The sequence below is a fragment of the Oncorhynchus kisutch genome, linkage group LG6, assembly GCF_002021735.2.
Source record: "Oncorhynchus kisutch isolate 150728-3 linkage group LG6, Okis_V2, whole genome shotgun sequence".
Lineage (NCBI taxonomy): Eukaryota > Metazoa > Chordata > Actinopteri > Salmoniformes > Salmonidae > Oncorhynchus > Oncorhynchus kisutch.
The window spans coordinates 79,550,365-79,694,543 of NC_034179.2; the positions used below are offsets into that span (position 1 = coordinate 79,550,365).

The following is a 144,179-nucleotide window of genomic DNA, read 5'->3' on the forward strand; positions in this document are numbered from 1 at the left end:
GTCATGCTGGAGGGTCATGTCAGGATGAGCCTGCAGGAAGGGTACCACATGAGGGAGGAGGTTGTCTTCCAAGTAACGCACAGCGTTGAGATTGCCTGCAATGACAACAAGCTCAGTCCGATGCTGCTGTGAAACACCGCCCCAGACCATGATGGACTGTCCACCTCCAAATTCTCCAAGGCCTCGGTGTGACGCTCATTCCTTCAATGATAAACGCGAATCCGACCATCACCCCTGGTGAGACAAAACCATAACTCGTCAGTGAAGAGCACTTTTTGCCAGTCCTGTCTGGTCCAGTGACGGTGGGTTTGTGCCCATAGGCAATGTTGTTGCCGGTGATGTCTGGTGAGGACCTGTCTTACAACAGGCCTACAAGCCCTCAGTCTAGCCTCTCAGCCTATTGCAGACAGTCTGAGCACTGATGGAGGGATTGTGCGTTTCTTGGTGTAACTCAGGCAGTTGTTGTTGCCATCCTGTACCTGTCCCACAGGTGTGCTGTTCGGATGTACTGATCCTGTTCAGGTGTTGTTACACGTGGTGTGCCACTGCGAGGACGATCAGCTGTCTATCCTGTCGCGCTTAGGAGTCTCATAGTACAGACATTGCAATTTATTGCCCTGGCCACATCTGCAGTCCTCATGCCTCCTTGCAGCATGCCTAAGGCACATTCACGCAGATGAGCAGGGACCCTGGGCATCTTTCTTTTGGTGTTTTTCAGAGTCAGTAGAAAGGCCTCTTTAGTGTCCTAAATTTTCATAACTGTGAACCGAACTTGTTTTTAACCTTTATTTAACTAGGCAAGTCAGTTAAGAACAATGATGGCCTAGAAACAGTGGGTTAACTGCCTTGTTCAGGGGTAGAATGACAGATTTGTACCTTGTCAGCTTGGGGATTCGATCTTGCAACCCTTCGGTTACAAGTCCAACACTATAACCGCTAGGCTACCTGCCACTCCCAATTGCCTACCGTCTGTAAGCTGTTAGTGTCTTAATGACCGTTCCACAGGTTCATTAATTCTTTATGGTTCATTGAACAAGCATGGGAAAAAGTGTTTAAACCCTTTACAATGAAGATCTGTGAAGTTGTTTGGATTTTTACGAATTATCTTTGAATGACAGGGTCCTGAAAAAGGGACGTTTCTTTTTTTGCTGAGTTTATATGGGTGGGGACTCAGTCGGGGTCTCAACTCAATGTTGAGGGCAAAAATGTTATATACACTGAGTGTGCAAAACATTAACAACACCTGCTCTTTCGATGGTGTAGACTGACCAGGTGAATCCAGGTGAAAGCTATGATCCCTTATTGATGTCACTTGTTAAATCCACTTTAAAATGTGTAAATGAATGGGCAAGACAAAGGATTGAAGTGCCTTTGAACAAGGTATTATAGTAGGTGCCAGGCGCACCGGTTTGGGTGTGTCAAGAACTGCAACGCTTCTTGGTTTTTCACACTCAACAGTTTCCCGTGTGTATCAAGAATAGTCCACCACCCAAAGGACATCCAGCCAACTTGACACAACTGTAGGAAGCATGAGTCAACATGGGCCAGCATCCCTGTGGAACTCTTTCAACATCTTGTAGAGTCCATAACCTGACAAATTCAGGCTGTTCTGAGGGAAACTCAATATTAGGAAGGTGTTCTTAATGTTTTGTACACTCAGTATATTTTTGGGAAGTTGATCCGGGGGCCAGTTGCCCATCCTTGCCTTAGTCTGTTTTCAGGTAAGGCCCAGTGTGGACACTGATGGATGTGGTGTGCCAAAGCTCCCCCTAGTCATTGGTAAAGTGAGTAAAGTGAGGTGTTGATGAACACCACCCTTTGAAGCCAGTGTGAAAGTGTGTGTGTGTGAATGTGTGTGTGTGTGTGTGCGCGTCTTGGCAGAATCACTGATAGGCTAATGTTATTGGAATCCCTTGATGAGCCCTGAGGGAAGATTTACTGTCACAGGTATCACTGCTCAGACAATGGCCATCCTGGTCATATAGACAAATCAAAGCCTCTGTTTGGATTTGTTACCTAACTGAACATGTTTCTATTCCACTTCATCTTTTTTAAATGAATTTACGATGTTCAGCAGAATACTCATACAGTGATTTGATAAATTGATGACATATCACAGTTTCTGAACAGATTATGTGGGGTGTTAGTAAAATACAAATGTGTTCTTGTCTTTTAAGGAGCTGTAGTTGACTTGTCTGCCCTATTGTTGGCATGTGAACTGAACATAGCGCTGTCTAGTGGATCTGATATCCAATGACCTTTCTGGATGAGTCAACAGAGGTGGCCCACTTAATGAACTGAAGCAGACAAACATCTAGAGTCCTGGGACCTGACCTGCTATTCCATTCTGCTGGCATTACAGATCATATGTGGAGTTTGACTCAGAAAAGGAAAATATAGACAATTCCAAAAGGGCCTTGAAGTGGCCTTGTCATTTATTAAAGTGTAGAGTAACAATGGAAATACAGATGATAATTATAAATGTTCCCTTTTAAAATCCAAGTCAAATTACATCAGTGACCACCGGAGCCAAAAAGCCTTAAACAGACAGCTTCCCTAGAGCTCCTGGACTTACAAATGTCGTGGAAGACATTTCTGTGGTTTGATAACGAAATTATTATTCTCTTTTTATATGTGTATAAATTTAAATGGAAGGATACCAAAATAATTGAAGAGAAAAGTTAAATGTGTCTAAACTGAGTGAGCGGCTACAGTGTATTGTCATCCAGGTCTCTCTCTCTCTCTCACAGCAAGACAGCATTTAAAAATGTTTTAAATAACAATCAACAGGTTAAATTTGAAGGTATTAAATACTATTCAACATTGTCTTTTCTTTTCTTATCGCTTAATGTTTACTTGACAATGTCCCAGCAGTAACAGCATTTCAATGCCCTTTACTTCCTTCCATCAGCCAAGGATATTATTGGTAGCTAATTCATTCGTTTTTGCCTAAACCAAAGGCTGAGGGGGAGGCCCCAGGTAGGCTTTCCCCTCCCCAGTGGGAGGGATAGTCCATCAGCCTGAAGGTATGGAGGGGCTTGGAGCTCAGACCTCAGACTCCAGACTGGATACCCTGCCCCAGGTCTTTGGCACATAGGGACTGTTGACTCTTCTGGCCACCAGGACCTCCCTCCGATCCCTGCTCCCAGACCCGGGCAGGGGGGGCTCCTCCCGCGACCGTCCCACCGCGCCCTCGTAGCCCCCAAACATATTGTTCTGGTACACCACCTGCCGGTCCCCCATACGGGGCACCAGGGCATTGTTGTTAGGGCAGTGGCTTGCACAGGGGAACAAGTGGCACATGTCCTTGTCGTAGAACTGCCCACGCCCCTGGGGCAGTGGCCCCACGTATACAGGCAGGTCTGTGTAGGAGTTCAGGTAGGTGGAGTAGTGTCTGTGCACCACAGTGGAGGAAGAGCGCCGCAAGGCGGCTGCGTTCTGCAGGATAGCCTCCCTGTAGGATGGTAGCCGGGTGGACTGGGAGCACTTGAGCTTATGCTGCTTGTAGGGGTAGGAACGCATATGAGCCGGGTCTAGGTAGGCAGGCTCAGCGGCCAGGGGGTAGCACAGGTTGTTCCCCTGGCTGCCATACAGCTTGTGGGGCTTGGGGTTGGCCACCACTACGCGGGGGAACAGGTCAGGCATAGTGGAGGTGGAGGGCTTCTCGCCCAGTTGGCGGATCCTGTCACTGCTCCAGGTGGCCTTGAGAAAAGAGGCCCGGCGGTTGACCTTGTCCTTCCCCAGCAAGGGCACATCCTCCATTTCAGGCTCCAGGTAGGGCTTCATGCAGGAGTTGCAGCTGGCGCTGCCGCTGGGGTAGTGGCCCCCCATGCAGGCCATGGTTGATGCAGAAGAGGCGTGGTTGTTCAGGAGGTGGTTGGCCCTCAGCTCAGCCAGACAGGAGGTTGGCTCATCATAGTCGTTCCTCCCCCTGGTGTCTTGGGCCTCGGAAAACACGTAGCTGTGGGACCTCTTCTTCCTGCCCATGTGGTCAGGGGGGTAGCTGAACTTCCGTCCCAGGGGCCCCTTGTGGTGTTCCACATAGATGTCAGGCACCTGGAACTCTCTGTAAGGGACAAACGGGGAGCCGGGGAGCCGGGGCTGGGTCTCAACATACAGCCTGCTGCTGTGGTGGGGGTGTGGGTTGTGACTGGAGGTGCTAGGGGGAGCAGGGTCCCTCATGGCGATGTGGGGGCTGCTAAGGCTGGAGATGGGTAGGGTCCTCTCATAGAAGTGGTGGCTGCCACGGGCCGGAAGGGTGTAGCGGAGTGGGGTAGGCCGCGTCACCACCCTGGATTTGTCCAGCAGGGGCTGGGTGGTGCTGTCCGAGTAGTGGATGGGGAATGTGGAAGCGAGCGCCCTCTGGGGGTAGGGCGAGTGGTTGTCCGTGATGCTGGAGATGTAGGGCAGGCGGCTGTGGCCCATGTCTATAGTGGTTGCCACCCGAGGCGGCAGGCCAACCCGCACATTGTCGGCTCCTCGCCGGCTCCAGTTCTCTATGGTCTTGGTGGCATTGTCCAGGGAGTTCTCCACTCTGGTCGAGGTCACGATGTCCTTGGCTGTCTGCAGCATCTTCAGCATGTTGGCCTGGGTGTAGTTGGTGGTGACGTCAGGGTTCTGCAGGTTTCCGTTGCGGTCAGAGTCCTCCACACCGTTGAAGCAGCTGTAGATTCCCTGCAGAGATAGCGAAGGAGGAGGAGATTAGCATCCATCAAAAAGCCTTGTCAGGTTTTGGAACAGATCTACATTTCTCACCCTACACAAAGTTTGACAAGATTAAATCCCATAGGTGTTAATTATCTTTGGCCATTGTTTCTAATCATGACTTTAGAAAACAGTATTGCTTGTGTTGATAACATTCACTTTGAGCAAATACAATTTCTTTTAACCTGTCTGACCAATGAAGTGAAGACAATTACACAGAGAAGTGTGAAAGCCAAATTAGATTCAGGATTGTCCAAAATAGTTTATAGACAATTTGTGTTGTTTTGAAAGCTTGTATGCATTCAGGTTGATATTACACACAAAAAAATGCGCAAGACAGTAAATGAAAAAGCAGCAGCTGACCATGCACTTGCTAAATTAGTTTTCCAATTTTTATTCGGCCGGCTTTATTTTACTTTCAAATTGGGTCTCAGTCTAGAATGCTTAATCTCACCTCACCACGGTCAACACTGAGATGGATTGTTAATGGGCCTATTTAAATTCCATTTCAGATGGATCAGGACAGTAACAGTATTGCACGGTCTCCATAAAGTCATTTTATGGCTTTTTACTCATTTTATTTTTGCATAATTTTTATTTTAGTGCCCTTGAAATATCCTGATCATGTACATCTTTGACTTAGTTCATTACAAATATTTCCCAAGTGTTACTGTGAGGCAAAAATCTAAGAAAGACAGAACTTTATGGTCAGGAAGTCAAACATTTTCTTCTGCTGTGTTTGTGAAAAGAGAAACAACACATTTTATGGTTTCTTAGACTGCAAAATTATGCCATTGTTGCTGCTTTCATTGAATTTTTGCTTACATTTTATGTCATTTCTTTATGGAATTTATTGCTATAAAAAACGGTTTTGTGCCTTAGATTAACAGATCAACTTTCCCATGGTGATTGGACCACATTCTCTGCAGAACCCAAGGCCTTCGCAATCTAAGACATGCCTCAGTGTGTACATCTCTATAGATTAGGCCTATGTACCCTTTCCACCCCTGTCCCTCGGAAGAAGGGTCAGCCACACCTACCCTGCTGATGGCGAGCAGGAAGTCGAGGCGTTCAGACTTGCGTACAGAGTGTCTCAGCTTCCAGTAGAGCAGATGTTCCCAGCTGAACACCAGGAGACTGAGCCCCATGGCCACCAGCAGCATGTAGAAGACGCCCGCCATGTTATCTATGTCCAGCTTACTGCTCATCACCTCCTTCTTCTCGTTACGACAGATCCCTGTGAGCCACACCGTCTGCAGCTTCTGTGTGTCACCTGCAGAACAGAACACAGAGAGGCTTGAAGGTGTTCATTAAAACACTCTTGCGCCGGTTGTTGCCATTGTGTGTCAATGCCAATCTCACACCCTCATCACTCCCCTCGACAAACCCTGACTCAGCATTTTACACTTGTTGTTCCCTGGATCACAGTCAAAACTCTATGTTACAGTGCCTCTGAGTTGTCCATGGTGCAATGTACGCCAGTATTTTCATTAAAGATGAGTTTTTTCTAATCTCGAGGCTCTTCGGGTCTATACTAGCTTACTTTTGTGAGTTACGCTTTTTTACCATTAATGTGCAGTTTACCAGTTTAGCAAATATGGGAATATTTGGGACCTAAAAGGATAAGTACAGCTAAGATTTACAATTAGCCACCCATCCCACTCCACACAGGGTCAATTGTAATTTACCATCCGCTAGGAACTGGAGCAGGGCCAGGTCTATAGGACGTTTCCATCGGGACTCCTTCTGCAAGGCAATGCCGTAGCCAGTGGTGGCAAAGACCTTCCCACTGCCGATGGTCACCAGCTTACAGCCCTCGTCTTTACCTGCCATGTAGTTCAGCACAGCAGCGTCATAGATGAAGGCATCCAGTTTCCTATAGATAATAACAATAGGGATTTATCTTGTGGGAAAATGCAATGATAGACAATTGTATTTTTAATTACTATTTAATTACCATTTAATAACTTATCTAATGAATTATAATTTCATCAAACATAAAATATTTGCTTAGTCATTTTAGAATGTGTTACGCTGATGTCTGTTTTCTGTCACTGACTGTGTATAATGATTATTTACAGAGTGTTACCCTGATTTGAGGCTGTTGAGGGCGTCCTCCACACCCTTCTGGTTGTATTTGACCATGTGGGCATGCATCTCAGGGTAGTTGCTCCGGATGTTCCTCTCTGTGCTTCCATTTGGGACCGTACCAAAACGAAATGGTGGATACTGCTCCTGTGGCTTCTGGAACTGTTTGGGAAATGTAGAAGTTTGAATTATAAATGCATGAACAAGAAACATTTTGAACAGGATACCCGACATGTCTAGGAAGAATACATGCACTATTCATTAAATCCATAAAAAAATTTAAAAAATACATTGACATACTTGAATATTAAGTAATAACATTTAATATGTTTTTCTTCCACCCTCTCCTAAGATCTGATGTCTCAACCCTTTTAGGTTCTAGATAGCACTTTATTTCTAAGAGTGTATGATATGCCAGGCAAACCCAGAGGCATGAATATAAACCTCAAAGAAACTAACACAATGACACTGATCACCTTGTCCTTGACTACACTAGACCACTGTCTCTTTGATATCTGCCTATACCCTCAAGTGCTGTTCACTCAATTAAGTGGTCAGCTAAGGTTACCCTCTCTATAATTCCTCTCTCAATTCGACGATTAGAGGGCACAATGAACAGAAATTAAGTCCAGGCCATACTTTCCAGAGAATTAGAAAATTACTTCTTCCCCCTTGACTGTAATAAAAACTCCTAATTTCTCCTTATTTTGCCATGCCCCTTTGACGCAGAGTGGACCATGTTCATTTAAATACCCTGACTGTGCAATATACTGAAAATAAATTTTACTTGTTCATTAATGCAAATACTTCCATGAGCGATAATTCCTAGTAACCTTGGCTTGTCAGAATGAGAGAAATATCCTCTGAGCCATTTCACATGAATTAATGAGACCTTTGGTGCCAGTCTTATGCATCCCACGTCTCACTGCTCTCTGGTGGGGGAGCTGGAGAGATGACAGAGTGTTGTCCTCGTTCCCATTTGTCCTGTATCCTGTACACTGGCTGCATTAGGATACTCAGCCTGTGTTCCTCATCTCACCCAACAGACCAAGGTTGCTGCTATGTGAATGAGGGAATGCTGTAGCAGTGTGATAGTGCCCCCAGGCACAGGATGTCATTCAGTGCTCTGTGTTGTAAATGCCTGTTGGGAAGCAGTGAAAACCCTGACTAAAAGCACGGATGATGGTTGACCCATAGAGCTTGAGTCTAGCTGGCCAACGTTAAGTGTGTAGGATTCTTACAAAAATCTGTTAACATCTGACAGCTTGTACAGAAAGGAGAGACTAGCACAGACAGGGTCTAAAGAGGGAGGTGCCTGTCTGTACATGATGTCACTCTGAGGAAATGGCAAGGTCTTGTCCATGCATGACTTCATGCCTCTGAAGTGAACAGTCCCAGGAGGAGAAACAATCCTGTCACTACATAAACACCAGTTACTGTCCTTTAACCAGTTTGTATTCCGTACAAGCCTCTTGTTTGAAACACTTTCAGAAAACGTCCCTTTTTAGAGATCATACAGCTCAATTTAAATGTTCCACCTGCAGTGTCCAGTCTGTCTATTCTCTCTGAGCTTCTGTGGATTCTGCCCTGGTTGATCTGTAGACTCACTGTCAAAAGACACTTTATGGGTTCTCTCCTTTTTTCACAAAGTAGAGCTAATGGATTATGTGGGAAGAATATTAAATGAGTTCCCGGAATTCTAATGAGCAGTGGACAGCTTGGTCTTTTCCCTCAAATGCCTCTCTAATCCCTCAGTGCCTTAAAGCAGAGAGTCCACAAATCATTTCTAGCACTGAAGTTTTAACATAGGCTTCCTTGTCAATACTGGTGTAGAGCACCTCCACAGGCCACACAAATATGCATAAGTTACTACTAGAATATATAATCACTGGCAGCTTGGCAAATCCACTGGTGTAATACAATCCAGGGGATTTTCACAGACATCATACCTAAAGACTTCAGGGATCTAATTTAATTTCACCACAGACGCTGGGAATCCTATTATGTTTTTAGTATGAGTGGAAAAAGTGACAGTCATGACATTGAGGCTCTGCCGTGGTTATTTGTATTCTCTCAAACCGTTCGCAGCCAGGCACTGTTTGCTCATCAGAAATAGGCCACTCTATATTTTGCCTAAGCCTAACATCAAACACTACAATATGTCCATAATTCTTTCCCCCTTTCAAAGACTGAACACAGACAGAATTACCAATGACTGATGAATCCTCCTACCTTTTTGTCACTCAGTCCAGAGACTGTGTCAGTGTATTGCTCCTGGATCATGAAGGCTGCCAGGTTGGCAGTGTAGGAGGCCAGGAAGATGACAGCGAAGAAGGCCCATACCAGGACCATGACCTTGCTGGTGGTGCCCTTGGGGTTCTCAATTGGAACAGAGTTGTTGAAGACGATGCCCCACAGCAGCCACACAGACTTCCCAATAGTGAAGGTGGGGCCTCCGGGATCTGGAGAAGGCAGGATGGTGGTTGTGGTAAAGACAGAAGGGATTCAGAGAGGGTGTATATAACATGTGTTTGCATTCCATTTCAATGTCATTTAATATTTTCTGTGATATAATATAGAGTTTTTTCAACCTACTTTTCCGTGACTTTCTACCTTTGCTGATACGGGAGGGTAGAGGTAGAGGGAAAGGTGGTCGGAGCTGACACTCACCCTTGGCGCTCACCAGACTCCGGTTGTACCCCACAGGGCTGCAGTACTCAAAGATAAACACTGTGACAGCTACCACCGTTAAGCACATCACAAACATCATCACCCACACCGCCGGACTGTAGGGCTCTATAGAGGAGGAGGGAGAGAGGAATCAGAACACCTATAGAAGAATCAGAACATCTTTCTGGCAAATGTTGAAACCATGTGCTCTGACAGCTGCTTGCTAGATAATGGCAAGGACAACGTGGTATTGTATTACCATAGTAGCACACTGTCAGCAGCTTCTGAAAGGGATGCTCTTTAAGAAGTATTAAAGTAAGTAGCGTAGCCTTGAACGAGTCTTTTGCGAGTCGAAGCACTCATACTAGAAGAAGCCTTTCTCCTGTTTCTGTAGCGTGAGGCAGCTTGTTGTACGATATATTCACTTGTGAGTTCTAAACTCTGTCCAGAGAAAGTACTATTTGCCATCTCTGTTTTCAGATGGTAAAACAAGCTTTTTTAAGCCAAGTCATTTGTTATCTCTGTAGAGAAACGTTTTGTTTGTTTACATGAGCAGGTTAAACATGCTCACCAAGAAAGGCAGAGGGTGAGACGGTCCCATTGCTCCTGGCGACCATCACACTGATCCCCGTCTCCACAAACGGCACGGAGAAGTCGATAATTTCTGAGCGCTCTTCGTTTATGGTCAGCGAGCCAATGGCCATGTCCGCCCGCTTGTATACCACCTAGGGAGAACGGAAGAGGACATTTTTATGACATAGAAAGTCTAGAGTCTATATGTTCCATGATCTGTAATAAATCGAACACTGTAGTAGGTGGGATTAGTGATGCCCCCTGTTGACCTGTTTGATTCATTTTATCTATCAACATTGATATGCAAGACTTAAATCCCTGTAGGTGATATACAGTGTGTACAGTATTATCCCTGATATACTACACAACCCATCCAGACAGATGCAGATAACAGCCCATGGTATCTACCCACCCATTCATGCAATGTCATCCATCATGCAATATCAATCCTAATTCCTAATCCATTAGATATTGTTGCATATAGCATAGACCTAATACCTGTTACGTAAGTCCCTGGCCCTGGCTGACAAAGTGTTACCAGCAGCAATTGGGCATTGTAAACACTGGCATACCAGACACCCCCGCAAGGCAGGGGACCCACGAGCCATGGGGGCCCCACGAGCTCTGGGGGTCCATGCGCCTGTCATTGATGTCATCATTTTGACAGTAACCTTCCAAAAAGTATTTCATAAACCTGGAGGAATGTGATTGAAAAAGTGAAAAAAATAAAATAAACGGTTAAGGTAAAAGGGGATTTCAGTGTTGGGGTCAAGGCTACGACGGCGCCATTGCAACGAGTGGCACTTACTCAGGCGTTCAAAAGCACATATCAGACTGAGAGCCTAATGCTTGTTAGGTCGTTCAGCATGAGCTAGTTCATAAAACAATCTCTCTGCAGAAGCAACAGTTACAGAGATGGTAAAAACAGCTTGATTGCCATAGCAACATCAAGGAAGCTGGGCAGAAGGGAGCTGTGCCAGTTCTGTAACATCTTTAACATTAACAGTCTCAGGAAAGACTGTCTGGGTTGGCAATACTCAGTACAGAAAAACAGTCGTGCCCCCAACCTGGACCTACAGGCTGTGGTGAAAACATTTACCGACAAAAAAGGAGGACTTCAGAACACCAGGTTCAGGACAGAATTAAGGTACATTGAATTGATTTTGTGTAGGCTATTAGCCAGACAAAACCCGCTGAGTTCAACAATAAAGAGTGACTGAATTTATCCTCAAGCCACCAACTTTTTTTCCTATTGATAGGCTATTTGATGTGACATTTTTTTAAAGTTTATAAATAGCAGCTAAAGACGGTATATAGCTATAGATTGTACACTGCATAATGAAACAATCCCTAGTAAGCTAGTGTTTTCAGGGTGGACAGACTGTATTGTTTGGCATTATTAGTCTGGTTTTATGCACAACTTTCTATCCAATCTGGGAGAGAGCGCGAGGACGTCTCATGTCATGCAGGTTAAGGTAGCCTATACAAGACAGGTGTATATTTAAAAAGAAATCTATTGCTAGCTGATTAGTATGCTGTTGCATCTAATATTTATTTTACAATCTGCAATGGTTGAATTTCCAACTGTAATTACTGTAAATACATTATTGCCACGAGCCAGCAGTATAGATATTACAGCATTGTGACTCCGTGTGTAGCTTTGTGAAATGTTAAGCTTAACATGAGAAAATGATGACCAAATAGGCCTACCAATAAACATTTATCCATTAGCTAATGCAAAGCTAAACCCTGGCACCACAGAAAGCCTATCATTGATTTGATAGGCATGCAGCTGCATAGACCTTGCAGAGATCCAGAGAAACTGCATCATGCCAGTGTTTGTGAAGCTGATAACCCTATATAAAGGTTGTTGCTAGTCTAGTCAGAGTCAGTCCTGTTGTTCTACCCCTGGCAGATCCTCCCTCCCTTCCCCTCAGTATGATATCTCCTCTTAATAACCTCTACTGACGTTTTCCCCTACACAACTGTAATGTTTAACATGCTGATGGACTCGCCAGTGGGTTTACAGTCCAGGCACTCTGCCTGGCATTGTGTCAGCTGTTACCGGTGCTACTGTGGCCAATGCCCCAGTGAGAACAATAGCTTCCATGAAAACTAATGTTGTAACCTCAAACTCTTCCTGAACACGGTCAGCAAGGAGAATGAACTTCCAACAACTTCCTTCTGGAAAACTTCCCTGGTTTTCTGACCCTGAGCCTGACCCTGACCATGAGCCTGACCCTGACCCTGACCCTGAGCCTGCCTGCCGTTCTGTACCTTTCGGACTCTGCTCTAGATTACTGACCTCTGCCTGCCCTTGACCCATCGTTTGCCTGCCCCCTGTTTTTGTAATAAACTTTTGTTATTTCGAACTGTCTGCATCTGGGTTTTATCGTGAGGTCTGATGAACATAAACCTAAATCACCAATGTCAAGAATTGAAACACGACCAATTTGAATGGTGTCTCTGAGCTCAGAGGAGGCAGAAAATGCTCTGTCATCAGCTATATGAAATGGGGCTAAATTGGTCACATTTAATGTATTTAATATGCTAACTTTTAGGCAGGTGACTAATTATAATGCTTGTTAGAATAACCATCATCTCCTTACCTCTCCGATCATGCCGTTCCAACTGCCTCTGACCAGCTTGCCGTGCTTCCCGTTGGTGACCAGGTAGAGGTCGTAGGAGAATTTGGTGGTGCGGGACAGCTTCTTCAGGATGTCTATGCAGAAACCCTTACAGCATAGTTTGGTGTAGGGCTCAGTATGTCCTACAATACTGGGGAGACAGAGGACAATATAATACACTAGAATTGTAAAGATTTACAAATCCTTCAACACTGTGACCTGGGTTAACACTATAGGAGCTAACCCAGCAAACCAAAATTGGTTCTGTGAAAGTTACCAGAACATTCATTAGGTCACGGCAAATGTTCTCATAAGACAAAAACTGTCCAGTCGTGCTGATGATTCAAGAATGTTTGTATAAAACATTTGCCTGATGTTGCAAGAACATTCCTAGAACCCATTTCATCTCTTCTTTAAAGGTTCTCAGAATTGTTTAGGTTGTGGGAACAATCTGATGAGAACATTGTGGGGCCATAAGAAAATATATGTTCCCAAAACATAAAATCTGTCCAGTTGTGCAGGGTAAAAAAATACAAAGTATGCTCAGTTGTGATAACATGCATACAATGTTTAAGTTTGGTTGCACAGCACATTCCTATAATGTTGTAAGAATGTTGACAGAACACCTGGTCTAAGTTCTTTAAAGGTTCCCAGAACATTTAGTTAAGTTATGGGAGTTGTCTGGGATGTTGCAAGAATATTCTTGTGATATTCACACAGGATGCAAAAAACATTCCCACGGTGTTGCACAATTTCCAAATAAGTCCGTTTTTATGACGTTCATAGCATATTTATTTTAGGTTTAACATAATATTCCATTGAGGTTCACACAATATACATTTGACCTTGTCTGAAGGAAATGTTCAAGAAATGTTCAAGTTTTATGTAGCTCCTTAAAGCATGATAAAGCAGATTGGAATACATCCCCATTATGTTTCTCTTCTGATTTAATGACAATTTGCATTTGAAGGTGATCGAGAGACAAATGGCATTTTAATTTCTTTCAAAGGACATTTGAACATTTACACATGATTTAATTCACACACGACTCCAACACCATCATTAAGTTTGCATATGACATGGCTGTGGTCGTGTGACGATGAGACAGCCACAGGGAGGAAGTCAGAGACCTGACAGTGTGGTGCTAGCACTACAACTTCTCCCTCAACGTCAGCAAGACAAAAGAGCTGATCGTGGACTACAGGAAACAGAGAGCCGAGCACACCCCCATTCACATCGACGGGGCTGTAGTGGACCGGGTCGAGAGCTTCAAGTTCCTCGGGTGTCCACATCACTAAGAACCTATCATGGTCCAAACACACCAACACAGTTGTGAAGAGGGCACGACAACGCCTCTTCCCCCTCAGGAGGCTGAAAAGATTTGGCATGGGCCCTCAGATCCTCAAAAAGTTATACAGCTGCACCATTGAGAGCATTTGACTGCCTGATCCCCGCTTGGTATGGCAACTGCTTGGCATCCGACCGCAAGGCGCTACAGAGTATAGTGCGTATGGCCCAGTACATCACTGGGGCCGAGCTCCCTGCCATCCAGGACTTCTATACCAGGCGGTGTCAGAGGAAGTTGTCAAAGACTCCAGCCACCCAAGTCATAGACGGTAAGTAAGCATTTCACAGTAAAGTCTACACCTGTTTTATTCAGTGACAAGTACAATTTTAATTTGATCATAGGACATTTCATATGTTGACAATCTGCATATGTGGGTTCTGAATCGGCAATGTTCGGTTCTCAAGCCAGGTCTGTTATCCTCTGCAACACCAGGGAAGCTCTCTTACATTTTCCCTTTTCAGCATATAGCCATGGCAGTGTGGTCAGTCAGGAATTCCATTCTTCCTTTTTAGTCTTCTTAGACGTGACTAAGCCAGGGACATACTGGTAGCTGGGTTATACACCATCACATCACCCATCCTCTATATGCTGCGTACTTGGGGGCCCAAATTTACAAAGTATCCAAGACTATGAGTGCTGATCTAGGATCACGTTTGCTTTTCAGATCGTGAAAAATAGGGCAGGGGGACCATGGGAAGCGTCTCAAAATAGGAGTTATATCGGATGTGTTTTTGAAAAGTTGAACAGTCAATTTTTACACAACGTTACATTTTTTACGTTAGTCTAAATTCTGCATTCCTGTTGGATTTATACATTTGTACAAAATAAAGACAATATCTTTTAGTAGATTATATCTGAGCCTCAATTTCAACATTGTTTTTTAAAGAAACATGGTTTAAAGAAAATGTGGGATTGAACCTCAATCTTGCAGCCAAATCATTAACCATGTGCCACCAGGAGATAGCTGTAGTATTGTGGGGGTTTTTAGTCTAATATTTTCAATCAGGACACAGAACATAATTTCTGAGTTATCAAAAATGTTCCCATCCTCTTCATAGTACTTGTAAAATATGGTTGTATTTGTATGATTAAATGTTGTTCAAATGAAATAATGTGCATTTTGTCAACAAAAAATATGGTTGTCTTTGTATGATAAACACTGTTCAAATGTCCTATGAATCAATTAAAATGCCATGTATTACCTTGTAGTGGGCCTACAATAGTATCACGCCCTGATCTGTTTCACCTGTCCTTGTGATTGTCTCCACACCCTCCAGGTGTCCCTTATTTTCCCCAGTGTTTTTATCCCTGTGTTTCCTGTCTCTCTGTGCCAGTTCGTCTTGTATGTTTCCAAGTCAACCAGCGCTGTTCCCGTTCTCCTGCTTTTTGCATTCTCCTTTTTATAGTCCTTCTGGTTTTGACCCTTGCCTGTTTCTGGACTGTACCCGCCTGCCTGACCATTCTGCCTGCCTTGACCACGAGCCTGTCTGCCACTCTATACTTCCTGGATTCTGACCTGGTTTTGACCTTTTTGCCTGGCCACGACCATTCTCTTGCCTACCCCTTTGGATTAATACAAATTGTAAGACTCCAACCATCTGGTTCCTGTGTCTGCATTTGGGTCTCGCCTTGTGCCTTGATAAATGCAGTCTCAAATTTGGACTCATCAGACCAAAGGACAGATTTCAACTGGTCTAATGTCCATTGCTCGTGTTTCTTGGCCCAAGCAAGTCTCTTCTTATTATTGGTGTCCTTTAGTAGTGTTATCTTTGCAGCAATTCAACCATTAAGGCCTGATTCACACAGTCTCCTCTGAACAGTTGATGTAGAGATGTCTCTGTTACTTGCAACTGCACTTGAAGAAACTTTCAAAATTCTTGAAATGTTCCAGATTGATTGACCTTCATGTCTTAAAGTAATGATGGATGGTCATGTCTCTTTGCTTCTTTGAGCGGTTCTTGCCATAATATGGACTTGGTATTTTACCAAATAGGGCTATCTTTTGAATACCACCCCTACTTTGTCACAACACAACTGATTGGCTCAAATACATTAAGAAGGAAAGAAATTCCACAAATGAACTTTTAACAAGGCACACCTGTTAATGTAAATGCTTTCCAGGTGACTACCTCATGAAGCTGGATGAGAGAATGCCAAGAGTGTGCAAAGCTGTCTTCAAGGAAAAGGGTGGCTACTTTGAAGAATCTGAAATATAACATATATTTGGATTTAACACTCTTTTGGTTACTACATGATTCAATGTGTGCTATTTCATAGTTTTGATGTCTTCACTATTATTCTACAATGTAGAAATAAAGATAAACCCTTGAATGAGTTGGTGTGTCAACTTTTGACTGGTACAGTATATATTTTGTGTGATCATAACTTACTTATTTGAAAATCGTGGACCATTATGCAACATTGTGGAAATGTTCTGTGCAACCTTCATGAATATATCACAAATATTTTCTTGCAACGTTAAGTGAATGTCCTGTGAAACCTAACTTAAACATTGTATGAATGTCATCACAACTGAGCATATTTTGTGTTTTGGGAACCTGTTTCTTGTAATGTATCCACACTGTTCCAACAACTGAATGAAATGTTATGGAAACCTTTAAAGAACTCAAAGGCTGTTCTGTCGACATTGTTGCAACATCAAAGGAAAGTTTTGTGCACCCTGATACAAACATTATCTGAATGTGGCACAACTGGACAGTTTTAGTGTTTTGGGAACCTCTCTCTTGTCATATCCCCACAATGTTACCACCAGACTGTTCCCACAACCTAATGAAACATACATTGGAACCTTTAAAGAACAGCCAAAATGTTTTCTGGGAATATTCAAGCAACATCAGGTGAATATTTTATACTGTCATGACGTTGGCCTGATGGGGGTTATGACCCCCATAAATCCCCCCCCCCCCATTTCTCTCTCTCTACTCTATAGAGTTGACTCTGGAAAAGCCCTTTTTTTAACACAGAGATTCTGGGGACATCAAAGGGTGGGAAACAGAACCATATTTCGGTAATCCAACCAGTTGAAAATATGCGTTGGGACTTAATGAATATGATGTCAGTTCAGCTGGCGTCTGAGACATGATTACTGATGATAGGACGACATAAACTGTATCTTGGAAAGTCGACACATTCTAGTTATCAGATTCACATGGAATTGTTGTGCAATTTAAATGTTTAAATATGAAACTATTTGTGAAAAGATTAAATGTAATTTTAGCTTCTTAATGAGAGAACGGTTTGTTACACCACTCTGCTCACTCAGAGGCCCCGCCCAAGTGAACAGACATGGGATTGTAAACTATGAAACACGCCCTTCTTTCACCACTATATAAGCCCTGTTACAAAAATTTAATTTCCTGTTCCAAGGACATGAGGACTTGCGGTGCCCATGTTGAAAGGACAAAGACCACCTACAGAACTAAGCCAACCTCAGCAAGAACCTAACGAAATTAGCATCGAATTTCAATGTGAAGGTGACGACCTACACGCCGGAAGGATGAATTTCGACTATACCAGCCAGAATATAGCATGAGCTTAAAGTATGGCAACTTGGTACGAACTTTGAACTCTTATTTACTAAAGAAGTGATACCTACTAGCCGTTGCGTAAAGTGCAGCAACTTTAGACGTGGGCTAGGAGAGGACGGACAGAGTATCTGTTCTACCACACGACAACGGTACTACCAAGTAACCGTTCTACCAACAGACATTCTTCAAAGGACAACCCGGCCTTCCATCTATGGCCAACCGATCGAAGTGCAGCTCAGAGTAAATATTTGTGGCATTTTCCTTTTCCAAATTGGCGGTTATTTAGAATGCATAAGATTCTGGATTTACGATAGCATAGCTGCCTACGGCCCGATAGAGACACAAAGTATTTTTGTTCCTCAGTCTTCCCGCTCTTTCATTCAAAACCCAACCCCCTTTTTTGTGTAACTAGCCGTCATATCTGTTCCGTCCGCTAGGGACGTTTTCCTTTATGACATAATTTGTAATGATCCATTCTGTGTAGAAGTAAATCTGGGTGAGTATTTAGGTATTTAGTAAATAAATAATTAAACCAAATGTTGTATTGCTGATTCAACTTGTTAGCCAGGGTTCGTAAAGATCACCAAGAATTTACAACTTTCAGATGAGACTAAATAAGGTGACGATTAAATATTGACTGCTACTGATGTAAAGGATTACTAGGTCTTTAAGAGCTTTATAAACATTCCTTCCTGGTTCCCTGACTTTCTAGTTAATTACATTTACCTGATTAGCTTAATTAACCGCAACCTAACAAATATTCTGGGAAATTTCAACAAACCAATTTTGGTTTGCTTGGAAAACATTACTGGTACATTGTGTTATTACATTACCTGGAAATGTAATGAGAACTTTTGGGGAATGTCCTGTGGTGGTTGTTCACGACATATTATATTTAATTTAAAACATAAAATTGTATAAATAAAAAAAACATTCATTCAATTATTTTTGAATGTTATCAAACATAACTGGAACTTAAAGGGAATCTTCGCTAATGTTCTGGAAATGTTCCCAGTTTGCTTGGAAGTGAGTCATTTTGACTCAATATGAATTTAAAATTGAAATATCTTATCATTTTTGAAGTCATCTCCCACTCTGTACTTGACATTTAAGAGTCACATGCAGGTAAAAAGTTAAGCGTTTGGAGACATGAGCTCTATTTCAAAATATCACCTTTTCCAAGAATAACCACTGTTCCAGGAGCTCCACACTTGAGCATGAGGCAACAGATATCCTACAGTGTCATGTACTTTATTAGTATCGGACCAAGGTGCGGCGTGGTATACGTACATTCTTCTTTTATTAAAAAAATGAACACTGAACAAACTAACAAAACAACAAAACGAACTAAATGTGAAGCTAATACTGATAGTGCAGACAGGCAACTAAACATAGAATAAGAACCCACAAACACCAAAGGGGAAATGGCTACCTAAATATGATCCCCAATCAGAGACAGCGATAAACAGCTGCCTCTGATTGGCAACCATATCAGGCCACCATAAACATACAAATACCTAGACCTACTAAACCCTAGACATACAAAAACCCTAGACATACAAAACCCCTAGACAATACAAAACCCCTAGACAATACAAAACTAGCGAATCCACCCTAGTCACACCCTGACCTAAACAAAATATAAAGAAAACAGAGATATCTCAGGTCTGGGCGTGACATACAGTAACATAAACGAATGAAAATTATATACTTTTTTCTTTGAAATAATACTTTTTTCATTATCCAAGGCCTTCATTTATACAACCCAAATATTTTTTTCCCGATAGCATATATGACATGTATGATCATATCTCCCTCAATATGACAACGGAGATTATTGTGGACTACAGGAGAAGGAGGACCAAGCACGCCCCCATTCTCATCTGTAGTGGAGCAGGTTGAGAGCTTCAAGTTCCTTGATGTCCACATCACCAACAAACTATTATGGTATAAACTCACCAAGACAGTTGTGAAGAGGGCACGACAAATTCCCCCTCAGGAGACTGAACAGATTTGGCATGGGTCCTCAGATCCTCAAAAAGTTCAATAAGCTCAAAAAGTTCTACAGCTGCACCATCGAGATCATCCTGACTGGTTGCATCACTGCCTGGTACGGCAACTGCTCAGCCGCTGACCGCAAGGCACTACAGAGGCCAGCCACCCTAGTCATAGATTGTTCTCTCTGCTACTGCACGGTAAGTGGTACCGGAGCACCAAGTCTAGGTCTAAAATGCTTTTTACTAGCTTCTACCCCCAAACCATAAGACTCCTGAACAGCTAATCAAATGGCTCCACAGACTATTTGCATTTTATGCTGCTGCTACTCTCTGTTAATTATCTATGCATGGTCACTTTAACTCTACCAACATCTACCACATTACCTCAATTACCTCAACTAACCTGTGCCCCCGCACATTGACTCTGCACTGGTACCCCCTGTATATAGCCTCCACATTGACTCTGTATTGGTACCCCCTGTATAAAGCCTCGCTACTGTTATTTTACTACTGCTCTTTAATTATTTGTTATTTGTTATTTTTTACTTATCTATTTTTTACTTAAAATCACTTAAGGATGTGCCCCATTTTTTAATTTTCGCCTAAAATCTAACTGCCTGACCTTGTCCTGAAGCAAGGATATGCATATTTTTGGTACCATTTCAAAGGAAACACTTTGACGTTTTTGGAAATGTGAAAGGAATGTGGGAGAATATAACACAATAGATCTGGTCAAATAAAAAACCAACCGTTCTTTTGTAAAAAAAACTTTAACCATCATCTTTGAAATGCAAGAGAAAGGCCATAATGTAATATTCCAGCCCAGGTGCAATTTAGATTATGGTCAGTAGATGGCAACAGTGTATGTGCACAGTTTTAGACTGATCCAATGAACCATGGCATTTTTGTTCAAAAATTTGTATCAAGACTTCCCAAATGTGCTTAATTTGTTTATTAATTCAAAATTGTGCTCTTTCCTCAAACAATAGCATGGCATTCTTTCACTGTAATAGCTACTGTAAATTGGACAGAGCAGTTAGATTAACAAGAATTTAAGCTTTCTGTCTGGGAAATGTTGTTGTTACTTACAACCTCATGCTAATCACATTAGCCAACGTTAGCTCAACCGTCCCGTGGACGGGACACCGATCCCAAAGAAGTTTTAACACTTATTTTTCTTAAAACTGCATTCTTGGTTAAGGGCTTGTAAGTAAGCATTTCATTGTAAGGTCTACAATTTGATATATATTGTACCGTTAGAATGTTGGAGTCAAAATGACTAAGTTTGGCTTGAAGGGGTTCCCTCCAGGCCAGGGTTTCTAGTGTTAAGTGTAAATTATTTCCTAGATCTGAAAGGAACAGCTATGCTTAAATCAAGAATGCAGACAACAAAAATATTGTTGTGAAATTAATCTGCTCACAGCTATCGGTTTTCTGTATATGAATATTGGTTTGTTTGTTGCCATTGCAGCTTGTTATTGATTGAGACAGACAGGTGTGAGTTGATTAATATATGGATGTCGCTCATGTCGCTCATGTCGCTCATCCAGGGTTATTAATCGGTGGAGAAATGTTATTGGTTGAGAGTTTTTGCAGATATTCACACGTCTTCACCTGATTCATGTTCTTATTGAATAACGACTACAGAGCTCCTGTACATGGATTGGATGTGAATGGAAGAGATGAGTGACCAATGGCATGTCATAATGATTCAATAATACATGGGGATGAATTAGGAACTCAGCTAATGTGGCCATTTTCAATCAAGATAGTCAATGCACCAATTCCACCCATCAGGTTACAAACAGTAATAACATTGTTTTAAAGACATCTATTCTCGTTTCATAAAAGCCCAACGTTAACGTCATGCTCCTGGAGCAATAGAGCAAGAGGCTTCATCTTATATGGCAAACATCTCATTAGCATGATTTCCTAAAGGAGATGTAGCAGGAAGAAACATACCAGAAGAAGGTGGAGGAGGGAGAGTGACAGAGAGAAACAGAATGGTGTAAAAAGACCTCCTTGATGTGTGCCCAGGAGCTGACGTCAGGAGTGGGGTTGGAGGGAGAACTGGAGGGACTGGGCGGCTCCACAGGCCTGCGCATTATGCATGGCTACGACAGATGGACGGACAGCTGGGGCTGACCAAAACAAATCTGACACAAATTAATCACAAACAAACAAAGGCAGGAGTGAAACACAATGCTGGATTATTTGCTGCCTGGCTAATGGCGGGCTCGTCCATGGCAGATAACCAGCCTACATACTCAATCCTGTAGACCTTGCCCCATTACCAATGTCTTTGGGGCTTAAAGCAATACTTCCTCTTCAGGCATTGCTCTGTCTCTTTATTTCGACCCCCCCCCCCCCCGTTCCCTACCCTGGGCGAAACGATTTGACCTAAACCTCAATGCAATACACACATCCTTATGCTAAGCCATGGTAACGAAGTGTACACCAGCATGGGGCCCACTACATGTGGAGCGGCTGGAATGACCCTGACAAAGTAGCTTTACCTGTATACACAATCACTGTACTGATCTACAGAGAGAGAGAGAGAGAGAGAGAGAGAGAGAGAGAGAGAGAGAGAGAGAGAGAGAGAGACAGAGAGAGAGAGAGAGAGAGAGGGAGAGAGAGAGAGAGAGAGAGACAGAGAGAGAGACAGAGAGAGAGAGAGAGAGACAGACAGAGAGAGACAGAGAGAGACAGAGAGAGAGAGAGAGAGACAGAGACAGAGACAGAGACAGAGAGAGAGACAGAGAGAGAGAGAGAGAGAGAGAGAGAGAGAGAGAGAGAGAGAGAGACAGACAGACAGAGAGAGAGAGAGAGAGACAGAGAGAGAGAGAGAGAGAGAGAGAGAGAGAGAGAATCCAGGGGAACTAAATGGACAGCGGTATAATCCATTCCTCTAAATTATCAACAGGATTACCAGGAACGTGATTAGGAAAATGTCCTCCAGTTTCACACTAACTAGATTATAGGAGCTTCGTTGGAATATGTGGGTGGAAAACATAGTGACGTCATTAACAGTGTGTTGGAGACTTGAACAGGGTTCAAATTAAACATTGACTGTTGGGGGTCCCCAGCGTCTCTTAGGGGCACACAATGTCTCTTGGAGGCGCACAACGTTGACATATTTGACTTTTTTCAAGGGACCACATTGATGTTGCAGCAGTTCGAGGATGTTAGAAACCTCTAATATAGAGCGAAGGAGAAAACAGACAGTCAGAAAGGGGAGGGGCTCATTCCATAGCTCACCGACAGTGGCACCTAGGGAGGGTGAACCATGATGAGATGCAGAGAGCACTAATGACACATCACCCTTAACCTCCCTCAGATCTTCAGACTAATGGAGTGTGCCCTCAGCCCTCAGACACAGGGAAGAGTAGGAGGGCGAGGGGCAATGAGACGCGCAGACAGCCGATGGAGGCGCAGAGCTGCAGCCGCAACAAAAGGAAACAACTGAAGTGTTTGGAGGAAACGAGCGGGTGGTGTGAGACATCGCAGAGTAAACAGACAGGTCCCAACATCCCCTGTCTCACCAGCTGCCAGGGATCACTGCTGGTAGGTTAAGTGGGCTTCTGATTGCATCCAAACAGGTTTGGGAATATAAGAAAATATGTGTGTGTTTGTGTGTCTGTTTGTGGTGTGTGGTGTGTGTTTGTGTGCTTGTGGTGTGTGTGTGCACATGTTTGTTCACATGTTTGTGTGTTTGCTACAAATGTGTGTGTGTGGTTGTCATCACAAAAACAATTATTTGTGTAAATGGGTATCTGCTTGTTGTCTGAAGGAAATCCAAAGGCACAGTTGTTTTGGGTCCCTATATCCAGCAGGAATCCCTTGAAACATTCACCTTTGAAACAAACTTAATTGTACCACGGTGCTGTGCATTGTTCCTGCCAATGTGTGGCTCGGGGGGGGGCTCACCCACTGCTGAACCAAGTCTCAGTTTAAATCAAATCAACCTATTATCATCTCGTTCTCATTAGGCAAAATGGTTATATGATGACATCATCGTCTAACGTCAACGCTACTGTTTACCGAGGGATCACCAGCAATGGCAAGAGGCTAATGCACTGACGTGTGGTCACTGTAAGGGTCTGCAACAAGCTAGTGAAGTGAACAACATTACAAAGAGCTTTACAGAAGAATAGGACTTGTCTCTCTGGACAACCTGACACATAAGTTTTATCAGTCTGACCACAGTGGAGCAGAGTGAACAGAGTGACTGTTTGTTTTGTCTCTTCAAGGAGGAATAAGCTTGTCTCCATGCGAAGCCGCACAGATGGTCCGGTACGCAGGCTTCCTCGTTTCTCTCGTCTGCTGAGGGCTTGAGGGATTGGAACAGAGGGCCCAGAAATACTCCCGCCTGACGGATGGCTCGTGGCGCTGGCACCCAGCTCGGACGAGTCGTGTAGGTGTGAGTTATGGGCGATACGGGCCTCGGCGGGAGTCTTGGGGCATGGAAGCGGTTTCTGAGAGAGGCCACTGATGGCCCTTAATAAATGAGAATGCCAGGTCCTCTAGCTCCCTGTTCTGCCGGCCAGGAAATTTGACTGGCGGCCAGGATAAAAAAAACACCACAGCCCTGGGGTCCATTATTAGCATCAGCCCCCAGGGCTGGCCTTTGGGGGCATGGCTGTTGGTGTTTTACCATTATCAATCATTGGGCCTCTATCTCAACCCACTAACTGCATCATTTAGTTGCTCACTTGGTTTAGCCAATTTCTCCCATATGAACTCAAGAAAAATGTTTCCTTGTTCAACATGGCAAACTGCAATCTAAGTCAAGACAAAACACACTAGAACTATGCAGATTATAATAATGGGGTGTTTTGGTCAGTGCAAGCTAAAAAAAGATTGGGTCTGCTTCCCAAGAAGATTTTCACTGATCTGAGCTCATCCCCTCTTCTCATTAACAACCATTGTCAGTAATGGATAATGTTTCCTTTCCCCATATCCATTCACAAATGAACATCACTATCAGTCTCTAGGTGTCCAGGATTGATGAGGCGGCCTAATCGGCCCATCTAATTGATATCCCAGCAAGCAGCACATATATTTCCCTTATTGGGTCACACTGTGATTACTGTGATGTCTCACTCTGGCTGTCTGCTTTATTGAAGATCTCACCCCATTGTATGATAAGGACTCATGGCTGGGCTAACGGTAGGGGAAGAGACTGTTCATCCTATTCACACCTGATGGCACTCTCCAAGTTACAGTCCAAATGAATCAACCACAGCATGTTCTACATGTTGGAGCTGTCATTAATATGGTGTCTGTGGTAGTTCTTAGCTCAGTTTACGTTTAACAAGTAGTGGCAACCCGTCATTCAGAGAAGGTGGGGGAGAGCCACACCTAGCATCTAGCAAGCTAGACAAGCAGTCATCATCATGAATTACGTCAACAGTCTACTGGCAAATTATTGGCCATTGGACATAAACATTACACAACAAGTTGGTAAACACAAATTCAACAATGAGGGGTTTGGAAGAAATCAGTGGATAACTGCAAGCATTGCAAAGCAATCACGAGCCTGCTATTCAGTGGAGTGGGTGTGTGGTCCAAGTCTGGGTTTAAGGGTCTCTTTTCCAAGCTTAAAGGATAAAAACTCACATGCCATGAGCCAGAAATGGTTGAATACATTGGTCATGCTGGGAACTCTGAAACAACTGGGAACTGGGAACTCTGAAAAAAATTAGCTCTGACTGGGAAAATACGTTTTGAACGGTCATCCAACTCGGAACTCTGGCCTCTTTCTAGAGCTCTGACCTGAAGATCATTGACTTCATGATTCGACCTTGTTTATTTCAGAGTTCCCAATTGTCTTGAAAGGACCATAAATCCAGAGAATGCCAGACTTTGATGACAAAGTTAGATTACAAACTTTGCCCACAAAGATTGCGGCTTCACCTTCCTGTTAAAGTGAGCACAGCACAAGAAGTTGAGTCCAAAATGTATTGTATGCTGCTGCATAAATGATGTAATATGCCAGGGAGATATGTATACTGTAGCTAAGAAAGTAATACTAGTCTATGTTGTGAAGTAATCTGTTAGTAGCCCATGTGCCTCACCATAATAATTTGGTCCCTTTCCCCACATACTGTTCTGACTTGGTGATGCACATGTAGCCTATAGTCTGTTTTAGAGAAATATAATAATTGAATATTGTAAGAGCTTTCATTATCTGTTTATATGCCCCCTTTATTTATCCTATGGTTCTGACTTGGTATACAGGGAGAATACTGTAAGAACGACCCATATTCTGAATTCTGTCACTGTACATTTCAAAAGTGGTGAACAAATAGTTATATTGACTATGTCCATCCTAGATCGCTCATTATTCTCTTAATCGAAATTACGGATTGCCTCTTATCCACTTGTCGTCCGCTTATGCCATAGTTTGTACATCTCAATTGTCAGTAGAACCACATTTTTGTTTTAAGCAAGTCAGCCATATCAGCTATGTTTTTTTTAAAGGCAGTAAACGAGGCTGAATTAACTGTTTCGCTGCCAGACAAAGCTCCGCTGATAGCCAGGTGTAGCAGTGTTAAGGATTCACCCAATGGTGCTGAACAGGTTTATGTAGGCCCCAATGCCACACTAAATAATGCCACTTTAATAATGTCTACATATCTTACATTACTCATATCATGTGTATATACTGTATTGAGACCCAATCACTGGACACTTTAATAAATGGATCACTAGTCACTTTAAATAATGCCACTAATAATGTTTACATATCTTACATAACTCATATCACATGTATATACTGTATTTTGTTCCATCTACTGCTACTCGCCTATGCCGCTCGGCCATCGCTCATCCATATACTTACATGTACATATTCTCATTCACCCCTTTAGATTTGTGTGTATTAGGTAGTTGTTGGGGAATTGTTAGATTACTTGCTTAAATTACTGCACTGTTGGATCTAGAAGCACAAGCATTTTGCTACGCTCACATTAACATCTGCTAACCATGTGACCAATACAATTGGATTTGATTCGAACAGTTTGTGGGCACTGTTTGTCACCGTTACAGTGCAATTCATGTATTATTTTGTGTTGTTTTGTGTTGTGTAGTGGCTTTGCTGACATGCATCTAAAATGTTTTTGGGGAGTTTGCCCCACCAAGATATACATGCTAAAATCGCCCCTGACAACAGGTAATGGTGAAACAGGATAATGGATGTACATCACCATAGTAGTACGCTACACTTTTATGCTCTGTTTCATTCTTCTCATCAGAAAAAGTTTGTCGTCATTAATATCAGAGAGGAATATTGTTCCACTCACGTCTCTGTCTTGTTGGACTGGCGGCGGCAGGGCACAGTGTTGCTGACACAGGTCCCAGTCATGGGGTCGACAGCCTCCACTATGACAAAGGGACGTTCCTCCAGTGTGGCCACAGTCAAGTGTCTGTTATCTGATACGGGCTCCAGATAGGTGCCGTAGCGAGGCCACACCGGGTATCTCATCTGCAGGATCCCCATCTCATAGTTCCCCACCTGGAAGAGGAGAGAGAGAAGGGAAAATAACAGGCATGAGTCATACTTTAGCTTATCGGTATTCAAACCTGCAATACAATCACATCTCAAACTACTCCTCAGAGATTTCCATGCAGCCGTGTGGGAAATGCCAGGATAGATTAAGTCGAGGAAATGTTATTTCCAGGTCTGCATTTTTTGTTATCAATTTTCCTGTGTGTTTTATTATAGAAAAAAAGGAAATATATTTTACTGTTGAATGCTAAGTGATGGATTCTCTCATTTCCACAAGGAAAACATATAGTCGATCAAATATATATCAGGATGCAGAAAGACAAGATCTTTGACCATTTTAAATAGACCTCAACAATCCTGAGGCACACACTGTGTAGTTGCACCACCTGTGACGTCTCCTTGCACTAAGTTAGAGAGGTTTGTCTTGTCTCACTCTGAACATCTGTACTTAAGCTGTGAGGATCAGCCGGTCACAGAGGACCAAACTCTTTATCTGTTCTTTCCTCCATTACCAAACACAGTTGTCCATCTCAGTGGTGAGGAAGTAGTTAGGTATGCTGAACAGCACTTCTCTGCTTCATTGCGATCACACACAGTAATTAAAGTGATCACGCACAGTAATTAAACTGTGGCTTTCACAGAGCCCAAAGCAGTAACACTTCTATTATTGTTCTCTATGGTTTTATGTGTTGAGAATGAGGTTGTAAACTTTTACATAGTGATGATGATTTAACCGTTCTTAATGGCACACATATTGTGCTTTTAATCAGTGAAGTTCCATAATTAAGAGTTGTTTAAGGTTAAACAAAGAGTCGAATAAGTATTCTCTCCAGAATGTTTTTGTGTTCATTGTTTTTTATGCCTCCTAATTATTACGGAGCGACATTAAAATGGATCGTGAACTGTGTTGATAATTGTATTCATTGTTACTGTGTTGATAATTGTATTCATTGTTACTGTGTTTGCACATAGAGCATATTGACCAACTTTTATGTTTCTGTCAATATATTGGCGGATTGTCACACGTATCAGCAACAAAAGACTGCAGAGTAAAACCATTTCATTGCTCACATTAACAACATGTTTGTGTTCAATCAACTACCTCTACAATGGCAGAATACTGGTCAATGCCTTTTAGAATGTATGGTGTAGCCTCTACAATGGCAGAATACTGGTCAATACCTTTTTAGAATGTATGGTGTAGCCTCTACAATGGCAGAATACTGGTCAATACCTTTTTAGAATGTATGGTGTAGCCTCTACAATGGCAGAATACTGGTCAATACCTTTTTAGAATGTATGGTGTAGCCTCTACAATGGCAGAATACTGGTCAATACCTTTTTAGAATGTATGGTGTAGCCTCTACAATGGCAGAATACTGGTCAATACCTTTTTAGAATGTATGGTGTAGCCTCTACAATGGCAGAATACTGGTCAATACCTTTTTAGAATGTATGGTGTAGCCTCTACAATGGCAGAATACTGGTCAATACCTTTTTAGAATGTATGGTGTAGCCTCTACAATGGCAGAATACTGGTCAATACCTTTTTAGAATGTATGGTGTAGCCTCTACAATGGCAGAATACTGGTCAATACCTTTTTAGAATGTATGGTGTAGCCTCTACAATGGCAGAATACTGGTCAATACCTTTTTAGAATGTATGGTGTAGGCCGCCATTGAAAATAAGAATTTGTTCTTAACTGAATTGCCTAGTTAAATAAAGGTTACATTTAATAAAAAATCCATTATTTTACAGCAGTCAAAGACTGCATAATTCTGCTTACTTTGGATTGGCTGTTCTAAACGTTTTATCAGGGGGCCAACCCATACCACTGACAAATGCCTTTGCTTCATAATAATCTCTCCTACTAATACTGAAAGTTATCTGATTATTGCAGTCATTATTGTCAGATGTCACAAAGGACAACAAAATACAACTATTTGAATATCCTCTGTTTTACTGGTATGCTTAGTTATTCCTGTCTCTCCTGCCGGACTATTGATTAATCCTCTTGTCTTCTTTTCCCCTAGTTTATGGGCCTTGTCAATGGATCACAATGGTAAAAGAGAGCATAAGAGTGTCCCCTCACTCTTTTTAATGGCTTTACAGAGCCAAACCTCTTTGTTTGTGTCAAAGAACAGACTTGTCAGTTTGCCTTTGTAACATATTGGAGATGAGAGAGGAAGCCAAGATCTCAAATACCTATAGCCTGTCTAGATCCCCAGACTTCTTCTGCTTGTCTTCTTCTACTTCTTCTTATCCTTATTCTCTTTTTCTCCTCTTGTTCTTCTTCTTCTCTTCTTCTCCTCTTCTTCTCCTTCTCTTCTTCTTCTCCTCCTCTTCTCCTCTTCTTCTTCTCTTCTCCTTATCTTCCTCTTCTTTTCTTATTCTCCTCCTCTTCTCCTTCTCTTCTCCTCTTCTTCTCCTTTTCTTCTTCTCCTCCTCTTCTCCTCTTCTTCTTCTCTTCTCCTTATCTTCCTCTTCTTTTCTTATTCTCCTCCTCTTCTCCTTCTCTTCTCCTCTTCTTCTCCTCTCTTTCTTCTCATTTTCTTCTTCTTCTTCTTCTTCTTCTTCTTCTTTTCCTCCTCTTCTCCTTCTCTTCTCCTCTTCTTCTCCTCTCTTTCTTCTCATTTTCTTCTTCTTCTTCTTCTTCTTCTTCTTCCTCTTCTTCTTCTTCTTCTTCTTCTTCTTCTTCCTCTTCTTCTTCTCTTCTCTACTTCTCCTTCTCTTCTTCTTTGAGCCTCAATTCGTTGGGGCATGGACTCTACTAAGCGTTCCATAGGAATTCTGGCCCTTGTTGACTCTGATACTTAGTTAGCTGGATGTCCTTTGGGTGGTGGATCATCCTGATACACATGGGAAACTGTTGAGTGTGAAAAACCCAGCAGTGTTGCAGTTCTTGACACGCTCAAACCAGTGCGCCTGGCACCTACTAACACACCCTGTTCAAAGGCACTGCAATATTTTGTCCATTCACCCTCTGAATGGCACAAATACACAATCCATGTCTCAATTGTCTCAAGGGTAAAAAAGTATTCTTTAACCTGTCTCCTCCCCTTCATCTACACTGATTGAAGTGACAGCAATAAGGGATCATAGCTTTCACCTGGATTCACCTGTCAGTCTATGTCATGGAAAGAGCAGTGTTCCTAATGTCTTGTGCACTCAGTGTAAGTTCTTGTTATTCTTTTGAAGTATCACTACAGGTCATTGAGTAGCTCAGAAATGTCCAGTAACAGAGTTTAAAGATGAGTCTTTTAGATCACGTCCAGCAGTAAGCTTGTTGAATTCTCATCCTCACGGTGGACTCACTACACTGCAGCAGCTACAGCACATTCATTTTCTGTTGTATTTTTAACTGCAACCTTTCCATTGGCACAAGCTGTCAATAGACTACTACTCTCTCTCTCTCTCTCTGACCAACCACACATCTGATAGCCTTCAGTACAGCGCGTGGCAGACCCTCCAATTACAGAGGCATATGCCTTAGTTTCAATAACATACCCGAAATTAATAGGAACCAACCTTGAGAGAACATCGATGGCAAGTAATAAGCTGGAGAAGGCCCGGAGCTGTTTACCCAGAGATGTGGTTTGGCCCAACATGCTCTGATACACATCAACCTCCATTCAACCACTGAATGCATTTAAGGAAGAAATCTGACCTCCACCTCCCTTCAGTGTCTACTCCCTACTGGGCATTACAGGTAGAGGGAAGGTGTGTTCTGAAGGTGGGATGAATATGTGAGACAAGGTTCTGTTCACTAAGAGTCGGTGGCTCTGAGGTAGTGGAATGCTAGGCAGGCTCATTTGAATAGCTGGTGTTTATAGGGAGATCAGTCAGACGCGTAATCACACTAGGCCTGTGGTGTGGAGAGACACCGGGTGACCGGTTAGGACACTGTGATTGGTAGGAGGCAGTTAGAGCAAAATGCTAACCTATAAAGGGGACAGTCTGTATTTTGTAACAGGTGATGCAAAGGAAATGTAACAGCCCACAATATGCCCAAGTCAATGCCTGTCAGTGATAGTTCATGAAAATACACAATGAATGAGGCAGTAATTCATGTGTTGTTAATAACACTTTTTGGAGTTTTTCCTTTTCGTAATGAGCAGGTTATATAGCCCTATTAACTTGTAATCAGATAACACAAAGACTAACCCTAGTTTTACTGATTGGGAGGAATATAATGACGTGTAATGTCTCACCTTATCCCACTGTCTCTCTCGATCTAAGGTGATGATGACCATAGCCGGGTTGATCAGGTACCCTTCAGGGTTGAACGAGAAGTCGTTGTGTTCCCATGTTACGTTTAACATGTGCCTGAAAACAAGGGAAATCAATCAAAGAGTTAAATACTCATTACAACATTATACTAATACTCGTTAATGTCCATTAATCCAATCTTCCGATGGTTTCATCCTATTTCTAAAGCACTACCTGCTGATTGTTTTGCACATAGCTATCGACATGTTGTGAACTCCCTGTCATCACGCACTGTGAGGCTGCTCTCTCACCTCTCCTCCCTCTCTCTCTCAGTCCAGCAGAGGTGATGAAAGCATGCTGGGTAATGAACGGGCCCCCTGTCTAATCCATGTGAAAGGCTTGTTTAATCTGGTAATCTGTGATAATCTTATTAACAGGCGGAGTGATTTATAATCAAAAGCTCATTAAAAAGATACCTAATTAAATGAGGTGTTGAGTCTATTGACCGCTGAGGAGAGAGCGAGGCACTGCTCCCTTTGAATAGGGAGGCCTGAGAGAAAGAACAATATTGTGCCAGGGAGGGAAATAAAAGAGTGGAGAGCAGACGGAGAGTGCTATACCAGGCTATGTTCTGCCTGCCGGACCCTCATATTACCAACTTTGGTCATTGCAATTCCACTCAGGATTGTTTTTGTCTTTAAAGTGGATAATCGTAGGGGTTGGAAACAGCAGCATGACTCAAATCAAAGGCTGAAATACAGCTGCCCAGACGGTTCTCCTTTTTCATGAAGGATTTTGATTTACAAAAAGAGAAGTTATCTTTCCCTCATGCTAGCCACTTTCAGAAAAGAGAAAATTACTTCTGAGGAGAAAGTGATGTTTTAATACCACTGAACTGTGTCAGATTTCATATTACGATCCTGGTCCACAAAAACGTATTAAGAATACCACCCTGTACCCTGCCTGGAAACTCTCCAATCCTCCCAGTCCAGTCTCAATGACCTTGGCTAGTGCCAAATGCTGACGCTAAATCTGTTGTCCCTAAAGAAGCCGAGCCTCCCTTTGGCTGATTAAAAATGTTCTGGAACCAAATAGGATTTGCTCCATGTTCCCTGGCACAGATGGCGCAAGATTGCTCTTTTGGGCTGGGCTGGGCAGGTATGACAGGCCACATCATCTCTCTGTGATGCCAGTGCTTCCAACAGTGAGGTGATGGGACAGAGGTAGGATGGATGAGTTGGCAGGCAGGGGTTAAGAGAGTGACAGGGAGAGTACCATGTTGCCCCCAACCACAACATTAAGCTGATGGAAAGCCACAGCTAAATGACTGTTGAGCAACTGTTAACTGATGTTGCCAAGTCTCTCTCTCTGTTTCAAGTCAGTCCTTCTCAATCTGCTACAGTTACAGTTGATGTCGAAAGTTTATATACACTTGAGTCATTAAATATTTCAAACTCAGTGCCTCTTTGCAAGACATCATGGGAAAATCAAAAGAAATCAGCCAAGACCTAAGAAAAACAATTGTAGACCTCCACAAGTCTGGTTCATCCTTGGGAGCAATTTCCAAATGCCTGAAGGTACCACGTTCATCTGTACAAACAATAGTACGCAAGTATAAACACCATGGGACTATGCAGCCGTCACACCGCTCAGGAAGGAGACGTGTTCTGTCTCCTAGAGATGAACGTACTTTGGTGCAAAAAGTGCAAATTAATCCCAGAATAACAGCAAAGGACCTTGTGAAGATGCTGGAGGAAACAGGTACAAAAGTATCTATATCCAAAGCAAAACGAGTCCTATATCGACATAACCTGAAAGGCAAAGAAGAAGCCACTGCTTCAAAACCACCAGAAAAAAGTCAGACAGGTTTGCAACTGCACATGGGGACAAAGATCGTACTTTTTGGAGAAATATCCTCTTGTCTGATGAAACAAAAATAGGACTGTTTGGCCATAATGACCATCGTTATGTTTGGAGGAAAAAGGGGAGGCTTGCAAGCCGAAGAACACCATCCCAACTGTGAAGCACAGGGGTGGCAGCATAATGTTGTGGGGGTGCTTTGCTGCAGGAGGGACTGGTGCACTTCACAAAATAGATGGCATCATGAGAATGGAAAATTATGTGGATATATAGAAGCAACATTTGAAGACATCAGCCAGGAAGTTAAAGCTTGGTCGCAAATGGGTCTTCCAAATGGACAATGACCCCATGCATACATCCAAAGTTGTGGCAAAATGGCTTAAGTACAACAAAGTCAAGGTATTGGAGTGGCCATCACAAAGCCCTGACCTCAATCCTATAGAAAATTTGTGGGTAAGCAAGGAGGCCTACAAACCTGACTCAGTTACACCAGCTCTGTCAGGAGGAATGTGCCAAAATTCACCCAACTTATTGTGGGAAGTTTGTGGAAGGCTACCCGATACGTTTGAACCAAGTTAAACAATTTAAAGGCACCGCTACCAAATACTAATTGAGTGTATGTAAACGTCTGACCCACTGGGAATGTGATGAAAGAAATAAAAGCTGAAATAAATCATTCTCTCTGCTATTATTCTGACATTTCACATTCTTAAAATAAAGTGGTGATCCTAACTGACCTAAGACAGACACTTTTACTAGGATTAAATGTCAGGAATTGTGAATAAAAAAAAAAATGTATTTGGCTAAGTTGTATGTAAACTTCTGACTTCAACTGTATCACTTAATCACTCCAATTTGGTTGGCTTCTCTTATTGCAATGAACAATCTCCAACCTACAGTATGTCAGTATGCCCCCCTTCCATCCCCCCATCTCCACTCACCTGAACAGTGTATCATTAGAAGATGCCCTAACAGGGCTGTGGCAGTCGTTCTGGCCCTCAGGGATGAAGCCCCTCTGTTTGTGGAAGCTCTGCACCCCTTTGACCACGATGGCCACCCCATCCCGCACCCTCTTCCTCAGGCTCATCCGCCAGCGGTCGGTGATGATGCTGATGAGGCCCACAGGGAAGCTGTATGGTGGGGGCATGTCTGGGTTCCCCACGGCAAGGCTAGGGAGGATCCAGATGTAGCCAGGCCCCAGCAGGCCGACCTCTCCGGCCATACTGAAAAGGTACTGGGCCTCCTCGTGGGAGCAGTATACCAGCAGTACCTGGGCGTCGATCTGCTGCAGCAGGCGCCGTGCCCGGATGTCGTTCATGCCGTCGGCAGACATGTCGAAGGTCAGCACGTCCTGCAGTTCCCACATGAAGTAGCTGGTGTCAGTGAAGGTCTTGACATAGTCCACATAGACCTCGTAGCCCGGGTACAGACTGGTGATGACCACGAAGCTGTCCCAGTTGTACTCCTCCATCACCTTGAACATGCCGTTTATCTGCTGCTCAATGGAGGAGCCCAGCTGGAGGAACGTGGAGCCGTCGCCCTGCAGAGAGACACAGACAGCAGAGTGAGAACAAATAACAGCCCTTTTTGGATAGTTAATTTAAGCTCAATCAATTTGCTCAATTTATCTAACAAGCACAATTAAAACCTAATGATCTAATGCAATGACTTTCTTAATAGCCTGCTTAGTGGTAATTATATGATTGTGTTTTATGTAATTCAGCCAGTCATATGTAAAAAATTAAATAATAATCAAGAAACGACAGTAGAATCCTGAGAGTAGCTTGACAGTGTGTCTGTGTGCTCCGTCCACACCATCCAGCTCCTGACCACCAGCCAGCCCACCCAGAAGTGGTGTGTAGTCTCTGGGCTGAGAGGCAGTACTCTATAGTAAGTGATTCTGTTTGGTGTTGCTCTCCCTGTAGCCCAGGCACCATTCATCACTTTAACCCATGTGTCTCCCACTTGCCACAGCAACATTGGCCCTCATATATACTTGGCACTATCACTGAGCTCACTGTCACTGAGCCCAGCCCCTGTTTTCTCTTTTTATCTCACTTTTCTCAAGATGTCTCTCCTCTTTGACCTTGGAGAAAGGAGTATGAAAATGCTGTGTTGCATTAACTAAAGTGATCCAGGAATTTTCAGGAAGATCAGAGCTGTTTCTTGTCTGTGTGTGTTTGTAAGAGCGTTTATCTTGTTTTAGTATGTTCAGGGAACAGAATAATATGTTTTTTTCCATCAATCTTGTTGAAATATTTATTTCAGTAATGGTCTTGGCATAACATGTTTCTGCATCCTGGGAAGGTTATGGGCTGACACAGGGCAGGGTTTTATTCTTGTGTTTCATACTAGAAAATAACAGAATCATTGTTTTTAAAACTGCTTATGACCCATACAGTACATTTTCGGGTTGGATGCCATTGATATGTCTTGACTCTAAGAGAAGGTAATGATTGTTTATTGGTTTTGAATTAAGCACGCTGCTCATAGAAATCATTGCACCATAATTGCTTTGTAAAACAAATAGCATCATAAATCATGTGCAACCCCAGTGAATTGTAATGATAAGTGTAATAAAAAGTTACATCAATTCCAGAGATTTGACTGTTTCACTGGTTGATCATTAAGACTTTCACTTTTTAAATTACGTTGCATAAACGACAACTTTATAATAAATAAAAAGTGTATAATTTTCTTTATCACCCCAAATAAATCTATAAAGTAGATTTGATGATTCAATTTATTTGCTCCTTCTAAGTGAGAATGATTTTGGTGAGGCTCAGTTTCTTGATATTATGCCATTTACCCATGCAGTTCCTTCAGAAAGTGTTCACACCGTTTGACTTGTTCCACATTTCATTATGTTAGAGCCTGAATTTAAAATGGATTAAATTGAGTTTTTTTTGTCACTGATGTACTGTATACACAATACCCCATAATGTCAAAGTGGAATTATGTTTTTTGAAATGTTTACAAATGAATAAAAAATGAAAGTTGAAATTTCTAGAGACAATTATTCAACCCCTTTGTTATGGCTAGCCTAAATAAGTTCAGGAGTAAAAATGTGCTTAACAAGTCACATAATAAGTTTCATGGCTTCACTCTGTGTGCAAAATAGTGTTTAACATGACTTTTAAATAACTACCTCATCTATGTACCCCACACATACAATTATCTTTAAGGTTCCTCAGTCGAGCAGTGAATTTCAAACACAGATTCAACCACAAAGACCAGGGAGGATTTCCAATGCCTCGCAATGAAGGGCACCTATTGGTAAATGGGTAAAGGAGGGGGAGGAGGAGGATTATTTAAGATCTGTTTGAAGAGGTAGGGTTTCAGATGTTTTTGGAAGATGGGCAGGGACTCAGGGGGAAGCTGGTTCCTCCATTGGGGTGCCAGGACAGAGAAGAGCTTGGACTGGGCAGGGGTGGGAGGGCCAAGAGACCTGGGGTGGCAGAACGGAGTGCTCGGGTTGGGGTGTAGGGTTTGTGCACAGCCTGACGGTAGGGAGTTGCAGTTCCCCTTGCTGTTCCGTTGGTAAGCACCATGGTCTTGTAGTGGATGAAAGCTTCAACTGGAAGCCAGTGGAGTGTGCGGAGGGGCGGGGTGACATGGGAGAACTTGGGAAGGTTGAAAACCAGGCGAGCTGCAGCGTTCTGGATAAGTTTCAGTGGTTTGATGGCACAAGCGGGGAGCCCAGCCAATAGCGAGTTGCCATGTGCCTGGATTAGGACCTGCAGCGCTTTCTGCGTGTGGTAGGGTCATACTCTACGGATGTTGTAGACCTGCAGCGCCTCCTGCGTGAGGTAGGGTCGGACTCTATGGATGTTGTAGACCTGCACCGCTTCCTGCGTGAGTTAGGGTCGTACTCTCCGGATGTTGTAGACCTGCAGCGCTTCCTGCATGAGGTAGGGTCGTACTCTACGGATGTTGTAGACGTCAAGAGTGAGTCGCTGCTTTGATGTTTGCAGAGAACGACAGGGTGTTGTCCAGGGTCACACCAAGGTTTGTTGCGCTCTAGGAGGGCAACACTAGAGTTGTCAACTGTGATGGAGAGGTCTTTGAGCGGGCAGGCCTTCCCCGGAAGGAAGAGCAGCTCCCTCTTGTCGAGGTTAAGCTTGAGATGGTGGGCCGATGTTCAGATATCTGCCAGGCACGCAGAGATGCGCGTCGCCACCTGGGTGTCAGAAGGGGGGAAGGAGAAAAGTAGTTGAATGTCATCCGCATAGCAATGATAGGAGATGATATGTGATGATATGATGGAGCCGAGTGACTTGGTGTATAGAGAGAAGAGGAGAGGGCCTAAAACCAAGCCCTAGGGGACACCAGTGGTGAGAGTAAGTTGTGCTCTCTATGTCACCTGGTAGGAGCAGCCTGCCAGGAAGGATGCAATCCAAGAATATGCAGAGCTTGAGACGCCCAGCCCTGAGAGGGTGAAGAGGAGGATCTGATGGTTCACGGTGTCAAAGACAGCGTATAGATCTAGGGGGATGAGAACAGAGGAGAGAGAGTCAGCTTTGGTAGTGCGGAGAGTCTCCGTGACGCAGAAAAGAGCAGTCTCGGTTGAGGGACCCATCTTGACGCCTGACTGATTAGGGTCTAGAAAATAATTTTGATAGAGATAACGAGAAAGTTATCAAGTGTTTTGGAAAGAAAAGAAGGAAGGAAAGAAAAACATTTACAGAGTTTAATGGCTGTGATAGGAGAAAACGTTCAGTATTAGAAATTTTAGTTACTCCATAATACTAACCTAATTGACAGGATGAAAAAAGTAAGCCTTGACCGAATAAAAATATTCCAAAACATGCATCTTGTTTACAACAAGGCACTAAAATAATACTTCAAGAAAATGTGGCAAAGCAATTAACTTTTGTCCTGAATACAAAGTGTTAGGTTTGGGGCAAATCCAATATAACACATTACTGAGTACCACTCTCCATATTTTCAAACATAATGGTGGCTGCATCATGTTATGGGTATGCTTGAAATAGTTAAGGACTGGGGAGTTTTTCAGGATAAAAAATAAGCTGAATGGAGCTAAGCACAGGCAAAATCCTAGAGGAACACATGGTGCAGTCTGCTTTCCACCAGACACTGGGAGATTAATTCACCATTCAGCAGGACAATAACCTTACACATAAGGCCAAAAATACACTGGAGTTGCTAACCAAGAAGGCAGTGAATGTTCCTGAGTGGCTGAGTTACAGTTTTGACTTAAATCTACTTGAACATTTATGACAAGACCTGAAAATGCTTGTCTAGCAATGATCAACCACCAACTTGACTGAGCTTGAATAATTTTGAAAAGAATCATGGAAAATGTTGCACAATCCAGGAGTGGAACACTTTTAGAGACTTACCCAGAAAGACTCACAGCTGTAATTGCTGTCAAAGGTGATTCTAACATGCTCTAATCAAGATATATATATATATATGTTTTTTGTGTAGATTGTTGACAAAAACATTACAGTTAAATCCATTTTAATCCCACTTTGTAACACAACAAAATATGGGAAAAAGTCAAGAGGTGTGAATACTTTCTGAAGGCACAGTGTGCCATTTTTCCTTGATGCTATCAGAGAAGTACCCAGAAGTCACTGCTTCACTCAAACTGGACCTTACCTGTCCCTTTCCTTCTCTAGGGGACTGTGCCCTGTCTCTGTCATGGTCATGAAGCGTGTTGAGGTTTGGGGTTACAGAAAGCCAGGTATCCAGAGACCAGGACTACTCTGTTCTCTTGTTCTGCTGTTTCATTTTGTCTCCTCGTTGTCCTTCAGAGAAGTCTAAAGTAGGTTAGAACCATCTGTGTGTCTCCTGATGTCAGACATCATACTGGTCTATTCCTCTGAGTGTCTCCACTGACCGTTCTCATTGCTCTGAATATCACATCCTCTCTGTTTCTATTTAGCAATCTGTTTACATTTAGCAATTTGTGTTCTACCCTTTTCCATATACAAAATACCTCCTCCTATAATACCTTGGAGGTACTGTAGATGTGATACAGTAGAAGGAACAATAAAACATCTTGCAACATTAGCTTAGCAAGAGCAATGGTGTTATGCATGTTAGTAAAGGAGCAGGTTGCCAATATACATCTACAAATGTTCTAACTCCTCTCCGTGTCCCACAGCAAATCTGTTAAAGTCACTGCCTTCTTTCTGTGCATGTAGCCTTTTTTCACCACTTGTATGCCACGAGTATTCATCTGGCACAGCGTAAAATCATTTTCCTCCAGGCCATGTGTGTGTGTTTGTGTGTGTGTATATGTGCCTGTGTGTAGTATGTGTACACGATCACACTGTGACTCTCAGCCAAAAACACCCTAAGGTTCTATCTAGAGAAGTGTGGTAGCAACCACTCAATTAGAACTGTACTTTAGTCCAAATGAGCCCTGAGCATGGACAGCGGACAGCCATAGGCCTAAGCTCGTTTTATTTATATACCTAGGCAAGTCAGTTAAGAACAAATTCTTATTTACAATGACAGCCTACCCCGGACAACACTGGGCCAATTGTGCACCTCCCTATGGGACTCCCAATCACAGCCAGTTGTGATACAGCCTGGAATCAAACCAGGGTCTGTAGTGACACCTCGAGCACTGATATACAGTGCCTTAGACTGCTGTGCCACTTGGGAGCACTCAACCATGATGCATCAGGACACAACCCATATCTGATGATACATTCTGTTAGATAATACTGTCCGAATCACATGGCTTGGGGCGATTTAAGAGAATCTGGTTGGAAACAGGTGTCCATTATCAATACTACTTTCTCCTATAGGTGTAGGGCCAGATGTTTGCCAGATGTTTGTTTCTTTATGTTGATGGTGATTAGTATATGGTGTTGTTGTTTCCATGAAAGGGTTGTGACTATAGACTGATGTCCCATTGTGCCTCTGTTCTGTAAGTGTGTACATTTCATAAAGAAGATTAAAAGGCATCTAGTTAACAGCTTAGCTTCCACTGGCACTGTGAGAATTTAGGACTACAAGGTTCTATCTGCAAAAAATATGATTCTGAGATAAATGGCTTTAAAGTTCCACCCCCTTATTGGTTTGAATGGTGTCAGCAATTTATTTATAGTATTCTTTTGAACTGAACACCATGATTTGGGGTATTTAGAGTACTATCTGCAGAAATGCAGATAGAACCTTAGTCCCAAACTGTGGAGTCTGGTCAGTGGTCAGTTGTCTTCTGTAATCTGCTTACAAACAACAAGATAGAGTGATGTGTCTTTGTATACTGTAACAAAAACACATATCTCATGTCTTCTCCCTAATTGTATGTTTTATATTAGCCAACTGGCTCTTTGCTTGAGTGCTTTGTGAGTAACAGACTAGCAGCTGAATGGTTTACAAAGGGGTTGAATCGGGGACATTTATTACATCAAGATGGCAAGATGCAGTAGATGGTATAGAGTACAGTATATACATATGAGATGAGTAATGTAGGGTAATGTAGGGTAATGGCTAGTGATACATTTATTACATCCATTTTTCAATTATTAAAGTGGCTAGAGTTGAGTCAGGATGTTGGCAGCAGCCACTCAATGTTAGTGACAGTCTGATGGCCTTGAGATAGAAGCTGTTTTTCAGTCCCTTGGTCCCTGCTTTGATGCACCTGTACTGACCTCGCCTTCTGGATGATAGCGGGGTGAACAGGCAGTGGCTCGGGTGGTTGTTGTCCTTGATGATCTTTTTGGCCTTCCTGTGACATCGGGTGGTGTAGGTGTCCTGGGGGGCAGGTAGTTTGCCCCCGGTGATGCGTTGTGCAGACCTCACTACCCTCTGGAGCGCCTTACTGTTATGAGCGGAGCAGTTGCCATACCAGGCGGTGATACCGCCCGACAGGATGCTCACGATTGTGCATCTGTAAAAGTATGTGAGTGTTTTTGGTGACAAGCCGAATTTCTTCAGCCTCCTGAGGTTGTCAGGAGGCATACATTAGTCATAAGGCATACACCCCGCCCTTCTTCTTACCAGAGATATGCTTGTTTCTGTCAGCAAGATGCATGAAGAAAACAGGTGGCTGTACCGACTCCGATAACGTGTCTCGAGTGAGTCATGTTTCGTGAAACAAAGAACGTTACAGTCTCTGATGTCTCTCTGGAAGGCAACCCTTGCTCGGATTTCATCAACCTTGTTGTCAAGAGACTGGACATTGGCGAGTAGTATGCTCGGGAGCGGTGCGCGATGTGCCCGTCTACGGAGTCTGACCAGAATCCCGCTCCATCTGCCCCTTCTGCCACGCCGTTGTTTTGGGTCGCCGGCTGGGATCCGATCCATTGTCCTGGGTGGTGGGCCAAACAGAGGATCCGCTTCGGGAAAGTCGTATTCCTGGTCGTAATGTTGGTGAGTTGACGTTGCTCTTATATCCAATAGTTCCTCCCGACTGTATGTAATAAAAGCTAAGATTTCCTGGGGTAACAATGTAAGAAATAACACATAAAAGAAACAAAATACTGCGTAGTTTCCTAGGAACGCGAAGCGAGGCGGCCATCTCTGTCGGCGCCGGATGAGAGATAAAGCCATATATATCACTGCACAGATGATTTTATAGGACCACTGGTCAGTGGTCAAGATCCCCAATACATCCGATTTTCTTGTCAGAATACAATGCTCTCTACACACAACATTTAGGCTACTGATTTTTTTAAAATCTGGACCAATGGTGGGCATTTGAAGGACTCTCACAGAAACAAAGAGCTGTCGCTAATTATTGATGGAGATGGAATGGTTTAAAAAGAACAAAGGAAAAGAAATGAGACTTTTCAATAAAACATGTTGCAACTGCAAGGACGGACACCTGAAATTGTGAGAGATTAGAGCAGGGGGTCTGTACTGTGTTGGAGATGATTCAGAAGTTGCAAAATATATCTGAGGGAGGGAGGCCGGCAGCAAGTAGCCCTTCCAGAAGGGCCGGTGGAGAGAAAGAGGCCAACGTGCTCTCCCTTGTTCTCTGTCTTGTTCTCTCTTTCTCTATTCTTCCTCCCTTAGTGCAAGAGGAGCACATCGCAGCCTGCTCTCACTCTCTCTCTCTCTCGCTCTCTCTCTCTCTCTCTCTCTCTCTCTCTCTCTCTCCCCCTCTCCCTCTCTCCCTCTCTCTCTCTCTCTCTCTCTCTCCCCCTCCCCCTCTCTCTCTCTCCCTCGCTCTCTCTCTCCGATGGTGAGTGACTTCTGGACATGGATCTTTGCTGCGGCATATGTCCGCCTGCAACTCCCAGCGTGATGTGCCCTGGCACTGTCGTCATGTGCTCGTCCTATGTGCTGACGTCACAGGGACCCTGCTCACAGGGCCGAGGAACAGACGTACACCGCCGTAGTCATTTGTCCTTCCTCACAACGATAGAGGAGATCCAAATGCAGTAACACATAACACTGAATTACAATCATACTGTACGTTTGAGTGTTATTATATCAATGTTGAAGGCATTTATACTACATTGTAACACTAAAGTGAGCACAAATTCATTAGTCTGTCTGAATTGTATTGTACTCGGTAATTCTCATGCCAAATGATCTAGTATTATATGCCTTTGACTTGCAGAAAACCAGGACAAAACATATATTAAGTGATTTTCTTATGATTCCCATACAGTTCCTCTGAAAACCATCCCAGCCTATTTAGCCCTGTCTAGACACTTCGTACTGTATCTGTGTCACTGGCCCCAGGATGCAAAGCAACGAGGTAGAGAGGGACACAAGTAGGTTTAGGATGTGAAGAAAGGAAGAGAGAAAGAGGTTGCTCTACTTTAGGGATGGGCCTCAGGCTCCCCTTCCTGCTTTAAGAAACGAGGTCTGCTGCTGCTGCTCGCCCTGCTTCCCACACCTCGCCGGACCACTGAAGCAAAGAGACTCTGGACCCAATCCTAACTTAAGATACATTTAAACGTATGCATAAATTATGCGTTAATGTCAATGGGAGATCTAAGATGTAATAAAAAAATGTTGGTTACATCCATAAATCTCAAATGAAGATTTGGTCCCCAATAATAGAAGGTGTGTGAAGTGAGACGGCTGGACAGACACAGTCTGAAGGTTGTCTTGTCTACCTGGGACTACTACTGTCTCCGTCTATTGGGCTTTGCTGCAAGTGTGTTGTGGTTAGACATTTGATACCCTGCTATTCCCCTTGTGAATCATGTTAAAACACGGTTTAGTCAAAAATCACATGTAACATAATACATATCAAATCACAATTTGGGTACCGTTGTTTGTATCACAGGAGGTTGGTGACACCTTCTTTGGGGAGGACGGGCTAATAATGTGGTAATATGTAATGGTTGGAATGGTATCAAATACACCAAACACATGGTTTCCTATCACGCCTGCCCCCGCTTCCCCTCTCTGGCGCTCCATTACGCACACCTGTCACCATCATTACGTGGAATCACCCGGACTCCATTACTTTGTTGATTGCCCCTCTATATCTGTCTGCTCCTCAGTTTGTTCCCTGTGTCAGCATTGATGTTGTTATGTTTTCCCCTGTCAAGACGCTGTCCTTGTTTGTAATTATCCATTACATGTTCACTCCCACACAATCATTTCTCTCTCACACAATAATAATAATTTCCTGTTGCTGCAGGATTATTTTCCAGCTGTGAGAAACTGGTCAAATGAAGATCCTACATATGTATTTCATCCTGAGAAGGAAGAGGAGGATAAGGCTCCTTTACCATCATGAAGCATCTTTACCATCATGTCGTACATAGCAGCTACCAGTCACCCCTGGTTGTAAATCCCCAGTGGGAATGAATGCACCAAAGCCCCCCTTGCGTTTTAACATTCCAGGCAGGCGTGTTAGCCATGATTGATTGGCAATGGTGAGGCAGATTTTATTTAAATTCCATCAGAAGGTGATCTATGGCTACATGCCTCACAGCTAGATTATAATCCTCTGTTAAGGAAGCTCTCTCTCTGTTTGATGGCTGCAGACAGACAGTTGGGCTTGTCTGAATTTGTCCCATACTTCTTGTAAACCCTGTTTGTCCTCACCCACATACATTCCATTGATTGGATTCTTTGTGTCTGCTAGGCTATTGATTATCCAATGATTGTTTTAACTTTTTCTAATTGCGAGAAAAAAAAGGGAATAATAGGTTTCTCATGGGTTATTGTAATTTAGCTAATCAACATGCTAATTGAGCAAAATCTCCTCAGGATAGGAATCTGTTCTCTGTTCATTTTCGCCTTCCTCTTTGAGCGAGATCAAACTCCAGGCTTTCTCAGAGACAACATTTTAAGTGATTGAGTTGGCTTGTCGACCAGCTTGGACGGCGTTCCACCAATCAATCAATGGTGAACAATCGCTCAGGCTCATTGAAAAGCTCATTTAAAGGTATCTTAAAGGTTCATATAAATGGCTGCATCTGAAGTGGTGACATTTAAGTGCCATCACATTTTAAATGAAGTCATGAATATTAATTTCTAGTGCGTAAGCACACAAACATATCATTATTCTTATTTTTTTACCCCTTTTTCATAGTATCCAATTGTTTCTAGTAGCTAATATCTTGTCTCATCGCTACAACTTCCTTTCGGGCTCAGGAGAGACGAAGGTTGAAAGTCATGCGTCCTCCGATACACAACCCAACCAAGCCGCAATGCTTCTTAACACAGCGCGCATCCAACCCAGAAGCCAGCCGCACCAATGTGCCAGAGGAAACACCGTGCACTTGGCAACCTTGGTTAGCACGCACTGTGCCCAGCTCACCACAGGAGTCACTGGTGCACGATGAGACAAGGACATCCCTACCAGCCAAGCCCTCCCTAACCCAGATGATGCTAGGCCAATTGTGCTTCGCCCCATGGACCTCCCGGTCATGGCCGGTTACGACAGAGCCTGGGCGCGAACCCAGAGTCTCTGATGGCACAGCTGGCACTGCAGTACAGCGCCCTTAACCACTGCGCCACCCGGAAGGCCTACACAAACACATTTTGTGAGCGTTTCCTATATTGATTACTGTTTTGTTGATGGACCCTGGGTTACTTCTAACAAATACACTTTCCCTCGCAGTCATCTCGGCCACACACAAAGTAAAGATTGAATCAATGAATCAATTTGTTGTTTAGAAAAATGTATTTAAATTCAATTGAGTTGGAATGCATCCATTTTTTAACCAGCTCTCTATTGAACTGCAACCCCATGAGGATTTGTATGAATGTGAATGCGTAATCAAGGTACTGTGAGTCCATGGCCCTGGCCGTCTCCTGTTGTGGAGGAACACGTTTCTCACGTTTATTATGAAAATCTCACAAACATGAGGGAGAGAAAATCCTATTTGAGCTGTGGATTAACTGATGGAAATCGAGGGTGGTGGGCAGACCTCATATTTTCCGCTACTCAGTTCCCTGTGTGCCGCATACTCAAACAGCCAGCTACTGGAGCTGAAATTACTAGAATTGATTAAAGATTACAATACAGCAGTATTCTCTTCTTGCTCTGACCGGCCGAGGTCAGCCAGCCTGCTTTATCACCCTCCATTTTCCCCCGCTGAATAAACGCTTTGTTTATGGTCAGTGGATTGGCGAGCTATGTCCCACCAGTCCTCTGTATCCTCAGCCTACATCAATTTGCATAGAACCAATAAAGATGTGATGCTCATAATGTGCATTCTCTGTCTCTGTGAGTTGTAATATGATGCTAATAATGTGCATTCTCTGTCTCTGTGAGTAGTATTGTGATGCTCATAACGTGCATTCTCTGTCTCTGTGAGTAGTATTGTGATGCTCATAACGTGCATTCTCTGTCTCTGTGAGTAGTATTGTGATGCTCATATCTTGCATTCTCTGTCTCTGTGAGTAGTATTGTGAGGCTCATAACGTGCATTCTCTGTCTCTGTGACTAGTATTGTGATGCTCATAACGTGCATTCTCTGTCTCTGTGACTAGTATTGTGATGCTCAGTCTAATTAAAGTTTCTCTCTGTGGCTGAGCCCTTTGTGTAACACTCTGGGAGAGGGATCATTGCTCCTAAACCTATGAGGCTTTACTCTAAAAGCAATTTAACGGCAGTCTAATCTGTATCACAAACATCCCTCTGATAATTTACTGGTGCCAAACTCCAGTGCATGATGCCAGGTAATACAACATTTCAAATCATTGCATAACTCTATTGACATGAGGGTTCCAACTGTAAACTATAAATTTGTTACCAGCAAATACAAATAGATTTCTCTAGTTTAACATCTTTGTGTCTGGTGGGACCAGAAGTTTAAAAATAGAACAAGGATGAAGTGGCAGAGGCTAACAGGTTTTGATTTTGACCTTCATATTTTAATGAGTGTATTAGATGCAGTATTTGGACATCCCTCTGCTACCTGGTTTAACACCTTATCTTGTTGTTTCAGTCTTTCTGGCCTAAGACCGCCAGACACAAAAAACCCACAGTGTCTGTATGGGCAGCATTAACATTCAGTGAGTTTATAATCATGTGCTGTAAGTCACCTGGAAATGGAAATGTGTGTCTGCTAATGTTCATTATGACTCTGATAATCACCAGACTAATGACGGTTGGCCTGTGTGTGTGTGTGTGTGTGGTGGAGAGCTTTCAAGATCTGAGTGCTTTGCTCACCTTGGGGGACCTGTGTTGTTGAGATTGTTGTTTTGGTTTTATTATTTGTACTGTGAGTTGTGCCAGGGGTCTTTCCCAGTTCTTTATTTCACAGTCACTAGAATATAAAGGGTTTAAAACCTATCATGTAATGAGACTATGTAGTCATAAACCACACATCAGTTAAGCTCTACAGCAGTTTGGGGAAACAAATAATGTGGCCTTCAAGGTTATTTCAAAAATAAAAAGAAGATGAACTTAAGCATGTTCCTCCGGCAGCCTAGACACCAAGTGTCCCCCGGCCCAATCCTGGTCACTGACCTTGTGTGGCAGGACCATGGCGGAGCCCCCGCTGATGCCCACGATGGGCACGGCCGTCTGCAGGGCAATGAAGTCCAGGATCTGTGCCACGGCTTCCGAGCCGATGTTGTCTTCAAACACCACACCATGTACGCGATTGGCCGCCAGTGTGTCACAGATGCGTGTGAGCAGGGCCCGAGGGTTGGTGTTGTTTACCAGCACTGTGATGGGATTCACCTCCAAGGGCAGGTCCATGAAGTTCTCCCTGCTGAGACGCCCCTTGATCTCCTGCTGGTAGGCCGAGCCACTGAACACCACCGCCACGTTGACTGCTGGCAAGGGCGTTGCGAAAGGCCGACCTTGGCACCAGGGGGCAGTGCAGAGCAGCAACAGCAGCAGTAGCGGCCACCACCACGGGGAGTCGCTCAAGTGGCCTAGATGAATGCCCATCTCAGTCACCTACTGCCTGAGAGAGGGGACGAGGGTGGGGATGAGAGGAGGAGAGAAGAGAGATGGGTAAAGACATTTGTATGAAATACATGGGACCGTTTAGTGTCATTTGAGCAATGTGATAATGCTTAGTAATCCCTCCAGGCAAGCCAACCAAACCAACTGCCTGTAGTTTAGAGACATTTTAGCTTAATCTGTGAGTCATGTGCTTCATGTGCAGGTGTGTCTCTATGTAAGCGGCCATGAGTGGTGGGTTGGGTCAGGTGGATGATGAGAGACCCAGGGTACTATTTTTTGTGTGAGTGCTTGGCGTGCAACACAAGGCAGTGAGCAGGTTGCTGTGCCTGCGGATGGCAGCTGCGGCCCCACTACTGTTGTACTCTGCAGTTGAATACAGCAGATGGTGCCTACTGTTTAATGCAACAAATGGAGAACAAGGATTTACCATTTATCTCTCGTGACGTTTTTCCCCCCTCTGAAATAATGCTGCAGAGCTATTCCAACTTAATCGGCAAAACGTCTGAATGCATGGGTATTATGTGCTGTGAATAGGTGGAGACCTGGTTTTGGCCATGGAGGCTGATTTTAACGGCAGCTACATGCTGTATTTCTAAGGCATTGTTTACGGAAAAAACCTAATGTAACTTAACTTGGATGACAGTTTTTCCTTAGATGAGCCTTTGAAATGAATAGATCAGTGTTTAAAAACACTGCATTGCTAATAGACTTCAATGCAATTTTCCCGAAGTACAGTGACACAGGGACAGTAACAAAGTTTGTTAAGGGATTCACTTTTAGTTTGAAATCATAAATCCTACATTCATGTTCTAGGTAATGAATAAATGATCAAATCGACCAGAAACTCTTTAGCTTGTTTTGATCTTCCAGATATTTATAGCTGTAGGGCAAAGTAGAAAAAAACTATCTATTTCACAATGCAGTTGAATGGAGTTAGATCCTACAGCATTACATTCAACAATCCATTTAATGTCTGGTCAGATACTGTGTCCCTCTGTCAGACAGAGTCATCCTCTATGAGTTATCTGTCACACTGCCGCCTGCGGGCCTGACACTGTGTGGTGTGTGTGAGTGTGTGTGAGTGTGTGCGTGTGTGTGTGGTATCATGTCAAGGGGACCTGATTTAGCATGTGTTTGAATCACAGTGGGGTGATTACAATGTAATTCTCAGTATTCCTTGGCGGGTGTCATGGCCCACGGCATGATTGTGTCTCCCTATCAAGACATGTAGGATAGCTGGGGACCCACTGCAGTCCCCATTCCTCAACCCCTGCCTGACAGAGGGAATGGGACGAGGGGCTTGTGTTAGTGTAGATGGAGTGTACCAGTAAAGTGGCGGTGATGTTCCCATGGAGTAATTGGTTGGACTACGTGGTAATATAGTCTCCAATCTGAAAAGCTGCCTCCCAGAGGACCGTAGAGGATTTCTGCATCACACTGCTGGTCAGGGACCTTATCAGCAGCACATGGCTGAGAAAGGACCATTATAGATTGTCATTAGTAGTGGAGCAGCCTAGAATACCAATGATGGTACGGCTGCTGAGAATGGAAAGGCATTATGAAAGTTGCTAGATATTGACCATATCAAAAACATAATGGATTTGTTGTGTTGATTGACATACATATTTTCCTTTTATGACATCATTGCTGAGTTTCCTCTGTCGTAGAAATAGGCAATATTTCTGTCATTGATCATGATCATGCAGGCTGATTGATAATCCCTTAAATTGTTCAGAACACAGAGCAGGAATGTATTGCTTTCCTTCAATGACATTACCCACGTCTTATCCGGCCATTGTATGATAGAACATTTTAGTCTTTGAGGAGGATCTCATTAAAAGAGCTTGACCTTCCACATGTTTAATCAAGGCAGTGAAACAGCTGAGGTGGATGTCTGAAGGTCACCTACATGGGGGATTACTGTGGTAAAATGGGGTTGTGGAATTAAACACAACAGCCAATGAGTCATCATCGACTTAATCAGATGACTTATGTTTGTCGATATGCCCCCTATTACCAAGGTGTATTCCAAACAGAGACACAGCTATCGGGAGGTAATTACAGCACAGTGGAAACATTGATTTGACCATCTAGCCCAATTTGACCTTGCTGACAACAAAAGTGGAACTCACACCACTGTGATTTGCAATAACGCTGGGCAATATAGTCATGAAACCTGTTCAAAGTTGTTGAACATTGCAGTCGTTCTGTAGCTTGGTCACAACCCAAAGTCTCCAAAACACAGGAAAGAGGCTTTTATTACTGTGCTACATGGAGCTAAATCCACCCCCAAACTCGTAGAATGGCTTGAGGCTTTATTCCAATGTTAGGGATCAAAACTCACTGTGGATATTTATTTTAGTCAGGGATATTGTAATAGAAAATGCACGTCTGGGTACATCATTTACACAGTTTTTTTTTTCAGATCACAATTTATTTGGTTCTTAAGCCTGGTTGGAACAGATGAGTGGTAAATACTGTAGTTTGGGACCATGGGAAAGAGACAGGTTGCTGTTTACGTCATGATGCAGTCATGAAAAGCTTGTTTTATGACTTTTGTGTCATGTTGAGTCAGTAGAAACAAACAAAATCCCACTGTGAAACTAGTGAACATGAACATAAGCAAACTCTATTGCGATATATCTATGATACTCTAAGTATGCAAACAGTCATTACTGTGAGACATGAAGGCATTGGGAGAAGATGTGGCTGAAGGAGATTTTCCCCAATCTACACAGACAAGAGTTCATTTGTCTTCTACGCTATGACCTCTGTAATCTGGGGTTGGATTTTGGAATGCACTGCCATGTCAAATTCTTTGCTCTCTAGAGTTGTAATCTCTGTGAATCTGCAAGTCCCCATTTTTCAGTGCCTGGATTTGATATGTGTTAGTTGCCTGCTCAAGTTTTCACAGCTCCAGCTCCCAGCCTCCTATCAGTGGGGATGTGTTCAGCTTAGCGACCTCTCTCTCTCACTTGACTCTGCCCAAGTCACCACTGGCTGGCGCGAGGGCACACAGACCAGATTAGATCAAAGCTTCTGCCACTGTTCCAGTCTGGCACTTAGAAGGGCTCAGACCGTTTCCCCATGCACCGTTACTACTGAGCAAATCCCTGGTGCGACCGCAAAGATTATGCCATGCCTTTTTAAAACTGTCATCCAGCTAAAAGTGTTAGGGAGAGGGAGATGAAAGAGCAAAACAGATACCAGATCTAACTATGTGACAGTTGATATTCTATCTCTGTTTAATGGCAGACAGTCCTAACAGAATCCTTCAAGATCTTCACCTTGGCTTTCAGACCAGATGGGTTTACAATGAGGAATTGCTTAGCTCCCTCTAGTGGGTGAGTTGGTTAAAGCAGTACCCCTAGAATATCAGTTGTCCTCTGCTGTTTCCTTATCAAACCAGAGAAGCGAATTATTTCTGTCTCTGTCCCACTTCTCTTATGTAGTCTGTGGGAGAACTGTCTCTACTGTAACACATGTGACTAAATAACAGGGGTCAAGGGGTTACATGTGTTATTGTAATAACACCTGCCAGATGTGTTTTGTTTTGTCTGGACTGGCCTGAGAAATTAAATTATTTTAGTTGTACACCTTTTCAGCTATTCCTTTGTCCTAAAGGTGATTGGTTGAAAGTCAGCTGAGATGACACATTTATTTGCTTACAGTGTTACTATTATCACATCTGTTCAGGAGCCTCTGCTCAGACATGACTGCACTCTCCTCATGCCCAATTCCCAGCCCTGCTCAATATCTTAAGACCATAGTGGTACAGTAAGTACATCTGGTTGTGGGGTGGGGGGTTGTTGTGCTCGTCACTGTTGACGTAAGGGGTCATTTCTTATTCAGTGCATGAAACTGCTGCTAAGACTTACACCTGTCTCATCCTGGGCACAGTTTGATCAATATGCTCCAAGCCTTGGATGCATGCTGGTGCCTCGTGGCTCTCTGCTGGTAACTTTACCTCTTCTCTTGCTTTTCATCAATGAAACATCAGCAGACCAGCCCAATGTTTAATACCTATCACATTTTAGACTTGAGTAAGGAAACTTTATCATTTATAGGTACTCAACAATGGGTTAACATGAAAAAGACATACTTACATTAAATCCTATTCGAATTCCTTTATAATAAACCCTTTCAAGTCTAATCAGTATAAATCTCCTTTTCATTCCCATATATTATGCATGTGTTCGGTATTAAGGATTAGTTTAACCCTACACAGTGTAATTGACAATTTTACCTTCGCTAATGCAAAGACCGCCAACTAATTCATCCGATCGTTATGGTCACAGTTCATTTCCCATTCACCTGTGATTATGGGTTTAGCTAAGCCATGAAGATAAAATACTGTCATTCTAATCCCCCCCCAAATCCATTACCTTTCAACTAATCTGGTAATTCATGAGCATTTTGAATACACTTAAATAGGAATAATAAAATGCTTTTGTGAAAACAGTGAATCGGCTTCTTCCAGTCATGCATTGTCGAGTAAATTAGAATCAATTAGACTTTTACTGTTAACCAATGAGTATCCTCTCAACTCCTATTCATTGGCCCTCACTGCTACCGTGGTTTCCAGACTCTGTTTAGCTCGGCTCTATCTAAAGAGCTTTGTGGACCATCTGATAAACAAAACGATACATGTAGCCAGAACCCAGGCTTTAGCTGCGACCCAGGAGGATATAGCTGCAACCCAGGAGGATATACTGTAGCTGCGACCCAGGAGGATATACTGTAGCTGCGACCCAGCCTGGGTCCCGATCCACCATCTGGGGAACACTTAACTAGTCCATTGCCAATAACATGGCTCCCTCATTGTGATGTAAAGTAATGTAATATCAAGCTGGATCTATAATCCTTAGTGTCAAAAGCCTCTGCCTCTTTTTTCTATACTTTAGACAACATTCAATAAATGCTATAGTGCACATCGTATAATATTACCTAAACTCCTGATACTACTGTCAGCTATACAAGGATAGAACAAAGCACTCTGAGAATATTTTGACTTGGTATAGTCAATAGTTTAGTTCACAGAAGTATTACTGTTATGTGACATTTGTTTCCTGCCTTTGCAGATGGTGACCAAAATAGAACAAGTGGGGGAAGCAGCTTTGTGACAATAATGCACACTGATAAAAACAGACTACTAGAGTAGCCACACTCACAGTGTTTATATTCTAGCTCCACTAACAGAACAACATGGTGGTTTGAGAGTTAATATTTTCTCTTAAAGACAACTTAGCCTTTAGATACATTGCCTCATCTGGAAGGATGTGACTTTGACATATCTGCCATGTCTCAAGTCAGACACATGCACCTGCTTTTCCACTCCAACAAGACGTAATGGCTTGTATTGTTGTCACATTTTATCTAGATCAATATTCAACTCAATTTTACATCCCAATGCCAGGTGTCACCACAATATTGGATGCAGTGCAAGGTGAGTCCCTCTCAGCTGTGACTCTATGTCTGTCGTCTGGTGACTTGATCATCGTGGGCCCTAGCGGAGCGCGGACAGGGCCTGTCAACCTGTCATATCCCTGACACCTCCCTGTAGATTTACTTCTTTAGTCCTGATGAGATCATTCTCCATATCATGTCCTCATAATAAACTGGAGCTATTGGCTGTCATAGTAAAAATGTATCCTACTGTCCAATATTCAGCCCCATGTTCCCTCTACCCTACCTGCTTCCATACACTGATCTCCCAGTCTGCATGTTTCCAATCCCAGCAGCCTCTGATTTATCTCCCACCCCATGACCCCGGGGAAGAAAATCACATCAAACGGATACACTCAAAGATATTAGTTTATGTCACCATCCAAATCAAGATCCCTGCTCTGCTTTGCTTTCGTAAGCCACGAGCGTGCTGGACATAATTCATACATGCTGTTGCATTAAGTGTACATGACAAGTGATTGATCCGCCATGGAATGAAAACCTGATTAATCTGAGAGTAATGATCTCTCTGACCGTCTCTGCATGGGGGGAGATTTTTGGAGATAGGTTTCTCCTAACATGCCTGTGCTTTAAATCAGAAATCCACAGGTTGTGGGCGACCCTATGCCACCTCACCTCTTGTGTAGTGTTTTCACTTTGAACGAAACAAGGGTGTCGAGCCCTGAGCCGCCTTGGGCTGGCCTTCTAGGCTAGCTGTGTCTTTTTGCTACTTGAATGGCCCTGCTGCCCCAGAGCTGGAGAGGAAGTCATTTACAACCTAAAGTTATCACTTCCAGAAACAAACACAGCAGATGAAGCAAACAAACATAATTCTATGTTCTTGGATCTGAATCAACTCGACCCCAAAAAATAAAAAGAAGTGAGAAAAAGACTGCTCAAGACCAATCCATAAACCGGAAAAACATTGGAACTGCTGTTCATTGACTGTAGCTCAGCATTCAACACCATAGTGCCCTCTAAGCTCATCATTAAGCTCAGGGCCCTGGGTCTGAACCCTGCCTTGTGCAACTGGGTCCTGGACTTCCTGACGGGCTGCCCCCAGGTGGTGAAGGTAGGAAACAACACCTCCACTTTGCTGATCCTCAGCACTCCCTGTTCACCCATGACTGCATGGCCACGCACGCCTCCAACTCAATCATCAAGTTTGCAGATGACACAACAGTAGTAGGCCTGATTACCAACAATGACGAGACAGCCAGCAGGGAGGTTAGGGCCCTGGGAGAGTAGTGCCAGGAAAATGACCTCTCACTCAACATCAACAAAACAAAGGAGTTGATCGTGGAGCATACCCCTATCCACATCGACGGGACTGCAGTGGAGAAGGTGATTCCTCGGTGTACACATCACTGATGATCTGAAATGGTCCACCCACACAGACAGTGTGGTGAAGGCACAACAGTGCCTCTTCAACCTCAGGAGGCTGAAGGAATTTGGCTTGGCCTCTAAAACAAACTTTTACAGATGAGAGCATCCTGTCCAATTGAGAGCATCCTGTCGAGCTGTATCGCCGCTCGGTATGGCAACTGCACCGCCCACAACCGCAGGGCTCTCTAGATGGTGGTGAGGTCTACCCAACGTATCACCGGGGGCAAACTACCTGCCCTCCAGGACACCTACAGCACCCGAGGTCACAGGAAGGCCAAAAACATCATCAAGGACATTAACAAACCCAGCCATGGCCTGTTCACCCCGCTATCATCCAGAAGGCGAGGTCAGTACAGGTGCATCAAAGCTGGGACCGAGAGAGTGGAAAAACAAATTCTATCTTAAGGCCATCAGACTGTTAGATAGCCATCACTAGCCGGCTTCCACCCGGTTACGCAACATTGCACCTTAGAGGGTGCTGCCCTATATACATAGACTTGGAATCACTGGCCACTTTAATAATGGAACACTAGTCACTTTAATAATGTTGACATACTGCTTTACTCATCTCACATGTATATACTGTATTCTATTCTACTGTATTTTAGTCAATGCCACTCCGACATTGCTCAATCTAATATTTATATATTTCTTAATTCCATTATTTTACTTGTAGATTTGTGTTTATTGTTGTGAATCATTTTTAGATACTACTGCAATGTTAGATACTACTGCACTGTTGGAGCTAGGAACACAAGCATTTCGCTACACCTGCAATAACATCTGATAAATATGTGTATGTGACCAATACAATTTGATTTGATTTGAATACATTTTGAAAGGTGGAACAGTGACGCTGAAATGGTCACCGTTCTCATGGACTGGTAACACAGGAGGTTGGTGGCACCTTAAAGGGGAAGGATTGGCTCGTGGTAATGGCTGGAGCGGAATAGGTGGAATGGTATCAAATATATGTGTTACAATGTACAATACAATGTGTTTGATGCCATTTCATTCGCACCGTTCCAGCCATTATTATGAGCAGTCCTCCCCTCAGCAGCCTCCACTGACTTACCAGTCAGTAAGTGTTGGGTTGCGTGTTTAGCCTGCTAGCTACATTAGCTGCTAAACTTAGTGTGTTCAATGTTCAAGCTAGCTAACAAGGCTACTTAGCTAGCTAGCTAACATCTTCTGTATTTGGTCTGTTTTGTACTCAAAGGAATCTAACAATGGTATCATAAACCTACACTGCACAAACCCCCAATGCCTTTATTTCAACTGACTAACATTAGCTAGCAAAAGCAAGATATGCAGATTGTTGACATGATAGTGTTTCATTTGTAAATAACTAGCTAGCTAGCTAGGTGGTCAACAGCATTTTCGGCCCAGGTACACCCCAAAAAATGCATGTATGCATAACATTTGGTAAAGTAACATCACACAAACATGTATTTTCAGGGAGATACTTATGCTGTGCTTTGTAATTCAATAATTGTTTTGTTGTTAATTGACCAAGGTAAGAAATGCTGTATGCATTTTCTGTTATGCTTTGTGATTCAATAATTGTTTTGCTTGAAATTGACCAAAATAGTTATCTATGTTTGCCTGTTCAGCACATTGCCTACCTATATACAGCATTGATTCCTACTTAGTGTGAACTACCCACCAAAACGTCTGAATGAATATCCATCATGGTCAGTCAAATAAAGAATAGTTAATATTCATGACGTATTGGTGGACTATTGGCCATAATATGGTCACTATTGGCCACAGACAGACTTGTCCCTCCTGTCCCACTACCAATCAAGCAAGAATATCTACAGGAGCATCAGTGCTAAGGGCTTGGTAGGAAACTTTTGTTAATACAGAATGGCAGACATTACGCTCGTTAGAAGGACTACATAGTTAGAATATTACCTACCCTCTCTCTCAGGTGAGACCATGTCAGTATATTATTACCTATATCCTCTCTCTCAGGTGATACCATGGCCAGTGCATTATTACCTACATCCTCTCTCTCAGGTGATCCCATGGCCAGTATATTATTACCTACATCCTCTCTCTCAAGTGAGACAATGGCCAGTATATTATTACCTACATCCTCTCTATCAGGTGAGACTATGACCAGTATATGACTACCTACATCCTCTCTCTCAGGTGAGACCATGGCCAGTATATTATTACCTACATCCTCTCTCTCAGGTGAGACCATGGCCAGTATATTATTACCAACCCTCTCTCTCAGGTAAGACCATGGCAAGTATATTATTACCTACATCCTCTCTCTCAGGTGAGACTATGGTCAGTATATTTTTACCTACATCTTACCTACATCCTCTCTCTCAGGTGAGACCATGGCCAGTATATTATTACCCACATCCTCTCTCTCAGGTGAGATCATGGCCAGTATATTATTACCCAAATCCTCTCTCTCAGGTGAGACCATGGCCAGTATATTATTACCCACATCCTCTCTCTCAGGTGAGACCATGGCCAGTATATTAATACCTACATCCTCTCTCTCAGGTGAGACCATGGCCAGTACATTATTACCCACATCCTCTCTCTCAGGTGAGACCATGGCCAGTATATTAATACCTACATCCTCTCTCTCAGGTGAGACTATGGCCAGTATATAATTACCCACATCCTCTCTCTCAGGTGAGACCATGGCCAGTATATTATTACCTACATCCTCTCTCAGGTGAGACCATGGCCAGTATATTATTACCTACATCCTTTCTCTCAGGTGAGACTATGGCCAGGATATTATTACCTACATCCTCTCTCTGAGGTGAGACTATGGCCAGTATATTATAACCTACATCCTCTTTCTCAGGTGATACTATGGCCAGTATATTATTACCGACATTCTCTATCTCAGGTGATACTATGGCCAGTATATTATTACCTACATCCTCTCTCTCAGGTGTGACTATGGCCAGTATATTATTACCTACATCCTCTTTCTCAGATGATACTATGGCCCGTATATTATTACCTACATCCTCTCTCTCAGGTGTGACTATGGCCAGTATATTATTACCTATATCCTCTCTCTCAGGTGAGACCATGGCCAGTATATTATTACCTACATCCTCTCTCTCAGGTGAGACTATGGCCAGTATATTATTACCTACATCCTCTTTCTCAGGTGAGACCATGGCCAGTATATTATTACCTACATCCTCTCTCTCAGGTGAGACTATGGACAGTATATAATTCCCTAAATCCTCTTCCTCAGGTGATACTATGGCCAGTATATTATTACCTACATCCTCTTTCTCAGGTGATACTATGGCCAGTATATTATTACCTACATTCTCTCTCTCAGGTGAGACCATGGCCAGTATATTATTACCTACATCCTCTTTCTCAGGTGAGACTATGGACAGTATATAATTACCTAAATCCTCTTTCTCAGGTGATACTATGGCCAGTATATTATTACCTACATCCTCTCTCTCAGGTGAGACTATGGACAGTATATAATTACCTAAATCCTCTTTCTCAGGTGATACTATGGCCAGTATATTATTACCCACATCCTCTCTCTCAGGTGAGACCATGGCCAGTATATTAATACCTACATCCTCTCTCTCAGGTGAGACCATGGCCAGTACATTATTACCCACATCCTCTCTCTCAGGTGAGACCATGGCCAGTATATTAATACCTACATCCTCTCTCTCAGGTGAGACTATGGCCAGTATATTATTACCCACATCCTCTCTCTCAGGTGAGACCATGGCCAGTATATTATTACCTACATCCTCTCTCAGGTGAGACCATGGCCAGTATATTATTACCTACATCCTTTCTCTCAGGTGAGACTATGGCCAGGATATTATTACCTACATCCTCTCTCTGAGGTGAGACTATGGCCAGTATATTATAACCTACATCCTCTTTCTCAGGTGATACTATGGCCAGTATATTATTACCGACATTCTCTATCTCAGGTGATACTATGGCCAGTATATTATTACCTACATCCTCTCTCTCAGGTGTGACTATGGCCAGTATATTATTACCTACATCCTCTTTCTCAGATGATACTATGGCCCGTATATTATTACCTACATCCTCTCTCTCAGGTGTGACTATGGCCAGTATATTATTACCTATATCCTCTCTCTCAGGCGAGACCATGGCCAGTATATTATTACCTACATCCTCTCTCTCAGGTGAGACTATGGCCAGTATATTATTACCTACATCCTCTTTCTCAGGTGAGACCATGGCCAGTATATTATTACCTACATCCTCTCTCTCAGGTGAGACTATGGACAGTATATAATTCCCTAAATCCTCTTCCTCAGGTGATACTATGGCCAGTATATTATTACCTACATCCTCTTTCTCAGGTGATACTATGGCCAGTATATTATTACCTACATTCTCTCTCTCAGGTGAGACCATGGCCAGTATATTATTACCTACATCCTCTTTCTCAGGTGAGACTATGGACAGTATATAATTACCTAAATCCTCTTTCTCAGGTGATACTATGGCCAGTATATTATTACCTACATTGTCTCTCTCAGGTGTGACTATGGCCAGTATATTAGTACCTCATCGTACCTACATCCTCTCTCTCAGGTGATACCATGGCCAGTGCATTATTACCTACATCCTCTCTCTCAGGTGATACCATGGCCAGTATATTATTACCTACATCCTCTCTCTCAAGTGAGACAATGGCCAGTATATTATTACCTACATCCTCTCTATCAGGTGAGACTATGACCAGTATATGACTACCTACATCCTCTCTCTCAGGTGAGACCATGGCCAGTATATTATTACCTACATCCTCTCTCTCAGGTGAGACCATGGCCAGTATATTATTACCAACCCTCTCTCTCAGGTAAGACCATGGCAAGTATATTATTACCTACATCCTCTCTCTCAGGTGAGACTATGGTCAGTATATTTTTACCTACATCTTACCTACATCCTCTCTCTCAGGTGAGACCATGGCCAGTATATTATTACCCACATCCTCTCTCTCAGGTGAGATCATGGCCAGTATATTATTACCCAAATCCTCTCTCTCAGGTGAGACCATGGCCAGTATATTATTACCCACATCCTCTCTCTCAGGTGAGACCATGGCCAGTATATTAATACCTACATCCTCTCTCTCAGGTGAGACCATGGCCAGTACATTATTACCCACATCCTCTCTCTCAGGTGAGACCATGGCCAGTATATTAATACCTACATCCTCTCTCTCAGGTGAGACTATGGCCAGTATATAATTACCCACATCCTCTCTCTCAGGTGAGACCATGGCCAGTATATTATTACCTACATCCTCTCTCAGGTGAGACCATGGCCAGTATATTATTACCTACATCCTTTCTCTCAGGTGAGACTATGGCCAGGATATTATTACCTACATCCTCTCTCTGAGGTGAGACTATGGCCAGTATATTATAACCTACATCCTCTTTCTCAGGTGATACTATGGCCAGTATATTATTACCGACATTCTCTATCTCAGGTGATACTATGGCCAGTATATTATTACCTACATCCTCTCTCTCAGGTGTGACTATGGCCAGTATATTATTACCTACATCCTCTTTCTCAGATGATACTATGGCCCGTATATTATTACCTACATCCTCTCTCTCAGGTGTGACTATGGCCAGTATATTATTACCTATATCCTCTCTCTCAGGTGAGACCATGGCCAGTATATTATTACCTACATCCTCTCTCTCAGGTGAGACTATGGCCAGTATATTATTACCTACATCCTCTTTCTCAGGTGAGACCATGGCCAGTATATTATTACCTACATCCTCTCTCTCAGGTGAGACTATGGACAGTATATAATTCCCTAAATCCTCTTCCTCAGGTGATACTATGGCCAGTATATTATTACCTACATCCTCTTTCTCAGGTGATACTATGGCCAGTATATTATTACCTACATTCTCTCTCTCAGGTGAGACCATGGCCAGTATATTATTACCTACATCCTCTTTCTCAGGTGAGACTATGGACAGTATATAATTACCTAAATCCTCTTTCTCAGGTGATACTATGGCCAGTATATTATTACCTACATCCTCTCTCTCAGGTGAGACTATGGACAGTATATAATTACCTAAATCCTCTTTCTCAGGTGATACTATGGCCAGTATATTATTACCCACATCCTCTCTCTCAGGTGAGACCATGGCCAGTATATTAATACCTACATCCTCTCTCTCAGGTGAGACCATGGCCAGTACATTATTACCCACATCCTCTCTCTCAGGTGAGACCATGGCCAGTATATTAATACCTACATCCTCTCTCTCAGGTGAGACTATGGCCAGTATATTATTACCCACATCCTCTCTCTCAGGTGAGACCATGGCCAGTATATTATTACCTACATCCTCTCTCAGGTGAGACCATGGCCAGTATATTATTACCTACATCCTTTCTCTCAGGTGAGACTATGGCCAGGATATTATTACCTACATCCTCTCTCTGAGGTGAGACTATGGCCAGTATATTATAACCTACATCCTCTTTCTCAGGTGATACTATGGCCAGTATATTATTACCGACATTCTCTATCTCAGGTGATACTATGGCCAGTATATTATTACCTACATCCTCTCTCTCAGGTGTGACTATGGCCAGTATATTATTACCTACATCCTCTTTCTCAGATGATACTATGGCCCGTATATTATTACCTACATCCTCTCTCTCAGGTGTGACTATGGCCAGTATATTATTACCTATATCCTCTCTCTCAGGTGAGACCATGGCCAGTATATTATTACCTACATCCTCTCTCTCAGGTGAGACTATGGCCAGTATATTATTACCTACATCCTCTTTCTCAGGTGAGACCATGGCCAGTATATTATTACCTACATCCTCTCTCTCAGGTGAGACTATGGACAGTATATAATTCCCTAAATCCTCTTCCTCAGGTGATACTATGGCCAGTATATTATTACCTACATCCTCTTTCTCAGGTGATACTATGGCCAGTATATTATTACCTACATTCTCTCTCTCAGGTGAGACCATGGCCAGTATATTATTACCTACATCCTCTTTCTCAGGTGAGACTATGGACAGTATATAATTACCTAAATCCTCTTTCTCAGGTGATACTATGGCCAGTATATTATTACCTACATTGTCTCTCTCAGGTGTGACTATGGCCAGTATATTAGTACCTCATCGTACCTACATCCTCTCTCTCAGGTGATACTATGATCAGTATATTACTACCTACATCTTACCTACATCCTCTCTCTCAGGTGAGACCATGGCCAGTATATTATTACCTACATCCTCCGTCAGGTGAGACTATGGCCAGTATATTATTACCTACATCCTCTTTCTCAGGTGAGAACATGGTTAGTATATTATTACCTACATCCTCTGTCAGGTGAGACTATGGCCGGTATATTATTACCTATATCCTCTTTCTCAGGTGAGAACATGGTTAGTATATTATTACCTACATCCTCTCTCTCAGGTGATACTATGGCCAGTATATTATTACCTACATCCTCTCTCTCAGGTGAGACCATGGCCAGTATATTATTACCTACATCCTCTTTCTCAGGTGATACTATGGCCAGTATATTATTTCCTACATCCTCTCTCTCAGGTGTGACTATGGCCAGTATATTATTACCTACATCCTCTCTCTCAGGTGTGACTATGGCCAGTATATTATTCTCTACATTCTCTCTCTCAGGTGATACTATGGGCAGTATATTATTGCCTACATCCTCTCTCTCAGGTAAGACCATGGCAAGTATATTATTACCTACATCCTCTCTCTCAGGTGAGACTATGGTCAGTATATTTTTACCTACATCTTAACTACATCCTCTCTCTCAGGTGAGACCATGGCCAGTATATTATTACCCACATCCTCTCTCTCAGTATACTCAGGTGAGACCATGGCCAGTATATTATTACCCACATCCTCTCTCTCAGGTGAGACCATGGCCAGTATATTATTACCTACATCCTCTCTCTCAGGTGTGACTATGACCAGTATATTATTACCCACATCCTCTCTCTCAGGTGAGACCATGGCCAGTATATTATTACCCACATCCTCTCTCTCAGGTGTGACTATGGCCAGTGTATTATTACCCACATCCTCTCTCTCAGGTGAGACCATGGCCAGTATATTAATACCTACATCCTCTCTCTCAGGTGAGACCATGGCCAGTATATTATTACCCACATCCTCTCTCTCAGGTGAGAACATGGTTAGTATATTATTACCTACATCCTCTGTCAGGTGAGACTATGGCCAGTATATTATTACCTACATCCTCTTTCTCAGGTGAGAACATGGTTAGTATATTATTACCTACATCCTCTCTCTCAGGTGATACTATGGCCCGTATATTATTACCTGCATCCTCTCTCTCAGGTGAGACCATGGCCAGTATATTATTACCTACATCTTCATTCTCAGGTGAGACAACGGACAGTATATAATTACCCAAATCCTCTTTCTCAGGTGATACTATGGCAAGTATATTATTACCTACATTGTCTCTCTCCGGTGTGACCATGGACAGTATATTATTATTATCTACATCCTCTCTCTAAGGTGATACTATGGCCAGTATATTATTACCTATATTCTCTCTCTCAGGTGATACTATGGCCAGTATATTATTACCTACATCCTCTCTCTCAGGTGACACTATGATCAGTATATTACTACCTACATCTTACCTACATCCACTCTCTCAGGTGAGACCATGGCCAGTATATTATTACCTACATCCTCCGTCAGGTGAGACTATGGCCAGTATATTATTACCTACATCCTCTTTCTCAGGTGAGAACATGGTTAGTATATTATTACCTACATCCTCTGTCAGGTGAGACTATGGCCGGTATATTATTACCTATATCCTCTTTCTCAGGTGAGAACATGGTTAGTATATTATTACCTACATCCTCTCTCTCAGGTGATACTATGGCCAGTATATTATTACCTACATCCTCTCTCTCATGTGAGACCATGGCCAGTATATTATTACCTACATCCTCTTTCTCAGGTGATACTATGGCCAGTATATTATTTCCTACATCCTCTCTCTCAGGTGTGACTATGGCCAGTATATTATTACCTACATCCTCTCTCTCAGGTGTGACTATGGCCAGTATATTATTCTCTACATTCTCTCTCTCAGGTGATACTATGGGCAGTATATTATTGCCTACATCCTCTCTCTCAGGAAAGACCATGGCAAGTATATTATTACCTACATCCTCTCTCTCAGGTGAGACCATGGCCAGTATATTATTACCCACATCCTCTCTCTCAGTATACTCAGGTGAGACCATGGCCAGTATATTATTACCCACATCCTCTCTCTCAGGTGAGACCATGGCCAGTATATTATTACCTACATCCTCTCTCTCAGGTGTGACTATGACCAGTATATTATTACCCACATCCTCTCTCTCAGGTGTGACTATGGCCAGTATATTATTACCCACATCCTCTCTCTCAGGTGAGACCATGGCCAGTATATTAATACCTACATCCTCTCTCTCAGGTGAGACCATGGCCAGTATATTATTACCCACATCCTCTCTCTCAGGTGAGAACATGGTTAGTATATTATTACCTACATCCTCTGTCAGGTGAGACTATGGCCAGTATATTATTACCTACATCCTCTTTCTCAGGTGAGAACATGGTTAGTATATTATTACCTACATCCTCTCTCTCAGGTGATACTATGGCCAGTATATTATTACCTGCATCCTCTCTCTCCGGTGTGACCATGGACAGTATATTATTATTATCTACATCCTCTCTCTAAGGTGATACTATGGCCAGTATATTATTACCTATATCCTCTCTCTCAGGTGATACTATGGCCAGTATATTATTACCTACATCCTCTCTCTCAGGTGACACTATGATCAGTATATTACTACCTACATCTTACCTACATCCTCTCTCTCAGGTGATACTATGGCCAGTATATTATTACCTACATTCTCTCTCTCAGGTGATACTATGACCAGTATATTACTACCAACATCCTCTCTCTCAGGTTTGACCATGGCCAGTATATTATTACCTACATCTTCTCTCTCAGGTGATACTATGGCCAGTATATTTTTACTTACATCTTACCTACATCCTCTCTCTCAGGTGTTACTATGGCCAGTATATTATTACCTACATCCTCTTTCTCAGGTGAGACTATGGCCAGTATATTTTTACCTACATCCTCTCTCTCAGGTGTGACTATGGCCAGTATATTATTACCTACATCCTCTTTCTCAGGTGATACTATGGCCAGTATATTATTACCTACATCCTCTCTCTCAGGTGTGACTATGGCCAGTATATTATTACCTACATCCTCTCTCTCAGGAGAGACTATGGCTAGTATATTATTACCTACATTCTCTCTCATGGGGAGACTATGGCCAGTATATTATTACCTAAATCCTTTCTCAGGAGAGACTATGGCCAGTACATTATTACCTAAATCCTTTCTCAGGAGAGACTATGGCCAGTATATTATTACCTAAATCCTTTCTCAGGAGAGACTATGGCCAGTATATTATTACCTACATCCTCTTTCTCAGGTGAGACTATGGCCAGTATATTATTACCTACATTCTCTCTCTCTCAGGTGATACTATGGGCAGTATATTATTAGCTACATTGTCTCTCTCAGGTGTGACTATGGCCAGTATATTAGTACCTACATCTTACCTACATCTTCTCCTTCAGGTGATACTATGACCAGTATATTACTACCGACATCCTCTCTCTCAGGTTTGACTATGGCCAGTATATTATTACTTACATCCTCTCTCTCAGGTGAGACCATGGCCAGTATATTATTACCTACATCTTACCTACATCCTCTCTCTCAGGTGTGACTATGGCCAGTATATTAGTACCTACATCTTACCTACATCTTCTCCTTCAGGTGATACTATGACCAGTATATTACTACCGACATCCTCTCTCTCAGGTTTGACTATGGCCAGTATATTATTACCTACATCCTCTTTCTCAGGTGAGACTATGGCCAGTATATTTTTTACCTACATCCTCTCTCACAGGTGAGACTATGGCCAGTATATTATTACCTAAATCCTTTCTCAGGTGTGACTATGGCCAGTATATTATTACCTACATCCTCTTTCTCAGGTGATACTATGGCCAGTATATTATTACCTACATCCTCTCTCTCAGGTGTGACTATGGCCAGTATATTATTACCTACATCCTCTCTCTCAGGTGTGACTATGGCCAGTATATTATTCCCTACATTCTCTCTCTCAGGTGATACCATGGCCAGTATATTATTACTTACATCCTCTCTCTCAGGTGAGACCATGGCCAGTATATTATTACTTACATCCTCTCTCTCAGGTGATACTATGGCCAGTATATTTTTACTTACATCCTCTCTCTCAGGTGAGACCATGGCCAGTATATTATTACCTACATCTTCTCTCTCAGGTGAAACTATGGCCAGTATATGTTTTACTTACATCTTACCTACATCCTGTCTCTCAGGTGAGACCATGGCCAGTATATTATTACCTCCATCCTCTCTCTCAGGTGAGACAATGGCCGGTATATTATTACCTACATCCTCTTTCTCAGGTGAGACTATGGCCAGTATATTATTTCCTACATTCTCTCTCTCAGGTGATACTATGGGCAGTATATTATTACCTACATCTTACCTACATCCTCTCTCTCAGGTGAGACCATGGCCAGTATATTATTATCTACATCCTCTCTCTCAGGTGAGACTATGGCCAGTATATTATTACCTACATCTTCCCTACATTCTCTCTCTCAGGTGATACTATGGTGAGTATATTATTACCTAAATCCCCTCTCTCAGGTGAGACCATGGCCAGTATATTTTTACCTACATCCTCTCTATCAGGTGAGACTGTGGCCAGTATATTATTACCTACATCCTCTCTCTCAGTTAAGACTATGGCCATTATATTATTACTTTCATCCTCTCTCTCAGGTGAGACCATGGCCAGTATATTATTACCTACATCTTACCTACATCTTCTCTCTCAGGTGAGACCATGACCAGTATATTATTATCTACATCCTCTCTCTCAGGTGATACTACGGCCAGTATATTATTACCTACATTCTCTCTCTCAGGTGATACTATGGCCAGTATATTATTACCTACATCTTACCCACATTCTCTCTATCAGGTGTGACTATGGCCAGTATATTAGTACCTACATCTTACCTACATCCTCTCCTTCAGGTGATACTATGACCAGTCTATTACTACCGACATCCTCTCTCTCAGGTTTGACTATGGCCAGTATATTATTACCTACATCCTCTCTCACAGGTGAGACTATGGCCAGTATATTATTACCTAAATCCTTTCTCAGGTGAGACTATGGCCAGTATATTATTACCTACATCCTCTCTCTCAGGTGTGACTATGGCCAGTATATTATTACCTACATCCTCTTTCTCAGGTGATACTATGGCCAGTATATTATTACCTACATCCTCTCTCTCAGGTGTGACTATGGCCAGTATATTATTACCTACATCCTCTTTCTCAGGTGATACTATGGCCAGTATATTATTACCTACATCCTCTCTCTCAGGTGTGACTATGGCCAGTATATTATTACCTACATCCTCTTTCTCAGGTGATACTATGGCCAGTATATTATTACCTACATCCTCTCTCTCAGGTGTGACTATGGCCAGTATATTATTACCTATATCCTCTCTCTCAGGTGATACTATGGCCAGTATATTATTACCTACATCCTCTCTCTCAGGTGACACTATGATCAGTATATTACTACCTACATCTTACCTACATCCTCTCTCTCAGGTGATACTATGGCCAGTATATTATTACCTACATTCTCTCTCTCAGGTGTGACTATGGCCAGTATATTAGTACCTACATCTTACCTACATCTTCTCCTTCAGGTGATACTATGACCAGTATATTACTACCGACATCCTCTCTCTCAGGTTTGACTATGGCCAGTATATTATTACTTACATCCTCTCTCTCAGGTGAGACCATGGCCAGTATATTATTACCTACATCTTACCTACATCCTCTCTCTCAGGTGTGACTATGGCCAGTATATTAGTACCTACATCTTACCTACATCTTCTCCTTCAGGTGATACTATGACCAGTATATTACTACCGACATCCTCTCTCTCAGGTTTGACTATGGCCAGTATATTATTACCTACATCCTCTTTCTCAGGTGAGACTATGGCCAGTATATTTTTTACCTACATCCTCTCTCACAGGTGAGACTATGGCCAGTATATTATTACCTAAATCCTTTCTCAGGTGTGACTATGGCCAGTATATTATTACCTACATCCTCTTTCTCAGGTGATACTATGGCCAGTATATTATTACCTACATCCTCTCTCTCAGGTGTGACTATGGCCAGTATATTATTACCTACATCCTCTCTCTCAGGTGTGACTATGGCCAGTATATTATTCCCTACATTCTCTCTCTCAGGTGATACCATGGCCAGTATATTATTACTTACATCCTCTCTCTCAGGTGAGACCATGGCCAGTATATTATTACTTACATCCTCTCTCTCAGGTGATACTATGGCCAGTATATTTTTACTTACATCCTCTCTCTCAGGTGAGACCATGGCCAGTATATTATTACCTACATCTTCTCTCTCAGGTGAAACTATGGCCAGTATATGTTTTACTTACATCTTACCTACATCCTGTCTCTCAGGTGAGACCATGGCCAGTATATTATTACCTCCATCCTCTCTCTCAGGTGAGACAATGGCCGGTATATTATTACCTACATCCTCTTTCTCAGGTGAGACTATGGCCAGTATATTATTTCCTACATTCTCTCTCTCAGGTGATACTATGGGCAGTATATTATTACCTACATCTTACCTACATCCTCTCTCTCAGGTGAGACCATGGCCAGTATATTATTATCTACATCCTCTCTCTCAGGTGAGACTATGGCCAGTATATTATTACCTACATCTTCCCTACATTCTCTCTCTCAGGTGATACTATGGTGAGTATATTATTACCTAAATCCCCTCTCTCAGGTGAGACCATGGCCAGTATATTTTTACCTACATCCTCTCTATCAGGTGAGACTGTGGCCAGTATATTATTACCTACATCCTCTCTCTCAGTTAAGACTATGGCCATTATATTATTACTTTCATCCTCTCTCTCAGGTGAGACCATGGCCAGTATATTATTACCTACATCTTACCTACATCTTCTCTCTCAGGTGAGACCATGACCAGTATATTATTATCTACATCCTCTCTCTCAGGTGATACTACGGCCAGTATATTATTACCTACATTCTCTCTCTCAGGTGATACTATGGCCAGTATATTATTACCTACATCTTACCCACATTCTCTCTATCAGGTGTGACTATGGCCAGTATATTAGTACCTACATCTTACCTACATCCTCTCCTTCAGGTGATACTATGACCAGTCTATTACTACCGACATCCTCTCTCTCAGGTTTGACTATGGCCAGTATATTATTACCTACATCCTCTCTCACAGGTGAGACTATGGCCAGTATATTATTACCTAAATCCTTTCTCAGGTGAGACTATGGCCAGTATATTATTACCTACATCCTCTCTCTCAGGTGTGACTATGGCCAGTATATTATTACCTACATCCTCTTTCTCAGGTGATACTATGGCCAGTATATTATTACCTACATCCTCTCTCTCAGGTGTGACTATGGCCAGTATATTATTACCTACATCCTCTTTCTCAGGTGATACTATGGCCAGTATATTATTACCTACATCCTCTCTCTCAGGTGTGACTATGGCCAGTATATTATTACCTACATCCTCTTTCTCAGGTGATACTATGGCCAGTATATTATTACCTACATCCTCTCTCTCAGGTGTGACTATGGCCAGTATATTATTACCTATATCCTCTCTCTCAGGTGATACTATGGCCAGTATATTATTACCTACATCCTCTCTCTCAGGTGACACTATGATCAGTATATTACTACCTACATCTTACCTACATCCTCTCTCTCAGGTGATACTATGGCCAGTATATTATTACCTACATTCTCTCTCTCAGGTGATACTATGACCAGTATATTACTACCAACATCCTCTCTCTCAGGTTTGACCATGGCCAGTATATTATTACCTACATCTTCTCTCTCAGGTGATACTATGGCCAGTATATTTTTACTTACATCTTACCTACATCCTCTCTCTCAGGTGTTACTATGGCCAGTATATTATTACCTACATCCTCTTTCTCAGGTGAGACTATGGCCAGTATATTTTTACCTACATCCTCTCTCTCAGGTGTGACTATGGCCAGTATATTATTACCTACATCCTCTTTCTCAGGTGATACTATGGCCAGTATATTATTACCTACATCCTCTCTCTCAGGTGTGACTATGGCCAGTATATTATTACCTACATCCTCTCTCTCAGGAGAGACTATGGCTAGTATATTATTACCTACATTCTCTCTCATGGGGAGACTATGGCCAGTATATTATTACCTAAATCCTTTCTCAGGAGAGACTATGGCCAGTACATTATTACCTAAATCCTTTCTCAGGAGAGACTATGGCCAGTATATTATTACCTAAATCCTTTCTCAGGAGAGACTATGGCCAGTATATTATTACCTACATCCTCTTTCTCAGGTGAGACTATGGCCAGTATATTATTACCTACATTCTCTCTCTCTCAGGTGATACTATGGGCAGTATATTATTAGCTACATTGTCTCTCTCAGGTGTGACTATGGCCAGTATATTAGTACCTACATCTTACCTACATCTTCTCCTTCAGGTGATACTATGACCAGTATATTACTACCGACATCCTCTCTCTCAGGTTTGACTATGGCCAGTATATTATTACTTACATCCTCTCTCTCAGGTGAGACCATGGCCAGTATATTATTACCTACATCTTACCTACATCCTCTCTCTCAGGTGTGACTATGGCCAGTATATTAGTACCTACATCTTACCTACATCTTCTCCTTCAGGTGATACTATGACCAGTATATTACTACCGACATCCTCTCTCTCAGGTTTGACTATGGCCAGTATATTATTACCTACATCCTCTTTCTCAGGTGAGACTATGGCCAGTATATTTTTTACCTACATCCTCTCTCACAGGTGAGACTATGGCCAGTATATTATTACCTAAATCCTTTCTCAGGTGTGACTATGGCCAGTATATTATTACCTACATCCTCTTTCTCAGGTGATACTATGGCCAGTATATTATTACCTACATCCTCTCTCTCAGGTGTGACTATGGCCAGTATATTATTACCTACATCCTCTCTCTCAGGTGTGACTATGGCCAGTATATTATTCCCTACATTCTCTCTCTCAGGTGATACCATGGCCAGTATATTATTACTTACATCCTCTCTCTCAGGTGAGACCATGGCCAGTATATTATTACTTACATCCTCTCTCTCAGGTGATACTATGGCCAGTATATTTTTACTTACATCCTCTCTCTCAGGTGAGACCATGGCCAGTATATTATTACCTACATCTTCTCTCTCAGGTGAAACTATGGCCAGTATATGTTTTACTTACATCTTACCTACATCCTGTCTCTCAGGTGAGACCATGGCCAGTATATTATTACCTCCATCCTCTCTCTCAGGTGAGACAATGGCCGGTATATTATTACCTACATCCTCTTTCTCAGGTGAGACTATGGCCAGTATATTATTTCCTACATTCTCTCTCTCAGGTGATACTATGGGCAGTATATTATTACCTACATCTTACCTACATCCTCTCTCTCAGGTGAGACCATGGCCAGTATATTATTATCTACATCCTCTCTCTCAGGTGAGACTATGGCCAGTATATTATTACCTACATCTTCCCTACATTCTCTCTCTCAGGTGATACTATGGTGAGTATATTATTACCTAAATCCCCTCTCTCAGGTGAGACCATGGCCAGTATATTTTTACCTACATCCTCTCTATCAGGTGAGACTGTGGCCAGTATATTATTACCTACATCCTCTCTCTCAGTTAAGACTATGGCCATTATATTATTACTTTCATCCTCTCTCTCAGGTGAGACCATGGCCAGTATATTATTACCTACATCTTACCTACATCTTCTCTCTCAGGTGAGACCATGACCAGTATATTATTATCTACATCCTCTCTCTCAGGTGATACTACGGCCAGTATATTATTACCTACATTCTCTCTCTCAGGTGATACTATGGCCAGTATATTATTACCTACATCTTACCCACATTCTCTCTATCAGGTGTGACTATGGCCAGTATATTAGTACCTACATCTTACCTACATCCTCTCCTTCAGGTGATACTATGACCAGTCTATTACTACCGACATCCTCTCTCTCAGGTTTGACTATGGCCAGTATATTATTACCTACATCCTCTCTCACAGGTGAGACTATGGCCAGTATATTATTACCTAAATCCTTTCTCAGGTGAGACTATGGCCAGTATATTATTACCTACATCCTCTCTCTCAGGTGTGACTATGGCCAGTATATTATTACCTACATCCTCTTTCTCAGGTGATACTATGGCCAGTATATTATTACCTACATCCTCTCTCTCAGGTGTGACTATGGCCAGTATATTATTACCTACATCCTCTTTCTCAGGTGATACTATGGCCAGTATATTATTTCCTACATCCTCTCTCTCAGGTGTGACCATGGCCAGTATATTTTTACCTACATCTTACCTACATCCACTCTCTCAGGTGAGACCATGGCCAGTATATTATTACCTACATCCTCCGTCAGGTGAGACTATGGCCAGTATATTATTACCTACATCCTCTTTCTCAGGTGAGAACATGGTTAGTATATTATTACCTACATCCTCTGTCAGGTGAGACTATGGCCGGTATATTATTACCTATATCCTCTTTCTCAGGTGAGAACATGGTTAGTATATTATTACCTACATCCTCTCTCTCAGGTGATACTATGGCCAGTATATTATTACCTACATCCTCTCTCTCAGGTGAGACCATGGCCAGTATATTATTACCTACATCCTCTTTCTCAGGTGATACTATGGCCAGTATATTATTTCCTACATCCTCTCTCTCAGGTGTGACTATGGCCAGTATATTATTACCTACATCCTCTCTCTCAGGTGTGACTATGGCCAGTATATTATTCTCTACATTCTCTCTCTCAGGTGATACTATGGGCAGTATATTATTGCCTACATCCTCTCTCTCAGGAAAGACCATGGCAAGTATATTATTACCTACATCCTCTCTCTCAGGTGAGACCATGGCCAGTATATTATTACCCACATCCTCTCTCTCAGTATACTCAGGTGAGACCATGGCCAGTATATTATTACCCACATCCTCTCTCTCAGGTGAGACCATGGCCAGTATATTATTACCTACATCCTCTCTCTCAGGTGTGACTATGACCAGTATATTATTACCCACATCCTCTCTCTCAGGTGAGACCATGGCCAGTATATTATTACCCAAATCCTCTCTCTCAGGTGTGACTATGGCCAGTATATTATTACCCACATCCTCTCTCTCAGGTGAGACCATGGCCAGTATATTAATACCTACATCCTCTCTCTCAGGTGAGACCATGGCCAGTATATTATTACCCACATCCTCTCTCTCAGGTGAGAACATGGTTAGTATATTATTACCTACATCCTCTGTCAGGTGAGACTATGGCCAGTATATTATTACCTACATCCTCTTTCTCAGGTGAGAACATGGTTAGTATATTATTACCTACATCCTCTCTCTCAGGTGATACTATGGCCAGTATATTATTACCTGCATCCTCTCTCTCAGGTGAGACCATGGCCAGTATATTATTACCTACATCTTCATTCTCAGGTGAGACAACGGACAGTATATAATTACCCAAATCCTCTTTCTCAGGTGATACTATGGCAAGTATATTATTACCTACATTGTCTCTCTCCGGTGTGACCATGGACAGTATATTATTATTATCTACATCCTCTCTCTAAGGTGATACTATGGCCAGTATATTATTACCTATATCCTCTCTCTCAGGTGATACTATGGCCAGTATATTATTACCTACATCCTCTCTCTCAGGTGACACTATGATCAGTATATTACTACCTACATCTTACCTACATCCTCTCTCTCAGGTGATACTATGGCCAGTATATTATTACCTACATTCTCTCTCTCAGGTGATACTATGACCAGTATATTACTACCAACATCCTCTCTCTCAGGTTTGACCATGGCCAGTATATTATTACCTACATCTTCTCTCTCAGGTGATACTATGGCCAGTATATTTTTACTTACATCTTACCTACATCCTCTCTCTCAGGTGTTACTATGGCCAGTATATTATTACCTACATCCTCTTTCTCAGGTGAGACTATGGCCAGTATATTTTTACCTACATCCTCTCTCTCAGGTGTGACTATGGCCAGTATATTATTACCTACATCCTCTTTCTCAGGTGATACTATGGCCAGTATATTATTACCTACATCCTCTCTCTCAGGTGTGACTATGGCCAGTATATTATTACCTACATCCTCTCTCTCAGGAGAGACTATGGCTAGTATATTATTACCTACATTCTCTCTCATGGGGAGACTATGGCCAGTATATTATTACCTAAATCCTTTCTCAGGAGAGACTATGGCCAGTACATTATTACCTAAATCCTTTCTCAGGAGAGACTATGGCCAGTATATTATTACCTAAATCCTTTCTCAGGAGAGACTATGGCCAGTATATTATTACCTACATCCTCTTTCTCAGGTGAGACTATGGCCAGTATATTATTACCTACATTCTCTCTCTCTCAGGTGATACTATGGGCAGTATATTATTAGCTACATTGTCTCTCTCAGGTGTGACTATGGCCAGTATATTAGTACCTACATCTTACCTACATCTTCTCCTTCAGGTGATACTATGACCAGTATATTACTACCGACATCCTCTCTCTCAGGTTTGACTATGGCCAGTATATTATTACTTACATCCTCTCTCTCAGGTGAGACCATGGCCAGTATATTATTACCTACATCTTACCTACATCCTCTCTCTCAGGTGTTACTATGGCCAGTATATTATTACCTACATCCTCTTTCTCAGGTGAGACTATGGCCAGTATATTTTTTACCTACATCCTCTCTCACAGGTGAGACTATGGCCAGTATATTATTACCTAAATCCTTTCTCAGGTGAGACTATGGCCAGTATATTATTACCTACATCCTCTCTCTCAGGTGTGACTATGGCCAGTATATTATTACTTACATCCTCTTTCTCAGGTGATACTATGGCCAGTATATTATTACCTACATCCTCTCTCTCAGGTGTGACTATGGCCAGTATATTATTACCTACATCCTCTCTCTCAGGTGTGACTATGGCCAGTATATTATTCCCTACATTCTCTCTCTCAGGTGATACCATGGCCAGTATATTATTACTTACATCCTCTCTCTCAGGTGAGACCATGGCCAGTATATTATTACTTACATCCTCTCTCTCAGGTGATACTATGGCCAGTATATTTTTACTTACATCCTCTCTCTCAGGTGAGACCATGGCCAGTATATTATTACCTACATCTTCTCTCTCAGGTGAAACTATGGCCAGTATATGTTTTACTTACATCTTACCTACATCCTGTCTCTCAGGTGAGACCATGGCCAGTATATTATTACCTCCATCCACTCTCTCAGGTGAGACAATGGCCGGTATATTATTACCTACATCCTCTTTCTCAGGTGAGACTATGGCCAGTATATTATTTCCTACATTCTCTCTCTCAGGTGATACTATGGGCAGTATATTATTACCTACATCTTACCTACATCCTCTCTCTCAGGTGAGACCATGGCCAGTATATTATTATCTACATCCTCTCTCTCAGGTGAGACTATGGCCAGTATATTATTACCTACATCTTCCCTACATTCTCTCTCTCAGGTGAGACCATGGCCAGTATATTTTTACCTACATCCTCTCTATCAGGTGTGACTATGGCCAGTATATTATTACCTACATCCTCTTTCTCAGGTGAGACTATGGCCAGTATATTATTACCTAAATCCTTTCTCAGGAGAGACTATGGCCAGTATATTATTAACTACATTCTCTCTCTCATGGGGAGACTTTGGTCAGTATATTATTACCTAAATCCTTTCTCAGGAGAGACTATGGCTAGTATATTATTACCTACATTCTCTCTCATGGGGAGACTATGGCCAGTATATTATTACCTAAATCCTTTCTCAGTTAAGACTATGGCCATTATATTATTACTTTCATCCTCTCTCTCAGGTGAGACCATGGCCAGTATATTATTACCTACATCTTACCTACATCTTCTCTCTCAGGTGAGACCATGACCAGTATATTATTATCTACATCCTCTCTCTCAGGTGATACTACGGCCAGTATATTATTACCTACATTCTCTCTCTCAGGTGTGACTATGGCCAGTATATTAGTACCTACATCTTACCTACATCCTCTCCTTCAGGTGATACTATGACCAGTCTATTACTACCGACATCCTCTCTCTCAGGTTTGACTATGGCCAGTATATTATTACCTACATCCTCTCTCTCAGGTGAGACCATGGCCAGTATATTATTACTTACATCCTCTCTCTCAGGTGAGACCATGGCCAGTATATTATTACTTACATCCTCTCTCTCAGGTGATACTATGGCCAGTATATTATTACTTACATCTTCTCTCTCAGGTGAAACTATGGCCAGTATATTTTTACTTACATCTTACCTACATCCTCTCTCTCAGGTGAGACAATGGCCAGTATATTATTATTACCTACATCCTCTTTCTCAGGTGAGACTATGGCCAGTATATTATTACCTACATCTTCTCTCTCAGGTGAAACTATGGCCAGTATATTTTTACTTACATCTTACCTACATCCTCTCTCTCAGGTGAGACAATGGCCAGTATATTATTATTACCTACATCCTCTTTCTCAGGTGAGACTATGGCCAGTATATTATTACCTACATCTTCTCTCTCAGGTGATACTATGGCCAGTATATTTTTACTTACATCTTACCTACATCCTCTCTCTCTCTCAGGTGTTACTATGGCCAGTATATTATTACCTACATCCTCTTTCTCAGGTGAGACTATGGCCAGTATATTTTTACCTACATCCTCTCTCACAGGTGAGACTAAGGCCAGTATATTATTACCTAAATCCTTTCTCTGGTGAGACTATGGCCAGTATATTATTACCTACATCCTCTCTCTCAGGTGTGACTATGGCCAGTATATTATTACCTACATCGTCTTTCTCAGGTGATACTATGGCCAGTATATTATTACCTACATCCTCTCTCTCAGGTGTGACTATGGCCAGTATATTATTACCTACATCCTCTCTCTCAGGTGAGACTATGGCCAGTATATTATTACCTACATCCTCTTTCTCAGGTGAGACCATGGTTAGTATATTATTACCTACATCCTCTCTCTCAGGTGATACTATGGCCAGTATATTATTACCTACATCCTCTTTCTCAGGTGAGACTATGGCCAGTATATTTTTACCTACATCCTCTCTCACAGGTGAGACTAAGGCCAGTATATTATTACCTAAATCCTTTCTCTGGTGAGACTATGGCCAGTATATTATTACCTACATCCTCTCTCTCAGGTGTGACTATGGCCAGTATATTATTACCTACATCGTCTTTCTCAGGTGATACTATGGCCAGTATATTATTACCTACATCCTCTCTCTCAGGTGTGACTATGGCCAGTATATTATTACCTACATCCTCTCTCTCAGGTGAGACTATGGCCAGTATATTATTACCTACATCCTCTTTCTCAGGTGAGACCATGGTTAGTATATTATTACCTACATCTTCTCTCTCAGGTGATACTATGGCCAGTATATTATTACCTACATCCTCTTTCTCAGGTGAGACCATGGCCAGTATATTATTACTTACATCCTCTCTCTCAGGTGATACTATGGCCAGTATATTATTACCTACATCCTCTGTCAGGTGAGACCATGGCCAGTATATTATTACCTACATTCTCTCTCTCAGGTGATACTATGGCCAGTATATTATTACCTACATCCTCTCTCTCAGGTGTGACTATGGCCAGTATATTATTACCTACATCCTCTCTCTCAGGTGAGACTATGGCCAGTATATTATTATCTACATCCTCTTTCTCAGGTGAGACCATGGTTAGTATATTATTACCTACATCCTCTCTCTCAGGTGATACTATGGCCAGTATATTATTACCTACATCCTCTTTCTCAGGTGAGACCATGGCCAGTATATTATTACTTACATCCTCTCTCTCAGGTGATACTATGGCCAGTATATTATTACCTACATCCTCTCTCTCAGGTGAGACCATGGTTAGTATATTATTACCTACATCCTCTGTCAGGTGAGACCATGGCCAGTATATTATTACCTACATTCTCTCTCTCAGGTGATACTATGGGCAGTATATTATTAGCTACATTGTCTCTCTCAGGTGTTACTATGGCCAGTATATTAGTACCTACATCCTCTCTCACAGGTGAGACTATGGCCAGTATATTACTACCTACATCCTCTCTCTCAGGTGTGAATATGGCCAGTATATTATTACCTACATTCTCTCTCTCAGGTGATACTATGGGCAGTATATTATTAGCTACATTGTCTCTCTCAGGTGTGACTATGGCCAGTATATTAGTACCTACATCTTAACTACATCCTCTCCTTCAGGTGATACTATGACCAGTATATTACTACCTACATCCTCTCTCTCAGGTTTGACTATGGCCAGTATATTATTACCTACATTCTCTCTCTCAGGTGAGACCATGGCCAGTATATTATTACCTACATCCTCTTTCTCAGGTGATACTATGGCCAGTATATTATTACCTACATCCTCTCTCTCAGGTGTGACTATGGCCAGTATATTATTACCTACATCCTCTTTCTCAGGTGATACTATGGCCAGTATATTATTACCAACATTCTCTCTCTCAGGTGTGACCATGGCCAGTATATTATTACCTACATCCTCTCTCTCAGGTGTGACTATGGCCAGTATATTATTACCTACATCCTCTTTCTCAGGTGAGACTATGGCCAGTATATTATTACCTACATCCTCTCTCACAGGTGAGACTATGGCCAGTATATTATTACCTAAATCCTTTCTCAGGTGAGACTATGGCCAGTATATTATTACCTACATCCTCTCTCTCAGGTGAGACTATGGCCAGTATATTATTACCTACATCCTCTCTCTCAGGTGACACTATGGCCAGTATATTATTACCTAAATCCTTTCTCAGGAGAGACTATGGCCAGTATATTATTACCTACATTCTCTCTCTCAGGTGATACTATGGCCAGTATATTATTACCTACATCCTCTCTCTCAGGTGATACTATGGGCAGTATATTATTAGCTACATTGTCTCTCTCAGGTGTTACTATGGCCAGTATATTAGTACCTACATCTTACCTACATCCTCTCCTTCAGGTGATACTATGACCAGTATATTACTACCTACATCCTCTCTCTCAGGTGTGAATATGGCCAGTATATTATTACCTACATTCTCTCTCTCAGGTGATACTATGGGCAGTATATTATTAGCTACATTGTCTCTCTCAGGTGTGACTATGGCCAGTATATTAGTACCTACATCTTAACTACATCCTCTCCTTCAGGTTATACTATGACCAGTATATTACTACCTACATCCTCTCTCTCAGGTTTGACTATGGCCAGTATATTATTACCTACATTCTCTCTCTCAGGTGAGACCATGGCCAGTATATTATTACCTACATCCTCTTTCTCAGGTGATACTATGGCCAGTATATTATTACCTACATCCTCTCTCTCAGGTGTGACTATGGCCAGTATATTATTACCTACATCCTCTTTCTCAGGTGATACTATGGCCAGTATATTATTACCAACATTCTCTCTCTCAGGTGTGACCATGGCCAGTATATTATTACCTACATCCTCTCTCTCAGGTGTGACTATGGCCAGTATATTATTACCTACATCCTCTTTCTCAGGTGAGACTATGGCCAGTATATTATTACCTACATCCTCTCTCACAGGTGAGACTATGGCCAGTATATTATTACCTAAATCCTTTCTCAGGTGAGACTATGGCCAGTATATTATTACCTACATCCTCTCTCTCAGGTGAGACTATGGCCAGTATATTATTACCTACATCCTCTCTCTCAGGTGACACTATGGCCAGTATATTATTACCTAAATCCTTTCTCAGGAGAGACTATGGCCAGTATATTATTACCTACATTCTCTCTCTCAGGTGATACTATGGCCAGTATATTATTACCTACATCCTCTCTCTCAGGTGTGACTATGGCCAGTATATTATTACCTACATCCTCTCTCTCAGGTGAGACTATGGCCAGTATATTATTACCTACATCCTCTCTCTCAGGTGAGACTATGGCCAGTATATTATTACCTACATCCTCTCCTTCAGGTGATACTATGACCAGTATATTACTACCTACATCCTCTCTCTCAGGTGTGAATATGGCCAGTATATTATTACCTACATTCTCTCTCTCAGGTGATACTATGGCCAGTATATTATTACCTACATCCTCTCTCTCAGGTGACACTATGGCCAGTATATTAGTACCTAAATCCTTTCTCAGGAGAGACTATGGCCAGTATATTATTACCTACATTCTCTCTCTCAGGTGATACTATGGCCAGTATATTATTACCTACATCCTCTCTCTCAGGTGTGACTATGGCCAGTATATTATTACCTACATCCTCTCTCTCAGGTGAGACTATGGCCAGTATATTATTATCTACATCCTCTTTCTCAGGTGAGACCATGGTTAGTATATTATTACCTACATCCTCTCTCTCAGGTGATACTATGGCCAGTATATTATTACCTACATCCTCTTTCTCAGGTGAGACCATGGCCAGTATATTATTACTTACATCCTCTCTCTCAGGTGATACTATGGGCAGTATATTATTAGCTACATCCTCTCTCTCAGGTGTGACTATGGCCAGTATATTATTACCTACATCCTCTCTCTCAGGTGAGACTATGGCCAGTATATTATTACCTACATCCTCTCTCTCAGGTGAGACTATGGCCAGTATATTATTACCTACATCCTCTCCTTCAGGTGATACTATGACCAGTATATTACTACCTACATCCTCTCTCTCAGGTGTGAATATGGCCAGTATATTATTACCTACATCCTCTCCTTCAGGTGATACTATGACCAGTATATTACTACCTACATCCTCTCTCTCAGGTTTGACTATGGCCAGTATATTATTACCTACATTCTCTCTCTCAGGTGAGACCATGGCCAGTATATTATTACCTACATCCTCTTTCTCAGGTGATACTATGGCCAGTATATTATTACCTACATCCTCTCTCTCAGGTGTGACTATGGCCAGTATATTATTACCTACATCCTCTTTCTCAGGTGATACTATGGCCAGTATATTATGACCAACATTCTCTCTCTCAGGTGTGACCATGGCCAGTATATTATTACCTACATCCTCTCTCTCAGGTGTGACTATGGCCAGTATATTATTACCTACATCCTCTCTCTCAGGTGAGACTATGGCCAGTATATTATTACCTACATCCTCTCCTTCAGGTGATACTATGACCAGTATATTACTACCTACATCCTCTCTCTCAGGTGTGAATATGGCCAGTATATTATTACCTACATTCTCTCTCTCAGGTGATACTATGGGCAGTATATTATTAGCTACATTGTCTCTCTCAGGTGTGACTATGGCCAGTATATTAGTACCTACATCTTAACTACATCCTCTCCTTCAGGTGATACTATGACCAGTATATTACTACCTACATCCTCTCTCTCAGGTTTGACTATGGGCAGTATATTATTACCTACATTCTCTCTCTCAGGTGAGACCATGGCCAGTATATTATTACCTACATCCTCTTTCTCAGGTGATACTATGGCCAGTATATTATTACCTACATCCTCTCTCTCAGGTGTGACTATGGCCAGTATATTATTACCTACATCCTCTTTCTCAGGTGATACTATGGCCAGTATATTATTACCAACATTCTCTCTCTCAGGTGTGACCATGGCCAGTATATTATTACCTACATCCTCTCTCTCAGGTGTGACTATGGCCAGTATATTATTACCTACATCCTCTTTCTCAGGTGAGACTATGGCCAGTATATTATTACCTACATCCTCTCTCACAGGTGAGACTATGGCCAGTATATTATTACCTAAATCCTTTCTCAGGTGAGACTATGGCCAGTATATTATTACCTACATCCTCTCTCTCAGGTGAGACTATGGCCAGTATATTATTACCTACATCCTCTCTCTCAGGTGAGACCATGGTTAGTATATTATTACCTACATCCTCTGTCAGGTGAGACCATGGCCAGTATATTATTACCTACATTCTCTCTCTCAGGTGATACTATGGGCAGTATATTATTAGCTACATCCTCTCTCTCAGGTGTGACTATGGCCAGTATATTATTACCTACATCCTCTCTCTCAGGTGAGACTATGGCCAGTATATTATTACCTACATCCTCTCTCTCAGGTGAGACTATGGCCAGTATATTATTACCTACATCCTCTCCTTCAGGTGATACTATGACCAGTATATTACTACCTACATCCTCTCTCTCAGGTGTGAATATGGCCAGTATATTATTACCTACATTCTCTCTCTCAGGTGATACTATGGGCAGTATATTATTAGCTACATTGTCTCTCTCAGGTGTGACTATGGCCAGTATATTAGTACCTACATCTTAACTACATCCTCTCCTTCAGGTGATACTATGACCAGTATATTACTACCTACATCCTCTCTCTCAGGTTTGACTATGGCCAGTATATTATTACCTACATTCTCTCTCTCAGGTGAGACCATGGCCAGTATATTATTACCTACATCCTCTTTCTCAGGTGATACTATGGCCAGTATATTATTACCTACATCCTCTCTCTCAGGTATGACTATGGCCAGTATATTATTACCTACATCCTCTTTCTCAGGTGATACTATGGCCAGTATATTATTACCAACATTCTCTCTCTCAGGTGTGACCATGGCCAGTATATTATTACCTACATCCTCTCTCTCAGGTGTGACTATGGCCAGTATATTATTACCTACATCCTCTTTCTCAGGTGAGACTATGGCCAGTATATTATTACCTACATCCTCTCTCACAGGTGAGACTATGGCCAGTATATTATTACCTAAATCCTTTCTCAGGTGAGACTATGGCCAGTATATTATTACCTACATCCTCTCTCTCAGGTGAGACTATGGCCAGTATATTATTACCTACATCCTCTCTCTCAGGTGACACTATGGCCTGTATATTATTACCTAAATCCTTTCTCAGGAGAGACTATGGCCAGTATATTATTACCTACATTCTCTCTCTCAGGTGATACTATGGCCAGTATATTATTACCTACATCCTCTCTCTCAGGTGTGACTATGGCCAGTATATTATTACCTACATCCTCTCTCTCAGGTGAGACTATGGCCAGTATATTATTACCTACATCCTCTCTCTCAGGTGACACTATGGCCAGTATATTAGTACCTAAATCCTTTCTCAGGAGAGACTATGGCCAGTATATTATTACCTACATTCTCTCTCTCAGGTGATACTATGGCCAGTATATTATTACCTACATCCTCTCTCTCAGGTGTGACTATGGCCAGTATATTATTACCTACATCCTCTCTCTCAGGTGAGACTATGGCCAGTATATTATTATCTACATCCTCTTTCTCAGGTGAGACCATGGTTAGTATATTATTACCTACATCCTCTCTCTCAGGTGATACTATGGCCAGTATATTATTACCTACATCCTCTTTCTCAGGTGAGACCATGGCCAGTATATTATTACTTACATCCTCTCTCTCAGGTGATACTATGGCCAGTATATTATTACCTACATCCTCTCTCTCAGGTGAGACCATGGTTAGTATATTATTACCTACATCCTCTGTCAGGTGAGACCATGGCCAGTATATTATTACCTACATTCTCTCTCTCAGGTGATACTATGGGCAGTATATTATTAGCTACATCCTCTCTCTCAGGTGTGACTATGGCCAGTATATTATTACCTACATCCTCTCTCTCAGGTGAGACTATGGCCAGTATATTATTACCTACATCCTCTCTCTCAGGTGAGACTATGGCCAGTATATTATTACCTACATCCTCTCCTTCAGGTGATACTATGACCAGTATATTACTACCTACATCCTCTCTCTCAGGTGTGAATATGGCCAGTATATTATTACCTACATCCTCTCTCTCAGGTGATACTATGACCAGTATATTACTACCTACATCCTCTCTCTCAGGTTTGACTATGGCCAGTATATTATTACCTACATTCTCTCTCTCAGGTGAGACCATGGCCAGTATATTATTACCTACATCCTCTTTCTCAGGTGATACTATGGCCAGTATATTATTACCTACATCCTCTCTCTCAGGTGTGACTATGGCCAGTATATTATTACCTACATCCTCTTTCTCAGGTGATACTATGGCCAGTATATTATTACCAACATTCTCTCTCTCAGGTGTGACCATGGCCAGTATATTATTACCTACATCCTCTCTCTCAGGTGTGACTATGGCCAGTATATTATTACCTACATCCTCTCTCTCAGGTGAGACTATGGCCAGTATATTATTACCTACATCCTCTCCTTCAGGTGATACTATGACCAGTATATTACTACCTACATCCTCTCTCTCAGGTGTGAATATGGCCAGTATATTATTACCTACATTCTCTCTCTCAGGTGATACTATGGGCAGTATATTATTAGCTACATTGTCTCTCTCAGGTGTGACTATGGCCAGTATATTAGTACCTACATCTTAACTACATCCTCTCCTTCAGGTGATACTATGACCAGTATATTACTACCTACATCCTCTCTCTCAGGTTTGACTATGGCCAGTATATTATTACCTACATTCTCTCTCTCAGGTGAGACCATGGCCAGTATATTATTACCTACATCCTCTTTCTCAGGTGATACTATGGCCAGTATATTATTACCTACATCCTCTCTCTCAGGTGTGACTATGGCCAGTATATTATTACCTACATCCTCTTTCTCAGGTGATACTATGGCCAGTATATTATTACCAACATTCTCTCTCTCAGGTGTGACCATGGCCAGTATATTATTACCTACATCCTCTCTCTCAGGTGTGACTATGGCCAGTATATTATTACCTACATCCTCTTTCTCAGTTGAGACTATGGCCAGTATATTATTACCTACATCCTCTCTCACAGGTGAGACTATGGCCAGTATATTATTACCTAAATCCTTTCTCAGGTGAGACTATGGCCAGTATATTATTACCTACATCCTCTCTCTCAGGTGAGACTATGGCCAGTATATTATTACCTACATCCTCTCTCTCAGGTGAGACCATGGTTAGTATATTATTACCTACATCCTCTGTCAGGTGAGACCATGGCCAGTATATTATTACCTACATTCTCTCTCTCAGGTGATACTATGGGCAGTATATTATTAGCTACATCCTCTCTCTCAGGTGTGACTATGGCCAGTATATTATTACCTACATCCTCTCTCTCAGGTGAGACTATGGCCAGTATATTATTACCTACATCCTCTCTCTCAGGTGAGACTATGGCCAGTATATTATTACCTACATCCTCTCCTTCAGGTGATACTATGACCAGTATATTACTACCTACATCCTCTCTCTCAGGTGTGAATATGGCCAGTATATTATTACCTACATTCTCTCTCTCAGGTGATACTATGGGCAGTATATTATTAGCTACATTGTCTCTCTCAGGTGTGACTATGGCCAGTATATTAGTACCTACATCTTAACTACATCCTCTCCTTCAGGTGATACTATGACCAGTATATTACTACCTACATCCTCTCTCTCAGGTTTGACTATGGCCAGTATATTATTACCTACATTCTCTCTCTCAGGTGAGACCATGGCCAGTATATTATTACCTACATCCTCTTTCTCAGGTGATACTATGGCCAGTATATTATTACCTACATCCTCTCTCTCAGGTGTGACTATGGCCAGTATATTATTACCTACATCCTCTTTCTCAGGTGATACTATGGCCAGTATATTATTACCAACATTCTCTCTCTCAGGTGTGACCATGGCCAGTATATTATTACCTACATCCTCTCTCTCAGGTGTGACTATGGCCAGTATATTATTACCTACATCCTCTTTCTCAGGTGAGACTATGGCCAGTATATTATTACCTACATCCTCTCTCACAGGTGAGACTATGGCCAGTATATTATTACCTAAATCCTTTCTCAGGTGAGACTATGGCCAGTATATTATTACCTACATCCTCTCTCTCAGGTGAGACTATGGCCAGTATATTATTACCTACATCCTCTCTCTCAGGTGACACTATGGCCTGTATATTATTACCTAAATCCTTTCTCAGGAGAGACTATGGCCAGTATATTATTACCTACATTCTCTCTCTCAGGTGATACTATGGCCAGTATATTATTACCTACATCCTCTCTCTCAGGTGTGACTATGGCCAGTATATTATTACCTACATCCTCTCTCTCAGGTGAGACTATGGCCAGTATATTATTATCTACATCCTCTTTCTCAGGTGAGACCATGGTTAGTATATTATTACCTACATCCTCTCTCTCAGGTGATACTATGGCCAGTATATTATTACCTACATCCTCTTTCTCAGGTGAGACCATGGCCAGTATATTATTACTTACATCCTCTCTCTCAGGTGATACTATGGCCAGTATATTATTACCTACATCCTCTCTCTCAGGTGAGACCATGGTTAGTATATTATTACCTACATCCTCTGTCAGGTGAGACCATGGCCAGTATATTATTACCTACATTCTCTCTCTCAGGTGATACTATGGGCACTATATTATTAGCTACATTGTCTCTCTCAGGTGTTACTATGGCCAGTATATTAGTACCTACATCTTACCTACATCCTCTCCTTCAGGTGATACTATGACCAGTATATTACTACCTACATCCTCTCTCTCAGGTGTGAATATGGCCAGTATATTATTACCTACATTCTCTCTCTCAGGTGATACTATGGGCAGTATATTATTAGCTACATTGTCTCTCTCAGGTGTGACTATGGCCAGTATATTAGTACCTACATCTTAACTACATCCTCTCCTTCAGGTGATACTATGACCAGTATATTACTACCTACATCCTCTCTCTCAGGTTTGACTATGGCCAGTATATTATTACCTACATTCTCTCTCTCAGGTGAGACCATGGCCAGTATATTATTACCTACATCCTCTTTCTCAGGTGATACTATGGCCAGTATATTATTACCTACATCCTCTCTCTCAGGTGTGACTATGGCCAGTATATTATTACCTACATCCTCTTTCTCAGGTGATACTATGGCCAGTATATTATTACCAACATTCTCTCTCTCAGGTGTGACCATGGCCAGTATATTATTACCTACATCCTCTCTCTCAGGTGTGACTATGGCCAGTATATTATTACCTACATCCTCTTTCTCAGGTGAGACTATGGCCAGTATATTATTACCTACATCCTCTCTCACAGGTGAGACTATGGCCAGTATATTATTACCTAAATCCTTTCTCAGGTGAGACTATGGCCAGTATATTATTACCTACATCCTCTCTCTCAGGTGAGACTATGGCCAGTATATTATTACCTACATCCTCTCTCTCAGGTGACACTATGGCCAGTATATTATTACCTAAATCCTTTCTCAGGAGAGACTATGGCCAGTATATTATTACCTACATTCTCTCTCTCATGGGGAGACTTTGGTCAGTATATTATTACCTAAATCCTTTCTCAGGAGAGACTATGGCTAGTATATTATTACCTACATTCTCTCTCATGGGGAGACTATGGCCAGTATATTATTACCTAAATCCTTTCTCAGGAGAGACTATGGCCAGTATATTATTACCTAAATCCTTTCTCAGGAGAGACTATGGCCAGTATATTATTACCTAAATCCTTTCTCAGGAGAGACTATGGCCAGTATATTATTACCTACATCCTCTTTCTCAGGTGAGACTATGGCTAGTATATTATTACCTACATTCTCTCACTCTCAGGTGATACTATGGGCAGTATATTATTAGCTACATTGTCTCTCTCAGGTGTGACTATGGCCAGTATATTAGTACCTACATCTTACCTACATCTTCTCCTTCAGGTGATACTATGACCAGTATATTACTACCGACATCCTCTCTCTCAGGTTTGACTATGGCCAGTATATTATTACTTACATCCTCTCTCTCAGGTGAGACCATGGCCAGTATATTATTACCTACATCTTACCTACATCCTCTCTCTCAGGTGTTACTATGGCCAGTATATTATTACCTACATCCTCTTTCTCAGGTGAGACTATGGCCAGTATATTTTTTACCTACATCCTCTCTCACAGGTGAGACTATGGCCAGTATATTATTACCTAAATCCTTTCTCAGGTGAGACTATGGCCAGTATATTATTACCTACATCCTCTCTCTCAGGTGTGACTATGGCCAGTATATTATTACCTACATCCTCTCTCTCAGGTGAGACTATGGCCAGTATATTATTACCTACATCTTCCCTACATTCTCTCTCTCAGGTGATACTATGGTGAGTATATTATTACCTAAATCCCCTCTCTCAGGTGAGACCATGGCCAGTATATTATTACCTACATCATCTCTATCAGGTGAGACTATGGCCAGTATATTATTACCTACATCCTCTCTCTCAGTTGAGACTATGGCCATTATATTATTACTTTCATCCTCTCTCTCAGGTGAGACCATGGCCAGTATATTATTACCTACATCTTACCTACATCTTCTCTCTCAGGTGAGACCATGACCAGTATATTATTATCTACATCCTCTCTCTCAGGTGATACTACGGCCAGTATATTATTACCTACATTCTCTCTCTCAGGTGATACTATGGCCAGTATATTATTACCTACATCTTACCCACATTCTCTCTATCAGGTGATACTATGGCCAGTATATTATTACCTACATCTTACCCACATCCTCTCTCAGGTGATACTATGGCCAGTATATTAGTACCTACATCTTACCTACATCCTCTCCTTCAGGTGATACTATGACCAGTATATTACTACCTACATCCTCTCTCTCAGGTTTGACTATGGCCAGTATATTATTACCTACATTCTCTCTCTCAGGTGAGACCATGGCCAGTATATTATTACCTACATCCTCTCTCTCAGGTGTGACTATGGCCAGTATATTATTACCTACATCCTCTTTCTCAGGTGATACTATGGCCAGTATATTATTACCTACATTCTCTCTCTCAGGTGTGACCATGGCCAGTATATTATTACCTACATCCTCTCTCTCAGGTGTGACTATGGCCAGTATATTATTACCTACATCCTCTCTCTCAGGAGAGACTATGGCCAGTTTATTATTACCTACATCCTCTCTCACAGGTGAGACTATGGCCAGTATATTATTACCTAAATCCTTTCTCAGGTGAGACTATGGCCAGTATATTATTACCTACATCCTCTCTCTCAGGTGAGACTATGGCCAGTATATGATTACCTACATCCTCTCTCTCAGGTGACACTATGGCCAGTATATTATTACCTAAATCCTTTCTCAGGAGAGACTATGGCCAGTATATTATTACCTACATTCTCTCTCTCATGGGGAGACTTTGGTCAGTATATTATTACCTAAATCCTTTCTCAGGAGAGACTATGGCTAGTATATTATTACCTACATTCTCTCTCATGGGGAGACTATGGCCAGTATATTATTACCTAAATCTTTTCTCAGGAGAGACTATGGCCAGTATATTATTACCTAAATCCTTTCTCAGGAGAGACTATGGCCAGTATATTATTACCTAAATCCTTTCTCAGGAGAGACTATGGCCAGTATATTATTACCTACATCCTCTCTCTCAGGTGAGACTATGGTCAGTATATTATTACCTACATCTTACCTACATCCTCTCTCTCAGGTGAGACCATGGCCAGTATATTATTATCTACATCCTCTCTCTCAGGTGAGACTATGGCCAGTATATTATTACCTACATCTTCCCTACATTCTCTCTCTCAGGTGATACTATGGTCAGTATATTATTACCTAAATCCCCTCTCTCAGGTGAGACAATGGCCAGTATATTATTACCTACATCCTCTCTCTCAGGTGAGACTATGGCCAGTATATTATTACCTACATTCTCTCTCTCAGGTGTGACTATGGCCAGTATATTATTACCTACATCTTCACTACATTCTCTCTCTCAGGTGATACTATGGTCAGTATATTATTACCTAAATCCCCTCTCTCAGGTGAGACCATGGCCAGTATATTATTACCTACATCCTCTCTCTCTCAGGTGATACTATGGCCAGTATATTATTACCTACATCTTCCCTACATTCTCTCTCTCAGGTGAGACTATGGCCAGTATATTATTACCTACATCCTCTTTCTCAGATGATACTATGGCCAGTATATTATTACCTACATCCTCTTTCTCAGGTGATACTATGGCCAGTATATTATTACCTACATCCTCTTTCTCAGGTGAGACCATGGCCAGTATATTATTACCTACATCCTCTCTCTCAGGTGAGACCATGGCCAGTATATTATTACCTACATCCTCTCTCTCAGGTGAGACTATGGTCAGTATATTATTACCTACATCCTTTTCTCAGGTGGGACTATGGTCAGTATAGTATTACCTACATCCTCTCTCTCAGGTGAGACCATGGCCAGTATATTATTACCTACATCCTCTCTCTCAGGTGAGACTATGGTCAGTATATTATTACCTACATCTTACCTACATCCTCTCTCTCATGTGAGACCATGGCCAGTATATTATTACCTAAATCCCCTCTCTCAGGTGAGTCCATTGCCAGTATATTATTACCTACATCCTCTCTCTCAGGTGATACTACGGCCAGTATATTATTACCTACATTCTCTCTCTCAGGTGATACTATGGCCAGTATATTATTACCTACATCTTACCCACATTCTCTCTATCAGGTGATACTATGGCCAGTATATTATTACCTACATCTTACCCACATCCTCTCTCAGGTGATACTATGGCCAGTATATTAGTACCTACATCTTACCTACATCCTCTCCTTCAGGTGATACTATGACCAGTATATTACTACCTACATCCTCTCTCTCAGGTTTGACTATGGCCAGTATATTATTACCTACATTCTCTCTCTCAGGTGAGACCATGGCCAGTATATTATTACCTACATCCTCTCTCTCAGGTGTGACTATGGCCAGTATATTATTACCTACATCCTCTTTCTCAGGTGATACTATGGCCAGTATATTATTACCTACATTCTCTCTCTCAGGTGTGACCATGGCCAGTATATTATTACCTACATCCTCTCTCTCAGGTGTGACTATGGCCAGTATATTATTACCTACATCCTCTCTCTCAGGAGAGACTATGGCCAGTTTATTATTACCTACATCCTCTCTCACAGGTGAGACTATGGCCAGTATATTATTACCTAAATCCTTTCTCAGGAGAGACTATGGCCAGTATATTATTACCTACATTCTCTCTCTCATGGGGAGACTTTGGTCAGTATATTATTACCTAAATCCTTTCTCAGGAGAGACTATGGCTAGTATATTATTACCTACATTCTCTCTCATGGGGAGACTATGGCCAGTATATTATTACCTAAATCCTTTCTCAGGAGAGACTATGGCCAGTATATTATTACCTAAATCCTTTCTCAGGAGAGACTATGGCCAGTATATTATTACCTAAATCCTTTCTCAGGAGAGACTATGGCCAGTATATTATTACCTACATCCTCTCTCTCAGGTGAGACTATGGTCAGTATATTATTACCTACATCTTACCTACATCCTCTCTCTCAGGTGAGACCATGGCCAGTATATTATTATCTACATCCTCTCTCTCAGGTGAGACTATGGCCAGTATATTATTACCTACATCTTCCCTACATTCTCTCTCTCAGGTGATACTATGGTCAGTATATTATTACCTAAATCCCCTCTCTCAGGTGAGACAATGGCCAGTATATTATTACCTACATCCTCTCTCTCAGGTGAGACTATGGCCAGTATATTATTACCTACATTCTCTCTCTCAGGTGTGACTATGGCCAGTATATTATTACCTACATCTTCCCTACATTCTCTCTCTCAGGTGATACTATGGTCAGTATATTATTACCTAAATCCCCTCTCTCAGGTGAGACCATGGCCAGTATATTATTACCTACATCCTCTCTCTCTCAGGTGATACTATGGCCAGTATATTATTACCTACATCTTCCCTACATTCTCTCTCTCAGGTGAGACTATGGCCAGTATATTATTACCTACATCCTCTTTCTCAGATGATACTATGGCCAGTATATTATTACCTACATCCTCTTTCTCAGGTGATACTATGGCCAGTATATTATTACCTACATCCTCTTTCTCAGGTGAGACCATGGCCAGTATATTATTACCTACATCCTCTCTCTCAGGTGAGACCATGGCCAGTATATTATTACCTACATCCTCTCTCTCAGGTGAGACTATGGTCAGTATATTATTACCTACATCCTTTTCTCAGGTGGGACTATGGTCAGTATAGTATTACCTACATCCTCTCTCTCAGGTGAGACCATGGCCAGTATATTATTACCTACATCCTCTCTCTCAGGTGAGACTATGGTCAGTATATTATTACCTACATCTTACCTACATCCTCTCTCTCATGTGAGACCATGGCCAGTATATTATTACCTAAATCCCCTCTCTCAGGTGAGTCCATTGCCAGTATATTATTACCTACATCCTCTCTCTCAGGTGATACTACGGCCAGTATATTATTACCTACATTCTCTCTCTCAGGTGATACTATGGCCAGTATATTATTACCTACATCTTACCCACATTCTCTCTATCAGGTGATACTATGGCCAGTATATTATTACCTACATCTTACCCACATCCTCTCTCAGGTGATACTATGGCCAGTATATTAGTACCTACATCTTACCTACATCCTCTCCTTCAGGTGATACTATGACCAGTATATTACTACCTACATCCTCTCTCTCAGGTTTGACTATGGCCAGTATATTATTACCTACATTCTCTCTCTCAGGTGAGACCATGGCCAGTATATTATTACCTACATCCTCTCTCTCAGGTGTGACTATGGCCAGTATATTATTACCTACATCCTCTTTCTCAGGTGATACTATGGCCAGTATATTATTACCTACATTCTCTCTCTCAGGTGTGACCATGGCCAGTATATTATTACCTACATCCTCTCTCTCAGGTGTGACTATGGCCAGTATATTATTACCTACATCCTCTCTCTCAGGAGAGACTATGGCCAGTTTATTATTACCTACATCCTCTCTCACAGGTGAGACTATGGCCAGTATATTATTACCTAAATCCTTTCTCAGGTGAGACTATGGCCAGTATATTATTACCTAAATCCTTTCTCAGGAGAGACTATGGCCAGTATATTATTACCTACATTCTCTCTCTCATGGGGAGACTTTGGTCAGTATATTATTACCTAAATCCTTTCTCAGGAGAGACTATGGCTAGTATATTATTACCTACATTCTCTCTCATGGGGAGACTATGGCCAGTATATTATTACCTAAATCCTTTCTCAGGAGAGACTATGGCCAGTATATTATTACCTAAATCCTTTCTCAGGAGAGACTATGGCCAGTATATTATTACCTAAATCCTTTCTCAGGAGAGACTATGGCCAGTATATTATTACCTACATCCTCTCTCTCAGGTGAGACTATGGTCAGTATATTATTACCTACATCTTACCTACATCCTCTCTCTCAGGTGAGACCATGGCCAGTATATTATTATCTACATCCTCTCTCTCAGGTGAGACTATGGCCAGTATATTATTACCTACATCTTCCCTACATTCTCTCTCTCAGGTGATACTATGGTCAGTATATTATTACCTAAATCCCCTCTCTCAGGTGAGACAATGGCCAGTATATTATTACCTACATCCTCTCTCTCAGGTGAGACTATGGCCAGTATATTATTACCTACATTCTCTCTCTCAGGTGTGACTATGGCCAGTATATTATTACCTACATCTTCCCTACATTCTCTCTCTCAGGTGATACTATGGTCAGTATATTATTACCTAAATCCCCTCTCTCAGGTGAGACCATGGCCAGTATATTATTACCTACATCCTCTCTCTCTCAGGTGATACTATGGCCAGTATATTATTACCTACATCTTCCCTACATTCTCTCTCTCAGGTGAGACTATGGCCAGTATATTATTACCTACATCCTCTTTCTCAGATGATACTATGGCCAGTATATTATTACCTACATCCTCTTTCTCAGGTGATACTATGGCCAGTATATTATTACCTACATCCTCTTTCTCAGGTGAGACCATGGCCAGTATATTATTACCTACATCCTCTCTCTCAGGTGAGACCATGGCCAGTATATTATTACCTACATCCTCTCTCTCAGGTGAGACTATGGTCAGTATATTATTACCTACATCCTTTTCTCAGGTGGGACTATGGTCAGTATAGTATTACCTACATCCTCTCTCTCAGGTGAGACCATGGCCAGTATATTATTACCTACATCCTCTCTCTCAGGTGAGACTATGGTCAGTATATTATTACCTACATCTTACCTACATCCTCTCTCTCATGTGAGACCATGGCCAGTATATTATTACCTATATCCCCTCTCTCAGGTGAGTCCATTGCCAGTATATTATTACCTACATCCTCTCTATCAGGTGAGACTATGGCCAGTATATTATTACCTACATCCTCTCTCTCAGGTTAGACAATGGCCAGTATATTATTACCTACATTCTCTCTCTCAGGTGTGACTATGGCCAGTATATTATTACCTACATCTTCCCTACATTCTCTCTCTCAGGTGATACTATGGTCAGTATATTATTACCTAAATCCCCTCTCTCAGGTGAGACCATGGCCAGTGTATTATTACCTACATCCTCTCTCTCAGGTGATACTATGGCCAGTATATTATTACCTACATCTTCCCTACATTCTCTCTCTCAGGTGATACTATGGTCAGTATATTATTACCTAAATCCCCTCTCTCAGGTGAGACTATGGCCAGTATATTATTACCTACATCCTCTTTCTCAGGTGAGACCATGGCCAGTATATTATTACCTACATCCTCTCTCTCAGGTGAGACCATGGCCAGTATATTATTACCTACATCCTCTCTCTCAGGTGAGACTATGGTCAGTATATTATTACCTACATCTTACCTACATCCTCTCTCTCAGGTGAGACCATGGCCAGTATATTATTATCTACATCCTCTCTCTCAGGTGAGACTATGGCCAGTATATTATTACCTACATCTTCCCTACATTCTCTCTCTCAGGTGAGACCATGGCCAGTATATTATTACCTACATCCTCTCTCTCAGGTGAGACTATGGTCAGTATATTATTACCTACATCTTACCTACATCCTCTCTCTCATGTGAGACCATGGCCAGTATATTATTACCTAAATCCCCTCTCTCAGGTGAGTCCATTGCCAGTATATTATTACCTACATCCTCTCTATCAGGTGAGACTATGGCCAGTATATTATTACCTACATCCTCTCTCTCAGGTTAGACAATGGCCAGTATATTATTACCTACATTCTCTCTCTCAGGTGTGACTATGGCCAGTATATTATTACCTACATCTTCCCTACATTCTCTCTCTCAGGTGATACTATGGTCAGTATATTATTACCTAAATCCCCTCTCTCAGGTGAGACCATGGCCAGTGTATTATTACCTACATCCTCTCTCTCAGGTGATACTATGGCCAGTATATTATTACCTACATCTTCCCTACATTCTCTCTCTCAGGTGATACTATGGTCAGTATATTATTACCTAAATCCCCTCTCTCAGGTGAGACTATGGCCAGTATATTATTACCTACATCCTCTTTCTCAGGTGAGACCATGGCCAGTATATTATTACCTACATCCTCTCTCTCAGGTGAGACCATGGCCAGTATATTATTACCTACATCCTCTCTCTCAGGTGAGACTATGGTCAGTATATTATTACCTACATCTTACCTACATCCTCTCTCTCAGGTGAGACCATGGCCAGTATATTATTATCTACATCCTCTCTCTCAGGTGAGACTATGGCCAGTATATTATTACCTACATCTTCCCTACATTCTCTCTCTCAGGTGATACTATGGTGAGTATATTATTACCTAAATCCCCTCTCTCAGGTGAGACCATTGCCAGTATATTATTACCTACATCCTCTCTATCAGGTGAGACTATGGCCAGTATATTATTACCTACATCCTCTCTCTCAGGTGAGACCATGGCCAGTATATTATTACCTACATCTTACCTACATCTTCTCTCTCAGGTGAGACCATGACCAGTATATTATTATCTACATCCTCTCTCTCAGGTTATACTACGGCCAGTATATTATTACCTACATTCTCTCTCTCAGGTGATACTATGGCCAGTATATTATTACCTACATCTTACCCACATTCTCTCTATCAGGTGATACTATGGTCAGTATATTATTACCTAAATCCCCTCTCTCAGGTGAGACAATGGCCAGTATATTATTACCTACATCCTCTCTCTCAGGTGAGACTATGGCCAGTATATTATTACCTACATTCTCTCTCTCAGGTGTGACTATGGCCAGTATATTATTACCTACATCTTCCCTACATTCTCTCTCTCAGGTGATACTATGGTCAGTATATTGTTACCTAAATCCCCTCTCTCAGGTGAGACCATGGCCAGTATATTATTACCTACATCCTCTCTCTCAGGTGATACTATGGCCAGTATATTATTACCTACATCTTCCCTACATTCTCTCTCAGGTGATACTATGGTCAGTATATTATTACCTAAATCCCCTCTCTCAGGTGAGACTATGGCCAGTATATTATTACCTACATCCTCTTTCTCAGGTGATACTATGGCCAGTATATTATTACCTACATCCTCTTTCTCAGGTGAGACCATGGCCAGTATATTATTACCTACATCCTCTCTCTCAGATGAGACCATGGCCAGTATATTATTACCTACATCCTCTCTCTCAGGTGAGACTATGGTCAGTATATTATTACCTACATCCTTTTCTCAGGTGGGACTATGGTCAGTATAGTATTACCTACATCCTCTCTCAGGTGAGACCATGGCCAGTTTATTATTACCTACATCCTCTTTCTCAGGTGAGACTATGGCCAGTATATTATTACCTACATCCTCTCTCTCAGGTGTGACTATGGCCAGTATATTATTACCTACATCCTCTCTCTCAGGTGAGACCATGGCCAGTACATTATTACCTTCATCCTCTCTCTCAGGTGAGACCATGGCCAGTATAGTTTTACCTACATCTTACCTACATCCTCTCTCTCAGGTGAGACCATGGCCAGTATATTATTACCTACATCCTCTCTCTGAGATGATACTATGGCCAGTATATTATTACCTACATCCTCTTTCTCAGGTTATACTATGGCCAGTATATTATTACCTACATCCTCTTTCTCAGGTGATACTATGGCCAGTATATTATTACCTACATTCTCTCTCTCAGGTGATACTATGGCCAGTATATTATTACTTACATCCTCTCTCTCAGGTGTGACTATGGCCAGTATATTATTACCTACATCGTCTTTCTCAGGTGATACTATTGCCAAAAATTATTACCTACATCCTCTCTCTCAGGTAAGACCATGGCCAGTTTATTATTACCTACATCCTCTTTCTCAGGTGAGACTATGGCCAGTATATTATTACCTACATTCTCTCTCTCAGGTGATACTATGGCCAGTATATTATTACTTACATCCTCTCTCTCAGGTGATACTATGGCCAGTATATTATTACCTACATCTTACCTACATCTTCTCTCTCAGGTGAGACCATGGCCAGTATATTATTACCTACATCCTCTCTCTCAGGTGAGACCATGGCCAGTACATTATTACCTTCATCCTCTCTCTCAGGTGAGACCATGGCCAGTATATTTTTACCTACATCTTACCTACATCCTCTCTCTCAGGTGAGACCATGGCCAGTATATTATTACCTACATCCTCGCTCTCAGGTGATACTATGGCCAGTATATTATTACCTACATCCTCTTTCTCAGGTGATACTATGGCCAGTATATTATTACCTACATCCTCGCTCTCAGGTGATACTATGGCCAGTATATTATTACCTACATCCTCTTTCTCAGGTGATACTATGGCCAGTATATTATTACCTACATTCTCTTTCTCAGGTGATACTATGGCCAGTATATTATTACTTACATCCTCTCTCTCAGGTGTGACTATGGCCAGTATATTATTACCTACATCGTCTTTCTCAGGTGATACTATTGCCAAAAATGATTACCTACATCCTCTCTCTCAGATGAGACCATGGCCAGTTTATTATTACCTACATCCTCTTTCTCAGGTGAGACTATGGCCAGTATATTATTACCTACATCCTCTCTCTCAGGTGTGACTATGGCCAGTATATTATTACCTACATCCTCTCTCTCAGGTGAGACCATGGCCAGTACATTATTACCTTCATCCTCTCTCTCAGGTGAGACCATGGCCAGTATATTTTTACCTACATCTTACCTACATCCTCTCTCTCAGGTGAGACCATGGCCAGTATATTATTACCTACATCCTCTCTCTGAGATGATACTATGGCCAGTATATTATTACCTACATCCTCTTTCTCAGGTGATACTATGGCCAGTATATTATTACCTACATTCTCTCTCTCAGGTGATACTATGGCCAGTATATTATTACTTACATCCTCTCTCTCAGGTGATACTATGGCCAGTTGTAACGGCGTTCTTCGTTTGTCGAAAGAGAGTCGGACCGAAATGCAGCGTGGTGGTTAATCATGATCTTTAATGAAAATAACTATATAATACAAAACAACAAACAGAACGTGAAACTATATACAGCCTATCTGGTGAACACTACACAGAGACAGGAACAATCACCCACGAAATACAAAGTGAAACTCAGGCTACCTAAATACGGTTCCCAATCCGAGACAACGAGAATCACCTGACTCTGATTGAGAACCGCCTCAGGCAGCCAAGCCTATACTAGACACACCCCTAATCAACCACAATCGCAATGCCTACAAAAAAAACAATAAGACAATACAATAACCCCATGTCACACCCTGGCCTGAACAAATAATTAAAGAAAACACAAACTACTAAGACCAAGGCGTGACACCAGTATATTATTACCTACATCCTCTTTCTCAGGTGAGACCATGGCCAGTATATTATTACCTACATCCTCTTTCTCAGGTGAGACCATGGCCAGTATATTATTACCTACATCCTCTTTCTCAGGTGAGACCATGGCCAGTATATTATTACCTACATCCTCTTTCTCAGGTGAGATAATGGCCAGTATATTATTACCTACATCCTCTTTCTCAGGTGAGATAATGGCCAGTATATTATTACCTTCATCCTCTCTCTCAGGTGAGACCATGGCCCGTATATTATTACCTACATCCTTTCTCAGGTGAGACTATGGCCAGTATATTATTACCTACATCCTCTCTCTCAGGTGAGACCATGGCCAGTATATTATTACCTACATCCTCTCTCTGAGGTGAGACTATGGCCAGTATATTATTACCTACATCCTCTCTCTCAGGTGTGACTATGGCCAGTATATTATTACCTTCATCCTCTCTCTCAGGTGAGACCCTGGCCAGTATATTATTACCTACATCCTCTCTCTCAGGTGAGACCATGGCCAGTATATTATTACCTACATCCTCTCTCTCAGGTGTGACTATGGCCAGTATATTATTACCTTCATCCTCTCTCTCAGGTGAGACCATGGCCAGTATATTACTACCTACATTCTCTCTCTCAGGTGAGACTATGGCTAGTCTATTATTACCTACATCCTCTGTCTAAGGTCAGACTATGGCCAGTATATTATTACCTACATCCTCTTTCTCAGGTGATACTATGGCCAGTGCATTATTACCTACATTCTCTCTCTCAGGTGATACTATGGTCAGTATATTATTACCTACATTCTCTCTCTCAGGTGAGACTATGGCCAGTATATTATTACCTACATTCTCTCTCTCAGGTAAGACCATGATCAGTATATTATTACCTACATCCTCTCTCTCAGGTGAGACCATGGCCAGTATATTATTACCTACTTCCTATTTCTCAGGTGAGATCATTGAGAATATATTACCTAGGTTCTCTCTCCCAGGTGAGACTATGGCCAGTGTATTACCTGCCTCCTCTCTCTCTCTGGTGAGACCATTGCCAGTATTACCTACATCCTCTCTCTCTGGTGAGACCATTGCCAGTATTACCTACATCCTCTCTCTCAGGTTAGACCATTGCCAGTATTACCTACCTCCTCTCTCTCAGGTTAGACCATGGCCAGTATTACCTACCTCCTCTCTCTCAGGTTAGACCATGGCCAGTATTACCTACCTCCTCTCTCTCAGGTTAGACCATGGCCAGTATTACCTACCTCCTCTCTCTCAGGTTAGACCATGGCCAGTATTACCTACCTCCTCTCTCTCAGGTTAGACCATGGCCAGTATTACCTACCTCCTCTCTCTCAGGTTAGACCATGGCCAGTATTACCTACCTCCTCTCTCTCTCTGGTGAGACCATGGCCAGTATTACCTACCTCCTCTCTCTCAGGTTAGACCATGGCCAGTATTACCTTCCTCCTCTCTCTCAGGTTAGACCATGGCCAGTATTACCTACCTCCTCTCTCTCTCAGGTTAGACCATGGCCAGTATTACCTACCTCCTCTCTCTCAGGTTAGACCATGGCCAGTATTACCTACCTCCTCTCTCTCTCAGGTTAGACCATGGCCAGTATTACCTACCTCCTCTCTCTCAGGTTAGACCATGGCCAGTATTACCTACCTCCTCTCTCTCAGGTTAGACCATGGCCAGTATTACCTACCTCCTCTCTCTCAGGTTAGACCATGGCCAGTATTACCTACCTCCTCTCTCTCAGGTTAGACCATGGCCAGTATTACCTACCTCCTCTCTCTCAGGTTAGACCATGGCCAGTATTACCTACCTTCTCTCTCTCAGGTTAGACCATAGCCAGTATTACCAACCTCCTCTCTCTCAGGTTAGACCATGGCCAGTATTACCTACCTCCTCTCTCTCAGGTTAGACCATGGCCAGTATTACCTACCTCCTCTCTCTCAGGTTAGACCATGGCCAATATGTTACCAAGCATCAATTCATTAATGGTTAAATTCATAAACGGTGCATACGTGCTCACTATAATTAACTCAAATTCCATTTAAAAATTGTTATGAAATCTAAATCAGAGTTTATTTGGCATATATACAGGATACAGTGGGGTGTACGGGAATATGACATTGCATTTTACTGTATACTATTGAAGTAACAATTCATTTGATGATTTCCCACACAGTGCCAACAACCTCCAAAGACTGACTCGTCCCTCCTGTCTCACTACTAATAAGAGTTTCTCCAGGAACATCAGTGCAAATGGCTTGGTGGGGAACTTCTGTTCATACAGAATGGCAGACATTATGCTTGTTAGAGTATTTTTCCTGCTGAATCTTGAGAAATTAATATACAATTACATTGGGTTAGAATTAATACTATGAAAACTTGGTTTGGAAAGGCCATTGACACTTGAACTAATACAGTAAGTGATTCCAATACTTTATTTTAAGTCAGTTAAGAACAAATTAGTATTTACAATGACGGCCTATACCACCCAACCCGGACAATACTGGGCCAATTGTGCGCCACCCTATGGGACTCCAAATCACGGCCGGTTGTGATACAGCCTGGATTCAAACCAGGGTGTCTGTAGTGAGGCAGTGATGCAGTGCCTTAGACTGCTGCGCCACTCGGAAGCCCAATACATGTCAGTGATATGATTTTTTTCTCCCATCAGCATCTACACTGCCGTAGTAACAGAATCATGGATGACTTGGACTGTTTGTTGCATGATAAAAGACTGACCACATAAATACATCTCTGTTATGTTAAAATCCCCATAATTCATCATAAAAAAAAAAGAAGTTTTCATACAAAGAAATGGGACAATTACAATGACAACTGAACACTTTAAACAATAAAACACACATGCAAGGTAGGACATATACAGCTATCTCCCAGCTCCCAGGCAAAAAGCCTATATGTTGCCGCAGCGGATCACGGGAGGCAAGTACTTGCCACACAGCAGTTTTGAATGACGACCATGTTGTTAGGTCCCACACCTCCAGGCCACAAACTGTTATGTGCTACTCCCGGTTCCCACCTTTCACACCCTACTAGGAGGTTATCAGAGCAAGTATGACGGCAATGCATCCATACGGCCCTGCCACAGAGGTTCAATTCTCAAATAAGTCAGTGTCACAAAAGTGTCCTTGATGTGGTGCTGTAACCATGTAAACATGTGTCATGCTAATGTACCATTCTGTGACATGATGGCCAATAGTACACCAATATGTCATGCAGATGTGCCATTGTTTACTTGACTGACCACACTAGTTTTCCATTCAGTCGTTCTGGTGGGTAGTTAACACTAAGGAAGAATCAAAGCTGTATCTAGACAGGCAATATGCGGAACAGGCAAATATAGCTAACTATTTTGGTTGATTACCAACAAAATTATTATTGAATCACAAAGCATAACAGAAAATGCATACAGCACCCTCTAAATCAGACCGTCCCCACCCATATCTCCCTGAGAAATACATGTTTGTGTGATGTTACCGTACCAAATATATAGCTAGATGCATTTTTTGGGGGGGTCCTGGGCCAAAAATCCTGTTCACCACCTAGCTAACTAGCATTATCATCTACATGCGAAACAATCTGCATATCTAGCTGAAATAAAGGCATTGGGCATCTTGTAGGATTTATGCAGTGTAGCTACATGATGCCATCGTTAGATTCCTTTGAGTACAAAACGGTCTAGATACAGAAGATGTTAGTTAGCTTGCTAAGTAGCCTTGTTAGCTAGCTTGAACATTGAACACTCTAAGGTTAGCAGCTAACATAGTTAGCAGGCTAAACATGTAACCCAACTCTTACCTAACATTACCCACCATGACAACGGTGGCCATCTGGGAGTCACTATTCCACCTTTCAAAATGTATTCACATTTTTCTGGAGTTTATGGATTGGTCATGAGCCTTCTTTTTCTCGCCTCTTTGTCTCTTTTGGGGTCGAGTTGATTCAGATCCAAGAACCGAGAATGATGCTTGTTGGCTTCACCTGCTTCACCTGGTTTGTTTCTGGCGGCTGTAATGTTAGGTTGCAAGTGACTTTCACTTTCTCTCCAGCTCTGGGGCAGCAGGGTCATTCGAGTTAACAGGATTAACACAAAGACACTCCTAGCCTAGAAGGCCAGCCCAAGATGACTCAGGGCTCAACCCCCTTGTTTTCATTCAAAGTGAAAACACAACAAAAGAAGTGGGGAGCATTGGGTCGCCCACAACCTGCTGATTTCTGATTGAAGATTATGCTTTTGGATTTGAGGGTGTGTATGGTAGAATGGATTTGGACATTTACAGTGTGTCCTGTCTCTGTGGTGTTAGTAGGGCAAAGGCCAGCAGGTTATGTCCTGTCTCTGTGTGTCAGTGGTACAATGACAGGCAGGTTGTTAATAACTTAACAGATGTCCTGTCTCTGTGTGTCAGTGGTACAATGACAGGCAGGTTGTTAATAACTTAGCAGATGGGTAATAATGCAGGACTACTACATTTTCATGTCATCTTCATGCAGCTGCAGCACAGGAGTAATGGGTTAAGGTCTCATACTATATTGAAAGTGCACACAACACATTTGTTGCCCTCACAAACAGACAGGTCATATAGAACCAATTTGACATCATTGCCAGACCCATTAGGAAGTGTCATGACGTTGGCCTGGGGGATAGGTTTATGACAGTCATAAATACCTCTTCCCCCCCCCCCGTTTCCCTTCTCTAACCTACTGAGGTTACATTAAAAAAAAACTTGGTTAACATAGAGATTCTGGGAACATCAGTATGTGAGGGGAAATGAACTATATTCTGGTAATCCGAACAATTGAATATATGCAGCGGTACTTAATGGATATGATGTCAGTTCGGTTGTCATCTGAGACATTCTCATCAATGATAAGATGACAAACTCTACAGTGGAAAGTCTACACATCAGAGTTATCAGATTGAATATGAAATTATTTGTGATGGGATGAAATGTGATTTTAGCTTCTAAAATTTGAGATTTGGATTTTCATAAGATAGGGCTGCTCAATCAGGGACAAGGGCTATAAAACTTTTCAAACACACCCTCCTCTCCCTTCCTATATAAGCCCTTAACGACAACAGAACTTCCTGTTCCAATGAGGTAGGATGACGATCCTATGTCAGAATGGTTCAGATAAAACTACAGAACGAAGCCAACATCAGCATGAGCTTTGGTAGCGAATGGTATGAACTTTTAACTCTTATTCACAACAGAAGTGATACCTCCTAGCCGTTGAGTTAGCGACCGCAGCTGCAAACGCAGGTTAGAAAGGAACAGACAGAGTATCCCATCTACCACACAACGACGTTACTACAACTTATCCAAGTGACCACCAGAGACATTCTTCAAAAGACAGAGGACTCGGTTTGGCAACAAGGTCTTCCATCTATCACCAACCTACTGAAGCACAGCTCAGAGTAAATTTGATTGTATTTTCCTTTTCTTAATTTAGAATGCATAAGATACTGTATTTACGATAGCACAGCTTCGCCTTTGTTCCTGTCTTCCCGCTCTTTCACTCAACCCAGACCCTTTTCCTTTGTGTAACAAGCTGTCAAATCTGTTCCCAGGGACGTTTTCCTTTATGACGTAAAGAATTATCCAGGTATAATTAATTCTTTGTATCTGTAGTTCTGTTTGATTGGTTAGGTATTTAGTAAATAAATAATTAAACCCAATTTTGTATTGCTGATTCAAATTGTTAGCCAGGGTTCTTGTTTACAGGCCTCCTGGGCCATATACAGCGTTCCTTACTGAGTTCCCTGAATTCCTATCGGACCTTGTAGTCATGGCAGATAATATTCTCATTTTTGGTGACTTTAATATTCACATGGAAAAGTCAACAGACCCACTCCAAAAGGCTTTCGGAACCATCATTGACTTATTGGGTTTTGTCCAACATTTCTCCAAACCTACTCACTGCCACAGTCATACTCTGGACCTAGTTTTGTCCCGTGGAATAAATGTTGTGGATCTTATTGTTTTTCCTCATAATCCTGGACTGTCGGACCACCATTTTATTAAGTTTGCAATTGCAACAAATAATCTGCTCAGACCCCAACGAAGGATCATCAAAAGCCATGCTATAAACCCAAAGATTCCTTGATGCCCTTCCAGACTCCCTCCGCCTACCCAAGAACGTCAGAGGACAAAAAATCAGTTAACCACTTAACTGAGGAACTCAATTTAACCTTGCGCAATACCCTAGATGCAGTCACACACCTAAAAACAAAAAAACATTTGTCATAAGAAACTAGCTCCCTGGTATACAGAAAATACCTGAGCTCTGAAAAAAGCTTCCAGAAAATTGGAAAGGAAATGGCACCACACCAAACTGGAAGTCTTCCGACTAGCTTGGAAAGACAGTACGGTGCAGTATCGAAGAGCCCTCACTGCTGCTCGATCATCCTATTTTTCCAACTTAATTGAGGAAAACAAGAACAATCCAAAATCTATTTTTGATACTGTGGCAAAGCTAACTAAAAAGCAGCATTCCCCAAGAGAGGATGGCTTTCACTTCAGCAGTGATAAATTCATAAACTTCTTTGAGGAAAAGATCATGATCATTAGAAAGCATATTACGGACTCCTCTTTAAATCTGCGTATTCCTCCAAACCTCAGTTGTCCTGAGTCTGCACACCTCTGCCAGGGCCTAGGATTAAGGGAGACACTCAAGTGTTTTAGTACCATATCTCTTGACACAATGATGAAAATAATCATGGCCTCTAAACCTTCAAGCTGCATACTGGACCTTATTCCAACTAAATTACTGAAAGAGCTGCTTCCTGTGCTTGGCCCTCCTATGTTGAACATAATAAACCGCTATCGATCCACCGGATGTGTACCAAACTCACTAAAAGTGGCAGTAATAAAGCCTCTCTTGAAAAAGCCAAACCTTGACCCAGAAAATATAAAAAACTATCGGCCTATATCGAATCTCCCATTCCTCTCAAACATTTTAGAAAAAGCTATTGCGCAGCAACTCACTGCCTTCCTGAAGACAAACAATGTATACGAAACGCTTCAGTCTGGTTTTAGACCCCATCATAGCACTGAGACTGCACTTGCGAAGGTGGTAAATTACCTTTTAATGGCGTCAGTCTGAGGCTCTGCATCTGTCCTCATTCTCCTAGACCTTAGTGCTGCTTTTGATACCATCGATCACCACATTCTTTTGGAGAGATTGGAAACCCAAATTGGTCTACACGGACAAGTTCTGGCCTGGTTCTGGCCTGGTTTAGATCTTATGATATCAGTTTGTCTCTGTGGATGGTTTGTCCTCTGACAAATCAACTGTAAATTTTGGTGTTCCTCAAGGTTCCATGCATCCTGTTTGCAATAAGGTTCTAAAGTAATACTGCAAAAAATGTGGCAAAGAAATGAACTTTTTGTCCTGAACAGGAAGCGTTATCTTTAGGGCAAATCCAACACAACACATCACTGAGTACCACTCTTCATATGTTCAAGCATGGTGGTGGCTGCATAATGTTAGGTGTATGCTTGTCATTGGAAAGGACTAGAGAGTTTTTTAGGATAAATAAACGGAATAGAGCTAAGCACTGGCAAAATTCTAGAGAAGAACTTGGTTCAGTCTGCTTTCCAAAAGACACTGGGAGACAAATTCACCTTTCAGCATTACCTAAAACACAAGGCCAAATATACACTGGAGTTGCTTACCAAGACGGCATTGAATTTTCCTGAGTGGCCTAGTTACAGTTTTGAATTAAATTGTCTTGAAATTCTATGGCAAGACCTGAAAATGGCTGTCTAGCAATGATCAAAAACCAACTTGACAGAGCTTGAAGAATTCCTTTAAGAATAATGGGAAATAATGGGAAATAATCGCTGCCAAAGGTGATTCTAACCTGTATTGACTCAGGAGGTTGAATAATTTTCTAATCAAGATATGTTAGTGTTTAATTTTCCATTCATAAAAAAAAACTTTAAAATGTTCTTCCACTTTGACATAACAGAGTATTTTGTGAAGATCTTAGTCAGTAAAATTCCAATTAAATCTATTTTAATCCCACTTTGTAACACAGCAAAATGTGGAAATGGTCAAGGGGGTGTGAATGCTTTCTGAAGGCACTGTAAATCACAGTGTCAAGTAAGAAACGGTTGGGTCGACATGGTCATGGTGGTGTAAGCTTTGGGTTGTAGTCCTGGCCTTTGGCCGTGCTGTCTGTGGCCCTCATGTGTGTCCGTATGGTATGTGGAGCAGAGATCAGGATAAAACCCTGGTTAAGCCGAGGTCCATGGCTGACGATGGAGAAGGGAGAATCCCCTCCCGGTCCAGATGTCACCATCCTGCTCTGACAGCTGACTTGCTGGCTGCTGCCCACCCATCCGCCCTGACAGACCCCTCACTAACCCACGTATGAACATACCACTTTGTTTTATAATCTACCTCTGGGATACAGTATACTATACGGTAACCATCCCATCGAGTGTTTGCTGATTTAAACATTGTGTTGCCATGTGCTGAGACCAGCGACAACACTAAGTTCCGCCTCTCTCTCTGACATGCCAAAACTGGGCCAAATCCATGTCAAAGCTATCAGATTCTTCTCATACGCATGGTTTCAAATGCTGTTCTACAGAAACCCATGAAAGCTATAGTTGTAAAGCATCTGACTTTTATACGTTTTCAGTGGAGCTAAAGTATTGATTGAAGTGACAGTGTTGGTGCCAAACAAACTGAAGGTACTGCTAAACTGAATGTACCCTTATTAAGTTCTTTGAATGAGCCCTGAGGGACTTCTTTTGCCCAAACTCCAACTTTGTGGTTTCACTTTGCCAAGGCTGCATCACAGAACCCCAAACCTGATTCATATAAATGAATCATGCCCACTCCAAGCTGTTCAAATGGAATTAGAGATGTTCTTTATATTTTGACGTGGACAGCCATGGCATCGATATCTAATTGCAATAAACAGCACATCAATTCTCAGGAATGGGATTTAAGGTTGTAGTTGTAATTGTGAAATATTATGTACGACACAACAAGCGTGAATAGATGGCAATTAGGCTACTACATTTTTTTCCCATTACAAATCACACATGCACACACACATTCTCACAGATGCACACTCATACGATCTAAGGTGGGTGTCAGAGAGAGAGAGAGAGAGAGAGAGAGAGAGAGAGAGAGGAGAGAGAGAGAGAGAGAGAGAGATAGAGAGAGAGAGAGAGAGAGAGAGAGAGAAAGACACCGCTCTGCTCCCCCAGCCAGGCAACATTGTGTCAGTTTTCCTTTTCAACAGCGACAGGAAGTTAGACAAGGTGCACACAGCACTGCACCCTGAATACAAATGGGGACCGACCGGAGTCTCTGTTGCCCGTGAAGCAGTACAGCGGCAATAAACTTCTGGAGGAGAACGACACTGACTGAAGCCAGCCTCTAAATTCCCCTTTAAAATATCACCGGAGACCTCTACCCCCTGCTACGTGAGTGCTGCAGTGGCATACTGTAACATACACACCAGGCAGCAAACACATATAACTGTTACAGTTCATGTGTTTCTCAACATGGTGCCCTAATTATTCCCTACTTTATGAGGGCCATATATCACTGGAAAAGGATTACGTGACGACGCAGCGTCGTTGGTTCTGGGTGGAATTTACTACTTCTTTGACGTTGGCTCGATTGCTCTGGTATGAGGCCACCTTCCCCCTGCAGTAAATTGTTTACTGCTCAGTGTGTGCTTGTCTGGCTTGTCCCTGTGGCTTGATCAATTTGCATCTCATGCATGTGTGTCTTGTTTGTTTGTTCAGGTGTAAAGGCCCCTTGTCATTTTACCAACCTTCTGTCTCCACCTCCCTCCTATCCCCCTTCTCCATGCCCTTTCTCCACTCAGAGTTGAGGGAAGTGTTGCTGTGTGGAGGGACAGGGGGAGACTGGGTGAGGATGGGGTGAGGACTGATAGCTCTACCATTTCATTAAGTTGATCAGCTCTGAGTGTCGTGGGGCAGGCTGGACAGCTGACGAAGCAGCAGCTAACCCTGAGACAAGAGCTCTGGATGTCATTGGAGACACACTGGGATGGGAGGGAACAAACAGCCAGCTAATGGGACTTGGTGCGTGGTCTCCTAGTTTGGCTCAGACCAGAGTGCACATTTCACAACTGACCAATGAGGACAGTTGTTTTAGACTGGAACCAACTTTTTCTTTCTCCCTACAGACTCACCTTCAGCATGTATGTGTAACTGATGTGTAATGGCTAGCTAGTTAGCGGGGTGCGCACTAATAGCGTTTCAATCTATGACATCACTCGCTCTGAGACTTTGAAGTAGTTACTTTTGTGGAGCGATGGGTGATGATGCTTCGAGGGTGGCTGTTGTCTATGTGTGCAGAGGGTCCCTGGTTTGAGCCAAGGTAGGGGCGAGGAGAGGGACGGAAGCTATACTGTTTCATATGCACAGATTAGGTGCACATGCACGCACCATTAAAGCAGGACAAACACCCAGTGGAGAATGCTGTGATTATCCTCATGTTTGTGCTCTATGAGACTAAACTACACAGCTACAGAGAAAGATAAGTGTAAACATTGGCGAACCCTTTCTGTGTGCAGTGCTGTGTGTGTAATAGTGGTTGAGTGCGACTGTGTGATGTAGTGGAGGAAGGCTGGATTAAGCCCAGCATCGGTTAAAAACATCTCGGCTTGATTGCTGATTTGATTTATTCTCTAGGTGACCTACTGTACGCCCCTCCCCCAGTCCCGTGTCCTTCAGGGTTTAACCCTATGTTGCCCTGCTCTATAGTGTCACTCAGGGTTGGGGACGTCAGGATATTTTCAACCCTAAAAGCCTTTTTTTTTAAAGGACTCCAAAAACAATATACAAGTAGACAGGTGAGGTATTGTACATTTTGGTCTCCCATGGTAGGATGGATCGAATGAGTGTGTGTGCCTCTGTTCGTTGGTGAGTCAGAAAGTGTGTGTGTGTTGTGTGTGTATGTATGTGTGCATGTGCGTGTGGGTGCTTGTGGGTGCTTGTGCTTTTGCAATAGTGTGTGTGTGTGTGTGTGTGTGTGTGTGTGTGTGTGTGTGTGTGTGTGTGTGTGTGTGTGTGTGTGTGTGGGTGTGTGTGTGTTTTAGCGTCAGTGTGTGAGTGAGTGCTTGTGTGTGTGTGTGTGTGTGTGTAAGCACGCACGTGTGTGTGCATCTGTGTGTGTGTGTGTCTATTCCATGCTGTGTGATGGACCAGTTCTAGAAGAGGAGAGCCAGCATACCCAGGGATCAATGCATCTGTTCCCCTGTCACACAGAGCCTTGCTACCAACGACGATGGGACGATCTCATCTGCTAACCCTCTCCCCCCAACACACACACACACACACACACACACACACACACACACACACACACACACACACACATGCACACGCGCACACACACACACACAGACACACACACACACACACACACCCTTATTCACTATACATCTCATCAGGGAAACCACGATATGGAAGGAATAACATAATGAACAGCCATTTTTCACTGGAACAACCGGTGCTAAGCTGTCTACTGTTTATAATACATTATTTAATTCTGCTCACACATTTTTCTCTCCCAAGTGAAACTCACAGAGAAAAGGTAGACACAGTAATGCATAATGCCAATGTACTATGTTGGCATACAAATCTCCAACCTGTTAGGCAGGTAATGCTTGGCCATGCATGGAACTAGACAATCTGCCTTGGTTAGAACCAGGCTCACACACACTCTAGCTGGTCTAAAAATACCACAGGTATTAGGAAATGGTCTCGGAAGCACTGAGGTGAAATGCCTCCCCCAAAAATGATAAAACCGGGCGGTTGATCTTTTTTTCTTAATGTCTTTTTTCAGAGCAGTGCCACTGTCTTACAGGAAACCCTAACGGGGTCCATACAGTGTATATGGATATCCACGTTGACAAGTTCTCCCTGCTTGGGGTCTGACCTTGAATGTTGTTGTGGATACGGTCATTGTAGTTTGAATAACGTGGTCCGTTTAACAATCACATTTCAACAATCAATTTAACAAGCAAATTGTGAACAATTTGACATGTGTCTCAAATGAAAGTGACTGAACATATCCTGTGTAGGAGGTTGAGAAACAGAGATAGAACATTTGGGATTGATAACTGTGTCCACACCGGAGTACACTTTTGAAATGCCCTTCAAGACAGGGCTGAATGATAGACACTGTCCTCACAAACTATGCCATCAAGGCACTTTCTAATACATATTTCTCTCTCTCTCCCTCTCTGTCTTTCTCTTCTCTCTCCCTCTTTCTCTCTCTTTCTTTCATTCATTCATTATTTCATTCTTCATCTTTCTCTTCTTCCTTCAGTTGAAATACAAACGCAGGGTGGGAGTGCCATAACAGAAGACAATTGACAGGTAGAGTTTGTCTACAGAACGTCAAGGAACTGCTCTGTATTCATGAAACTAAAGCACTGGGATGGATGCTAGTATAATTACAGAAGTCTCATTCACTCCCCTGTCCCACAGGACCAAAGTCACTTCTCAGTGGCAATTCAATTTCTCTGGCAGTTTCAGCATGCAGTGTACAACTGCAGTTCTTCTCAGCTGTTCTGTTTTTCCTGTTTATAGATGAATCAATCAACTTTGGCAAATCCTCTGTGACACTGTGAATTAAAGCACAGCCACAGACACACAGGTACAGTCATACTGCCACACGGTCACACAGCCAACAGCCAGTCCTTTGACGCCTTACACAGGTCCTGTGATCTAGTCCCCACAGTTCATAGTAAACTGTTTATTTAGTTCCAACTTCCAAGCATACATTACATTTCATCTGACTTGAGTGGGAGGAGGATGGGTCTGCTATTTACACCGCAAAACAAACACATGTAGCACCTGTGACAAAGCAGCAGCCTCCTCACTTCTGAGATACATTACAATATTGACAGCAGCCCGTTGCAATCACATTTGTTTTTGGAATTATTTCTATCCAGCCGACCCCTCTCTGTCCGGTACAAGCAGGCAGTCTGAGACAGTAAAGTGCGGTGGGTCTGGGTACAGCTCTAGGCTAGACAGTGGTAGGGGAAGGGAAAGGGAAGGTGATCCATTACCTGTGTTGGCAATCCGCATCCAGCCCTGGCTCCCACCGGCTCATTCCGTGGCTTCAGCTGTCCTGCTTCTCTGTTTTCCCTTGTCTCCCTTCCCTCACTCCCCCGCTCCCTTCCTTTCGGCACTTGTTGGAGTCTATTTCAGTAGCAACAGAGGAGCCCGCTGCGACCGTGGCATGGTTTCCAGCACTTTGGCAGAAGGTCACATTATCTCTTGCTGGTAAGGGAGGTGGGGGGGGGGGATAGAGTGATAGAGGGTGATTGAAGAAAGCAGGTGCCAGAGGAAAGAAGGAACAACTAATAAACAGAATGAGGCAGTCCACGGCCGTAGTGACAGGCTAATTTCCAGTGTAAGGCGTGAGGATAGAAGTTGGAACAGCTAGCCCCAGAGAGGTTTGTTACGGTAACAGCAAGTCCCAGAGCGTTGTGCGAGGTGGGCTGTGTCTGTATGTGAGTATGTGTGTGCTCAATAGGGCAGAGAGCGTATATATGTACTCATTGTTATGAAGCATACCGAATAGGTGTGTGTGTGTGTGTGTGTGTGTGTGTGTGTGTGTGTGTGTGTGTGTGTGTGTGTGTGTGTGTGTGTGTGTGTGTGTGTGTGTGTGTGTATGTGTACAATTTCCGTGTCTTGGCTGGTCTTCAGCAGCCTCTCACCTCTGATAACACATCTAATCTGTATCCACTTCCTGGCCAAGAGAAAATATCTCAGAAGTGGCCCAATGACGCAGAGTTAAAGCCATAAAAAATCGACAAGTGGTCGATTCAGTGAAATTCTTCACGTCTTCCGACAGTCAAGACTGCGCCCGACGCCCTCTTCCTTCTCTTACTGTCCACTGCTGTCTCGCCCAGTTGAAATAAACAGATGTACTCCATCTTTTTGATGACACACTCATCGACTATATGTTAATTTCTCATTGAATTCATGTCTGCAGGATAACCTGAGCCTCCGGTTGCTCCCCCTGCTCTCCAGCAGCACGCTGGCCCCTCCATTAAGTAAGACACAGTGCTGTCCAGATGCTGGGCTTGGGTCTGCTAGCTCCAACGCCCACAGACAGATGGCCCAGACAGAGGACAGCAGCAGCAGGTCAGACGGTGAGCTTCCAAATCGCTCTTGATGCAGGTTGTTGCATGGATCCCTGAAACCTTTAGTGGCCGTGTTCAATGCACTTGTTGTTCCCGTGTCCCCCTTCCTCTTCTTGCACCTGTGTCCCTCCTTCCCCCTGTGTTGCCTGTAGCCTCTTTACTCTGTCCCGTCGTAATCCTGGCTTCTACACTCCATGTCACAGGAAGGGCTTGTGAGTCCTAATCATTATGTAGTAAGGATTTATCCTTTGATTCTCTCTCTCCCTCCATCTCTCTCTCACTCACTCACTCTCCCTCCCTGCTTACTATTTCTCTACCCCTCCCCTCGGTCTCTCCCTCCCGACTGCTCGGCGCTGCCCGATATCTGCAACTCATTTAACATGACTCCATATCCTTTCTGTCTGTCTGTCTGTCTGTCTGTCTGTCTCTGTCTGTCTGCCTGCCCTAGTGACAGTTGATCTCCTAGCATGGAGTGGGAGGCTTTTATTCCCACCTTAACAGCTGCTGTCTGTCTGTCTGTCTGTCTCTCTCTCTCTCTCTCTCTCTCTCTCTCTCTCTCTCTCTCTCTCTCTCTCTAGTCCCACAGTACAATGTATCTTTCATTCATTGAGTTCTGTCTGTCTTTCTGCTGCTGACTCCATCACATCAACAAGTCTAGCACTTAAATGCTCACCTGGAAAACATGGTATGCCTTACCTTCTCTCTACCTCTCCTCTCTCTCCCTCACTTAAACTCTCTCATGTCTCTCCTATGCTTTCTCCCCCTAACTATATTTTCATTTCTCCCTCTCTTCTCTCTCCTATATATTTATCTGTTCTCTCTCTCTCTCTCTCTCTCTCTCTCTCTCTCTCTCTCTCCCTCTCTCTCATGCTCTCTTTCTCTCTCTCTCTCTCTCTCCCTCTCTCTCTCTCTCTCTCTCTCTCTCTCTCTCTCTCTCTCTCTCCCTCTCTCTCGCTCTCTCTCTCCCTCTCTCTCTCTCTCTCCCTCTCTCTCTCTCTCTCCCTCTCTCTCTCTCTCTCTCTCTCTCTCTCTCCCTCTCTCTCTCTCTCTCTCTCTCCCTCTCTCTCTCTCTCTCAATTTAAATTTGAAATTGAAGGACTTTATTGGCATAGGAAATGTATGTTTACCTTGCCAAAGCAAGTGGAATAGATAATAAACCAAAGTGAAATCAACAATAAAAATGAACAGTAAATATTCAACTTTAAAAAGTATTTCTCTCTCTTTCTCTCTCTCCTTTTTAATTCTCCATTGTGTCTCTGTCTATCATTTTTGTCTCTTTCCCTCTGTGTCGCTCCAAATTTCTGCCTCTCTCTCTCTCTTTTTGTCTGCCCTCCGTTTGTCTGTGATCTGACACTGAAGTGCACTCCAGTACTTTTGGGAGACACTATTGTAAGTGAATGCAAATACTGTAGGTTTTGAGGAAACAAAATAAGTAGGGCACCATTCACAATCATCCCTCAGGTATACATCAGTATAGAGTCAATGGCTTATTTACTCTTTAACTCTCTTTTAGAAGGGACTGATTCCCTCTCTTGTCTCATTTATGTAACATGGTGATTGATTCAGCTCACTGGGAGTGAATAAACGACTTGGCTAAGAGCTCCGGAGCAGGAGCCAAATACCTGAATTTGGTGGATTTCCAGATGCTGCCTCGCTATTGAGTCAGCGTCACAATCCTCAGTCTGGATAAGGAGTGAGCTGTGAAGTGAACTTATGCTGACAAGTGTAAGCGTTGTTTACATCATTTGGAGAGACTGCAGTTGATCATCCATCATCTGTTCCCTCTTCCTTATACTGTAGCATAGCGACTGTGAATGTGCCAATCTGTGGTAACCATTACAATAGTTATCTAAATTTTAATTGGTTACCAGGGATTCTGATTTACATGTTCTCTCTCATCTCTTATTTATATTGCATTTCTGGCTTGAAAAATAGTCCCATGTTTTGACCTGCTTGTCCCAACAAATACTATCATAAAACAGGGAAACTAGCAATTTCGAAGGAAGGAAGAGGCAATCATAAAAGGAGAGCCAAAATGATATTTTGGAGAGAAATACAGTGCTGGATAGAAGATTGAAATTGCTGTGAAAAAATGTCAGGGATACTTTAAATCATGTTTTGCACTGTGCTTCCTCTCTTCTCAGTAAAGCAGCAATGAAGTGAATCTGTACAGAAGATGTTTGTCTTGCAGTCTGGTTGGTGTTGTGCAGTGATATAAAATCTTGAGTAGCCTGCACATGAGTACATGCATGCTTACGTACACAGGAATGAACAGCCTTCATCAGGTGGCCTTTTCATACTGTCATCTCCTCATCATAATATCCACAGAAGCAAGGCATGTGCAATGGGCTTAAAGAGTTTTTGAAGAACGACATGGTATTTTACATCCTATTGCAAAACAACAACAGTTTGAAAACACTCTCCCACTTCTGTTCGAGACAAGGGACTGCCAAACAACACACTAAACTATCTCAGAAAAAATATGTCTGTAAAAATCAATATTTTTTTCTCTCTAAATGTATCTCACCAAAAATGTATCTTGTTTCCAGGCAGGGGAACAACAGTGGCATGTTATGAGCCTGTCATGGCAGCGCTGAGCGATGTGTCACTACTGTGATATGTTCCTCTTTAGCTGTTGGGAGAGGCCCGGGGGCTGTGATATGTTCCTCTTTAGCTGTTGGGAGAGGCCCGGGGGCTGTGATATGTTCCTCTTTAGCTGTTGGGAGAGGCCCGGGGGCTGTGATATGTTCCTCTTTAGCTGTTGGGAGAGGCCCGGGGGCTGTGATATGTTCCTCTTTAGCTGTTGGGAGAGGCCCAGGGGCTGTGATATGTTCCTCTTTAGCTGTTGGGAGAGGCCCTGGACTGTGATATGTTCCTCTTTAGCTGTTGCGAGAGGCCCGGGGGCTGTGATATGTTCCTCTTTAGCTGTTGGGAGAGGCCCAGGGGCTGTGATATGTTCCTGTTTAGCTGTTGGGAGAGGCCCGGGGGCTGTGATATGTTCCTGTTTAGCTGTTGGGAGAGGCCCAGGGGCTGTGATATGTTCCTGTTTAGCTGTTGGGAGAGGCCCGGGGGCTGTGATATGTTCCTGTTTAGCTGTTGGGAGAGGCCCAGGAGCTGTGATATGTTCCTGTTTAGCTGTTGGGAGAGGCCCGGGGGCTGTGATATGTTCCTGTTTAGCTGTTGGGAGAGGCCCGGGGGCTGTGATATGTTCCTCTTTAGCTGTTGGGAGAGGCCCGGGGGCTGTGATATGTTCCTCTTTAGCTGTTGGGAGAGGCCCGGGGGCTGTGATATGTTCCTGTTTAGCTGTTGGGAGAGGCCCAGGAGCTGTGATATGTTCCTCTTTAGCTGTTGGGAGAGGCCCAGGGGCTGTGACATGTTCCTCTTTAGCTGTTGGGAGAGGCCCAGGGGCTGTGATATGTTCCTCTGTAGCTGTTGGGAGAGGCCCGGGGGCTGTGATATGTTCCTCTGTAGCTGTTGGGAGAGGCCCAGGGGCTGTGATATGTTCCTCTGTAGCTGTTGGGAGAGGCCCAGGGGCTGTGATATGTTCCTCTGTAGCTGTTGGGAGAGGCCCAGGGGCTGTGATATGTTCCTCTTTAGCTGTTGGGAGAGGCCCAGGGGCTGTGATATGTTCCTCTTTAGCTGTTGGGAGAGGCCCGGGGGCTGTGATATGTTCCTGTTTAGCTGTTGGGAGAGGCCCGGGGGCTGTGATATGTTCCTGTTTAGCTGTTGGGAGAGGCCCGGGGGCTGTGATATGTTCCTGTTTAGCTGTTGGGAGAGGCCCGGGGGCTGTGATATGTTCCTGTTTAGCTGTTGGGAGAGGCCCAGGAGCTGTGATATGTTCCTGTTTAGCTGTTGGGAGAGGCCCGGGGGCTGTGATATGTTCCTGTTTAGCTGTTGGGAGAGGCCCGGGGGCTGTGATATGTTCCTCTTTAGCTGTTGGGAGAGGCCCGGGGGCTGTGATATGTTCCTGTTTAGCTGTTGGGAGAGGCCCAGGAGCTGTGATATGTTCCTCTTTAGCTGTTGGGAGAGGCCCAGGGGCTGTGACATGTTCCTCTTTAGCTGTTGGGAGAGGCCCAGGGGCTGTGATATGTTCCTCTGTAGCTGTTGGGAGAGGCCCGGGGGCTGTGATATGTTCCTCTGTAGCTGTTGGGAGAGGCCCAGGGGCTGTGATATGTTCCTCTGTAGCTGTTGGGAGAGGCCCAGGGGCTGTGATATGTTCCTCTGTAGCTGTTGGGAGAGGCCCAGGGGCTGTGATATGTTCCTCTTTAGCTGTTGGGAGAGGCCCAGGGGCTGTGATATGTTCCTCTTTAGCTGTTGGGAGAGGCCCGGGGGCTGTGATATGTTCCTGTTTAGCTGTTGGGAGAGGCCCGGGGGCTGTGATATGTTCCTGTTTAGCTGTTGGGAGAGGCCCGGGGGCTGTGATATGTTCCTCTTTAGCTGTTGGGAGAGGCCCGGGGGCTGTGATATGTTCCTGTTTAGCTGTTGGGAGAGGCCCGGGGGCTGTGATATGTTCCTGTTTAGCTGTTGGGAGAGGCCCGGGGGCTGTGATATGTTCCTGTTTAGCTGTTGGGAGAGGCCCGGGGGCTGTGATATGTTCCTGTTTAGCTGTTGGGAGAGACCCGGGGGCTGTGATATGTTCCTCTTTAGCTGTTGGGAGAGACCCGGGGGCTGTGATATGTTCCTCTTTAGCTGTTGGGAGAGACCCGGGGGCTGTGACATGTTCCTCTTTAGCTGTTGGGAGAGGCCCGGGGGCTGTGATATGTTCCTCTTTAGCTGTTGGGAGAGACCCGGGGGCTGTGATATGTTCCTGTTTAGCTGTTGGGAGAGGCCCGGGGGCTGTGATATGTTCCTCTTTAGCTGTTGGGAGAGGCCCAGGGGCTGTGATATGTTCCTGTTTAGCTGTTGGGAGAGGCCCGGGGGCTGTGATATGTTCCTGTTTAGCTGTTGGGAGAGGCCCGGGGGCTGTGATATGTTCCTCTTTAGCTGTTGGGAGAGGCCCAGGGGCTGTGATATGTTCCTGTTTAGCTGTTGGGAGAGGCCCAGGGGCTGTGATATGTTCCTGTTTAGCTGTTGGGAGAGGCCCGGGGGCTGTGATATGTTCCTCTTTAGCTGTTGGGAGAGGCCCGGGGGCTGTGGCTGTGTGACCCCATTGATTTCCCCACATAATACATATCTATGGATTCTCTGCTCTCGATCAACAGTTTATAAAGATGGCATTCCCTGATGGATAAGTAATCAATAAGGCAAACAGATGGGAGAGATGTAAAGCAAGAGATAAGGAGAGTGTAGGGAGCGGCTCTAATGGCTGCGTATAGTAGTGTGTCTGCTTCTGACGGTTGGTACAAACAGTCTTCCTCCCTGTGCCGTTTTGAATAGAAGCATTTGGTAGACCCTCCATGTGGTCCCAGTATTAACGTCAGTACAGCTGATGCCTCATATCTCATTGGCTCACCATATTTTCTCCACTCCATTTTACGTACTTACAGTAATTGGGGTTTTCTTGAGTGCCAGGGTCTTGATGTCATAGTCAGTGTTTCTTCCTGTTTATATTGAAGCTTTAGGGGATGTTAGGGATGTAAAACAGCACACATGTCAGGGGCAGGAGCAGTGGGAAAGGGAGGCATATGCACTCTCTCCATGACCTGACTGTCCTGCTTCAACAGGCAATATAGCTACCACCCATCCCTCCCTACATAGCTCCTCAAAACAGCTACCATCCATCCCTCCTTACATAGCTCCTCAAAACAGCTACCATCCATCCCTCCTTACATAGCTCCTCAAAACAGCTGCCATCCATCCCTCCTTACATAGCTCCTCAAAACAGCTGCCATCCATCCCGCCCTAAAAAGCTCCGCAAAACAGCTACCATCCATCCCTCCTTACGTAGCTCCTCAAAACAGCTACCATCCATCCCTCCCTACATAGCTCCTCAAAATAGCTACCATCCATCCCTCCCTACATAGCTCCCTCAAAACAGCTACCATCCATCCCTCCCTACATAGCTCCCTCAAAACAGCTACCATCCATCCCTCCCTACATAGCTCCTCAAAACAGCTACCATCCATCCCTCCCTACATAGCTCCCTCAAAACAGCTACCATCCATCCCTCCCTACATAGCTCCTCAAAACAGCTACCATCCATCCCTCCTTACATAGCTCCTCAAAACAGCTGCCATCCATCCCTCCTTACATAGCTCCTCAAAACAGCTGCCATCCATCCCGCCCTAAAAAGCTCCGCAAAACAGCTACCATCCATCCCTCCCTATATAGCTCCTCAAAACAACTACCATCCATCCCTCCCTACATAGCTCCTCAAACAGCAACCATCCATCCCTCCCTACATAGCTCCCTCCATTGTTCCTCACCTTCCTGTGTCATTGGAGCAGTGATTGTAGCTGTTAGATCATCACCAGGGGCTGAGTGGCGATGCTGAGGATTAGATGTGGAACAGGTGGGCCTGGGCGTATCTGGGCTGGTCTGGTCACACATGTCAGGGGCAGGAGCAGTGGGAAAGGGAGGCATATGCACTCTCTCCATGACCTGACTGTCCTGCTTCACCAGGCAATATAGCTACCACCCATCCCTCCCTACATAGCTCCTCAAAACAGCTACCATCCATCCCTCCCTACATAGCTCCCTCCAAAGGGAGACATATGCACTCTCTCCATGACCTGACTGTCCTGCTTCAACAGACAGTATGGTGGTGGGGCACCTCTGACCCAAAATAAAACTCAATAAAACTCAAACAGCATCACAGACAGCCGTGCTTAAAACCCTGGCATTACTCTTTTTTTCTCTACCCCCGATTTTGGGGCTATTTTGAGCCATGTTCCTGTGACAGGATCAGGAAAAACTGGAGGGAAAAGGCCACACTTGGCGTCTCAGAGCCCAGGGGAGAGGCGACAGCCTCTCGACAGCCTCACTTACATCCTGAAACCTACATCACCCCCTGTACACTGAGCTCTCACTGACACTCACCCTTTCCAAACCATCTCTGTCTCTCTCTGTCTCACTGTATCTCTATCGCTCTCTTTCTCTCTCTCTTTCGCACCCTCCCTCCCTTCGTTTCTGTCTCCGTTTCCCCCCCCCCCTCTCTCTCCAACATACACACACTAACATGAAAATGATAAGCAAATTGATCATCTTAACATCCCTCCATCACAATATATTACAGTGTTGGTATAATGGTTTCATTGTATTCACACTGTCTAATTGTTTAATTGTTTCACTGTATTCATACTGAATGTATCCGATGATCTGTCCCTGAACACTAACCCTAGCGTCATGTCCACATGCCAGTTCAACCCTAACCCTAGCCTCAACCATAACCCTGACCCAAGCTCCATGTTTACATGCCAGTTCAACCCTAACCCTAGCCTCAACCATAACCCTGACCCAAGCTTCATGTTTACATGCCAGTTCAACCCTAACCCTAGCCTCAAGCATAACCCTGACCCAAGCTTCATGTTTACATGCCAGTTCAACCCTAACCCTAGCCTCAACCATAACCCTGACCCAAGCTTCATGTTTACATGCCAGTTCAACCCTAACCCTAGCCTCAACCATAACCCTGACCCAAGCTTCATGTTTACATGCCAGTTCAACCCTAACCCTAGCCTCAACCATAACCCTGACCCAAGCTTCATGTTTACATGCCAGTTCAACCCTAACCCTAGCCTCAACCATAACCCTGACCAAAGCTTCATGTTTACATGCCAGTTCAACCCTAACCCTAGCCTCAACCATAACCCTGACCCAAGCTTCATGTTTACATGCCAGTTCAACCCTAACCCTAGCCTCAACCATAACCCTGACCAAAGCTTCATGTTTACATGCCAGTTCAACCCTAACCCTAGCCTCAACCATAACCCTGACCCAAGCTTCATGTTTACATGCCAGTTCAACCCTAACCCTAGGGCTTGATTCAATCCGTAGTGCTGAATATCTGTGCTACCGCGCAATAGAAATTTAAAGACAATGTTCCTACGTTAGTGGAGACCGCATTCATAGTAAATGGAGATACTGTAAACTTCCGCGATACGGATTGAATCGAACCCCTAATCTTTTCCATAACCCTTTTCCCCTTGCATTAATCTTATGGTGCAATTTGGATATTCCGTCCCCTTCCGTGTCTGCACATTTGTTTGTGCTGTAAATGTTGATAGATGATTAACTCTCATTAACAAGAAACATCCCATCCAAACAGTAATTCTTGACACAGAGACACAGACTCTGCTTGGATCATGCTCCAGTCACAGCCCTCTGCTGTTTTCCATTCATCTCTCTGAATGGGAGCGCTGTAGACAGGTCATTATTCAGGGCACGGGGGTATGGTGTGCCATGGCATTGAGAGGCAATAGATCCAGGGACCACAGGGCATTGTTCCACCACATCATAAGGAAGGGCCTGCAGCTGTACTGCTGAGTCCAGTGCTGCAGAGGAAATTTCTGGTGGCGTATCCATTGTACTGCCCAGCAGATTTCATGAGACAGGTAAGGTTGGCACTGCTGGCATCTCCCACTACCAGCCAGGGCCGAGAGTCCTGGGGGTCTGGACATAACCTGTCATGTCATTAAGCATCTGTGCACTCAGGGGCCTAAGCCAAGTCCAGGTCTGTTGAACTGATGGATGATGCAATCACTGTAAACAACAGCACAAAACCGTACCAGCCACCGTTCCCTTTTAATCAATAAATATATACTGTGCTGGTGAATGTATGATCCTATAACAATCAAAGCAACAATGATAGCAACACAACTATAAAGGGACTACTTGCATCGTAATCATTCTAATGACGGTTACTTGAGGTGTTGTTGTTGATATTTAGACTCAAGCCAAGGCATTAGTTGCACATACCCGTGAGATGCTGTACATGGCATATGCTGGGGATAGTCCAGACAGACTGATCAATGCTGAGTAAAGTGCCAAATCTCATTACCCCAAACCAGAATTCAGATCACTATTCATCCAACCCACCAGTACACTTCCAGCAGAAGCTTACCACTTTGCATAGCAGCCTCATGTGCAAATGGGTGTTAGCTCTAGTTGGACTATCTACGTGTGCATCCAGAATATGTCTCTGGGTAACAAGCACACATGGAATTCTCATGCTAGAAATCCAACTGTTCTCCATCCATAACTAATTTCTATAGGGGCAGCAGAGAATAGCAGAGAACCAGTAGGAGAGCTAGAGAGAGTTAACTACTCTTAAACCCATATGAATGTCCAGACCCCCTATTACTAGTCTGTTCAACCTCTCTTTCGTATCGTCTGAGATTCCTAAAGATTAGAAAGCGGCCGCGGTCATCCCCCTCTTCAAAGGGGGAGACACTCTAGACCCAAACTGTTACAGACCTATATCTATCCTACCCTGCCTTTCTAAAGTCTTTGAAAGCCAAGTGAACAAACAGATCACCGACCATTTAGAATCCCACCATACCTTCTCCGCTATGCAATCTGGTTTCCGAGCTGGTCACGGGTACACCTCAGCCACGCTCAAGGTCCTAAACGATATCATAACCCCCATCGATAAAAGACAGTACTGTGCAGTCATCTTCATCGACCTGGCCAAGGCTTTCGACTTTGTCAATCACCATATTCTTGTCGGCAGACTCAACAGCCTTGGTTTCTCTAATGATTGCCTCGCCTGGTTCACTAACTACTTCTCAGATAGAGTTCAGTGTGTCAAATCAGAGGGCCTGTTGTCCAGACCTCTGGCAGTCCCTATGGGGGTGCCACAGGGTTCAATGCCCGACTAATTTCTCTGTATATATCAATGATGTCGCTCTTGCTGCGAGCGATTCTTTGATCCACCTCTATGCAGACGACACCATTCTGTATACATCTGGCCCTTCTTTGGACACTGTGTTAACAAACCTCCAAACAAGCTTCAATGCCATACAACACTCCTTCCGTGGCCTCCAACTGCTCTTAAATGCTAGTAAAACGAAATGCATGCTCTTCAACCGATCGCTGCCCGCACCCGCCCGCCCGTCCAGCATCACTACTCTGGACGGTTCTGACTTAGAATATGTGGACAACTATAAATATCTAGGTGTCTGGCTAGACTGTAAACTCTCCTTCCAGATTCATATTAAGCATCTCCAATCGAAAATTAAATCTAGAATCGGCTTCTTATTTCGCAAACAAAGCTTCTTTCACTCATGCTGCCAAACATACCCTCGTAAAATTGACCATCCTACCGATCCTCGACTTCGGTGATGTCATTTACAAAATAGCCTCCAACACTCTACTCAGAAAATTGGATGCAGTCTATCACAGTTACATCCATTTTGTCACCAAAGCCCCATATACTACCCAACACTGCGACCTGTATGCTCTCGTTGGCTGGTCCTCGCTACATATTCATCTCCAAACCCACTGGCTCCAGGTCATCTATTAGTCTTTGCCAGGTAAAGCTCCGCCTTATCTCAGCTCACTGGTCACCATAGCAACACCCACCCGTAGCACACGCTCCAGCAGGTATAGTTCACAGGTCATCCCCAAAGCCAACACCTCCTTTGGCCGCCTTTCCTTACAGTTCTCTGCTGCCAATGACTGGAACAAATTGCAAAAATCACTGAAGTTGGAGACTTATATCTCCCTCACTAAATTTAAGCATCAGCTATGTGAGCAGCTTACCGATCGCTGCAGCTGTACATAGCCCATCTGTAAATAGCCCATCCAACCAACTACCTACCTCATCCCATATTTGTTATTGTTTTTCTACTCTTTTGCACACCAGTATTTCTACTTGCACATCCTCATTACTTCGCCACTATGGCCTATTTATTGCCTTAACTCCTTACTTAATTTGCACACACTGTATAGATATTTTTCTATTGTGTTATTGACTGTACATTTGTTTATCCCATGTGTAACTCTGTGTTGTTGTTTTTGTCGCACTGCTTTGCTTTATCTTGGCCAGGTCACAGATGTAAATAAGAACTTGTTCTCAACTGGCCTACCTGGTTAAAAAAAGGTGAAATAAAAAATAAAAAATGAAGTTACTATATATTCATTGCTAGCATGCATTCCTGGGGAACAAAGATAATGATAGTGTATTGGTATGATCTAGATATATGCATCCAATCTTAATACTAATGTGTTACAATGTTGTTACTATAGTAAATGCAGTGAAGAACAACATAACCCAGTTAGAATTCCAACCAAGCACCATGTACAGTATTATGAAGGTGTCCTGTCTGTCATGCATGGATCTCATTGAGGACACTCTCTGTAGGGGACCGTCACTTGTTAGCACCTGCCTGTCACACTGACTGTGTATGAGTGCTGTGGTGTCCCTATCACTTCACACACATGCCGAGACTGAGAAGTGTGTCCTCAGCACCAGTCTGAGTTCCTCGTCTCAACACCAACATGTCAGCGCCCTCTAAAGGCCAGCAGGGAGAATGCAACACTGAACCGTTCCTCTAACAACTGAACAAATTTGTTGCACATTATATAAAATGGAGTGGAAACAGTATATAAAGTAGTCTAAAAACAAAAAGCTCAAGTCAAAAGGTTGGCCTATCCCTTCAGACTCTAAGAGTGGCCCTAGCGCTCCACCTGGCCAGTGCTTGGCTCAGATGACATGCAGGAGGAAGTGCCAAGCCAGTGCTGTAATCCACAGTGTGAATAAAAAAATGGATTTAGCTGAAACCGAGGGCCTTTAAACTTACTACAGCTCAGAGACAGAATCGTACATATTAATCACCTCAGTCAACCTCCGACACATACTGTACATCCAGAAATACAGTCAATAGACTGGAGTGGTAAATAACCACAACATATTCTGATTCTGATTTCAGCACAGATATGGGTCTACAATACAAGTCTAGACTGGAAGATAATATGGTAAGATAAGCTGTGGACGCAATGATTTTGCAGAGCCTTTTTCCTGGCGCCAAGCTCTCTCTCTCTCCTGTCCTCCAACAGACGGTCGCAGCGAAGCCACACTCCAAATCCGGTGTGCAGATGGACACCAGTGCCAGATCTAATCCTGAGCCGCTTGGCACTGGGGGTAGAGAGAGAGAGGGAGAGAGAGACAGGGAGAGAGAGGGGGAGAGGGAATGGGAATGGTGTTGGGAAGAAGGAAACAGTACTGGACATTTGGTTAGGTGGTGCAAATTGAATCTGTTCCCTCACCCTCATTCTGTTAGCAGTATAAGCAGCTGGGCCCTATAGCTCCCTGTACTGAGCCCAGGCAGCATCCAGACTGACGCTAGCAGAATGCGTGGCTTTTATTATTTTCCGACCCTTGATTACGTGGCCAAAACACTAAATGTCTGGTAAACTCTCTTTTCCATTCGCTTCAAAGTCTGCAATTCCCTCTACTCCAGCTCTCCTTCAAGGAGTGACCCCAACCTGTCTGCAGCCCAGGAGAGGAGGAAAGGAGGAGAGAGGACGGGGGTTATCACAGAGTCCTCCATCACTCCCAGCCACTCATGAACAAGGGGCACCATGCCAGAGACATGCCACTATATTCCTTGCACTCAGTCACATTGACATTGCGGCCGATTTTCTTTAACATCAGCACACTTCCACTCCCTCTTCTCTCTCTATCTCTTTCTCACTGTTTCTCTGTCTCTCTCTCTCTCATTCCTTCTCCCTCCCTCTCTCGGTCCAGTGGCTGAGGGAGAAGAGGCCTGTCCTGTGCCAAGGTGTTCTAATGCATGCCTCTCGGAGCACCTCATTTCCCACCTGACCCCGCCACTACCCATAAAGCACTGGGTCACCAGCCGCCCACTCACCTCATCACACAAATTGTGTCAGCACAGGGCACCAGGGTCCTTTTCTGTCCAGCCCAGCACTTTTGTTTCCATTTATAGCGGAGTCTTTTCAGCGATTCTTTTCATTATTTCCCCTAATGGGTAGATGGAGGGTGGGTGGGTGGATTTCAATGACGCAGAATCCCGGTGCTAACGACAGCACCTTTAATATGTTGTAATTGTTATTAAGCCCAAATCATATTAAGCCGTTCAGCTGGAGTTCGGCTCGGCCACTCTTTCCTCTTGCCTTTGTAGTTCACGTCTGAAGGGTGCACACTTTTCTGACGTCGCTGAAACAGAGACAACAAAATAGATTGTACATAGTGTTTCATCCCGGTTTGCAGCCCTGTGAGTTAAAGAGTGGTGCAGGACATTCAGTCATGTCGTTTGTATGAACTCTGTGGGTCAAATTCAATCAAGCATCCCTTAAAGCCATCTTCATCTCTCACTGGCTCTATACCTCCCTGTTGGAGGTCACACCCAAGCTCGATGTGGATACATTTGACAAAGGTCCTGCAGATTCTCTTGGCACATGTATGTATTTCACTTACAGTACCAGTCAAAAGTGTGGACACAACTACTCATTCAAGGGGTTTGCTTTATTTTTACTATTTTCTACATTGTAGAATAATAGTGAAGACATCAGAACTATGAAACAACACATATGGAATCATGTAGTAACCAGAAAAGTGTTAAACAAGTCTAAATATATTTCATATTTGAGATTCTTCAAAGCAGCCACCCTTTGTCTTGATGACAGGTTTGCACACTCTTGGCATTCTCTCAACCAGCTTCACCTGGAATGTTTTTCCAACAGTCTTGAAGAAGTTCCCACATATACTGTACTGAGCACTTGTTGGCTGCTTTTCCTTCACTCTGCGGTCCAACTCTTCCCAAACCATCTCAATTGGGTTGAGGTCTGGTGATTGTGGAGGCCAGGTCATCTGATGCATCTCTCCATCACTCTCCTTCTTGGTCAAATAGCCCTTACACAGCCTGGAGGTGTGTTGGGTCATTGTCCTTTTGAAAAACAAATGATCCCAACTAAGCGCAAACCAGATGGGAAGGCATATTGCCGAATAATGATGTGGTAGCCATGCTGGTTAAGTGTGCCTTAAATTCTAAATAATTCACAGACATTGTCACCAGCAAAGCACCCCCACACCATCACACCACCTCCTCCATGCTTCATGGTGGGAACCACATATGTAGAGATCATCCGTTCACCTACTCTGCGTCACATAAAGATACGGCAGTTGGAACCAAAAATCAAATATTTGGATACCCGACCAAAGGACAGATTTCCACTGGTCTAATGTCCATTGATCATGTTTCTTGGCCCAAGCAAGTTTCTTCTTCTTATTGGTGTCCTTTAGTAGTGGTTTCTTTGCAGAAATTCGACCATAAAGGCCTGATTCACAGTCTCCTCTGAACAGTTGATGTTGAGATGTGTCTGTTACTTGAACTCTGTGATGCATTTATTTGTGCTGCAATTTCTGAGGCTGGTAACTCTAATGAACTTATCCTCTGCAGCAGAGGTAACTCTGGGTCTTCCATTCCTGTGGCGGTCCTCATGAGAGCCAGTTTCATCATAGTGCTTGATGGTTTTTGCAACTACACTTAAAGAAACTTTAAAAGTTATGGACATTTTCTGCATTGACTGACTTTTCATGCTTTAAAGTAATGATAGATTGTAATTTCTCTTTGCTTATTTGAGCTGTTCTTGTCATAATATAGACTTGGTCTTTTACCAAATAGGCCTATCTTCTGTATACCACCCTACCTTATCACAACACAACTGATTGACCTAAACACATTAAGAAGGAAATAAAATCCACAAATTCACTTTTTAGGAGGCACACCTGTTAATTGAAATGCATTCCAGGTGACTACCTCATGACGCTAGTTGAGAGAATGCCAAGAGTGTGCAAAGCTGTCATCAAGGCAAAGGGTGGCTACTTTGAAGAATAATTGTTTAACACTTTTTTGGTTACTACATGATTCCATATGTGTTATTTAATAGTTTTGATGTCTTCAGTATTATTCTACAATGTAGAAAAAGAGTAAATCTTTTGACTGGTACTGTATGTCAACATCACACAATGACAAACACGTTTCTTCATAGAAGCCTGAAGGTGGTCTTGTTGGTTTGGCTTGGTGTTTCATTGTGTATGCATGATTGGATCACAGCCTCAGTAGATTAAAACCGCAAAGCATGAAATTATAGTCAGAGAGAAGCAGAGGGATTTCTTGCTACAGAGCAGCATGGACAGACCAGTGAGATATGAGTGGGTAAAGTGCTGAGTATTGGGACTTGGCAAATCTGCTGACATCACAGTGTAAGTTACAAAAACTATTCTCCCGATACCTCTTCTTTCCTGATTGTGTGCTAATCATTCACCAAGAGCCATCAAACTCAACTCTGGACCTCGAAGCCAGTGCCATTCTGTTTTTCATTGTTCCCCTCTAATCAGGGACTGGTTTATACCTGGGACACCAGGTGGGTGCAATTAATTATCAGGTAGAACAGAAAAACAGCAGGCTCCGGACATCATAGGGTAAGAGTTGAATAGCTGTGACCTAAAGCAACAACTGCTGATGAGGTGAGTTTAGAGAGGGATAGGTTGCCCTCTCCTGGACAGAGCCAAACATACAACATGGGTGAGGTGATGTGAGATAACACATAACAGCATTGATAACAGCATTGATTACATAACAGCATTGATAACACATAACAACATTGATTACATAACAGCATTGATAACACATAACAGCATTGATAACACATAACAGCATTGATTACAAAACAGCATTGATAACACATAATAACATTTATTACATAACACCATTGATAACACATAACAACATTGATAACACATAACCTTTCTCCAAGGTGGCATAGCAGTTCAGACGTCTTTTGTCCTCGTCTTGTCGTGTCCTGTATATATATATATTTACAACTTTTTCACATACATTTTATTTTTATTTTCCATCAACTCATCTTCAAAACACTCTCCTGCAACCCGCCTCACCAATGTATATTTATAAAAAAGTATTATTTACCTCAGATCTGTAATCCTCCAAGAAGCTAGCCAGAAACTCCAGGAGGCTGGCCTGAAACTAGTCAGAAGCTAATCCAGAAGCTAGTTCAGAAGCTAGTTGGCTCCTTTACTGGTAAGTCGTTGGTGTTCAGCTAACCACGGTTTGTGGTCATCGGCTATCCTTTGGCTCGAAAGTCTATCGCCAGTTCTGTACGGCGCAGCGCGGCTCGGAGCGGAGCATACCGGACCAATTTTTCTCTCCATGTCCCTGGATTTCGACTGCTCTCTGGACATTCATGCCCGGATCTCACAGCTAGCTAGCTGCTATCCGTGTGACTATCGGCCTTCGTCGATTCCGGAGCAAACATCAATTGTTCCGGAGCTAGCAAGCTCCGTCAATCACTCCTGAGTTCCATCAATCGCACCTGGGCTGCAGTCGCCTATCCGGACCCGTTTTGCTGCCTTCGCGGAGCCGACGTTATCTACCCGAAGGGGTTATTCGGCTGGCTCCTCCGTCGCGACGTTACCTGAACGCCCATCTGCGGCCTGCTAACCGTTAGCTGTCTTACCGGCTGCTATCTGAATAGACAATCGGACAAATTTTTTTTATTTTTTATTTTTTTAAATTATTATTATTATGTTTTCTTCTTGGGCCTCTATAACTATATCTATTGTTTTTATTTTTGTTGTTGTTGTGTGATTTGGATTGATCCCCTCTACCACACGGAACCCCACTAATCTACTGACGGAGCGCAGGAGGTGGCTAACAACAGACCTCCATCCTATGCTAGCTTGCTACCGATGCCCTGGCTAGCTGTCTAAATCACCAACCAACCTCTCCACTCACCGGACCCTTTTGATCACTCGCCTAAGCATGCCTCTCCTTAATGTCAATATGTCTTGTCCATTTCTGTTCTGGTTAGTGTTTATTGGCTTATTTCACTGTAGAGCCTCTAGTCCTGCTCACTATACCTTATCCAACCTATTAGTTCCACCACCCACACATGCAATGACATCTCCTGGTTTCAACGATGTTTCTAGAGACAATATCTCTCTCTTCATCACTCAATACCTAGGTTTACCTCCACTGTATTCACATCCTACCATACATTTGTCTGTACATTATACCTTGATGCTATTTTATCGCCCCCAGAAACCTCCTTTTACTCTATGTTCCAGACGTTCTAGACGACCAATTCTCATAGCTTTTAGCCGTACCCTTATTCTACTCCTCCTATGTTCCTCTGGCGATGTAGAGGTGAATCCAGGCCCTGCAGTGCCTAGCTCCACTCCTATTCCCCAGGCGCTCTCTTTTGACGACTTCTGTAACCGTAATAGCCTTGGTTTCATGCATGTTAACATTAGAAGCCTCCTCCCTAAGTTTGTTCTATTCACTGCTTTAGCACACTCTGCCAACCCGGATGTTCTAGCTGTGTCTGAATCCTGGTTTAGGAAGACCACCAAAAACTCAGACATTTTAATTCCAAACTACAACATTTTCAGACAAGATAGAACTGCCAAAGGGGGCGGTGTTGCAATCTACTGCAAAGATAGCCTGCAGAGTTCTGTCCTACTATCCAGGTCTGTACCCAAACAATTTGAACTTCTACTTTTAAAAATCCACCTCTCTAAAAACAAGTCTCTCACCGTTGCCGCCTGCTATAGACCACCCTCTGCCCCCAGCTGTGCTCTGGACACCATATGTGAACTGATTGCCCCCCATCTATCTTCAGAGTTCGTGCTGCTAGGCGACCTAAACTGGAACATGCTTAACACCCCAGCCATCCTACAATCTAAACTTGATGCCCTCAATCTCACACAAATAATCAATGAACCTACCAGGTACCTCCCCAAAACCTTAAACACGGGCACCCTCATAGATATCATCCTAACCAACTTCCCCTCTAAATACACCTCTGCTGTCTTCAACCAAGATCTCAGCGATCACTGCCTCATTGCCTGCATCCGTAATGGGTCAGCGGTCAAACGACCTCCACTCATCACTGTAAAACGCTCCCTGAAACACTTCTGCGAGCAGGCCTTTCTAATTGACCTGGCCGGGGTATCCTGGAAGGATATTGATCTCATCCCGTCAGTAGAGGATGCCTGGATATTTTTTTAAAATGCCTTCCTAACCATCTTAAATAAACATGCCCCATTTAAGAAATTTAGAACCAGGAACAGATATAGCCCTTGGTTCTCCCCAGACCTGACTGCCCTTAACCAACACAAAAACATCCTATGGCGTTCTGCATTAGCATCGAACAGCCCCCGTGATATGCAGCTGTTCAGGGAAGCTAGAAATCATTATACACAGGCAGTTAGAAAAGCCAAGGCTAGCTTTTTCAAGCAGAAATTTGCTTCCTGCAACACTAACTCAAAAGTTCTGGGACACTGTAAAGTCCATGGAGAATAAGAACACCTCCTCCCAGCTGCCCACTGCACTGAAGATAGGAAACACTGTCACCACTGATAAATCCACCATAATTGAGAATTTCAATAAGCATTTTTCTACGGCTGGCCATGCTTTCCACCTGGCTACTCCTACCCCGGACAACAGCACTGCACCCTCAACAGCAACTCGCCCAAGCCTTCCCCATTTCTCCTTCTCCCAAATCCATTCAGCTGATGTTCTGAAAGAGCTGCAAAATCTGGACCCCTACAAATCAGCCGGGCTAGACAATCTGGACCCTTTCTTCCTAAAATTATCTGCCGAAATTGTTGCCACCCCTATTACTAGCCTGTTCAACCTCTCTTTCGTGTCGTCTGAGATTCCCAAAGATTGGAAAGCAGCTGCGGTCATCCCCCTCTTCAAAGGGGGGGACACTCTTGACCCAAACTGCTACAGACCTATATCTATCCTACCGTGCCTTTCTAAGGTCTTCGAAAGCCAAGTCAACAAACAGATTACCGACCATTTCGAATCTCACCATACCTTCTCTGCTATGCAATCCGGTTTCAGAGCTGGTCATGGGTGCACCTCAGCCACGCTCAAGGTCCTAAACGATATCTTAACCGCCATCGATAAGAAACATTACTGTGCAGCCGTATTCATTGATCTGGCCAAGGCTTTCGACTCTGTCAATCACCACATCCTCATCGGCAGACTCGGCAGCCTTGGTTTCTCAAATGATTGCCTCGCCTGGTTCACCAACTACTTCTCTGATAGAGTTCAGTGTGTCAAATCGGAGGGTCTGCTGTCCGGACCTCTGGCAGTCTCTATGGGGGTGCCACAGGGTTCAATTCTTGGACCGACTCTCTTCTCTGTATACATCAATGAGGTCGCTCTTGCTGCTGGTGAGTCCCTGATCCACCTCTACGCAGACGACACCATTCTGTATACTTCCGGCCCTTCTTTGGACACTGTGTTAACAACCCTCCAGGCAAGCTTCAATGCCATACAACTCTCCTTCCGTGGCCTCCAATTGCTCTTAAATACAAGTAAAACTAAATGCATGCTCTTCAACCGATCGCTACCTGCACCTACCCGCCTGTCCAACATCACTACTCTGGACGGCTCTGACTTAGAATACGTGGACAACTACAAATACTTAGGTGTCTGGTTAGACTGTAAACTCTCCTTCCAGACCCATATCAAACATCTCCAATCCAAAGTTAAATCTAGAATTGGCTTCCTATTTCGCAACAAAGCATCCTTCACTCATGCTGCCAAACATACCCTTGTAAAACTGACCATCCTACCAATCCTCGACTTTGGCGATGTCATTTACAAAATAGCCTCCAATACCCTACTCAACAAATTGGATGCAGTCTATCACAGTGCAATCCGTTTTATCACCAAAGCCCCATATACTACCCACCATTGCGACCTGTACGCTCTCGTTGGCTGGCCCTCGCTTCATACTCGTCGCCAAACCCACTGGCTCCATGTCATCTACAAGACCCTGCTAGGTAAAGTCCCCCCTTATCTCAGCTCGCTGGTCACCATAGCATCTCCCACCTGTAGCACACGCTCCAGCAGGTATATCTCTCTAGTCACCCCCAAAACCAATTCTTTCTTTGGCCGCCTCTCCTTCCAGTTCTCTGCTGCCAATGACTGGAACGAACTACAAAAATCTCTGAAACTGGAAACACTTATCTCCCTCACTAGCTTTAAGCACCAACTGTCAGAGCAGCTCACAGATTACTGCACCTGTACATAGCCCACCTATAATTTAGCCCAAACAACTACCTCTTTCCCAACTGTATTTAATTTTAATTTATTTATTTATTTTGCTCCTTTGCACCCCATTATTTTTTATTTCTACTTTGCACATTCTTCCATTGCAAAACTACCATTCCAGTATTTTACTTGCTATATTGTATTTACTTTGCCATCATGGCCTTTTTTGCCTTTACCTCCCTTCTCACCTCACATTGTATATAGACTTGTTTATACTGCATTATTGACTGTATGTTTGTTTTTACTCCATGTGTAACTCTGTGTCGTTTTATCTGTCGAACTGCTTTGCTTTATCTTGGCCAGGTCGCAATTGTAAATGAGAACTTGTTCTCAACTTGCCTACCTGGTTAAATAAAGGTAAAATAAAATAAAAATAAATAAAAAATAACAGCATTGATAACACATAACAACAGTGATTACATAACAGCATTGATAACACATAACAGCATTGATAACACATAACAGCATTGATAACACATAACAGCATTGATAACACATAACAGCATTGATTACATAACAGCATTGATAACATAACAGCATTGATTACATAACAGCATTGATTCCATAACAGCATTGATAACGCATAACAGCATTGATTACATAACAGCATTGATAACATAACAGCATTGATAACACATAACAACATTGATAACACAGAACAGCATTGATAACACATAACAACATTGATTACATAACAGCATTGATTACATAACAGCATTGATAACACATAACAACATTGATAACACATAACAGCATTGATAACACATAACAGCATTGATAACAGCATTGATAACACATAACAGCATTGATAACACATAACAGCATTGATAACACATAACAGCATTGATAACACGTAACAACATTGATTACACATAACAGCATTGATTACACATAACAGCATTGATAACACATAACAGCATTGATAACACATAATAACATTGATTACATAACAGCATTGATTACACATAGCAGCATTGATAACACATAACAACATTTATTACATAACAGCATTGATAACACATAACAACATTGATAACACATAACAGCATTGATAACACATAACAACATTGATAACACATAACAGCATTGATAACACATAACAGCATTGATAACACATAACAGCATTGATAACACATAACAGCATTGATAACACATAACAGCATTGATTACATAACAGCATTGATAACACATAACAACATTTATTACATAACAGCATTGATAACACATAACAACATTGATAACACATAACAACATTGATAACACATAACAGCATTGATAACACATAACAACATTATTACATAACAGCATTGATAACACATAACAACATTGATAACACATAACAGCATTGATAACACATAACAACATTGATTACATAACAGCATTGATAACACATAACAACATTGATAACACATAACAACATTGATAACACATAACAACATTGATTACATAACAGCATTGATAACACATAACAACATTGATAACACATAACAACATTGATAACACATAACAGCATTGATAACACATAACAACATTGATAACACATAACAGCATTGATAACACATAACAACATTGATTACATAACAGCATTGATAACACATAACAACATTGATTACATAACAGCATTGATAACACATAATAACATTGATAACACATAACAACATTGATAACACATAATAACATTGATAACACATAACAACATTGATAACACATAACAACATTGATAACACATAACAACATTGATAACACATAACAACATTGATAACACATAACAACATTGATAACACATAATAACATTGATAACACATAACAACATTGATAACACATAACAACATTGATAACACATAACAACATTGATAACACATAACAACATTGATAACACATAACAACATTGATAACACATAACAACATTGATAACACATAACAACATTGATAACACATAACAACATTGATAACACATAACAACATTGATAACACATAATAACATTGATAACACATAACAACATTGATAACACATAATAACATTGATAACACATAACAACATTGATAACACATAACAACATTGATTACATAACAGCATTGATAACACATAACAACATTGATAACACATAACAACATTGATAACACATAACAGCATTGATAACACATAACAGCATTGATAACACATAACAACATTGATAACACATAACAGCATTGATAACACATAACAACATTGATTACATAACAGCATTGATAACACATAACAACATTGATAACACATAACAGCATTGATAACACATAACAACATTGATTACATAACAGCATTGATAACACATAACAACATTGATTACATAACAATATTGATAACATAACAGCATTGATAACAGCATTGATAACACATAACAGCATTGTTAACACATAACAGCATTGATAACACATAACAACATTGATTACATAACAGCATTGATAACACATAACAACATTGATAACACATAAGAGCATTGATAACACATAAGAGCATTGATAACACATAAGAGCATTGATAACACATAACAACATTGATTACATAACAGCATTGATAACACATAACAACCTTGATTACATAACAACATTGATTACATAACAGCATTGATTACATAACAGCATTGATCAAATAGCTAGACCATTCACACCTTACATTTAGTTTCAATATCCTTATTTTTCACCACTCGTCCCTATGTGGTAGGTGTAGAAAGTTGTGTGCTATACATCATTACATCCTGTGCTAATCTCTAAAGGACTTCCAGCCAGGTAGTGATGTGAAGCTACATCCATACTGTAGCACCAGCACCAGTAGCACCAGTAGCACCAGTAGCAGCAGCAGCAGCAGCAGCAGCAGCAGCAGCAGCAGCAGCAGCAGCAGCAGCAGTGTCTAAGACCAGATGGCTGAGTGGTAATCTGATGGATGAAGTATCTACTGCTCCAGACACCCAGCCTGATGGTCCTGTCCTCCTCTCTCTCTCTCTCTCTCTCTCTCTCTCTCTGAGCCCTGGACACAGGGATACAGGACCACAGGTACAGTATAGAGCAACGCAACTCATCTGTCCACAAAAACACTGACTATAAGTATAGCTGTGCAAGGTTGGATAGTATACCCACGTCGGTAAAAGCAACGAAAAGGTTGCAACAAGGCGGCTTGGTTTATGAAATCCTGCTGGCATCAGGCACACACTGCACACTGATATGTGAATGATCAATTGACAGCATTGATAACACATAACAACATTGATAACACATAACAACATTGATAACACATAACAGCATTGATAACACATAACAACATTTATTACATAACAGCATTGATAACACATAACAACATTGATAACACATAACAGCATTGATAACACATAACAACATTGATTACATAACAGCATTGATAACACATAACAACATTGATAACACATAACAACATTGATAACACATAACAACATTGATTACATAACAGCATTGATAACACATAACAACATTGATAACACATAACAACATTGATAACACATAACAGCATTGATAACACATAACAACATTGATAACACATAACAGCATTGATAACACATAACAACATTGATTACATAACAGCATTGATAACACATAACAACATTGATTACATAACAGCATTGATAACACATAATAACATTGATAACACATAACAACATTGATAACACATAATAACATTGATAACACATAACAACATTGATAACACATAACAACATTGATAACACATAACAACATTGATAACACATAACAACATTGATAACACATAACAACATTGATAACACATAATAACATTGATAACACATAACAACATTGATAACACATAACAACATTGATAACACATAACAACATTGATAACACATAACAACATTGATAACACATAACAACATTGATAACACATAACAACATTGATAACACATAACAACATTGATAACACATAACAACATTGATAACACATAACAACATTGATAACACATAATAACATTGATAACACATAACAACATTGATAACACATAATAACATTGATAACACATAACAACATTGATAACACATAACAACATTGATTACATAACAGCATTGATAACACATAACAACATTGATAACACATAACAACATTGATAACACATAACAGCATTGATAACACATAACAACATTGATAACACATAACAGCATTGATAACACATAACAACATTGATTACATAACAGCATTGATAACACATAACAACATTGATAACACATAACAGCATTGATAACACATAACAACATTGATTACATAACAGCATTGATAACACATAACAACATTGATTACATAACAATATTGATAACATAACAGCATTGATAATTTTATTTTATTTTTTATTTCACCTTTATTTAACCAGGTAGGCTAGTTGAGAACAAGTTCTCATTTGCAACTGCGACCTGGCCAAGATAAAGCATAGCAGTGTGAGCATACAACAAAGAGTTACACATGGAGTAAACAATTAACAAGTCAATAACACAGTAGAAAACGAAGGGGGGGTCTATATACAATGTGTGCAAAAGGCATGAGGAGGTAGGCAAATAATTACAATTTTGCAGATTAACACTGGAGTGATAAAAGATCAGATGGTCATGTACAGGTAGAGATATTGGTGTGCAGAAGAGCAGAAAACAGCATTGATAACACATAACAGCATTGATAACACATAACAGCATTGATAACACATAACAACATTGATTACATAACAGCATTGATAACACATAACAACATTGATTACATAACAGCATTGATAACACATAACAGCATTGATAACACATAAGAGCATTGATAACACATAACAACATTGATTACATAACAGCATTGATAACACATAACAACCTTGATTACATAACAACATTGATTACATAACAGCATTGATTACATAACAGCATTGATCAAATAGCTAGACCATTCACACCTTACATTTAGTTTCAATATCCTTATTTTTCACCACTCGTCCCTATGTGGTAGGTGTAGAAAGTTGTGTGCTATACATCATTACATCCTGTGCTAATCTCTAAAGGACTTCCAGCCAGGTAGTGATGTGAAGCTACATCCATACTGTAGCACCAGCACCAGTAGCACCAGTAGCACCAGTAGCACCAGCAGCAGCAGCAGCAGCAGCAGCAGCAGCAGCAGCAGCAGCAGCAGCAGCAGCAGCAGCAGCAGCAGTGTCTAAGACCAGATGGCTGAGTGGTAATCTGATGGATGAAGTATCTACTGCTCCAGACACCCAGCCTGATGGTCCTGTCCTCCTCTCTCTCTCTCTCTCTCTCTCTCTCTCTCTCTGAGCCCTGGACACAGGGATACAGGACCACAGGTACAGTATAGAGCAACGCAACTCATCTGTCCACAAAAACACTGACTATAAGTATAGCTGTGCAAGGTTGGATAGTATACCCACGTCGGTAAAAGCAACGAAAAGGTTGCAACAAGGCGGCTTGGTTTATGAAATCCTGCTGGCATCAGGCACACACTGCACACTGATATGTGAATGATCAATTGATATATGAATCAACTGGGTTTAAAGCAGATTGATACGTATATTCACCATCGCTCCATGGGATTGGAGAGATGGTGTATGATGGAGTGTTACGCAGGCTCTACTAAAATGTGATCGTGATCTGGTCTATGGTTTACAATAAAGGGCTTTGAATAGATACAAACCTGATATTTCACGTTGAGTGTCACGGTCCAATCAAAAGTAGCATGTGGTCATTCAGTAATACTAAATGCAATAGCACACTGAAAACATGATTACCAGAGAAATCTAACCGCTTTCATTTAAACTCTATTAAAGTTAACGATTTGTTGTTCATTGGATAATATGTTTTTTTTTATATCAAAGTTGATTATAACCCTTTATTAAAGTGGTACAATTTGAAGTATTTGTAGATGTTTCATATGGCTTATTATATTTTTTAAATTGTACTTCTTTAGTAGAGAGTTTGATAATGCCTTTGTTAATATTACAGTAAATATAGGCATAATTAGTTACCTACTTGTTACCTACATGTTAATTAAGAAGTTAACTGTTCAAAATGTTCTAGAATCTCAAGGGTCCTAAATAAGAAGGGACAGGTTTCAATCTTTACAGCAGATCTCCATATCTAATCCTACTGCGTTCCATTTGTCCAGCACGCAGCACCTCAGGCAGCCTTGCCCTTCTATCAGGCACTGGAGGCTGCTGCTCTTTGTTATATATGCCATGGCTTGATGTATAGGGTCTTTTAGCCCCCGGTTTGGCTCAAATCCGAGGGCCCATTTGTACAGATGGGCTTTTACGTGGGCCATTTTAGCAAAGTACCCACCCCATAAAGCCAAAGTGCCTCATTGCTTCATAATTGTGTGATTATGGTCATTTCCTGTGGTCGAGGTGATAGATTATAATTTAGTCCAACAGAGGCTTTTATCTTTTTTATCTTCTCGCTTGACCTTAATCAACCACGGGATGTTTGAACAAAGCCCAAAGACAATATTTCAGATAAAAGGTGTGCATGGTGAGATCACACAACTGGTGATGGGGGAGCCTATTGTATTAAAGGACGTATGGCCTAATTAGAAACAAGTGATAAAACATGTAATGACGTTATACAGCTGAGTAATACTAACACGCAGTGGCTCATAGGTTAAGGTAATGTAACCTGTACGAGGCTATGGTGCCACCAAGTGGGGGAACCTTGATATTACAATCTGTAAAGCGGATGGACAAACCATTACATCACATTTACCATCACAAAACAAGGCTCTGATGCTTTCTGATCCCCATTTTACAACCCAATTAAATCTAAAGATACTGCTAAATGAATACAATATAAATCCAATTTGATGATGTCATCCAAACTTCACCTAATAAGCATACATGTGTTTCCCCTTCCGGTTCTTCTAAACCACTTATTCATGATATACACAGGTAACTGCCAAAATAAAGGAAACACCAACATAAAGTGTCTTAATAGGGTGTTGGGCCACCAGAACAGAGTCAATGCACCTTGACATAGATTCTACAAGTGTCTGGAACTCTATTGGAGAGATGTGACACCATTCTTCAACGAGAAATTGCATTATTTGGTGTTTTGTTGATGATGGTGGAAAACACGGTCTCAGGCACCAATCCAGAATCTCCTATAAGTGTTCAACTGGGTTGAGATCTGGTGACTGAGGCACAGATACACACACACACACACACACGCACGCACGCACACACACACACACACACACACACACACACACACACACACACACACAATTTTTCTACCCATGGTAGCCAAAATAATGGGCAACTGACCATAAGCATAATAGGATGATTTAAATGCTTAATTAACTGAGGAACTACACCTGTTGGGAAGCAGCTGCTTTAAATATTTGTTGTATCCTTCATTAACTCAAGTGCTTTCTTTATTTTGGCAGTTACTTGTAGATCGCTTACCATAACAAATGGAAGCATATATGCCATCGTTCACGTGCTAGTCAAAACTAGGAAAACTCAGAAATGTTCGACTTGCTAACTGGTTGAATGTGGCACGTGTAGAACTATACTGAACAAATATATAAATGCAACATGCAATAATTTCAACGATTTTACTGAGTAACAGTTCATATAAGGAAATCAGTCAATCTATGGATTTCACATGACTGGGCAGGGGCGCTGCCATGGGCATAGGCCCACCCACTGGGGAGCCCCCCCCCCTAGGGGGTTGTGCCCCGCCCCCCTTCCACCTGCCACATCTCCCCCAGCTCTCGGTGTCATTGTGATGTCCCATCAAGGGATGTTCTGTCCTTAGGGAGTCCACACACACTACACACACTGCTACAGTAACTCATCTTCCTCTACACTGTAACACTCAGGCCAAAAATACACTACCTTTTGGTTGAAGTAGACAAGTTTATTCATGATAATAATGATGATGATGAGGATGATGATAATATTAATAATTAGTCATAATTATAATAACGTTAATGTCATAATAAATAGAACTCTTAATCTGAAGCACATAAGAGAAGCATACAGAAAGAGAAATAAAGAACACAAAGTTTAGAACACAGAGCCAGAGGAGAGGGGACTTTTAGAGACTTTTACCTTTCAATATATCCATTGAATTTTTAAACATTTTTTTACTTTATTTAACTGGAACATTTACAAAAAGGAGAAAGAGATATATTTAAAAAATCCTTATAAATAAATGTGTCATTATAGAACAAAATACAAGATTTTGGGAGTCAGAGGGGAGGGGGGATATTATGTACAGTAGGTTCAGGAATACAAAAGGGACGGTAGACTCACACAGTAGAACGGGAGGGGGTGGTACAGTAGTAACTCTCTCTCAGAGGGATATCCTGCTCATGTCACAGCTCAAGCCATTGTGCTCAGGGCTCAGGAAGATAAGGTCTGGTACTTGCAGTCTACACAGAGATCAGGAGGGCGGCCTACTGCCTGCCTGCCTGCCTGACATCCTACCTGCTGTTTCTTCACACTCACATTTCACCTGAAACTGACTGGGAGTTAGTTAGCCACATACACTATGTGACTCTCACATTCAAATCTACATCTATACACTAAACCTGCTTATGATCATTGCCTTCCTCAACAGTACCTGTTACTTAGTGTGATGATGAATATACATGTTATTTCCATAAGGGTGTCTGTAATATAGCTAAGAGAAAGTAGTTGGGGCCCTGCAGGGCCAGAGTAGTTGGGGCCCTGCAGGGCCAGAGTAGTTGGGGCCCTGCAGGGTCAGAGTAGTTGGGGCCCTGCAGGGTCGGAGTAGTTGGGGCCCTGCAGGTCCGGAGTAGTTGGGGCCCTGTAGGGCCAGAGTAGTTGGGGCCCTGCAGGGCCAGAGTAGTTGGGGCCCTGCAGGGCCGGAGTAGTTGGGGCCCTGCAGGGCCAGAGTAGTTGGGGCCCTGCAGGGCCAGAGTAGTTGGGGCCCTGCAGGGTCGGAGTAGTTGGGGCCCTGCAGGGCCGGAGTAGTTGGGGCCCTGCAGGGCCGGAGTAGTTGGGGCCCTTTAGGGCCAGAGTAGTTGTGAATGACTCTCTGGAGCACTAGCTATCTGTTGGCAATCAGCAAGTTGTTAAGCAGTTCTGTAGCATATTTCTAGGCCAAAACATGTGTCTGTGATTCTCTGTATTTGAGTGTGTGTTCATGTGTCTTTGTTTAAAGATGCATTATGAAGGTTTCATATAATTTCAGCCAGTAGTTTTTCGGTCCCCGAAAACTGTGCACAATTGTGTACAACGTCATCCATTTTGTCTTGCAAAAAGAATGTGCATGATATGTTACGAAATCTAATTCATACAGCATGTTACGAATTTGTAAGTGCTTAAGATCCTGTCCAATCTCTTTAAGTGCAGGGGGAGGGGAAGATCAGTTCACACAATCACCATCACGCTTTCAGTCATATAACACATGATCACATGTTACAGTATATCAGGGGTATAGCTTGTAGGAGGGTTCCCCTTATCTACCCCCTCTACTCCCTGACACCACCACAGCCCATATAATAGATATGTATATATATATATATGTATATATATATATATTTATATACAGAAAAAGAATACATACTTGTTGGAAACCCTAGACATTAAAATACATTCAAGAACTGAACCAACATTCTTGTTTAAACACATGTTTACAGTGACTCTCCTGATATAAAGTAAGGTTGCTTCAACAAATTAAAACGTTTTTTTCTTCTTTAAAAGTTTTCAGTGCTGCAAATCACACAAATAAATATTCTCAGAATACATTGACAAAACAACATTGTAATTGACATGTTTCAGCCCTCATTCCTTTATTACCATTGGATGGGCACTAGTTCTATAATGTTTATCAAGCGACATCGTCCATATGCCTTAGGCTTGTGTTTTGGTTATGCACCTGCTGATGTATTACAATTAGATTATTCGATTATAATTCAATTGTTACATGGACATTGATGAATATTTCTCTTCTCTGGAAACGTGCGTCGTTAGTTAAATGCACCCTGGCTTGTTGGTCTGTCTGTTTGAGATACTTTGTCCACTGGTGCAGATAGAGACACAAAGGCTTGGGCTTTGACCCTGGCAGGAGAGGAAAGTCAGGGACTAACGCATCAAACTCTCTTTCTCTCGTCGTGAATCAGAGACCTCTGCTGGGGCTTGGAGAGGAAAGGGAGCTGGGGGAGGAACTTATCTCATTTCTCTACTGGCTTACCCACAGACAAGTAGACCAGTGACAGTACTGCCCATGGAGAGTGGACCAGTGGTGCTGTGCTGCCAGGAGGAAGTGGAGTCATGACGACAGTACCCACAGACAAGTAGACCAGTGACAGTACTGCCCATGGAGAGTGGACCAGTGGTGCTGTGCTGCCAGGAGGAAGTGGAGTCATGACGACAGTACCCACAGACAAGTAGACCAGTGACAGTACTGCCCATGGAGAGTGGACCAGTGGTGCTGCCAGGAGGAAGTGGAGTCATGACGACAGTATCCACAGACAAGTAGACCAGTGACAGTACTGCCCATGGAGAGTGGACCAGTGGTGCTGCTAGGAGGAAGTGGAGTCATGACGACAGTATCCACAGGGAAGTAGACCAGTGACAGTACTGCCCATGGAGAGTGGACCAGTGGTGCTGCTAGGAGGAAGTGGAGTCATGACGACAGTATCCACAGGGAAGTAGACCAGTGACAGTACTTCCCATGGAGAGTGGACCAGTGGTGCTGCCAGGAGGAAGTGGAGTCATGACGACAGTATCCACAGGGAAGTAGAGAACAGCAGTGACTACCCATAGGAAGTTGGCCAGTGACACTGCAACAGGAAGTGGAACAGTGGAACAGTGGCACCAGCGCAAGGAAGGAAGCGGATCAGTGAGACCACGAAAAGACCGCACACAGGAAGTGTAACCATAGAGACCTCCAGCTGGAAGTTAACCTTTGACTCCGACCCACAGAAAGTGGACCTGTAATACAATGCTTTTGCCCGGATGCTGAACCCTCCTAGCCTGCCACTGTAACATTACTGTATGTATATATATATATATAT

General features: G+C 42.6%; 2 protein-coding genes across 5 annotated transcripts in view; both read right to left on the bottom strand.

Annotated features, from left to right (window-relative positions):
• Nucleotides 1-2,404: 2,404 nt before the first annotated feature.
• On the bottom strand, nt 2,405-113,489 carry LOC109892015 (glutamate receptor ionotropic, NMDA 2C). Of its 2 annotated transcripts, none has more exons than XM_031827798.1 (13): nt 112,062-113,489; nt 47,012-47,456; nt 34,077-34,675; nt 31,278-31,392; nt 26,860-27,071; nt 12,645-12,813; nt 10,034-10,187; nt 9,388-9,588; nt 9,025-9,254; nt 6,794-6,954; nt 6,393-6,580; nt 5,745-5,977; nt 2,405-4,674 (listed from the first exon to the last, which is right to left on the bottom strand). In XM_031827798.1, the coding sequence occupies exons 2-13, from the start codon at nt 47,438-47,440 to the stop codon at nt 3,046-3,048; spliced, it is 4,320 nt and encodes a 1,439-aa protein (XP_031683658.1). In that variant the 5' UTR covers nt 47,441-47,456; nt 112,062-113,489; the 3' UTR covers nt 2,405-3,045. The 2 variants fall into 2 exon arrangements, with proteins under 2 accessions (XP_031683658.1, XP_031683660.1); XM_031827800.1 differs by having other exon boundaries at nt 9,463-9,588; nt 112,062-113,488.
• A 27,539-nt stretch (nt 113,490-141,028) lies between these two features.
• LOC109897631 (RNA binding protein fox-1 homolog 3) overlaps nt 141,029-144,179 on the bottom strand; it is a 409,231-nt gene continuing 406,080 nt past the window's right edge. For all 3 annotated transcript variants that reach the window (XM_031827807.1, XM_031827804.1, XM_031827808.1), the window contains one exon: nt 141,029-144,179. This exon is cut by the window's right edge and continues 530 nt beyond it. The gene's annotated coding sequence lies outside the window, so the exon portion shown is untranslated.

Coding starts and splice junctions, on each gene's coding strand:
- LOC109892015 (XM_031827798.1), bottom strand. CDS start 47,440: ATGGGCATTCATCTAGGCCACTTGAGCGACTCCCCGTGGTGGTGGCCG. Junction 6,581..6,793: donor CTCAACAGCCTCAAATCAGG/GTAACACTCTGT, acceptor TATTATCTATAG/GAAACTGGATGCCTTCATCT. Junction 5,978..6,392: donor GCTCCAGTTCCTAGCGGATG/GTAAATTACAAT, acceptor TCTGTTCTGCAG/GTGACACACAGAAGCTGCAG.